The sequence below is a fragment of the Perognathus longimembris genome, chromosome 2 (genome assembly GCF_023159225.1).
Source record: "Perognathus longimembris pacificus isolate PPM17 chromosome 2, ASM2315922v1, whole genome shotgun sequence".
Taxonomy (NCBI): domain Eukaryota; kingdom Metazoa; phylum Chordata; class Mammalia; order Rodentia; family Heteromyidae; genus Perognathus; species Perognathus longimembris.
The window spans coordinates 126,379,194-126,523,372 of NC_063162.1; the positions used below are offsets into that span (position 1 = coordinate 126,379,194).

General features: G+C 35.4%; 1 protein-coding gene across 4 annotated transcripts; it reads right to left on the minus strand.

Annotated features, from left to right (window-relative positions):
- Positions 1-783: 783 nt before the first annotated feature.
- Tfec (transcription factor EC) lies at positions 784-54,044 on the minus strand. Of its 4 annotated transcripts, none has more exons than XM_048340098.1 (8): positions 53,945-54,044; positions 28,452-28,703; positions 22,800-22,886; positions 12,187-12,301; positions 8,946-9,005; positions 6,383-6,458; positions 2,979-3,126; positions 784-2,101 (listed from the first exon to the last, which is right to left on the minus strand). In XM_048340098.1, the coding sequence occupies exons 2-8, from the start codon at positions 28,629-28,631 to the stop codon at positions 1,721-1,723; spliced, it is 1,047 nt and encodes a 348-aa protein (XP_048196055.1). In that variant the 5' UTR covers positions 28,632-28,703; positions 53,945-54,044; the 3' UTR covers positions 784-1,720. The 4 variants fall into 4 exon arrangements, with proteins under 4 accessions (XP_048196055.1, XP_048196056.1, XP_048196058.1 ...); XM_048340099.1 differs by having other exon boundaries at positions 8,946-9,002; positions 53,945-54,043; XM_048340101.1 differs by lacking the exons at positions 22,800-22,886; positions 28,452-28,703; positions 53,945-54,044 and adding an exon at positions 18,373-18,498 and having other exon boundaries at positions 8,946-9,002.
- Positions 54,045-144,179: the final 90,135 nt, after the last annotated feature.

Below are 144,179 nucleotides of genomic sequence, written 5' to 3' on the forward strand. Positions count from 1 at the left end.
ACACTGAATTTTGCAGTTTTCTTAAACATTGTCAATCATTTTCATTTTCTCTAAACTTCTCTATTTTACAGTTTAGGCTTATATTTTAATTCTGTTCACTTTCCTAAGTTTATTGTTGTTTCTTATGTTATCTTATTATTCCAGCTCCTCATCACCACCACCATATCTTTCTTATTTTCACAGAACAAGGAGTCACTGAGATTCTGAATATAATCCTTCATAAAATACCATCTGACTAGGTAATCACCATACCTCATAGAAGTGGAATTTGATACACAGCAATATCTTTGGTAACCCAATTCCCAAACCTAAAACAAGCTCAAGAAATAAAAATTAGGGTGAAGTCTTGTCGATAATTGTTTATGAAATGATAATAAAGTCACCAAAGATTACAGGATACTGTAAGTTCTTGGGGAAAAAGAACTTTACACTTGACTCCGACTTGAATATAACATAGATCCTGTGTTTACTAATTATTTGTATTGTCTACACAACTTGTATTTGTTTGGAGAAAACTTCATCCAATGCTAATCTACATCAAACTTTGGACATAATGATAAAGTTTGAATAGCTGAAAAAGTTTCTAGTAAGAGGCCATTTTATATTTATTTGCTGCTCTCTCTCTCTCTCTCTCTCTCTCTCTCTCTCTCTCTCTCTCTCTCTCTCATCCCCCTACCCCCATCCAGTCCTAGGGTTTGAACTCGGAGCCTGAGTACTGTTCTTTTTTTTTTTTCCTCTCAAATCTAGAACTCTACCACTTGAGCCACAGTGCCACTTCCAGCTTTTTCTCTTTATGTGGTGCTGAAATATCAAACCCAGGGCTTCATGTATGTGAGGCAAGCATTCTACCACTAGGCCATATTCCCAGCTCTGTCTAGCAGCTCTTGAAGGACTAAGGAGAATTTGTGATGTGATTTTTGTTGCTAATTAGAATATCAGTAGAAAGAAAAAAAAATAAGATGCCCTATCCAAATTGTGTACACATGTGTAGATGTTTATGTGAAATGATGAAATTCTTAATTAGGTGCTGAAGAAAATTATTCAATGTTTTTCTCTTCCTCTGAATAGAAAGCACAGACATAAATGTGTCAGAACACTTTTAGAATTAGTGATATTGAGCTGACCAAAAGCATTAGGATCAAATTTTATTAACCAATTTTTTAAAAATAAATTCTCTTTATTTTAATAAATTCTCAGGTTGATTATAGATTCATTTTCAATTACATGACAAACAAATCTGTAAATATTTCCTCATCAGGCTTGAACTCTGGACAACATAAAGAGACAACATAAAGAGGCAATATTCACTGGATTTGTTGATTCTTAAGAGCAGGTGTAAGAGGTGAATAGTAGCATATGAAAGAGAAGGACCAAGATAAGGGTTTCATCTTTCAGTCAATTCACTCCTCACAGTCTGCTAGTACCTTATCAACATTTCAGTTTTTAAGCTATTAATACAGACTTGTTGCTTACAAGGAAAACAAAACTTAAGTAGATTTGAACTATGTAGAAAAAGGGCAAAACATCATTGTCGTCCTCTATAATTCTTCAGAATCAGGATTGGCCTTTCTGTAAGTCTCCCTTCGGCTCCTAGTCAGTTATTTGTTAACTATTTATTTCTTTCAGAAAAAAAAAAAATGGAGCAAAAGCAACGTATGAAACACAGACCATAGCACCAACATGGAATTGTTTCCTACTTGATGGATTGAACTTGCATTTCTTATAACTCATCTCCATCCTCTGAGCTAAAGCTACTTCTCCTGCTACTTGTTTTGGAAACTGAGGGGGAAGTGGCAGATAGCAGAGGATCTGTTCCGAATGGGGATATTGTGTCCTCCAGTAGCAGGTTATCCAATCTTTGTTCCTCTTTCAAAGCAGCACTAAATGATAAATCTGTGAAGTGTGACAAAGGATCAGAGAAGGCCACAGCGTGATCACAGAGTTCAGGACTTGTTCTCTGAAATGGAGTAAGTTGTTGGCAATAGTCTACTGAATTTTGTTCAGGGTGACTCTGCTGTTTGGTGATGTGAGCCTCTAAATCAATCATGCCAAGTGAAGTCAGGGCTGGCAGCCCATGGGCACGAGCCTGTATTTCTAGTTCCTGAAATTCCAAACAAGAATCATTATGCAACAGCATGGCAAGAGGACATAACTCTAGAGACTAAACCAGAAATTAGGACCAAAATAATGAAGAGTAATATAGATTAAAAGTATTCTTCACAAAGAAAGAAATTCAGTGCATTTCTGATATCTGCAAAGTAACCCCAAGAAAACTGCCTAGGTTTTGAACATTTCTCTTCTCAATGATCTTTGAAGTTATTCATGTATATGATGGCCCCATAGTGGCCCAGACTACATATAGCCATATGGAAATAGCGAAAGATCTCCCATTTACTCTTAATGATTAATTTCTCTTCATAATTCTGGGCTATTTCATGGAAATAGAGTACATGCTTTACCTGGCTATAAGCATGCATGCATTAAAAAGAAAAAGAGAAGGTTATAAAAGCCCATATTTTGATACTTCGCGTCACATGAACAATGAGAAGTGACTTAATATAAACTAGTGCAATGTGCCTTGAGGCAATAAAATTTATAGCAATGTTACCAAAGAAATTAAAGAGAAGGGAAGAATTTAATGTCCAATATTATCTATAGAAACAAATGTTCTACTTTGTATTTCGTTTAGGGCTGGAAAATACATGTATTTATGAAATAAATTTTATTTTTCTGCATTAGGTAAATATGTACATATATATGTACATAGATGTATACTCACATCAATTCTTAATTTCAAATTGAAATCTAATTAAACAATCCAACTAATAAACACCTAAAAGGCCATCAGAGATTATCAAATTACCTCTCACAAGGAAAGCTGTTCATGAGAAATAATGCAAATGAGACCAATGAATAAAATAGATGACACAGTATGTCATATGTTAGTACACAGTTCATGGTAACATTCTTATAAAAACCTGAATCCGGAGAAGAAGTCGCCTGTTCGCCTGCTCTAATTTCTTCTGTCTGTGTTCTAACTCTCGGGCCTTCTGTTGTTCTTTTTGTAGCCACTTGATGTACTCCACTGATGCTTTCAGAATGGTTCCTTTGTTCCAGCGCATATCACTATAGAGCGGAGAGATAACCTTTTCACAATTGTGCATGTCAGCAGAATTCATAAGAACTTACAAAATCTTTTACATTAATATGAAATAATGATTTACATGACTATTATTCACTCTTAGATATTATTGCTTCTGAATAGAAATTTTAATAGAATAGTTAAGAAGCCCTTATATAGTAAAATTAATCCCAGAATGAAAATAAGTGTCAAAGGAAAGTAATAAAGTGACTTTTTTGTGGGAGAACTAAATGCAATATCATGATTCTACCATTACAGTTTTTATATTTTTAGTGAAAATTGCTTTTATTATTAACTCCAAGATTAAAATCTATGTGCAGTATTTCTGCATTAATGAACTAGGAAATGTACATTACTGACGACTTAAGCCTAAAAATTTTAAGATCATTTCAAATGTACCAATCTTTTAATTTATTTCCTAATAAGGCTGCTTTTGTTTTTAAGAGAGAAAAAAATAAAGTCTCTACTGAATGATAATCCTGATTGATTCTGTAACATATTAGACTTTGACAATACTGCTTTATACAAAAGAGCAAACATTTTATACCATTTGAAGATTTTGTTTTTCCTGCACCAACAGCAGGGTAGCTAAAACTGCTAGATATGATTAACCTATTTTAAAATAAGTTTACGGTAAATAAATACAACTAAATATTACTATGCTTTTGGCTATAATATGTGAAATATTTCATAAATTTAATTTTTCACATTAGAAAAATTTGAAATATGGAAATGTAGAATAAGCTACTGATTATAATGCCTGAGAATACAAATCAGTGACAGTAATTCTTAATGAGCATTGATAATATGCATAGAGAGTGAGTCCAAATTAATTGCTAAAAATTACTGTTTCAGATTGATATCACAAGATGTTTTAAATATAGCATAAAGTAACTGTGTAGGGAAATGTAGTATTATTCTACAAATACATTTGTTCATATGGTCCACATGAAATATGTTGACTTTAATTTGTACTTATTAGCATCTGAAGTCGGAAAATATAGTTTATGAAGGAAATGAGATTAATGTGTCTCACTGGAAATTCAAGTTAGATGACCATGTCATTAGCAACTACAAATTAAAGGAAGACCCAGGTGGAAAGGTATATTTGGGTCTAGGTGATCTATCTTCTACTGACATGCACCAAACTATTGCCTGTGCTTCACAAGTTTGAAAATGCGTTATCAGGTTTCCTGGGCCATAATGGCTATTGAGACAACTGCTACTTGTAGGAATTTATTACATGATGGGGTAGTATAAAAAGACTATCTGCTTTTGTCATGGAAGCAATAAAGTGCCTGAAACAGAACTATTTGTAGCCTCCTGCACTAAAATTCTAAGTAGTAGCAAGAACCTTGTTTCATTTCATAAAGGAAAAAATTATGAAGGTTATTGGTGAAGTATAACTACCAAAATTCCAACTTCAGAGATCTGTTTATATAGATCTGAAATAAATTTACAAAACAGTGATAGCAAAAAACACAATGTCTTCTTTCACTTTGTATGTAGAATGTGCTATTTTCAAAAGCACTCTCATTCTAGTTGAAAGCATTGGAATAAGTAAGATTTCTTATAACATTTTTTAGTTTTTTCTAATAGTTTGGTTTTTGACATATGGCCAAAGCAGGAAACACCAATGTATAAATTGTGGTAGTGGGGGAATCAGACAAAACTATGGGAAGTCTATGGTCTTTTAGGCATTCCCATCCACTTGAAAGCACTACAATGTTTTAATTAAGAAATGCAACCATCACAATGAATGTCAGATTTGTGATTTTCTCAAAACTAAAGTGTTTCTCTATATTCTTTCCTTTCTATTTCCACTATTTTGGCCTGCAAAGAAATGTACATTTCCAATTTTTTAACAGGAAAACAGTAACTTTATTGAATTTGGTATATATGTATTCACTTCAATTTCCTATGGCAAAATTTGTTTTAATCAGGAGCTGCATTAAGGTTCAATTGAGGTCCATCTATTTACCAAGACCTATGTGGTGTTTGGAAGATAAACCCTGTATTTTAATGCTTTTTTTCTGAAAATTTCTAGCTTTTGCTTCTTTGCAAATAAATTAGTTACATTTAAATTGATGAATTCTTAGCCCCTAAAATTGCAATGAACTTTTAATGAGGTATTTATATTCTTATGTACAATGCATAATACTCTAATAATTTCTTTGTCAAAAAAGCCTAGACTGCTTGAGTAGTTCTTTCACCTGTTACCAGTTAAGGTATACAATTTCCCAATCTTCAAAATACATGGTTTTATGGGAAGTATTTATATCACAACATTATTGCAGAAATGTGTAGTTGCTTATTTGCTTTAAAGAACATTCTTAATTATTTTAATGGTTATAGTCACATACTCAATTTGTCTAAAATTTGTTATGTTCCAACTAAAATCTAGCTAATATTTAGAGGTTATTTATTTCCCAATTGTTATTAAAGATTCATACCTTTCCAATGTTTTTATACAAATATTCAACATTCTATATTGACACTTTGATTAGTTATTTCTTGATTGATAGCTCTAAGATATTATTGGACTCTGTTTGCTAAAAAAAAAAATCTGATTGGCATCAGTCAATTAGTTTCTTTTTATGCCACTATTGCTACTTTTACTTCTTTTTCTTTTAATTTTTTACTCATGCTGGTGCTCTGTCACTGAAGTCACACATCTACTTCTGGTGATTGCTGGTTAATTAGATCTAGAGTTTCTTAAATGTGTCTGCCTGGACTGTCTTCCAACTTTGATTCTAGACTCTCAGCTGCCTGTGTAGCTGGGTTTATAGGGCTGAGCTACTGTCTCCCAGCACTGACAGAATTTTCAATTTCAATTATGACTTGAAGGTCTCCAGAATTAAAAAATGTGACAATTCTATTTTTATTTTATTTTAAATTGGACCACATTTTAACATCATTAACCAAGTATCCCAGCCAACATCACAAATAGCTTTGACATCATCAGTAAAATTGCTGGTATTGTTACTATACAAGAAGAAGCACTGTGAACTTAGGAGCAACTGTATTTCCTATGCTCAGAGGACAGTTCTTTGAACAACCTTGTTGCTTGAGCATCCTGGAATATTTTAACACTAGCCCAGCAATGGCCTTACCTTAGCTGTGGAGATGTTTAGTTTCCTCATCATTGAATCTGTCCTCACACCCACTCTCTGTCCCTCACACCCACTTTTTGGGGGTACTGATATCACAACATTATTACACAAAAGATTTTGAACTCACGGATCATTAGACTTTGGAATAAGAGTGCCAAGCTCCTTGATTCGGTAATTGATATTATACCTTCTTCTTCGTTCAACTATTAAAGAAGAAATATTATTGATTATTCTCATTAAAGCACAATTCACTTTTGTTCAGCTGTAAACCTTCTTATGAAATCATTTGAAAAATAGTGAGAAAAATTAGTTAGAAATTATGCAGTCAAAAGTGAGTACTTTTTTAACAATATCAAAATTCAAATATATCTAACTCAGTAACTACAAATTATAACATTAGAATTGCAAATATATGATTTTAAATTTTTAATCTTTTTTTTCTAAAAGAAGTGTTTTTCATTTTATACATTACTGTAGTTGGGCGCTTGGTGGCTCATGTCTATAATCCTAGGTACACAGGAGGCTGAGATATGAGAATTGCAGTTCCAAGCCAGCCCAGGCAAGAAAGTCCATGAAACTCTTATCCAATCAACCACCAAAAACCTGCAAGTGGTGCTGTGGCTAAAATGGTAGAGCACTAACTTTGAGCTGAAGAGCTCAGGGATAGCACCCAGGCTCAGAGTTCAAGCCCTTTGACTGACCAAAAAATTTTACTATAATATTTGCTTATATACATAAATGTATATTGTTTCAACATATGTGTCTATACATATATATATATGGTTATTCGGTTTGTTATTTCACACAAATGTTGGTCCATCGAGTTTGCAATCCTCTGAGACCATGCAATATGCTTACTTATTGACATATTCTGAGTCATTAGCATATTACAGTGTGAATGCTATTATTACCTTGATGATACCATTTTTCACTTTAGTATCCCTATAGAACTTGACATATGCAGTAGTACTAAACATATGTATGTTGATTCAAGTATATCAATTTATTTCCTAACATACATATGTTGGTGATTTTTACACAGCTCATATTTTAAGAACTACTGTATAGATTTTAACATAATTTTTTTCATTGGCATTTACATGCAATCATAATTTATGGCAACTATGTATATAAATGTCAGATATATGGTCAGACATGTATGTGTGTCCAGTATTTATTCTAAGAGCAGTCATCAATTTAATGTGCCTAAAATTTTCAATCAAGAACTATAGAAGTAAATATCAGTGATTCAGACCTGTACTTTTCGTAACTGAGAGGCTGAAATCCTGTGGATTTCAGTTTGAGGCCATCCCAACCACCAAATGGAGTAGAGGTGGGGAGAGAAGTGGGTGGGCAGCAAGCTGAGGCATTGACATGATACCCCCAGGCCAAACAATGATGACCTGAGAAGGTTAAATTCACCCCGATTCTTCCAGTCATTAGGAAGAATGAGATACATTTTATTTCGCTCTTACTAAATTGATTCATACTTCTTACATTTTTAGATGTGGGGGAAGAGAAAACTTGCTTGCCACAATCTCATAATTTTTATAGCTTTATGGGTTGTTCTAGAACCAGATTAGAAAACACATTGATAAGGCACACAGCAGACATCTCCTATACACTGTGTACTATATACATTAAATTACCTGTTGATAAGCTGAAGATATAAATAGAGAAAGATCAAGGGCAGTACTCATGAGCAGGTGTACTAAGAGAAAACTCTATAGTTTCTCAGTCTACATCACTTTCACCAGCCATCAACCCTATTGATTCATTTATGTCTCATTCTGGACCAAAGTTATCTGGTCTGTCCTTAAGGATTATGGGAATTCCATCATTTTCCTCAGAACTCTTAAAACCACAGGTCAGCTCTTAAGTCCTACAGTCAGCTTCCAGGACTCTGCTACAGAAAGTTCATTAGACAGGAGTTTAGGTAAACAGATTCACATGCAGAATAAATTACATATAAGGAAATTACTAATTCACATCAGAGCTTCATATTAGTATTTTTTTTTGTTTTACATTTTTCTCAGTTTTTGATCTAGCTCCTAGAACAAAAATATTCTCACTCAATTAGCCAAAAGCCCACTTGAGATACTTAAGCACTTATGACAAGACTAAGCACTCTAAAGCTCACATTTAATGCTAATCAACTTCTGTTGCCTGCATTTCTCTGTCTCATGTGACCCCTTATCAGAGTCAAATTAACCTGAAGGAAGCATGGGAAATCCAGCATTACAACATAAGCAATGCCTTTGAGATGACAAGTCATTAGGAAGAAAAGAACAAACACAGAAAAATAAGATGCTGAACTTATATTTCTGACACTTAAATGTTGTGCATTTTCTGTAGTTATTTTATTTCTTTAAGTCTTTGGATCAAAGAGTCACAACACAGGGCAAAAGTAAGCAAATGCACTCATCTGAGGCACATACTTGAGAGTGATATAGATCAAGGGGAGGATTCAACATGTCTCATTTGTGAACATACACTGCTTTCTAGATTTTCTTAAAGATTTCACATATTTTGCATTTCTCAAAGTAGCTCAGGATTGAGATCATGTACAAATTAATTTTGAACCTCTGATTTCAAGTACTTATAGGCCATCAATAAAAGACCATACAATTTAATAACCATGCCTTTCTTCTTACATTAATTTTGCTTCACAAAAAGGAAATTATACTCACTGAGGTTATGATTGTCTTTTTTTTGTCTCTCTTTTGTTAAAGCTCTTGGGTCAGTTTCTGCTGAGAAGGAACAAAGTTGAGACACTGTTTAGTTAACACTTTTAAACCTTTTAAGTCCATAACTCAGAAATATTACATGAAAATGTATATTCCTTGCTCCAAAATGGTACGCTAATATTTTATACAAATATTGAGAAATATGAAAGAATTCTCAAGTAAAGTCATGGTAAAGCCATCAAGATCTGGAGTAGTAAAGCTTTATCTGGATTTTTTTTTCTGGCTTTCTATTTAATAGTTATGTGATCAAATACCAAAATTCTCTGTTCTCAGGCTCTTCATCTGTAATATGAATATTATACTACCTGATTATCACCATGATAACTGTAATAGAAGTACAGTGTACAAATGTGTAAAACTGTCTGACATTTCTATTACTACCTTCTAAATCTAGTGATGTGGAAATTATTCCAACCTAAATCCTTCATACATAAAATTTCTATACCCAAAGAGTTGGGACTATATTCCTCAGATATTCACAGCAAACAACTGTATGCAATCTTTCAAATAAATAGCACTACCTTCTGTATGTTATGTGGTTGTGGCTTTGTGCATTAACCTTTAAGATGGCTTACAATGATTCTCACTTCCTAATATTCACACTTTTGTAGTTCCTCCTTCCCTACAGTGAGCTGACCTGTGAAACCAGCAGAATGTTGTGGGAAATCTTTAGTGTGGCTTCAAGGCTACACCACAGATAATATTTTCAGCTTCCACTTGGACCACCAATTGTGATATCATGAGGGCACCCAAGCAACAGTGAGCTAGATGACTTGTCAATAAGCAGCCTTAACTTGAAAAATATATAAATAGGCCACATTGGGAGTACATCTACCAGTTCTATTCAACTATACAATGGAGTACTCCTACCTGATATCTGGATTACAGCCCTATAAAAGACTGAGTCAGAATCAGTTTGCCAAGCTACTCCTGGATCCATGTTCCTCATAGACTATATCAGGTTGTAAATATTTTTTAAGTTGATAAGTTTTAGGGGAAATGCATGACTATATAAAATTAGGTGTTACGTTCTCAGAATTATTATTTTTTTAAAAAGTAATAAGCTAGGCACTGGTGGCTCACACCTATAATCTTAGCAACTCAGGAGGCTGAGATCTGAGGATTGTAGTTCAAAGACAGCCTGGGCAGGAAACTGGAAATGGTGCAGTGACTCAAAGTGGTAAAACACTAGCATGGAGCTAAAGAGTCAGAGACAGCACCCAGGCCTGAATTCAAGCCCCAAGACAAACAAACAAACAAATAAAAGGTAATAAAACAAGCTGGGTGCTGGTGGCTCATGCCTGTCATCATAGCTACTCAAGAGTTTCAGATCTGAGAATTGTAGTTGGAAGCCAATCTGAGCAGACAAATCCAAGAAATTTTTATCTCTAATCAAGCATCAAGAAAATAGAAGTGGAACTGTGGCTCAAGTAGTAGAATGGTAATAGAGTGCTAGCTTAAGCACAAAACTGGGACCGTGTTCAGGCCCCAAGACCAGCTTGCTCATGTGCTCTCTCGTACTCTCTCTCTTTCTCTCTCTCTCTCTTTCTCTCTCTCTCTCTCTCTCTCTCTCTCTCTCTCTCTCATATTTTCTAAATGTAGCAAATGCCTAGACTTTTTTTAGTTGGTTAAACGCTTGTTACAAAAATTTCAAGTGAACTTTATATTACTCTCATAGAAGATCTAACACTGGACTTACCATTAAGGAAATCTTTCATTTGTCTATTTCTTCCATTAACCAATATCATATTTGAGAAAATAACTCTTCCTTTGCTTCCTTCACTTACATACTTGGAAGAATTTTGCTATAATTTCTTTCAGGTGAAATAATTTTGAAATGAACTATGAAAATGGAGGTTTTGTTTTCTCAATTGAGAAAACTAAATACAAGTCATCATGATATTCATTATTAAAAAAAAATAGTTAAAAAAAACTGAGCATCAGTGACTCACCCATGAAATCCTAGCTACTCCAAAAACTGAGATCTGAGGATTGTAGCTTGAAGCCAGCCACAACAAGAAAGTCCATAACACTTATTTGCAATTAATTACCAAAAAGTGCTGGGAGTGGACCTGTGTTCGGCCTAAAGTACAAAAGCTTATAGACAGTGCCCAAATCATGGATGGGTTCAAGCTCTAGGACACACAAACACACACACACACACACACACACACACACACACACACACACACACACCAAAACCAAAATTTAACTAAGTCTTCAGTGGTACATACAAACAATTATTGTATTGCCCTAATTTAATATGTTTTGCAACCATGTTAATAGAATCATCTATTCAGTTGCAAATGAACCAAGATCACAATCATTACATATACACATATACACACAAATAGACATATAGTAGGTATAAGATTACACATATGTATGTATGTGTTTCCATAGATCCTTGTATCTGTAGGTATCTGATTTTAAGAAGACTACCACTAAGGAAAACCTACAAATGTTCAAGATGCATACCGTTCAGCATTACATTGAAGATATATGGTTTATTTTCCGATAATCTTACCCTACTTCAGCTGAAGACAATACCCCCTTTCAACTTTATCATTTAAGCACATTTTTGTGCCCTTTTTTTACTTGGCAGCATTACTGTAACTTTCACTTTGCTAATTTGGACACCATTGCATTTGAGGCAATATATCTCTACAAAATTAAGAGTAAAAAACCAGCAAAACATGTAGTGACTTAAATACAACAAACATAATACAAGACTGACTGAGAGCTTCTCCAAACCAACTAAACAATGTAGTGTGAGCAGCACGGGTACTTTTAACAACTTTAAAATTGATGAATTTGATTTTTTTTAATTTTTAAATTTTTTTCTGTGCTTGCTCAAAACTGTGTGGAATAAATTTGTGAATATGGTAGGCTCCTTTCTCTCTCTCTCTCTCTCTCTCTCTCTCTCTCTCTCTCCCTACTTAACAGTCAATGATAGATTGATTAATAGATGATATATATGATTTTATATTTTATATATACATAAAATGTAATGTATATACATATGTATACACATAAATATACACACATTAAAATCACTCTTTAAATTTCTCCCTTTTAACTATTTTGATCACATAAAAATTCTATTTAACATGATAATAGATGTCATTTGTATCCAGCATAGTGAACAAAACTTTAAATTGTAAAACTATAAAACCAACATTACCTGTAATTTCTTTTTTCATTGGTAGATTACTTGGGCAGGAAGCACTTGTAAGGCCCATATTAACTGGTAAAATTCCCTGCTCACCACTATATACATCCAAAATACCTCCAGATAACTGTAAACAAAAAAAGAAAAATAATATCAATTAGCATTACGTGTACTTAGATATATTTAGTTGTGATCTTTAAATTTCCCATTTTAAAGTTGTCACTTTGTTACTAATGATGATATTATACCACATTTTAAACAAGTGTATGCATTGACTATTTTGAAATGTGTATGGATAAGATACTGTAAAAAAGCTATTTATGTAGATTTCAGCCAGCTTATGGCATAGTTATAAATGAAATTAAAAATATCATTTTGTGTAAAAAGAAATACATATCTAGGCAAGCTGTAAAGTTCCTTGAATACTACAAATGAGGTTTAAGGATTGAATATTGGGAACTTCTTAATGACATCAATGATACAAGCAACTCATGGTCAAGGGCTATTTCATATTTTTCACTGACAGAACCTCTCCATTCTGGAAGGCATATTTTCTCTTATTTTGCACTTAATGTTCTACATTATTAAAAATATCCCAGCCACAAATATTCTAAACCTACTTTTTGTATCTAGTGAATAGAGCATATCCAATTAAAGCACAGTGCAGTTGTTAAAATATTTCATGGGAACAATTGTGCAGAAAGTTAAGGTACTTTATTACTCACAACTTAAGTTGCACTGACTCCTATTCAAAATGAACTTGTTGATTTGCTTGTTCAATAAAACTAAATTGGAATAATATTCATATTTCAAGTTAATAGCTATTTTTCCAAGAATATCTGCATTTATAACATAGGATATGAATGCTTCCATTAGAGCTACCTTTATTCCATTTCTGGGAAGTTAGCCAAAACATAAATAAAAAGTATCTTTTTCCTTTCCTAAATGACTAGGAACAATGCACATAGTCAAAAATAGTTGTAACAAGATTATTACAGGGCATCTAAAACTATATTTTTACATTTTTGCAGACCTCCAATTCAACCTGAGGGAAATTTTTGATATTATAAAGTCAAACTAGTTTATGGAGTAATAAACTGCGATGATATATGTGGTAAATATACTGTATTTCTAAGGAAAATACACTTTGAAAATCCAATTAAAACCATCTAGTATATTAATCATGTCCATATCAATAAGACTCTCTAGCCAGCATATGGTATTCTGATGTGCATTGAAATAGATTCTTTATCATTAACTGTAGTAGAAATCTTCTTTTTATGTTTTTTATAAAGTCATTATTTTGTTTATTTCTTCCTTTTATTTTTTAGTTCTGATACTTGAATTTAGAAACTCTCACATGATCAAGTACTCTACCACCAATTACCCCCAGTTCAATAGATTCATTTTTTGTTTTTGCTTTAGGTTTCCAATTTAATTTTATTGTCAAGGTGAAATACAGAGGGGTCACATAAGGGAGTGAATACATTTCTTGTCAAACTTGTTACCCACTCCCTCATTTTTCTCTCACTTTCCCTCTCCTCCAATCTGCCCTGTCCCCCGGATTCATTTTTTATCTTTTTTCCATTATAGATCCTAGGATGGAGACATTTAGGTCAAGTACTTACTCCATTCAACTTCCAGATCTACAAAATAAGGATAAAGTTAGTTGACTGAGTTTGAGAGATGCTATATGTATCAAGCAAATACAACTGGGAGGAAATCCAAAGATCTATATTTTCCTTAAAATGAAAATCATTTTATCATGTTTTTAAAAACAGAAATTTCCAAGATCATATTTGAAAAGCCTGTTGGTTATGAGCTTAAGCATCACCCACCTCATCTGAACATTTTCATTGTGACTTTGAGAAACATAATGGATATGTTGAACTGATCTTGCATCCGTGGCTCATGCCTATAATCCTGACTGCTCAGGGAGCTGAGAATTGAGAATCTCAGTTTAAAACCAGTCTAAGCAGGAAAGGCCATGAGGTTCTTATCTCCAATTAACCACCCAAAAGCTGGAATTAGAGCTGTGGCTGATGTGGTAGAGCGCTAGCTTTGAGCACAAGAGCTCAGAGACAGTGCCCAGCAGGAAGGCAGGAGAGGGTGAGAAAGGAAAAGAAAGAAGGGAGGGTGGGAGGAGAAAGGCAGGGGGAGGAGGAGGGAGGGGGAAAGGGAGGGGAAGGGAGGGAGAAAGGGAGGGAGGGAGAAAGGGAGGGAGAGGGAGGGAGAGAAGGAAGGAGGAAGGAAGCAAGGAAAGAAAGAAGGAGGGAGGGAGGGAGGGAGGCAGGGAGGGAGGGAGGGAGGGAGGGAGGGAGGGAGGGAGGGAGGGAGGAAGGAAGGAAGGAAGGAAGGAAGGAAGGAAGGAAGGAAGGAAGGAAGGAAGGAAGGAAGGAAGGAAGGAAGGAAGGAAGGAAGGAAGGAAGGAAGGAAAAGAGAGAAAGAAAGAGGGAGTGACAGGAAAGGAGAAAAGAAGAGAGGGAAGGAGGAGGAGGGAAGGAGGGAAGAAAGAAGGGTAGGAGGGAGGGGAAAAGGACTCATGATTAAAGATCACAAAAAAGGATCACACTGAAAAGCATACAGAAAGTTACACTGAATTTTTAAGTAAATTTTAAAATAATGAAAATGTACAAAAAGTAATGTCCATAATAACTTTAAATGCCTTAAATGAAATGAGAAAATGTAGATCCAGTTTAGCAGAATTAAGTAAAGCAAAAGTGTTAGTACATTAGAGGGAAAAAATAATATGAAGAATACAAAAGAGTAGAATGAACAATAGAATAAGATTATAACGAAACAAGAACCATTGTTGTGAGAATGATCTACAAAGCAAAGATTGTCTACTTTGGGGAAAAAAACAACATGATTTACATGATTCTGGTGAGACTGATTAAAATGAAAGAAAACTAAATAAACTATTATTTTAAATAGAAAAAGATATAGTAAAGGTTGAGATTCAAAAGGCATGTTTTCCCCTATGATCTGGAGAAATAACTGATTGCTCCCACCATTTTTCTTCAATATATATTGGATGCTATGGCCAGACTAATCAGATAAGAAAAAAACTGTTACATAAATTGGAAAAGAATATGTGAATTCACCTCTATTCACAAATGTCATGGCCTTTGACTTTAAAGTTATGATGTCCTAAGAATTTCCCCCAAACACCTGTATTTGAAGTAATAAATGAGTTGTCAAGTTGCATCCAACAAGTATCAGTTTCATCTCATTTCTGTTTAAAATGTATCAAAAAATAATGAAATACATAGGAATAAACTTGGGAAGGAAAAACCTAGACACTGACAACTAAAACATACTGCTGAGAGAAGTTAAAGAAGACATAAATAAATGAAGAAATAGCTCACGTTCATGGATGGAAATGCCCAACACTTTTTAATGATAATATTACTAAAAACAATCTACAGAGTAAATGTTAGTACTATCAAATACCAGCTACATTTTTAAGAAATCTAAAAACACATACTAAAGTTCATATGGAATACCATGGGACCTTGAAAAACTAAAGCAAGTTTGTAAAAAAAACAAGGTGTCTGTGCTCAAAGATTATTACAAAAGCACATAATGTTATTCAAGCATAAAAAGAGGATGAAGGCTTTTAATGAGGACAGAAATAAAACTTCTAATATCTGGTCAAATGTTTTTAACATAGTGTCAAGACCATGCAAAGGTGAGAGGACATTCTTTCCAACAAATGGTGCAGGGTACACTGAATAGCCATAGGAAAAGAATGAAGCTGGGTCCTTATCTCACAACACATTTAAAAATTAACTCAAAATGGGTTAAAGAACAAAATATAAGATAAAACATTTTAAGAAAAGAGATAAAACCATAAAAAGTCTTAGAAAAGACAGCAAAAACTTCATGACAATTGATGTGGCTCTGATTTTTTAATATAATATCAAAATCTCAGCAATCGAGCTAAAAAGATAGACTTAAGTAAAATTAAGAACTTTGTACACAAAATATCACCAACAAGTGGGAGAAAAGACAAACACATAATAAGAAACTACCTGTAAATCATATAGAGGCTAAGAAATTGAAATCATGTCAGATGTGTCTCTCCTCTCTGTCTCTCCGTATCTACACACACACACACACACACACAAACACACTAACACACATACATATCCACATAGTCACATATTCTCCTACAACTAGCAGAAGAACCCAACTTTCAAATTGAGCAAAATCCATAAATAGACATTTTTCCTCAAGAACATACAAATGAGAAGTTGGCCACCATCATTAATCACTGGGGACATGAAAATCCAAACAACTCTGATGGCACCTCACACTCATTATGCCGGTGACTAGTAAAAGAAAACAAGGAGGGAAAAGTCAGAACCCCAACACATTGTTGAAGGAAATGTACAAACCATTATGAAAAACAATATTTTCTCAAAAATAAAAATGTGAATTCATAGATGAGGAATCTTGTAAAAGATAATGAAACACAAACATTATCATAACATTCATGCTATGTCATACTTGAGTTTCCTATGACAAATATTAACTAAATCAACTTGCATAAGAAGTATTGTAATTACAACTAAATGACAAGCATAATAATCACAGTTCTGAGTATAAAACAATTATGTATCTGAGAAATTAAATAACTATCTCAAGACAATATAGCTTTGTAAGTAAATAAAAAGCATAGATTAAAATCCAAGATTGTCTGATAAATACAAAAAAGTGGATTCTTTGCTCCCTATCTTGCCTTTAGTAAACTTAATCTCAAATGTTTGGAACAATAGGAAATTTTGAACTACATTTTCTTATTTTCATTATTTTCTACTGAGATTCTGTATACTTTATCTTTTGAATAAATATCAAAAATAAAATTGCCTTCTCATGGCTCAGCGTAGTGCCCTAGCTTCTCGAATACTCTCATGGAAATCTGATTTATATTAAAATTTAATAAGACTAGTAAACTCTGTTAGAAATCATCTCTTTTAATTACAAACTATTGCTTTTATACTCTTGTATTAACCTAGAAAGACTACCATAGCATATACTTACCATGTTCTGAAATTGGATTGTGTACAGAAACCCCAAGGCTTTTCTGGAAATACATGTGTATATACAAATATGTGACCAACTAGATAATTTCTTAACAAATACAAAACATAATGTCTCATATGAAGTTATATATATATATGCATAAATAAAGTATTTTCAAATGATTTGTGGATGTTTATATATAAAAAATGGAAAAATAAACCCTAATCCAACTGTAGGAGTGTATGTATGATATGTCACATAGTGTGAGTTTCAAGGGAAACTGACAGCAAATTTAAAGTTGTTCAGATCCTCTGTTTTGCTTTTTAGAGAAGACATTCACTGTGAGCCTAAAATGGTTAAAAAAAAAATGAGCAGGAGACTAATAGACAGAATAACTGTAGACATAAAAGGAAAATAAACTTCTGGTCTAAAGAAGGACACCACAGGGAGCAACGCATTCTACAATGTATGCATACATGAAAAACATGCACTTGAAAGAATATCTTTCTTCCTTTGGGTGTTTATTCATTTAGAATCAGTAAACCAGATTTTCTCAGTTCTAGGACACACACCACTGATTTACCTTTCACTTTATTTTATTTGTTAAAACATCACTATGGGGCCTGAATGACAAACAATGACCAGAGAAATCCCACTGTGTTATTTTGTTATTATTATTTAGCTCTAATATAAGTGAATAAAAATAATGAGTGGGGCTGGAATAGGAGAAATAACCTTGTGCTTAACAAAGTTGGTTTTTAACACATATACAAAAAGATAACATATAAAAGAGGAGAATAGCCAGTACTTTCACATCATATATTCCATATGTGTATTAGCCACTTAGTACTATTAGTAAAAACAACTCTCAGCTTAATATAAACACTAAAACAATTATTAAAACCCTTATTTTTTATGTAAACCCACAATAAAACATTCATTTTAGCAATCCTTTCTTCGCTATAATAATTTTTACTGTGGCCCAGACCACTTAGTAAAAGTATACATAAATAAATAAGCTTGCCAATACAGTAAATTATATTTTACACATTTCAAAATTCAATTTCCACATACCTTATTATATTGCCTATCAATTATAAAGTTTAAATTCAGTATTTAAGGCGGTTTCATCTCCAAACATGGAAAGAATTCCAAAATGCACTTGCTCACCAGTTTTAACTTTGAAGGGTCTACAACCTTCACAATAGCAATGGTTTTCTCTTTCTCCTTCATCATTTTCTTTGCCTTTAACTTGCAAACAATAACCGGAGAGGTGTGCCCTAAGGTGAACTTTGGCTCTTCCTTGGACTTTAAGACTAATCTGGTCTAGATTGTGATTGACAAAAGCTTGCTCACTGATGTTATTCAGTCTTTTCAAGTTCCAGCTAAGCACCAGAGGTTGTTAATATTTACTCAATCCGCGTCTCTGGAATGGTCTTGAACTATAACAGTTTACTTAGATTGCCAAATGCCACCAGCATTTACAGATACCTGATTGAAAAATACCTATATGTGTTGAGAAAAATGAATTATTGTACATGACCCCATCTCTGAAAGAAAGGGTTAGACTAAGACCAATGGGTGGGATTTATAGAGAGACAGATCTAAACTCAGAGGCTCAACAGTCATTCGTCTGCAGTCTGAGAGGATCAGATCTGTCTCCTCTCCCTTCATATTCCCAAATTCTACACTTCCATGAAATATCTACCTTCTTACATACTGGCATGACAGACAAGGTAGAACCATTAATTTTGCTCTCATATAGGATTGCATTCAAGCCCTCAGTCTAGCACTTGCTTCATAAATCAATCTCAACAAGTAACTGAAATTTTTTTCTAAGCCTCTTTCCTCATCTGTAAAAAAGTTTCCTGGGAAGTTTAGAAGCAATGTTTCTGGAAAAGTGCTTTGCAAAATCTTATTATATAAGTATTGAATACAGGGTAGGCACTATTGTTGTTGTCCTTATCACTGCTACCTTTTATCTATTAAATTAATTCCTGTGTAGAAATTTTCCTGGGAACAATGATTGCCTGCATCAAGAGCACATTTTACAATAATTTGCTTAATGTGCTTAATCGGTTGTATGAGACAATGTGTGAGGTGCTAAGAGTAAAATAATGAACAAGTCACTGCTTTAGAATAGGAAATGGTGACCAAAAAAAATGTGATTCTGAAAATCTCTGATTCTGATGAAGGCAAGCAGTTGATGTGGGTGGGGGAGTAAACCTGGGACAGGTGGAAAACATTGAATTTGGTGACAGAGATTTTATTATTGTTGTAGTTTCTAATAAATCAAAAGCAGATTTTCAAAAAGAACTAAATCTTCTTTTCAGGCTTGTGAATTCTGACTTGTGTATTACAAGCAGTAAAATATATTAGTGTAACACACCCAGGAGATAGGTCTGAGCCTGAAGATGGATTGATATCACCCATAAAATATTTGTAGACATATGAGAAAATCTAGCTGAAGATTGAACATTGGAACACATAGCATTTAGACATCTGTTAGAGGAGGAAAAAGAGAGTAAGATGAATGGAAAAATAAAAGATTATATGATACCTACACAGCATCTCAGATAATGCGTCAAGAATGGAGTAATCACCTACATTAAATGCCAGAGAGACGCCAAGACAAATGACAAAGGAGAATGTTCTACTGGCACTTGAATTATTTGATTTTTAAGACTGGGTGTTAGTAGCTCATGCCTATTATTCTTTCTAGCTACCCAGAAGGCTGAGAATTACAGGATCATGGTTTGAGGCCAGCCCAGGCAGGAATGTGTACAAGACTCTGTATCAAATACAGTCAGTAAAACAGGGCTGAGGACATGACTTAAATGGTAGAGAATAAAAAATCCAAATCAGTCATAAAGTAATAAACTAATCATTAGAGTAATTAACTTAATCAGAAACTTTTTTCTTTCTTATAGATGAAAATGAAAAACTAGGTTATCCAGACACAAATGTGTATACATGTCTTGGAATAAATGAAGACAGCACAGAAGGAAAAAGAGGAAATTTATAAAAGATTTACCTACATCATATTACTTAAGGTTTTTTATAGCATAAGCCAATACCTGTTTAGTTTGGTTGTACCACCAGTGAAGAAAAGTTCACTACCTACCACACTTATTGAAAGCATTCCTCTAAATTAAACAAGTGTTTATTTTTGGCTCCATGAACTAGAAAAATCCTTGTTTCCTATCTCTATTCTGCCAACTCTTCTTACATAAGCTTTTTTCCTCACTTCCTGACTTGTATTGCTCCCTTCACTTGCTGCCATCTTGACTACATTTCATGATGAGATTTCAAAACATAATCGCTTCCTAAACATATCCTCCAATTTTCAATTTAGCATGATTTCTCCATACCATAAGCACCAAAGCAACTCTGACTGACATTTAAAATATATACATTAACCTTCTAAGATATAAATTTAAACCATCTCAAAGATCAATATTTTAACTGCTCTTATCATGTAGAAATAGAACAAGCCATGTTAGATGATTTGCCAGGTTTAGACTTGACCTAAATACCCAGATCCACACCACATCTCTCCCTACTTCCAAAGTTTTCCAGCTGTCATGTCCTGACTTGATACAGCCCACTCAAATGACCAGTAATACAAATTTGTTAGTAGTATATATTTTGTAAAGAGGATCTTCTATAAAAAAAACAACAAATTTCCCCACAGTCATTACCATCTTTTTGTACTGAGTAGGCTTTTCTACAAAGCCTTTAACAAGTAAGGTAGCATAGAGTGGTTATAAATGCTTATAATTCCAGTTAGTCAGGAGCTGGAAATCCGGAGGATTAGGGTTTCAGGCCAACACAAGCCAAAAGAAAAAGAAAAATATTAAGGAGACTCCACCACAACAAATAAGCAGAGCATGTTGGTAAGCTTGTAATGTCCCACTATATGGACAGCAGAACATACAAGATTACAATTTGAGGATGACTTTGGGCAAATGCAAGACCCTACTTCACAAAGCAAAAGGTCGGGGCATAGCTCAAGTGGTAGAATGCTTGCCAGCAAGCCAAAGGCCCCAAATTTAATCCACAGTACTGGCACACAGACACACATGCACACACTCACACACACACACACACACACACAGATAAAATTTGACAAATATTGGTAATGTTTCAATTAGACAAAGACTGTTTCAATATATAATTTCAATGAAGTAAGTACCACATGCAAGGAAGACAAGATGGTAGGAAATTAATATCATTCACTCAAACACAGGAGTTAAAGACTAGTGAAGAAAATATTATCTTCATGCTGTGATATTAGACAAGAAGAAATTAGCACTGATAAAATATTAATGTAGAGAATTGCTTTTTATGTAACTATGCTATTTGAAATTAGAAGAAGAAAAGGAAGAGTTGCCACCTCATTCTTACATAAGTCATACAAAGCACGAGGTGGGTAGGGGGGAGAAGAGAGGAGAGGGGAAGGGTCATTGTGACATTTTGACACGTACATATAATGTGTCTTCATCAAACTTACTCCCTCTATCACTCAGTCATAGAATAATTTCAAGTTTCATTATTTGATTTTCTCGCATGCAAGTCAACTACTTAGATCATATTCATACCCCTTTGGCCTTCCCCCTTCCTAGTACCACATCCCCCAACAGAGCTGAAGGCACTAAATTTAAGATACTCATCTTAACATAGTCCAACCCACTATTAACTAATGAACCATCTGCCTCAAATATTTAAAATACAGTCTTTCCTTAAACACAAATTTACAGAATCACTAAATTAAAAGCTTTCATCAGTTTATGTTCCCTATAAGGTCTTCACCCACAAACAAAAAGCCAACACTAACCATGCAAAATATGTGGAAAGAATTTGTGCACCTTTTAAGAATATTTTCTCTGGTCAACACATGAGCAATGAGAAAGAAACAGCCATCAAACAGAAAATACAATACTACCCCTTTATTGAATAGTATTCTATGAATTTGTGTTCATTTCAACCCAGAAGGCTTTTTATATCCTTTAAATTAGGATGAGGCCAATTGGAATTTTTTTCTATTCATTCTTAAACTCTGGTTAGTGGCTCAAAGATAAATGTATATGTTTTAGTGTTAACATTTCTGTGCTCTGCAAAGATAAAGCCTCTGAATTTGGGGCTTCTTAGTCATGGTGAATTAATCAAAGCTGAGTCACAATCTCATGAAGATGTCTGAACGCATACAATGTTATAAATAGGAATGTGAAAAAGATTGAATTGCTCCTAGAAAATACTATTGAAAATTAGAAATATAATTGGTTGTTTGCTTATCAATATTAGACAGAGTCACAGAGAAATGACAGACAGGCAAGCAGACAGACAGGCAGGCAGACATATACATGCATATATACAAACATAAATATATAAACAACATTATATTCTAATCTACTTACTAATACCATTTGACTTTTTTCAACAAAAAATATTTCCCAATATTAACCTGTTAGCTCGTCTGCTTCAAAAGTGCAGTATAAATTGCCATTTACTAATCAAATGAAATTTATTGATTTTAATTAGCAGATTCTAATATGCATTTTAAGCTTACTGACTTTCCTGAGTGTGGTAACACTTACTGTTCTTTGCATTACCAGAGGAGTGTGTGTTCCTTTCTCTTTAAAAGTTGATTCCATGCTGATTATGTCCTCAATGACATCCTCCACCTACAAAATATAAAATATTTAGAATATTGTAAATACTGATTAAAGTGGATCTTCAGACTGAGATCACAAAGGGGAATGCTAGAAAACTCTAAAAGTTGTTTTGGCTATTTAATTCCAATATTTTTGGCTATGTATATCAAAGCCTAGAATATTTTATCACTAAAAGTGAGATCATCTTGAAACTGTTCTTTTGCTGTTTGCTGCATTTATTTCCAGGAGATAGCTGGGCTACACCCTTGGAAGCAGGACCTGCAAAAATACACTGCTTTCCAGGAACTATTTCATGCCAGAGCCAACTTATCTAGGATGTAGAGCGGTAACTCCTTAAAAATAAATAAAAAAGAATACTTCAATTGACTCTTACAGGTAGATATCTCCATGTCATTGGTTAGGTTGTAGTAGACAAAAATTTAAAACTGAAGGATACTATAAAAGTTTATGTATTTTCTTTTATTTATGTATTTCTTGCTGGTACCAGGGCTTGAACTCAGGGTCTCATACTTTCTGGGCAAGCATTTATCACTTAAAACACATACCCCAGGCCCTGAAGAATATCTTAAGATGTCATGAATATTATCTTCTAAGCAAGACCATTGGCCAACTTGAATCAAATGTTGATTTCCACTAAAACATTGTCCATACATGATTTGTACATAAATCAGAATGCTACTGGTATATTAATTGAACAACTATAAATTTATAAATATTTATTATGGTATTGTGTCACCCAAGAGGATAAAGTTCCTGCCCTCATGGAGCTCAAATTTTTCTGGGGAAATAGACCACAGACAGTATAACCCAGGAACAAAGAGGTTCGTTGCATTTATTATTCATTGACTTACATATTCACCAAATATATACACACAGATTATATTATTGCACAGAAGTTAGTCTTAGGATCTAGACATACAAATAGGAATAAGGTACAGTATTTTCATCAAGAAATTAACAAGCTAGAGAACAAGAAAATGTGTTTACTTCAACATTTGAAATGTAACATGTATCGTGAAAATATCATTATAAGTGCATCTATTGTCAACATGATACAAATACTGACACAAATCTCAGAAATTATCACTTCATCCAGACAGTCACAAGGGAAAGAGTACAAATTTTGTAACAGTGTTTCAGGGTAAGCTGAAATTGTTCAGACAACTGGTAGAGACTGAAAAAAGCTAAGGTAAAGAAGTGATGTAAGAGCCGGCGCCCGGGGAATCATACCTATAATCCTAGATATTCAGGAAAGTGAGATCTGAGGATCACCAGTTCAAAACTAGCCCAGGGCAGGAAACTCCTTGACATTCCTATCTCCAATTAACAACTCAGAAAACCTGGAAATGGTGTTGTGGCTCAAGTGATAGAGCTCTAGCCTTAAGACAAAGCTCAGGGACAGTTCCCAGGCCGAGTTCAAGACCCAGGACCGACAATAAATAAATAAAAAGTGATGTGAGAAGATCAGAGTTATAGGGAACCATTACTGAACTCAGAGTGGCCCAGGGAGGCTAAACCACAAGTCTGGGACAGAGACAGTGGTTAATGAAAAAGGGTCTTGTCACTGCTTAATACCAAATTTAAAACTATTTTCAAAAGATACATATTATGAAATGCTTTCTCGCTTTTTATCTGTGTATCTCTCGCAGAGATCTTTAATATCAAGCCATTCTACATTCCATCATCCAATTTTGAAGCTAAGGAGACTGGCATAGACTTATCCTGTACTACCAAATGATTTGTGAGGAACCTCTTTGAATGACTGAAATGTCCCCTACTATCCCAGAAGGATAAGACTTAAGAGAAAGAAACACTAAAAATGGTGGCTCCATTATGCCCTTATGTTTGGACATTTTAAAATATAAACATTAAGATATTTTTTCAGTTGCGTACGGGGCAGCAAATATCTACACTTCCAGACAGGCTGAACCAAGAGAATTTGTGAACTTGAGCTCAACCTGTCCTAAAAGGTGAGAAGTTAACTCAAAAACAAATACTTTTTGAGAGAATAAGAAAGTATGGGGGCTGGGGATATAGCCTAGTGGCAAGAGTGCCTGCCTCGGATACACGAGGCCCTAGGTTCGATTCCCCAGCACCACATATACAGAAAACGGCCAGAAGCGGCGCTGTGGCTCAAGTGGCAGAGTGCTAGCCTTGAGCGGGAAGAAGCCAGGGACGGTGCTCAGGCCCTGAGTCCAAGGCCCAGGACTGGCCAAAAAAAAAAAAAAAAAAAAAAAGAAAGTATGGGGCTGGGAATATGGCCTAGTGGCAAGAGTGCTTGCCTCGTATACATGAAGCCCTGGGTTCAATTCCCCAACACCACATATATAGAAAACGGCTAGAAGTGGTACTGTGACTCAAGTGGCAGAGTGCTAGCCTTGAGCAAAAAGAAGCCAGGGACAGTGCTCAGGCCCTGAGTTCATGGCCCAGGACTGGTCAAAAAAAAAAAAAAAAAAGTATGTGTGAGAGGTAAAAGGTTGAAAACATGCTCCTAAATAGGTGGTGTAGTATGCATGCTGTCTGTATCTGAAAGACTATCTGCAATTGAAGCTATATAGTAATTAAAATTATTAAAGATAAACCATGGTCAAATTGACACCTATGATATCTGGAAGACAATTCTGCATACATAAATGACAATGACTAAGAAAAACAGAGGGTTTTTGTCTATGGCCCTTGTGCCCCTTGCCAGTAGGAAACAACATGCTTTGAAACTTTCAACTCCTCACTACCATGCAACTAAGTTTTCAATTATTACTATCAGACAGACTAGTAGAAATTGACAAATCCTTTCTATATGTAGACTTATTAAAAGCAAGAGCAAGATATATATCTGACAAATTAAAAACCATTCTGAGAGAAATGCAGAAGATATGTATGTGCTTAATTGTCTTGTATAGTCATACACTTTGAGATTTGGAAACTTGTCCCTTTAAAATCCATCTTCCATGCAAGAAAATGAACTTTGAAAGTAGTGGCAGTACGGCAAAGGACATAGCTCGCAAGATAAACAGAAAGCCCACAGACTGGGAGAAGATCTTTACCAGCCATTCAACAGACAAAGGCCTCATATCTAAAACATATGCAGAACTAAAAAAATTACCTTCCTCCAAAACAAAACCGCAAAGAACCAATAGCCCCCTCATCAAGTGGGATAAAGGCTTAAGAAGAGACTTCTCTCATGAGGAAATGAGAATGGCCAAGAGACATATGAAAAAGTGCTCTACATCACTGATCATAAAAGAAAGGCAAATCAAAACAACATTGAGATTCCATCTCACCCCAGTAAGAATGTCATATATCAAGAAAACTAACAATAACAATTGTTGGAGGAGATGTGGCCAAAAGGAACCCTACTTCATTGTTGGTGGGAATGTAAACTGGTTCAGCCACTCTGGCAAGCAGTATGGAGATTCCTCAGAAGGCTAAATATAGAACTCCCCTATGACCCAGCAGCCCCACTTTTGGGTATTTATCCAAAAGACCACAAACAAAATCACAGTAATGCCACCAGCACAACAATGTTCATTGCAGCGCAATTTGTCATAGCTAGAATCTGGAACCAACCCCAGATGCCCCTCAGTAGACAAATGGATCAGGAAAATGTGGTACATATACACAATGGAATTTTATGCCTCTATCAGAAAGAATGACATAGCCCCATTTGTAAGGAAATGGAAGGACTTGGAAAAAATTATACTAAGTGAAGTGAGCCAAACCCAAAGAAATATGGACTCTATGGTCTCCCTTATAGGGAATAATTAGTACAGGTTTAGGTAAGTCATAGCAGAGGATCACAAGAGCCCAATAGCTATACCCTTATGAATACATAAGATGATGCTAAGTGAAATGAACTCCATGTTATGGAAACGATTGTTATATCACAGTTGTAACTACTTTCAACGTCCCATATGTATCTGTAGCTTCTATTATTGATGATGTTCTTGAATCACCTTCCTGTGGTTGTACCTACACTAACTCTGTAATCTTATCTGAGTATACTGGAAACTGTGTATACTGGTATTAGAACTAGGAAATTGAAAGAGAATACCAAAATTTGAGAGACACAGGGTAAAAAAAGAGAAACAACTACAAAAGCAATACTTGCAAAACTGTTTGGTGTAAGTGAACTGAACACCTCAGGTGGGGAAAGGGGAAGGGGGAGGAGGGAGGGGTGTATGAGGGACAAGGTAACAAACAGTACAAGAAATGTAATCAATGCCTAACGTATAAAACTGTAACCTCTCTGTACATCAGTTTGATAATTTGAAAAAAAATAAAGTAGTGGCAGTAACATAAGTCATATTGGGTATAGCTCCAATATTTGCAGTTGAGATGATTTTTATTCTACATATCTTTTATGCTCTTTACTAAGTGAATAGAGAAGCTGGGTCTGTATGCCAGTTTTTGAAAGCTCCTTACATATCCACTATTGAAAAGTTTAAGTAAATATACAAGTAGAAATCTACATTCTGTTTAGATCTGAGAGTCCTACTATATGATTGTTTTATTTTTATTGAACACCTTCTCTTTTCTAGATAATTATAAAATTTGTTTCTAAAGAATTTTCTTCTATCGTTTGGATTCAAATAATGGGATTTTGAGCACTACTCAAATGGAAAACAGTAGAGAAAGTATAGTTTGCTAAACTGGGATATCACTGCTTTTTCCAAATTCTTGTTGTTTCATGAATCCATTTTTGATGGTTCATTGACATACAAGTCACAATAAAAATAAACTACATAGATATCAACATTCTAATTTATTTGTATCCTCTATTAATTGCTCGTTGTTTAGTAGACAATGGGTAAGAATTTGTGGAAGATAGAAATCAATACATTTAAAGAGCCAACAATGTAGCTCAGTGGTAGAGTATTTCCCTAACAAAGACAAGACCCAGAATTTCAGCACCACCACTGCCAAAATAAATTAATGTAATAAAAGCGAACACAGAAAAAATTCTGACAAAATTCATGAAATATTAAGTACAATAAGATTTATTCTAATGAATATTTTAGAACACAAAAATATTGCTATTTAAATAATTTCTGCCTATTTTGTGGTTAAGATACTAAAATTATGGATAAGTTTTCTAAATACTGAAGTTACTCAAAAAACCTTTACAATTAGAATTTAAACTTGTAAACAGATGTCATTGTTAGTGCAGTACTGTTTGGTAGTACTGTGGCTTAACTTTGCTTGCTTGGCTGGCAGTCTATCCCATGAGTTACACTTCCAGCCCAATTTTATGCTCGTTAGTTTCAGATAAGGCTTTTCCAGCTTTTCTGTTACGACTGGCCTTGAACCATGAAGTCTTCCACTCTTGGCTTCCTAAGGAATTATGATGATAGTCATGAGCCACTAGCACACAGCTTTTAGTGCTTATCTTGATTGTCACTGGTACTTAATTGAAGAGTATTGAAAAATGAATTATCATTTATTATTCATAACAATTAAGATGTTACTTTTGTTAATAGGTATTTGAGATGTTCACTGTAAAACAGTCAACTTCAGTTTTTTTAAGTTACTTTTTTGTTTTTAAGCTACAGCTTTAGAACCAGCCATTAGACATACATGCCATTCCACGCTGCCATTATCTTTCCCCAGAGTTAGTAACTCGGTGTGATGAGTTCCTATGAGGCCAGTATCTCTGTCTGGACTTGTGTGTCCATACTGTGTCAAAAGCACACAGCTTGGTGATGGAGGGTGGGAATGCCTGAGACTCTGGCTGATGATCTGGTGGTCAAGGGTCATAAAGGGTGGTCCTAGCCGCTGCTGGGCCTTCTGCAGTTGAGGTTTCGTGGAACTCTCCAGGTATGCTGGAACCTACAGAATCAGAACCAACAAATACATTGTGAAGAATCATTGAATTTATCAGTCTCTTTCCAGTCTCCTTCAATAACCACATAGTAACAGCTACCATTTTTTCACATTAGCGTCTATATTTCTATCTTTATGCACACTTAAAATGAAAGAAAAAGGCCATTAAAACATCTTCAATTTTATCCAGCTCTTTTGTTTTGCTTTGTTTTTTGAACTCAGGCACTGAGTTCAAGCCAGGGCCCGTCCCTGGCTTATTTTTGCTCAAAGCTAGCACTCTTAACACTTGAGCTACAGCACCACTTCTGGCTTTTTTCTGTATATATGGTGCTGGGGAATCCAACCCAGGGATTCATGAATACAAGACGAGCACTTTTACCACTCAGCCATATTCCAAGCCCTATCCAGCTCTTAAGAGCAAATAGCACTACCAATTAGAAAATAATATATAAGCAAAAACATTTTTGTGTGGGTCTTAGAAAATGAAAGTTTAAAATAAGGAAAATGTAGTAGAAAACAATAATTTGAGTGGTATTTATGTAATACATATTTCTTAGATTATGTTATATCACATGTAAATATTCTGTGAAACATAATTTAAAATCAAGAATATTCAAAATTACAAGAGTGAATACATGAGGGTTACATACTAGATATTAACTGTGATGTTCTAGGAGTGGGACAAATCTAGCCAATTTTTTCCAACTTTTCAGTATTTTCCCAATTCTGTACTAGCTCCAGTTTTATTATGTAAAAATATTGTACATTACAAAAATATAAAAAATATTAAACTATAAAAATATTCGACATTATAACTAAATTGGTGGTGGCTTGGTTTTGGGGGTTTGGTGTTTTTATTTTATTTTATTGTAAAGGTGAGGGCTTACAGTTACATAAGTTAGGTAATGAGGACATTTCCTTTTGAACAGTGTCACTCACTCCTCATTCTCTCCCAGTTTTTCCTCTCCTGACCCCCACCCCCCCAAGTTGTATAGTTCATTTCCAATGTAGTATCCAGTGACTATCACTAATGAATTGGTTCACCCTTTGTCCCACCATTGCTGTGCTCCCCTTCCACTCTCCAAATCAGATAAATGTGTGTGTGTCTGTGTGTGTGTGTGTCTGTGTGTGTGTATGACATGGTGGGTTTTTATTGTGAATTGACAGATGGAAATTCCTTTGGCATTGCCAAGTAAACAGCTGTCCCACATTCTGAATACCTTCAACAAAACATGCCATTAAAATTCTGAGCATCTTCAGTCTAGCTATCATAGTTAATGTTAACCCATCATTTGTGAAAGGGCAATTTTGAGCATCTCGCTTTCCCTTTAAAAGCTTATGAATGCAGTATTGCCTGCCAGTTGACTATATTTACTAAGCTATGATGTAGCTTCTAGTACATTTACTCAAGTGGCCCATATATAAACCTACTTAATATTTCCCCCATGTTAAACAACAGCAAAGATTGCTGTACAGTGCTTATTTGTCTTTTTATTTCAGTTACACAAATTACTCCTTAAATCCCTTAACATGCATTAGCTCAGATAAATAGCCTTTACAAAGTCTTTTGCATTTAAATTAGCTGGTTTGGGGTACAATATTGTAGTAGTTACTTTAGTTTAATTCTGTTACACTGACATTTTCAGCATTATTTTAATTGTACTACCATAAAATAATTTTTCAGTCATATAAAAAAGATTAAGATTGGTAATAAAGATTACACATATTACTAATTATATTACTAGGAGCTTTAAAGTTGTAAAATAACGTTTCATTAAATTGCTGCTGATAATTTTTTAAGGGTAGCTATTTAGATTATCGTACAGTTTTAAGTTAATCCCTCTAAATCTGTGTACATTTACAAAACATACATTATAAATCACATTTTCAGTTTCACAAGGGTAGTAATCATGCAGTATGGAACTATGAACTAAAGAACAATGCATACTGACAAACAAAATATCTCATGTCTGAAAGAAAGCATGCTGAATAAGAATTTATATTTTCACTCTTCATCCATTAACTTCTGAGAGCATCTACTACTTTTCTCTAGTGTTACATTAAGAGTTCAAGAGAAGTTATACATGTGAGCCCTGGATTCTAGGAGTTTCTAATCTATTAGGTAGTATTACGGGCAATCATCACGCTAGCAATACAGGCAACAACAGAAGCATGTGTCATTTTATTTAATCTTTAAGCACAGGACATCATCTATGGTCATAAAAAAAATTAAAGAGCCCATTTAAAAGCCAAAGCACAATCTGAAGACACAGAGACATAATCACAATCAAGATCCAGTATGGCAGGCACATTTAGACTTATCAGACTGGATTAAAACAACTGTAGTTATTATGCCAGGGGTGCCGATAGAATAGATCACATAAAAGAACAGAAGGGCAAATGGAAACAGAGCAATGTAAATTCCATTGAAGAATAAAAAAGATGTGCTAGAGATCAAAATCACTGCAACAGAAATGAGGAACTACTTTCATATTTATTAATAGACAGGACACACTGAATTAAGACTGAGTCTGAGAACTCCTTATTAGGAAAGTAAAAACAAAAAAATACAAGGAAAAATAAAAGACTATTAAACCAGAATACTTATGTATGTGGAATAGCTACAAAAAGTTTAACATTTATGTAATGAAAATACCAGAGGATTACAAAGCAAGAAATAAATGAAAATAATGACAATTTCTCAAAACAATTGTCAGACATCAAAGCATGGACCCAGAAACCTCAGAAACCATCAAAGAGTATGAAAAGAATGGGAGAACAAGTAAAAGAAGGGGAAAAAAAGGAAATGAATAAGCAAATTTTCATGCCTAGTGATATCATATTCAAATTACAAAAAGTCAAAGAAAAATTTCATTTCACTTGTAAAAGAGCCAAGATAAGAATTATGTCTGACTTTTTTCAGAAAACATGCACATAATAAGGAAATGGAGTGAAATACTTAAAAATATGAGGAGACAGGAAAGAGTATCTGGAATATTGTACTCTGTGAAATTTTTTGCCAAAAGTGAACAACAATTAGGATATTTTTTATTAATTAAGTAATTTATTTATTTGTTGGTTGGTTGGTCGTGGGTCTTGAACACCGGACCTGGGTGCTATCCCTGAGCTCTTCAGCTCAAGGCTATTACTCTACCACTTGAGCCATAGCACCACTTTTGCTTTTCTGGTGCTTAATTGGAGACAAAAATCTCACGGTTTCATACGTAAAGCAGTGGGTACATTTCTTGACAATTTGTTACCTCCTCCCTCATTTCCCCCTTCCCTCCTTCCCTTTTCCCTCTCCCCCAATGAGTTGTTCAGTTGGTTTACACCAAATGGTTTTGTAAGTATTTTTTTTGGAGTCATTTGTCTTTTTATCCTTTATCTCTCGATTTTGATATTCTGTTTCCCTTCCCTAGTTCTAACACCAGTATATACAGTAACCCCTCTGTACATCACTTTGACAAATAAGTAATAATTAAAAAAAAGTTTTAGGGATGGATGAGAGGTGATGGTTGTAAAACTGAGATTACATTTAAAACATTAAAGATAGCAAATTTTATGTAATGAATGTATATATAGTTTTTCACAATAAAAATTCAAATTCCAGTGATGAATCAAAACAAAAAAAAATCTCACAGACTTTCCTGCTAGGGCTGGATTTGAACGGCAATCCTCAGATCTCAGCCTCCTGAGTAGCTAGGTAGCTAGGATTAGAGGCTTGCCTGGCTAGGATATTTTTAAGTGCTTCAAATATTTTGTTCCATTCAACTCACCCATGCAAATAAATGTTCAAAGAAGTTGTTTAGCATAATAGTAAATAATACAAATAAAAACCTCAGACCTACATAAAGAAAAGCATTAGAGAATTCATAAGAGAAGGCATAATTACTTTTTAAAGTTTTCTTAGTTTTAATTGATACAACACAACATTTGTTACAAAATCATAGCAATATGATATTTATTAATTTTGTTTAGACAGGCATACATAAGTGTATGTTTATATACATGTGTGTGCATGCACGCACGTGTGTGTATATGTAGGCTTATGTATACCTATGAATAAGTAAATGTAAGCAATTTGATACAAGGACAAGAAGTAGAATCTGGGATTACTTTGTTATTATAAGGCATTCCCATTACCTATAAGTTGATAAAATGTTATTTAACGGTAGGTTTACAGTAGTTGTCAAAAAATGAGCCCAGTTACCTACTTTACATCTTTCACAAAAAAAAAAACTCAAAATGCATCAAAGACCTATATGATAAATATAAAACCTTCTAGAAGATAACATAGGAGAATAGCTAGATGACCTTACTCATGTTGCCAACTCCCTAGACATTAAAAAAAATGTAATAAGCTGCATTTCTTTAAAATTAAAATTTCCTGCTTGGTACTAATAAAAAGTCCTATCAGGCAAAAATATTTGAAAAAGATATACAGAATAATGAAATATTCAACATATTGAAAGAAAAGCCAAGTTCAACAATAAAAAGAAAATAACATCACTGAAAAATTAGCCAAAGATATCAGATCAGATATCAGATCAGGAAAGATACCCAGTTGACAAATAAGCAAACACAAAGATGCTCCATGGCACATGTTATTATGGAAATGAACATTAAAGCAAGAGGTTACTATCGTTAGAATACTAAAATTCAAAACATTAACAAGGTCAAATGCTGGCAAGTCTATAAAACAATGGAGATTTTTATTCTTAGTTGGTAGGAATAAGAAACCATACTGCCGGGCTGGGAATATGGCCTAGTGGCAAGAGTGCTTGCCTTGTATACATGAAGACGGGTTCAATTCCCCAGCACCACATATATAGAAATCAGCCAGAAGTGGCACTGTGGCTCAAGTGTCAGAGTGCTAGCCTTGAGTAAAACGAAGCCAGGGACAGCTCAGGCCCTGAGGTAAGCTCCAGGGATGGCAAAAAAGAAAAAGAAAAAGAAAAAAGAAACCATACTGCTTTTTGGAAGCTAAGCTCATTTTCCAAAATCCTTACTAGCTCCTTTCCATTCATTGTATGAAGGAGTTACACTACCTTTAATAAAAAACTGGAACCCTCGGGTTACATTGTACAAGATATGAGCTTTTTTAAACTTGTGACAAGGGGCAGAAGAGACACCATGCTTCCTGAAAGCAAAACTCATTTATGTTTTCATAACATTTAAAGCTGATCATTCCTGGCAGTCCTGTCTCTACCCAGTATCTCCTTGTGCTTGTCACCTTGCAGTTGAATTCTGTGCCCATATTCTGGATGTTCAATTCCAGGACCACTGCAGGAAGATTTCTTAAACACATTTACCAATGTCCTTGGAAAAAAAAAATTCAGCTTAGACCCATTAGGAGAACCAGAGGCAAGATGCTTACTGAGCAAATAAATGTACCTAAAAATAACTAGAATCACAGACAAAAGCCCAACAAGTTACAGGGAAATGTTATCAGGAAGAATTTTTTAAAAGCCATTTCCAATTTAAAGGAAACATTAGAGAATATCCCCCAGACTACAAAGTACATGCATCTGCAATTTTATTTTCTTTTCCCTTTTTCTATTTCTGTTTGGAGAGTAATCAAAGTAGAAATTCTTGAGAACTTGTGCATGGGAATGTCACATATGATTTTGATTATGACAGTTGAAGCAACACTAAAGACGATTCTCAGAGCATATAGGTTTTAAATTCCAGAGTCTAGGTCACTCTCAGAGGGTGATATACAGTTCACAAAAGATTTAGTTAGAAAGTAATTAAAATCAAATAAATACTACCTAGTGACATATAGTATTTGCATTTGGACCTAAAATCCCTTGGTAGGCAGAAGAGCTATAGATTAGTGCAGAGTAGACAATCAGTGCAGGCTGGAAGGGTTCTCTGAGACCTTACATGGAAGGATATGCACCTTTTTATACAGTAGTATTCAAATTGTTCTCCAAGATGAGTACTTTCCTCCTTTAATGTACTCTCCAATATTCTATAAAATGCAGATCTTAAATGAGCTTTATAGCATACTAGGTGAATAGCAAAGAGAATAAATGTTATAAGCAAGCAAAAGAAAATGAGTAGTTATACCAAAAGAAGAAAAACACTAACCTTGAAGAACTCCACTAACCACATGATTTTGTGTTCCATGACTGTCTACTTGTATCATACCAAATATTTCTATACATCATATGTGTTTTTATATAGTTCACATGTAAGTGGACATATTTGTTATAGCTTTTTAAAAAGTGTTATCTTTTTTAGAGACAAAACCTGGTATAATGGTAACAGCTCTCAGCTAATTCTTTCAACATTCATTCAGCAAACATTTAATGAGAGCTTGCTTTTCATTAAAGTCAGTCCCAAAGGGAAAGTGATTCCTCTCTAGAAAGCAAGGTTGTGACCCCCGTGTCACTATCCATATAAGAGACCACTTGTCTAAACGGAGGGCAAAGAAGCTGGGAGGAGATGAATCAACTGCTTGGTACTGGTCTTTAGACACTTAATGCTAAAAATCATAGCAAACATTACAAAGTAATTGTCTCGATCATCAGTTGGAAAGTCTTTAGACCTCAGTAGGAAAATGAATACAACATCTTCAGCCACATATTTAGCTAATATAGCAAATACATTCCTTGATGATAGTAAATAAATCACACACACACACGTGTGTGTATGTGTGTATATGTGTGTGCCTTCATACATATTAGACAGCATAATAGCCAATCCTACTCACTATGATGTGACAGCTCTTATTTAATTTGTCAATTTTATACTAAACTTGAAATTAATAAATGAAGTAAAAAAAATTGGACTTCACAAGTGAGTAATAGGTAACTATTAATTATGTTCCTGATACCAGAGGTGTATAAAAGGAAATCTATTTTGGGGGTTTATGAATCTACTACCTCCTAGGTAACAACTCATAAAAGCCTCATGACATTTGTTAATATTCTGCAGTAAAGATTAATAACTCATTTCTTCAAATTTTACTTTCCTCACAGAAGTCTGTGGATATGATATACCCATAAATCTCATCTTGACTAAACCTAAAATTATACAGTCGAGCTTGTCTGATTGAGATATAACTGCTGAACTAAAGTAGGACTCAGTTCATCAAAAGTTTTACTTAGATTTCTGAATAACTGTCAGTGTATTTCAGTTGAGTATTATATAATCCAAAGCTATTTAAGGGATAATGATATAAAATGTGATTGTAACATATTTCTTCAGTCTCAATCATTTGAATTTGGATAATTCCAGTAGTATGTCTTTAAGGAGAGGTCCACACTTAAAATACTTTAGAAAGACATGGATATTATTAAGCAGAGCTTTCCTAATTCAGTTCCACTCTAGTGATAAAAAATTTTTGCATCTGATGAGGAATTGCATTAAGTTTATAAAATCTAATGCTTCTCTTACAACTCTTTTAGCTCCATTCATGTATGCCTATCCATTTGTTTACATTAGTTTCTTGATACCACTGTGCATCATGGAAAAGAAAGCAAACAAATGTGTTTTATTTAATCTGACCTCGTTTTTAATATATGTGTATTTGAATTTGTTCATCCATTAACAAAAATAATCACATCATATATTCATTTATCTGTACACTATAGTCAACTGGCCACATCAATAACTGAAAAACATCCTGAATACTTAAGCCATGCATCTTTGAAATATATGTGGCATATATTTGAAAGACTTGTAGTTCTATATATATTTTTGAGTGTGGGGAAAGGAATCTGGGGTTCCCTACATATTTCCTAGGCAGATGCCTTACCGCTCAGCAAATATCCCCAGTCAAGTTACATAAATAACTTGTATCACTACTATACATCAGGTTTTATGCTACTATAATAGGTTCTGGGGATATAATGATAACAAAACAGACATAACACATTCTTCAAAGAATTCACAGTCTATTAAGGGAGATCAATATTTAAACATATAATTATAATACAATGTGACAAGTCTTATGAAAGTAAAATGTTTCATAAAATCAAGCAGAATGACCTAGATAAAATATGAACAAGACACTCTAATAAAAGTAAGTTTCTGCCATCAATTTCACTGATTCATTCTTTTTAACAAATTCATGCTTGACTATGTATGCTAGGAATATAATGGGTCACAATGGTTACCAAGTCAAATATGGGGCTGCTCTTCATGTAGCTTATGGCAGGTAGAAAAGACAAGTTTTGATCCAAGAATCATACAAATGATTATATATTTTCAAGTCTCTCTGGTGATAAGACAGGGACATAAACATAACTGAACATGTAGGAAAAGGAAAATTTCAGAAGGAGGAGTTCCCTGAGGAAGATAGGAGAGCTACATCTGCTGAATTAATATAAAGTAACTAAAGGAAGAATAGGAGAAAGCTTGTCAATGAGATGGGGTATCATGTATAGGAATCAGAGTTTGGGAGGAAACAGAGTAAGGAAAAATACTCTAAAAGGACAGAGTAGAGCAGAGGAGAGAGATTGTAGCATGATTTGAGACTACAGAGGCCAAGAGAAACAATATCAGCAATATTTTCTATATTTAAATGCTTCTTATTTGCTTTATCACTGGGGAGGATTAGTAGAAGTTCAGTCAAATGAATTTTTTAGAGGTAAATGAATTTTCATTAAGAAAGTTACTCAAAATAGGGCCATGTGATTAGAGGATAGTGGTCATATAGACTCCAGAGTTGGGTTGAAGATACGTTAAGAAACATATTAGGGAATGACAGTAGAGTCTTTGGCTGAAGTAACTTGATAGTAATTAGATGATGATCATCATTGGGATGATAAGGTTTTAACAAGACAGAGAATCGCAAATTTGGGGTTAAATATATTGTATTTTTGATACTTTGAAAGTGTCCAGGAGGGGTTGTAAAAGAGGTAAATATAGAAGTCTGAAACTTAACTGTAAGTTCTGAGCTTTGTTATATAAAGGATATAGTTTCCTTTCCAAAAAGATGGTGACTGATAGAGTGAACGTAGAAGGATTATAAGAAGAACACAATCAGAAGATGAGAGAACTTAGAACTGGATGTGCTAGATGCCCATCTTCTGATTAAATAATTGAAAACATTCTTTTTATATTAGCTTCACTGATTTATTATTCTTTACACATTTTACAAAGTGATTATTTGAATTTTTCATGCATTACACTGTAAGGTAAGGCCCCCTTAAGAAATAAATACATTTCTCTATTTCCAAAATTCTGCATTCAGTGCTTTGGTGTAGTTAAAAACTGATTATTTTAATTCACCTATGTTACCGCTCTCATGTTATCAGTTTCTAAACTCATTATCTACTATTCCAAGCCCTCAAAAGTTGTGAAGAACAGGAGACATTTTAAGAGCAGCATGATCCCTCTGACGGACAAAGTCAGGTATGAATTAAAGTGAGGTGACTAATACCATTGATTTGTAACCCACTTACAATAAATACACATAGACTTTGCTGTAGCTGCATTCATGTTTTGGACTCTAGAGTGCTGTCTTGGAACCCCAGTGGATATCAAAAGATACAGATTATATGAATTTGAAACACAGAGTTCTGAAAAACATCTAACCCTAGGCTTTTGGATAGTGCTTTGTCATTACTTTTTGACTGAAACAAATGTGGGATGGGAACCACGCTTCATACGTATCTGATTTAACATGATACCATAAAAACCTCACAATACAATAAAATGTAAATGAATCTACACAATTATTTTTAATACTTTAGTACAAATGAAGATTTGCAGCCCAAACCTGGGCTCAGCATTTAATGCTGAGACCAATCTCAGCATTAAAGATGCTGAAGCAGAATTGACCAAGCCGATGAGTCCCAGGCCAGCCTGTGCAACATTGTAAGGCCCCACCTCTTAAAACAGAGTAAATGAATAAACACTTATGATAGACTTCAATACATTGTTAGTTAATGATTATATTAGAATACATATAGGGCATCACAAAACAAACTTCAAATCTCTGGGATATATAATGAAATGAAAAATTGTCCTTCCTAACTAGACAAATTGAATGAAGGAAAAACATGTTCTTCTTTTTAAAAAATATATCATCCATACATAACAATATTTTATTTTAATGTTAATAGCAACAGCTGTATTTACAATTTATATTAAATAATTTGGAAATGCACAACTCAGTTATGTAAGCTAGGCTTAGTAAAGTGTCACAAATTTTCAGTTCAAATGGTTTCTCTGATTGCATTAGATCTTAAACATCAATATTTTTTAAGACTTATAAAGCTAGAAGACATGATGCTTCTTAAATCAACAAAAGAGAAACAAGACTGACTTCAGTAAAATGTCAGATTTCAAATATCTTAAGAAGTTACCAGTGAAATTTTTTAAGTCTGCATGTTCCAAAATAAACCTAAAGACACAAAAATGAGAAGTGTGATAAATATTCAAACCTTATTACATTTTCAATTTCTGATATCTTTCTGATACAAATGCACTATAGTTATCATTTTTCTTATATCCTAATGTTTGGATTTGGGATAATACCAGTATGGTAACAGCCTTGTCAGCTCTTATAAGGATATGTAACAAAGGAAATTACATATATTTATGAGAATAAAAAGAAATTACAAAGATTTATCCTTGAAAAAATTCTAAACAATTTGAGTGGTTTTATACCTCCTTTGACTTGAAAACTTTTATTATCTTTTATCTACTTACTTTATGGGTTGATATATGATCATCAATTAATGAAGTCATTTCTATCATAATAACATGTCATCATTAGAACTGCAGTATTCTAGTGTAACCATTTTCTACAGAGGATGATTGGGGCATTTTAGGTAGTTAAATATTAAAATAATCTAATTGAAAATGAGACTTTGAGATTATTCATTTTGATTGACAAACTGCAGGAAATGGCTTCGTTTCAGAAGCACACTTCTATCATTCAATTTTTGTAGACCTCACTAGTATTTCTGAGCAAAAGTAAAACTGATCTTCTCTTTGTTTTACTTAACTACTAAACATAATTGATTTTGCCTTTCCATATTTTAAGTGTACCTGTCATTACAATATCTACATTAATCAAATTTCTTGGGGCTTTCAAATAAGGAAGACCTTTGTGACATAGTTGTCATAGTTTTATCTTCCCCTTGTAACTGAAGAACAATTCTTTAGAATCAAAGAAATGTACTTCTGCTTTAAATTTTTATGGTTATAAAAATTCTTGAAACATTAATTCAGGACGTCATGGGATAGATGAAAGCTCCAGAATGCAAAATAATAGTAGCCATATTCAGAAGCTGAATCAAAGTATTCAAATGACTTAAGTAAGCATTCCTCTCACCCTTTCTTCAAAGATAAGAAACTGGCACACATGCAGGTTATTAGGCTTGCTCATAAACATACAAGCAAAATATGGACTTAATTTCTCATCTTCTGCTTGTGAGAAGGAATTCTCCCAGCTGAAAGCTTTGTTACTTATTCTCTAAGATAACATAATTGAACATTAGCATCCATTATTAGAAAAAAAGTGTGACTTATAAGATACGTACAAATATGGGTTAATCTATGCTTCTTCTCTCTTTTAGAAAAGTTGTTGAGGTTGCTTTCTCCATGTTAGTGGAACTTATTTCATTCATGATTAGGCTTTTGTTTATTTCTTGTTTCACATTATCTGTTGTAGTCACCACATATTACAAGATCTGTTTTCTTATCATGCAGAGGCAATTATACTGTAATTAAAATCTGCCTCTAAAACATAATAACTTTTTCTGTTCTTTAAGTTGGTTTTATCTACTTTAATCTCTAATATTATATCATAAAAGCATGCTGTTTGGGACCTAGCATTCCCTCCAAGAAAAACCTTAGCTTTTTTTTTCTTTCTTGTTTTATGCTTTGCTATTATAACTCCATTTTACCAAACACTAAAGGCAAGTGGGAGGGAGGGAAATGAGGAAGCATAAAAACAATTTTAGTTTCAGTCTGGCTTATTCTAAGCAAATAATATGATTATTAATCTTCAGTTTCCTTAAACTTCGTTCTCTTGGGAATAAATATAAGAAATGAATAAATGTATATGAGAAATTGAAAAAAAAACCTTACAATGGATAGATATAGTCTCTGTAAGATCTTTCTTTTGTTTCCATTACTTTTGAAAAAATTTTGAAAGTTATCATAGTTATGAAATACATAAGAATTCTTTTACTATAATTTCAGAGATAAAGAATTAAGATCTCTTTTCTATATTTATTTGAGGACACAAACAACTTTTTTTAAATGGGAGAAATAATGTTTTTCACTGAAAACTAAAAGGAAAACAGAAAAACTATATTTGAAAACATATCATTTTTAACCCTTCAAAAATATTTTCCAGGTGTTTGTAGTGACTCTGTAAGATAGATAAGTTGATGTCTTTGTCATCAAAGATGTCTTAGAACCTTGTATAGCTTTATATTACACAGAGGTGTTTGTTGGTATGTTTAATTAAGGATCTTAAGATGAAACTATTATTCTGGATTATCTGGGTAGAACCAATGTAATCTCAAGAGTCTCGGTAAGAGGGAAACAGGACAGACAGAGTGAGACAGAAGATTTGCTAATGAAAGCAGATGTCAGTGCGATATAGAACCTTGAGCTGGAAAAGGCAGGAAGCAGATAACTCCCTTGGAGTTTCCAGATAAGGACTAAGCCTGGGCTTTAATTCCAGCTCAGAGTAAGTCATTTTAATATATTAGAACTATAGAACAACTATAAAGTGAGAAATGGCTTTAAAACATGGTTTTGGTAAATTTGTATGACAGCAATAGAAAAGAAACTAATACCAGTTTTAAATCTGTTTGGGTTTCTTCTTCTTGTAGCATTATGAATTTTGCTGATGATTTCTAAGAAACAGCCTGCCTAGAAATGCCGGTAATAAGGGATTTCGCAATCATAGCTGAAGTTACTTGAGGAAAATGCTAGCAAAGATCACTTCCTCAAATGCTTTAACTTAATCTTTCAATGTTAGTAAAATGCTACAAAAGAACTTGCAAAGGCAAGTGTTTTCTTTCTCCTATTCAGTTTGATCTCAAGGAATTGTGGGTGAAAAAAATAAAAATGTAAAATTAGACAGAAGACAGCTCATAAGTAGGTAAATTTATTACTCTATGTTTTGTTCTTAGAGCCCTAATAAGGCCTTTAGTGAGATATTAATATGATCAATTAACATTCAGAAATATCCCTCAGGCAATGACATGGAGACTGAGTTATTAGAAGATTATATTAGAGACAAGAAGAATAAGTAGGGATTTGAATCATATTCTGGGAGAAATACAAAGAGCCCTAGCTAAAGCAATAGTATTTAGATTTGAAAAAAATAGGCAAATGTTACCTCTAATGGAAAGGAATGAATAGAAAAAAATATTAGGACCTGCCATTGATTTACACAGTAAAGAGGAAGGAAGTTTCATAGACATTGCTATGGTATGAAATAGGAAGTAGTGAAGAGGGTGGATTTCCAAAAACAAGGAAACCATGTAGAAGCAAAAGTTTTGAAAGAAAAATTATGGATTTATTGTGTCAATGAAACTACGCAGATGAAACATCCCAGAGGGAGACCTAGTACCAGCTAAAGTTGAAAGTAGAGTCATGAACTTGGTGGCCAGTTTAGTCAGGCCACTGATCTTAGAGAAAGTTATACAGAATTATGAATTAAAACTAGAAGAAGGGTATGTTGAGTGAAGAACTCAGGACAACCAGCATCTAAGGAAGGGAGAAACTGAAAGAAACTCAAAAAAGGACCAAGAAAATGAGGACAGTGCAGCATCACAAAACCAATGTAGGACAGTTTCAAGGGGGGAAAGTGCTTAACAAAGTCAACTGCTACAGAGATGAAAGAAGAGAAAGAGCAGAAGATACTGCCAGAGATTGGGAAATAAATGGGTCACTGGAGATTCTCTGGAGAATACTTTTCAAGAAAGTATAGAGAATGGAAGTCAGCCAGCAGGAACTGGAGGGAATTTGTGGATTGTGAGTGAGAATACCTCAGGGCACAGATAAAGCACTTTCTTCTGTCCCTTTCTCCCCACAGGTCCAAAGGAGAATCTCATCTGTTCTTATGATTTGAAAGGCCAGTTACATGTTAGTGACTCCTGCATGGCATTTCTGTACTAAAACTCTGTGTGAAGGAGAAACTAGAATGCAATGATTTGAGAAACAAATTGCAAATGCCAGATTCAGCACCAAATACCTTTTTTTCTATTTACTTTCTATGCCAGTAAGACCATATTTAAACATATAACTTTGATTTATATGCTAACAAAATGTAAATTACAAGGTGTATTTTCTCCAGTACACACACACACACACACACACACACACACACACACAAGCACACTAAAGATAGATAGATAGATAGATAGATAGATAGATAGATAGATAGATAGATAGATAGATGAAATGAATGATCAGATACAATAGAGGAGCTATCCAACAAGTCACGTGATTTTGTGAGAACTAAATCTTCAGGATGAGGACTAAAAGCTGACTATGAAAGGTAGAAACAACTGAACCAAAAGGGAAGAAAAAGTAGAGGAGCAAATAGAGAAGAACACCAGAGTGACTTTATAGAAAGGGACATAGCCAAAAACTTGCAAGTTGTATACAACCTAGGATATTCTCTGAAAGGTCCAAAGGATAAGTAACATGATGTTCCTCAGTCTTCCTTTGTGGACTTTGGTGTTAGTTTCATGTCTCCTTTTAACTGTTCATTCATTTAAGGAAGCCACTCAACACTGCAATAAGTGCTCATTATTGTTAGCATTGATCAGTTGCTTTGGTCAGGGGAAAAAAATTCTATCATAAAAGGTTTATTAGTAAAGCTAGCTAATCTGTGGTGCTTCCTTTTCTTAATGGGAAATCATCACCAAATGTTTCGATGTCAATTAGTGTTAATCTTTTTTTTTCTTTTTTTTTTTTTTTGCAGGGGGCTGGGGGTGCATAGGTGGGACAGTTTGGGAACTTGAACGCAGGGCTTGGGCACTGTCCCTGGGCTTTTGTCCTCCCCCCCCCCACTACTACCACCACAAGTGCTCTACCACTTTGAGCCACAATGACACTTCCAGTTTTCTGGTGGTTATTTGAAAATATGAGTCTCAGGACTTTCCTTACCCAGGTTGGCTTTGAACCAAGATCCTTAGAACTCAGCCTCCTAAATAGCAATGATTACAAGCACAAGCCACCAATGACGGGCCTAGTATTCATCTTTTCCTTACTGCTTAAAGAGGATTACAAAAACAAAATAGTGGCCATTTTCTTAATTTTAAACCTGACAAATTTCCAGAGTGAACAGAAAATCTGTGATATATTCCACAAATATTTTGGTTTCCGAACGTTTCCAACATTTAATAATTTTCCCTCTCAATGGCACACATTGAGTGAGTGTTCTTTAGTACTGAAATGAAGTTTGTTTGAAACAAAAATTATACATACATAGCCAGATGGTTCTTGGAAAAGCAGACAATAGCAGTAAATTCAAAGACACAAATAAAATAAACACTTCAACTATAGTATTTTGCTACTTACAGAGCACTTTCTTATCCATTGACCTTTGTAATCCTTTTTATGATCCTTTACTTGATCTCATTATTTTGTTCTCTTATTTATTTCATTTTTTTATTAACTACTTCAAGCTTTGAGAGCTTAAGTTAGCACATGGAGTTAAAAATCAAACCACACTAACTTTACCATTATCCTGATGTTCTGTTCAAAGTTAAAAATTAAATTAACTACTTAATGATAATAGCATCAATTATTAGGTATGCAAAGTTTGCTTTGAATCAGGTACCTTGCTTGGAAGCTCCATCTACCTGTCTCACATCAAGCCAGTGAGCTGTGTGGCCCTATTCTCTATGTTCTACACACTTTAGACATTAGAATGAGAAAATAGTGTAAGGAGCTCTGGAACAAAGCATAAATGGAAATTCAAACTGGTTTTTCCCCTAAATCTTTGCTCTTGGTCATTAGCAATCATTAAAACAAAGTTTTATCTTTCAAGATAGCATTTTTAATGAGACTACCTACTGCTCAGGCATGGGAATGAGTCACTGCCTATGAGGTAAATTAGTACATTTTCATAATCTTAAATGGAAAAAAAATTAAAACACTAAGATGATCATTCAAATATTATGATTAAGGCTACCATAATATAAAGAATGTATGCAACTTAAGTAAATACTCTAATGGCTTTCTTACTGCATTCTTCAAAATATGAGATTTGATATAATTATTTCACTCAGGTTAAAAGCTCTGTTGTTGAGAACATGTTCTTCTAAAACAACTAGAAAGCATAAACTTGAAAAGCAAAGCTAAAATAAACTTTATTCCCCTCTACTAATCACAACTTTGAAACATAAATTGAGACATAAAATGACTCTAACAGAGAAAATATGACTGCTAAGCTATTTTAAGTAATATATCATTTTAGATTTGTTGACATACTACTGCTTATTTCTATCTAATCTTCCCTTTGCATTTATTTTTAAAGAAATGTGTGATAAAATATAAACCTTGAATACTTACAAAATATTTTACAGGGTAAATTAGAATTTTGAGAAAATTATGACTAAATCTTTTAAACAATGACAGAATATGAATCCTCCCTGTAAAATAAAGACTGTTAGCTTAACATAAATCATTCTTTCTGTCATTCTTAAATCATTCTTTTTAACTTTCCTGTGTGATATTATTTTGGTCTTGCCCAAATTTTGGAGCTTATTTCAAAACAACATTTCTGAAGGAACAGTATAATTGTTAGATTAAAAAATTATTTCACAAACACGTCAGATAATTTTAGACAAATTCTTGTACATATTACAAAAGGTTTTGTTTGGTATTGTTTCTGTTTTCTCACATACTTTGTTCCCTTTTTAGAAAGACTAATATTAATGACAAGGTCAGTTCTGCTTACCAAAAGTTATTAACAACTGAATTGGTAACCCATTATTTGAGGTCATTTGTTGTTGTGTGTCTATTATCAAACCTTCAAAAAAGTATGAGAATATGAGGCCTTAATAGAATGCTTTCCAAGTTAGGGTAAAGTTTCCAATGTTATTGAAATCTATACATGCATAGGGAAAATAAGATTACGTTGTAGCCTATAAATATATCACCAACTCTAACAAGCAGCAAGACATCTCACTCTAGAAAAGTCAAATACTGCAATGTGTCACTTTCAAACTTCTCTCCCAAGTCCTAAGGAAATAAGTACAAATTTCAAATAAAGTTATTTAAAGTAGGTTCTGGTTTACAGACACCCACGTTCTCCCAAGTTAAATTTTTTTTTACACTGTCTCCAATCAATCTGACCACTTCAACCTGACAGGCAAGGCAGTCAAATAAGCAGTTAGTGGGCCAAAAATCTGTCAGAATGGTTAGCTTCAGTGGTGATTACTTTTTGACTGACTTGAGCAGTCAAATTAATCAAAACAGTCAATCCAGTTTTCCATGTATACACCCTTAGCACTTGCTATTTGAACAGGAGTGTCCTGTTTATATACTTGAAGGGAGTGTTATTAAGTTACATTGTTTAAGAGAAACAAGTCCAAAAGTTATGAGTAACTAGTTTGACAACTAAGGCTCCTCTCAAAGTTAATCCTTAGCATCAGCCCTGGAAGAAACGGGGCTGTGGTCCTTCCTGTCTAAGGATGATGGGAAGGAAACAAGGAATTGGGGACAGTCTACCTAGTTCAAAACTGCTTAGGAACACAGCTCGTCTGACGAAGCTTGAGCAAGAAAATAGGCTGTTCACTCATTCTGAAATGAGATAAAAACAATGAAAGAATCCAATGGAGATTTGGTGACATTGCTGCCACTATTAATAGTGGTTTGTTATTTTTAGTATAAGTTGCCATTTTGGCGGAAGGAAGATAGGCTTCAAAAATCTCCTTTCCACAGTTGAGGGTACAGGTCATGGTAACTTAGTTTTTTAAGTTGCACAAATGTCAATGTTGATTTGCAGTTAAGATGGTGAATTTTGGGCTGGGGATATAGCCTAGTGGCAAGAGTGCCTGCCTCGGATACACAAGGCCCTAGGTTCGATTCCCCAGCACCACATATACAGAAAACGGCCAGAAGCGGCGCTGTGGCTCAAGTGGCAGAGTGCTAGCCTTGAGCGGGAAGAAGCCAGGGACAGTGCTCAGGCCCTGAGTCCAAGGCCCAGGACTGGCCAAAAAAAAAAAAAAAAAGATGGTGAATTTTGAAAATCAATCCGCTAGATTTCAACCTTACCTCCACACTGCCACTGTGCCTTTTGGCCAGATATTTCTCTACCAAATGCAAGCACCACTAATTGTACAATGATGCAAGAATATTGCAGAGTTCTCAAGGTTGTTCTAATTACCTAATGTGGGTAATGACCTAATGAGGGAGTAGAAAGGGAGGCTTACAGGGACCAGGTGAAGACAGCCTGGCTCAAATGCAACATAACTGTGAGAAAAATGATGTAATAAAGTGTTTTGTGAAATATCAAATTTTAATAAACATGAAAATCTAAGGAGAAAGATCAGGTTTACAGACAGAGAAATTGAATTACAATCAAATTACATAAACTGCCTGGGATCAAATAACTGATGGTTCTACAGTGGGTTTTGAAACCTATCCATCTTGCTTTACATTTGTTCTAATACATGTTTCTAAGAACTTGTAATGGAAAATAGTTAACAGTAACTTGCATTTCTGCTTATCCTAGCTAAGAAGTGGTTGACATTGCTAAATTAGAACTTCTTATTCATCTCTTGGGTCTCTGAAGGAAGACATTATGAAGAAATCATAGGAGTCAGTGTTTCCCCACCAGTCTATCATATCCTGAATAGTTTAAAATGGTCACGTAGGGTTCCAAAACAATTATACAGTAATTGTATGAAAGATAAAAAAAATCACATATTTTAAAGAGCTTGGAGTGATACAGGATTACTAAAATGGCTTAATTTAGCAAACATACTATATAGAGTGTCTTGTGTGAAGACAGTTCAAGCATCAAGCAGGAGCCAAAAGAACTAAGACCCTTTTGTGAAAAATCTAATTATTTCATTGTTTTTAGGGTGATTTTTTTTCATGCAGAATCTGATACTCATCTTAGATAATAACACATAAAAAAAAAACCTAAAGACTCTGAAGGACCAAACATGAGTAGTTCCACTGGGAAGAGCGGATGCTTCCAGCTAACACTCAACATTGGAGGGTGTAATCTAACATACAGGATTAACATCTCAAGAGACTTGCCCTGGGTCAGTTCATCTCTCTGTGATGCCTTATCCTCTAGATGGAAATAAAAACAGTGAACTCTTTTAAATGTGCCCTATGGTCTGATTAAAGATTGAAAAGGGCTCTAAAAATCTACAGCACTCCCAGGGAAAAATGCTAAATATCATTATCATTATTACACCAAATGCCATAATTTGGTCTCCTCAGATTCCCTTTTTATGTAGATTCCATCAAACTCTGACTTTTGACTTTTCGCCTCTCTGACCAAATCTCCAATGACAAAGCAAAGGGAAATGTTGAGGCAATTAGTGGGAAATGGAAGCAATTAATTCCTTTTTTTAGTGAGGACCTGGCCTCTGTGAACCAGTTTAACCAAAAATAATCAATGACCTTTCTCAGCCCAAACTGAAGCAAATCTACTTGATATTTGTCACTGGTTATCCATCTACGGCTCTGACATTAATGAGTCTCTTCACTTTGCCCCTTTCTTTTATGAAATAGAGCTATCTCTGGTCCCTTGTTACCTCTGAATCTGCTCCTTTTGCAAATAGAGTACAGTCAAAGGCTTTCCTGTGTAACCCTAGGAAACGTTATTTTAGCAGAATCAGGATCTCGAATATCTCTCTACCCTTCCCCCTTCAACTGCTTCTCCTTTTTCTCTTTTAAAGATGGGACTTTGCTCAAAAATAAATGAAAGAGAACAACAAAGATAAAGTTTAATTTTAAGTATACCAGAAAAGATTATATAATTTTATTTCAGTACCTTATAGGCCTAGATCCCAATCCCTGCTCCAACACTTCACTGTGGGACATTTTGGGAAAGTTACATGTTTTTTTAAATCTTCACTTTTCTAAACAACAGTGAAGTCAGCACTTGCCTCCAGGGTACTGACAGATGCAAATGAGGTGATAAACCAAGTAAGCTTAAACTTTGTTTGTACCCAATGTTTTCAAGAGAGGGGAGGGGAGGGTAAGGGAGATAAGGGAAGGGGAGAAAAGAAAACTTCACAAAACATGAATTGGATATCCACTAAAGCTACTCAGACAATAATACTTAGCTTATCTACTTATTTTATAAATTATGCCTGTCCCTTAGTACATTGTATAATAGCATTGCTTCCTATTTTTGTTTTTATTGTGATTTGTTTCATCTTTACATGTATACACCTGAAGTAACTATAAAAGCTTTCTCATACTTCTCATTGGGAGAACAAATCCCAAGTGATTTGCAACTGGTGTGTCAAGTGAAAACCAATGCAATTCAACTGAAAGTTCATTTGGAAAAAAAATGTGGAAAAGTGAAATGTCTTATGAAGAAAATGTAAATTAAGCATTACTTTCCCAAATAATGCAAAGTATTGTTTCATTCTGTATTGCATTTTGTTCTCAAAGCTAAGGTAGAGTTCTCTAAAACTGGTTTGATAAGAGATAACATTGACTGGTGGGAAGGGCAGGGAGGTAGGATGTCAGATATGAGACAATAGCTCATTAGTTTTTTGCTCAGAAATGAGGAATCAAGGCCTCAAAGCAAGGACAGAAGTCCTTCTTTTCTGATGCTAAGTGAAATGAACTACATGTAGTGGAAACAAGTATTATATCATTGTTGTAATTATTTTCAACATGCCATGAAAAAGGTAGCTTTTTTTGTTGTTGTTTCTCTTGTATTCCCTTCCTGAGATTGTACCCCCCACATCACTGTACCTCATCTGAGTACCGCGTATACTGTATATACGTGTATTAGAACTAAGGAAGGGAAAGGGAATACCAAAATCGAGAGACAAAGGATAAAAAGACAAACCATTTCAAAAGCAATACTTAAAAAACTATTTGGTGTAAACCAAATGTACAACACCTGGCGGGGGGGAGGGGGAGGAGGTATGTGGGAGAAGATAAGTTGAACAAGAAATGTACTCACTACCTTACTTATGAAGCTGTAACCCCTCTGTATATCACTTTGACAATAAAGGGCTGGGGAGGGGGGGAGGCAAGGGGGAGTCCTTGTTTTCTGTAACTTAGATTTTTCAACTGAAGAACTCCTACATGAATGCAAGAGCTACTCTTCAGGCTTGGGAATGAAATATATGTGCCTCCAGATTCCTTTTATTTTCAGACACTGCTCCAGACCTGCACTCTCTACTCCAGGTGTGGATTCCAATTAAAGTGCATATACACACACCAACACCTATTCAAAGTTGTATGGAAAATTAAAAGTAAGCTCCAGTTTCATGCCATTGAGAGGTTCAGTTTCAATGGATATTTCTACAGTGGAAAAGGTCATTGTAAATACCCTTTGATCTCTCATGAACTAAATTCTATCACACCTTCTTTTCAAGGTCTTATACAGACATGACAACTAATCTTTGCTGTCTCAATGCAAGTACATTTTAAATCTAGACAGGAAAGGCAATGACTCCCATAGTTCACAATCCATTCTGTCTTCCAAATGGCTAAACCCAGAGAGATTCCCCGCTATACTCCTTTTGTTGCTACTCCTTTTGTTAAAATCATGTAAGTCTTAAAGCATAACTCTTCAGGATCTGTCCCCATCTTTTACCTCATGCTATTCCCCTACCATGGCTCCAAATTATAATAGAAACTTCCAGGATATACCTTGTTTTGCGTACTTCTGTCTTTCAGTCCAATGCCTTTCTGCCATGTTTCATCCACCAGGAGAACAGGTCATTGTTTTCAAGATATATTGGCAGTCATGAACTCCTCTTTTTCTTTTTTTTTTGTCGGCCCTGAAACTTGAACTCTGGGCCTGAGTGCGGCCCCTGAGCACTGCGAGTCAAGGCAAGTGCTCTACCCCTAGAGCCACAGGGCCACTTCCGGCTTTCTGCTGGTTAATTGGAGTTAAGAGTCTCCCTGACTTTCCTGCTTGCCGCGCTAGCTTTGAACCACAATCCTCAGATCTCAGTCTCCTGAGTAGCTAGGATTACAGACGTTCCACGGGTATCCAGCTTCAGGATCTCTTTAAACCTTCCACACACAGAGAATCCATCTGTACTTTTCATATAGTACTTGTCTCTAGAATTAAATATTGAAATGCTGCTCATTGGCAAATACCATAACATAAGCCTCTTAGCATCCTCAGAAATGACCACACAAGCACCAAAATACTCCTCTCTCTCTCTCTCTCTCTCTCTCTCTCTCTCTCTCTCTCTCTCTATATATATATATATATATATATAGATATATATATCTATATATATCTAGATATATAGATATATATATCTATATATATATATATAGAGATATATATATATATATATATATCTTCAATTTAACCAAATTTGCCAGGGTATTAACTAAGGAACTGGGAACATGGCCTAGGGGCGAGAGTGCTTGTCTCCTATACATGAATCCCTGGGTTTGATTCCTCAGCACCACATATATGCTCAAGTGGGAGAGTGCTACTCTTGAGCAAAAAGAAGCCAGGGACGGTGCTCAGGCCCTGAGTTCAAGCCCCAGGACTGGCAAAAAAATAAAAAAGGCATATTCTTTTGACTTCAAAAGATCTCCGCATTGGTTAACTCAAGAGAAAGACGCAGCTACTCAGTTTAATGGTATACCTTTCCAGACTTTATATTACCACATTTTTTACAAGAAATATTTAAGAGGCTAATAAAAAATGGTTGTTTTCAACAAAAAGTAAACTTTTATCCAGGTATGGTGGCTCACATCTACAATCCTAGCTATTTGGGGGCTGGCAATAAAGATTACAGTTTGGCAAAAAGTTCCCAAGACCTCATCTCAACCACTGACTGTAGCAGTATGGCATCTGTCATCAATCCCGGCTATGTTAGGATGTGTTAATAGGAAGATCGTTACCTAGGCTGGCCTCAGCATAAATCGGAGTCCTATTAAAAAAGCAAGCTGGGCACTGGTGGTTCACACCTGACATCCTAGCTACTCAGGAGGTTAAAATCTGAGAATCACAGTTCAAAGCCAGTCCCAGAGAAGAGTCTCAGATAAGAGTATCTCCAGTTAACCACCAGAAAACCAGAAGTGAAGGAGTGGCTCAAGGTGGTAAAGCAGTAGCCTGAAAAGCTCAGTGACAGCGCCCAGGCCCAGAATTCAAGGCCAACCACCACTACCAACAGAAGTTAACCACAGCAAAAAGGCGGGAGGTGTGGCTCAAGTGGAAGGGTGCCTGCCTAGCAAGCAGAGGGCTCTGCATTCAAACTCCTGTACTACTAAAAATAAATGTTTTAAAAATTGAGAACACAGAATATTCTCATATGGCAGAATGTTCTTATTAGAAAAATATTTAATGGCAGATTCCCTTCCACAGGTACACAATAATTGTTATATTTTCTCAGTGTTATTCATGATTCTATTCGAAACCCTCCAGTAAAAGCATTTTGTTACTTTCAGTTTCTACCTTCTTTTATTTCCCATTTCTGATTCACCAAACTACTGTCTTAAAAATTATTTTCTTCTTCTACTCTGTGAGTTATAGCAAAACTTAATAGAAAGCTTACTACCACTAGAAAATATGATATATGTAAAAAAAAACTCATACTTATCTTCACTATCTAGAAAATAAACAAATTTTTCATTCATTAAAGTTGACTTTTAAGAAACACGTTTGACATTTGACATCAACTCCAAGTTTTTCTTCAGTGAATTGAATTGATACACTATTTTACTGCTTGGAAAGAAACTAAAAATAAAAAGATACTCATCAAAAACAATAAAAGAGACACTATATCACTTGTGTTTCAATTGTTGGGTTTTTGTTTTTGTTTTTTGGCCAGCCATGGGGCTGGAACTCAGGACCTAGACACTGTCCCTGAGCCTGTTTTTTTGTTCAAGACTAGTACGCTACCACTAGAGCCACAGCACAACTTCTGTCTTTTTTGTGTGTGTAGGTGGTGCTGAGGAATTGAACCCAGGGCTTCATGCATGCTAGGCATGTACTCTACCACTAAGCCACATCCCCTGCCCTGTTTATGTTTTTTAACCCTTACTTTGCAAAATATAAAACTGGCCTATTTAAGGTAGACAGCAACAAAAAATGTAAAACATTCAATATTGATTCAAAAGCTATTTGAAAGTATATAATGGCACTTAGATTCACCTAAAACACTCTGAAACAGAATTGTCTGAGTAAGGTTGATAATGAACTCCTGCTACAATTTGCTTTGTTGACAAAGTCTCTGAACAAAAGAAATCATCAATGCTACTTTAAAGTATAAACCTAAACTGAAGTTTCTAGTAAATAAGTTACTAACAAGCTACTCATCAGGAATTAAATATTATCTCAAGTTCATTATTGTTCTTCTAATGTCTACTCTCAAGAAAGAATTCTAAGATAAGATTGGAAGTATGGAATAATAACTCATATAGGCAACTATATGTTTATAAATATATCTGACACATGTATGTACATTTGCAGGTATGTACAAATTCAAATAATCATTAAGTTCCTATTTTAACCTTTAATTATTACAATTAAATTATTGGAACTAAACTTATTAAAAGTAAAAATTGCTACTTAAACTGTTACTATATTAGGATACTGAAATCACCTAGAAATACTGATTATGACATCTTCCATTAAAATGAAGAATGTCTTAGCTCTGGAAAAGAAGATGGTCTAATATACGCTTGGTGTTATTTCTACTCTGAACAGAATTTATATTTTCTTACCTTTAAAAGCTAATAAAATAGACATTCTTAGAATGTAAATATACATTAACATTTACTCATAAAATAACATGAGAGGCAATAAAATGTTGAATCATGTTTCAATTTAGTAAATATCTGAGAATATTAAACCTGAAAAAGACATTCCTTGGGTTATCATGAACTAAAACAGTGATTTCTACATCTTGAATAGAATAAGACATTAATAGAGTTTCAGCTTTATTTCATCCAAATTATAGCAAATCACAGCTTGACTACTTTAACATCCTGATACCTAGTTATCCCACAAGACAAAATCATAATTACAAGCAAGCAATGCATATCACAGTAAAACATATTGATTAAACTCGCCTTCCTAGTTTGTTTAAAGTACAGAAAATTAACCTGCCAGATTAGTTACCTACCAGCAATGATTGGATTCTTTCAGTGTAATCACCTCCACAGACAGCACGGAATTACAGTTCCCCTTCCCATAACATAAGCTCCATACCCGAAGAGACAACCAAAGTAAATGATCTGATCATGAGTAGTGAATGGTTTGGGCTGTTTGGAATCCACTTAGTTTAGGAAAAAGAGAAGTAAACTCATGAGGGCATTTCCTGAACCCTAGTTGGAATTTCTGTTAAGGAAGAAGAAATGACACAGCAGTTTCAAGTTAAGGCTACTTCCTTTCTTTATCTGAAATGTGCTACTACTTTGAGAGACAGAACACCAAAACTACTTACTCCTCCGCAGTGCTGTGGCCACAGTAAAAAAACTCCTTAGGAGCCCATTTATTGCCCCATAATTAACTTTTTTTTTCCAAATAAACACAAGCACTCTACAGTGGTTATCAAAATGGACTAAGATCCCACATTTATTGCAACATACTGTACTTCACAAGTAACAGTTCTTCAACAAACTAACTTGCACCACATTTCAGTTCTCAAGAACTACATATTTGTTTAGAATACCAATAGATTTCGAGGTTTTGCTCAAAGGCTATTTGAATTGCCCACATTTTCCAAAATGAAGGTTTTCCTGAATCTTTTTTGCCATCAAAACGAGTCTAGCCTAAATTTGGTCCTTACAAGAATTTTTTATCTTCCTATGGATCTTGAAGATAACACAACTGAGCTTTGGAGATTTCTTAAGTAGTGTTGTATATGTGCTAGTTTGAATTGTGTTCTTAATAGATATGAGCATTAATTACCCACTGTCTATAAATGAAGCTAGTAAAGTTTCAGTTCAGGCATTAGTTATCTTTAAGAAATTAAAACCAACAGATACAACTTTATTCTCATCTTTACTCCCTTTCTAATAGTCACACTATTTGCTTACTTTTAGTTTTTATTATTAAAAATATACAAACATATTCAAATAAAATTGCTAATGTTCCATGTAAAGGCTGCATTCACATTTTTCTTGCTGTTGGTTTTTTAAATTACACAATTAAATGGATACTGCTTGTTAAAAGTGGCTATTATAAGAAAATGGCTAAGCTCTTCACATCTTGCTTTAAGAACTTCAGAACTATTTTTAAAAGCTGATATCAACAGAAAATGTTTGCATCATTTCATAATTTCTGATTAGATACATTTTAATCTTCTGAAGTGTTTAGAAATAGTAAATAGTATTAAATCAGTCCATATAGATTAACATTAAATAACATTAGAAACCTTGTTAGAGCTGGTGCTGGTGGCTCACACCTGTCATCCTAGCTACACAAAAGGCTGATATCTGAGGACCATAGGTCAAAGCCATCCCAGGCATGAAAGTATGTGAGACTTATCTCCAATTTTCCATCAGAAAATGGGAAGTGTTACAGTGGCTCAAGTGGTAGAGCCCTTGCCTTGAGGTGAAGAGTTCAGGGACAGCACCCAGGCCAAGAGCTCAAGCCCCACAACTGACAAGAAAAAGAAACATTAAGGATTTTAATTTGTGTTAGAAATTGCGTTGAATGAGTCTGGAATAATTTTATTGCATACATTTTTAAGACTCAGAGGGTAACTAAAGCTGTATTACTGTGTGGACATATATCTGTATTTCTAAAGTTAGGAGCATGCATATGGTCACATACATCTAAATGACTTGGCATCTACAATTTGAGTGCTTACCTGTAGATGCTACATGTTAATAGTGATTCTTTGCTTCTCTGTGCCAAAAATAAGGGAGTTCTTACACAAATTCTCCTAGCTAAGATCCCATTTTTTTGTAATCATCTGGGTAATGTTTATGGACCCTTTGAAGAAATATTTCAGTTATTCATGAGACAAAAAAAAAATGGCAAAGATTCTTCTTTCTTTTTTCTAATGTCAGGTCTCGAAGTTGAACTCAGGGCCTGGGTACTGTCCCTGAGCTTTGTGCTCAAAGCTAGCACTCTACTACTGGAGCGACAGTTCCACTTTCAGTGTTTTCTTGCCCCTGCAAAGCAGGTAAAATTATTCAAAATAGTCAAATGGCTTTCTCAACTTTTATGTCCCACAATAACTCCTCTTTGAAGTACAAAGTCTCTAGAAACCTTTAAACTATTAATAGTACTTAATTTTTCTCACACAAAGGACTTTAAAATTTCTCTAGAATGTAGAAATACTTTGACATATTCTAAAGTCTTAAACAGAAGGTGAGTTCATCTAAAGATTTTGAAGTAGGTAAATTACTTTTAACATGCAATCTCCATGTTCTTTTCCCTTTTCCAATCAGGTACATGTTCCTTTATCATCTTCTCAGTTTTTGCCATTATCAGAGACTATTTTTAGAAAACATTGTAATTAATTCATTACATACTTCACTCGCCAAGGTATAAATGATTGATAAGACTTAAAATATTCTCCCTCCCAAAGGCATTTATATTTGGGAAGTAATAGAACACTTAAGTGAAGAAAGAAAACTATATTTAAAATTGGGAGAGAATGATTATACATAAAATTCCAGAAATCAAAAATATGTCATGAATTTCCCATCTGATCTGAACATATTATATTCAGACATGACAACGTATTATCTATATAATAAATAAAAGCAAACTTCTTTCTTTGTAATGTTAGGCTGTTCCAACTGAGACAGCATCTCACATGATTGACACTATAGCTCCCTAGAGGTTAGAAAAATGACAAATCTTGTAGAGTCTGCTGCAATTGTACAGCTGTGCTCTGTCAGAAAAGGTAGGATGGTATATGCTGTCATAACAAACCGTGTCAAAAACTTAAAAGCATTGCTTCATACTTTACATGTCCAGTATGGGTTAGTGGGTAAACTCGTATACTTACCTGAGGACCCAGGGTGAGAGAGGATCCATCTCTAAATCAGCTTTCTGCACTTATGGATTGGGAAACCAATGTGGAGAAATTAATATTCATCACTTCTACTCATTGTTTATTGGCCAATGCAGTCAATAATTACGCCTACTTCAAAGGACACTAACATATAATGCTAGCATATGCTAAGACAAAGAAGCTGAACTCTTTGTTATTAGGACCAATGGCTATGCTAACAGTCTTTAAAATATCAACTTTCTTCAGGGAAGCATTGTCATACAAGAAATAAGTTTGGTCATCAAATAACTAACAACTTTTATTGTTTACTTATTTACTGTAAATAAAAATCAAAAAGTCAGAAAATGAGATCTGGAAAAGAGTTATAGGATGAATGGAGGAAACAGGTAGAAAAGGTTAAAATGATAAAAATGTAATTATATGAATTTCCAGTAAAACTAATATTTAAAGTATTTATACATGTTTATATGTATGTATGTATGTGTGTGTTTATTATCACTGATGTTTGTTCTTAAAAACCTCAAAACTTCTTTCAGAAACTATCAGGAAACAGGATAATGTCTGCTTTCAGAAGATTAAAACTATGAGGCGCTACAAATTCAATTTTTACTACAAGAAAAGCAATGTTTCCTCAAAGAAACTATGGTAATTACAACATTGCTATTGTAAAGGAAAAATCTGGAAAGGATAATATGTGGCTGATAGAAGAAATATTTTTCTCATTTTGCATTTCCAAATTTCTTGAGAGGTTAAAATGTCCTTATAATTTTCCTTTTTACTTTAAAATTTTGCATAAAAGTATTATAAGAAGAAGAACTAGGAAAGATTCTCTTTTTTCCTCAAGTAAAAGGAATATGATTTGCATGTGTATTTTTACAATCTAGATTATGACTGGGACAAAGAGTAGAACTGAACAAAGTAAAAAATATTTTCTTGGGGGCTGGGAATGTGGCTTAGTGATAGAGTGCTTGCCTTGCATGCATGAAGCCCATATATATATATATATATGTATATATATATTCATATATATATATACATATATATATATATTGCCAGCCCTGGGGATTTGACTCAGGGCTTGAGCACCATCCCTGCCTTCTTTTTACTCAAGGCTAGCACTCTGCCAACTTGAGTCACAGCGCCACTTCTGACCTTTTCTATATATGTGGTGCTGAGGAATCGAACGTAGGGCTTCATGTATAAGGAACGAAACAAAGAAAATAAAATGCTCACAGCACATCAATTGAGCTTAGCAATAAATTCCAAGAACAATTGCAGTGACAGCAATAGGTTCTTTTTCTTTTATTGCTAGTATCTTAGGAAGAATACAATTGTTCTTATTTCTAATTTAAAAAGTGAAGATAGAGACATGATACTTTTTGGTACTAGGGATCGAACCCAGGACGTTGCACTTACGAGGCAAGCACTTTGCCACTGAGCTACCTCCCAGTCTGATACTTTCTATTTTTTATTCACATAAAGTATAATTGTTGAACTTGAAAGATCCCAAAATGAACTAGCATTTAAAATAACCTCTATCAAGTATTTTTAAAATACATAAAATAAAAATTATGAAAACTTGGTATTTTAATATTATTTTATATTTCATTTATGTATATATTTATATTTTTAGATTTTAATATTATTTACATATTCTATGCCCCATTTTTATTTAATCTCTCCCCGGGATAGTAATCTACCGTAATGTTTCAATTATATAGCTCTCTGATAGTCATCTTTGAGAGTCTGGGTCAGACAGAGAATGTGGCCAGGGCAAATATGAAGTCATACATTCAAAACACCTTGCCTCTAACTTCTCTAATACTGAAAAGTTTCCTGGACTTTTCACATTAATTTTCCCAACCCCCGCCCCTTTTTAATCTTCCCATATACAACTATTTAGAACTCATTGGATGTATCTTAGCCCTGAATTTCCTCAATCTGTACATAGCCTCTACATTTGCAAGTATTGCCAATCTTGTGTCAGAATGGAAAGAATTAACATTGAAGTATTCACTTTGATTTTTGACAGTGCTCAAGTGCAAAATAAATTAGACATACTTCTACGGCTTGGGAAATTTAAAATGGAGACAGGAAGTTTTCCGCCAAGAGAATGATCATTTTAATTTCCCGAGATCCTTAGTTTATATATCTCTAGTATTTAGGTCCTTCACTAATATTGAGACAAAAATTTGCTAAGAGAATTCTTAAAATGTGAATAAATGAGTGTATCTGTGCTAGCATTAACAAACATACTAATTACACTGCATATGAACTCTGTGAATGTCCTTATCTTTCGAAAAGCATGTGAGCACACTACATGTCTGAGTTGATCATGTTTTCTTTCATTTTGGTGATGACAGTGAGAAAAATGAAGAATTAAAAAAGAAACAATAAATGAATAAAAATACTGTTTTCCTCACAAAAATGTGTGAGAAAGCCAAGCATCTCAGTACATAAGCAAAATCTTTAATCAACTATTCAATTCTAATTTCAAATAATTGGGGGCACATATACTCAGTGCCAGCTTTCACTTGCATGTGTTAGTAATTTGAAAATCTAAACAAAAATCAGTTAATAAACTTCAGAAATTATTCTGTGAATAATAACTTGAGAAAATAGGAACATTCAACACCATGAAGAAAATTCTTCTTAAATAAGAACCGATTAATAGAAGTGACTGGCAATTTATCTGAACATTTATGACAAGGAATGCTCTGTGCTCAGAAATGATTCTTTTCTCCACTGTATATAGACCTTGATAATCATGTAGAAAACTGTACTTCATTGTCTGGTTTCAACAAAAAGAAGTCAGAGCTTTGTAAAGCCCAAAGATGTCATGGTTTAAATTCATGTTTTAAATGACAGATCTGAAACAAAGAGAACAAACACAAACACAAGTGCATACAAGAAATGCAAACAATTCAAATGGTTGGTGCCTAACGTTAATGCCTCCAGACAATGCTATTGTAAAACAAACCAGTTCCTAAAACAAACACAATGTGCAGACCTACAGCTGCTCACCTTCGACTGCAACCAGACACAAAGCAACAGATCTGATTTTACAGAAACACAACAGGTGTGACAGGGGAGGAACAATAGTGGAAGTGATGCCTAGTAACCTTAATTTTAACGCAAAAGGCTGGTGAAAAATATCAGACACAGTTATGAAGTCTAATAATCAATGGGCAGGGTATGGGTAGCAAAGTGAAAATGACATTTAGCACAATATAATACCACAGAAACCACTGAGAACTGGTAGACCAGCATTCTTTACCAGAATAGATCTATGGAAATACATCCTAATATATTTATACATATATATATGCATTTTAAGGATTATATTTTAAATGAAGGGGAAACAAAATGGATTATGTGGGTTCATAGAGTCATAATACAGAGGGCTTTGACCAGACATCAATACACAGAGAACCAATGTAAGACAGGCAGCAATTCATCACAAGAATAAGTGTAGAGCCCTTTGACTAGTATTATTGAACCCTGAATAGCAAGTGCTTCATAAAAAGCAGAATTTTACAGATAAAATGGACAAATTTGAGTTGTGACTGATTTGCTAATAGTTGACCCCTACCAAAAATATTAAACTTAATTTAAAAACAATAAATAATTCACAATAGCTGTTTAATAAACATGATCACTGCAAAAGTATCTGGAAACTAGAACCAAACAAATTTAAAAAGCACTCACCCAACAAAGTATTGGACTCATTCACAAGATCAGGGCAATAAAATACTTTTTTATTTTGCAAATGCCCCTTGCTAATTCAATGGATACACTAATGAATAAAACTCAAAATTATGAAGTAGGATGCCATTTTTGCTAATGGTTCCTATTTTCTAGATATATAAAATAAGATTTCTGTACATTGAGCAGGAGATGGGTCCAAAGTTAGAAAGAATTGATCACACATATATGTATTTTTGTTGCTAAATCTCTTTACTCATTAATTCAAACTGCCTTGACTTCTCATGTTTATGCAAAACAGATTTTGGGGGGGAGAAAAAAGAGAGGTACTGTAACATCAGAGGAAATCATCAAAGAACTAGTGGCAACATCTTAAGGCTTTTATCAAAGTAGTGAGGGAATGCATTAAAGCAACAATATCTGAAGCTTACATGTGACAGGACTGCTAAGTTTAATAGTGTATCTTATGAACATATGTGGATATAATGATTTTTTTCTGTAAAAAAGATTCCATTCTAAAGGACTTCTTTTCTGAGCAAGAGAACACTATTCTCTCAAGACAATTCAGAAAAAAACACCAATATTTCATTAATAATAGATGCCCCACAGTCTCACAGTGTACCAAAGTTTCTGGAAAAAAAAATCAAATCTACTGTAAGTGAAAGTTATAATAAATTGGGATAAGCTTGTAAATTGTAAAGTTCTTATAATTAACACACATGAAAATTCATGCAACACAATAGTGTACTAAGACATGAGTCATTAAACCAGAGCATATTGCATAGAGATTTAAGTAAGAATACGAGATCTCATTTTGCAAACCTCACTAAACAAAATATATCACAATTCCAAATAATCATTTACATTTAGCAAATCATGTTAAATATAAGCAAGATACTATTCTCAAAGAATAGCTACTAAAATATACTTTCAACTGCAAATAGCAGGAAGCAAAATGAAAGGAACTTACATAACAATATAAATCTAAGTATTTACCAGTGTGTTATTTGCATCCTAGAAGTTGGCATCCTACAGTGGAGTTACTGCATCTTACCATTATATACAAAACTCAATGTACAGTATACAATTAGTGTTTAATAACTACTTATTGAATAAATTAGCAGCAGGCATGTAATATTTGTTATATTTCCAACATGTCAAGTGCAGCTAAAATCATCCTTTTATTTCACAAAAGCATAATCAAAAATGGGCTAAAATTATGCTGTGCTTTCTATTTTTGAAGTTATAAAAATTATTCTCACATGAAATGACCATAACAAGTGTAAGAAAGGTGATCTACAATGTAAGAATTTAAATTTACATGTTAGTTTTGGAGAAGTCCACTTTATTCTAATAAAGACAAAATGGTGAACAGTTACAAGTGCTTACTATATATCAGTTAATGCACTAAATATTGCTAAGATTAATTAACTTAAGAATCCTATAAGTAAATATGGGTATTATAATACAGGAATTATAATCTTCATATTTTGGCTGAGAAAACTTGAGGTTTCTCAAGTTTGCTTAAGTAAATCACCTGTCACACTGAAGGCAAAAATTCAATTTCAGGAAGGCTGACATAATTTGAATATTTAGTGCTACCTTTTGCCACTTGCAGTGATAAAAATTCTCTAGGTAACTTTCAAATGAAACCTTATATGAGACTGACGAGAATAGCTCTTCTACAGAACTGGAACAAATACTGTGCTTATGTGTTAATACACTTCTGATAATATTGGAATCCATTTTGCATTTTTGTGGGGTTTTTTTTACATTAGCATAGTCTGTGACCATTTCATAGAAAGGTAAAAAGGTAATATCAAAAGAGTAAAAAGAATAAAACAGGGCTGGGGATATGGCCTACTGGCAAGAGTGCTTGCCTTGTATACATGAGGCCCTGGGTTCGATTCCCCAGCACCACATATACAGAAAACGGCCAGAAGTGGCGCGGTGGCTCAAGTGGCAGAGTGCTAGCCTTGAGCAAAAAGAAGCCAGGGACAGTGCTCAGGCCCTGAGTTCAAGGCCCAGGACTGGCCAAAAAAAAAAAAAAAAAGAATAAAACAAGCTACTAACATTTATTATATTTACACCCAACACTGTGGTCAGCAATTTTCATGGTTTATTGACTTGATTCTCCCCCAAATTTTTGCTAAGTACTTCTTTTTGCTGTCAATTATCTTTTCCAGGTTATAAAACTAAAAGTGAAGAAATTAACTTTTTTTATGGGATCTCATGCAAATGTGTGCAATTGAAAGTTTCAACCAAGCACTTTGTCCTGAGGAACTGCACAGATAAAGCTACCAAGACCTGCCGTGGAAATTCGGCTGGAGAAAACAGGGGTGTGATTTTCCAGCTTGTTAACCTTGAGGTACCATGGCATCTTTGTTACTGGTGAAGTATGTCCACTAAAACCGAGTCATAATGCAGAACAGGGAAATGATCAAGGTCCATGGAGGTTCAGAGTAAAAGGATGGAAACTCCCTCTGACTAAGGCTGGAAAATGCAGCTGTGAATCTGTGGAAGTTCTTTTCTGGCTGCTTTTATTTCTCAGTGAAGTAGAATGTAACAGTAGGGAGTGTGATTGAGGTCAGAGGTAGAAAGGTGTTTGAGCAAGAGGATGTGAAAGGTAGTGAATCTTGGCATAAGGTTGGATTCTTGTGTAGCATGAAGGGCCAGCTTGGGGTTCATAATTATTAACTAAAACTGAAACTCCTCTTTTCCTGTGTATTGCCTACACAGATCAGTTGGATTTAAGCATATCTGGGGAGTGATATGAAAATAAGAAGACATTCAGACATTTATGATGGTAAAAATCTTGATGACAATAATCCTAATGATGATATTGACAATAACAAAAGTTACACTTATAGTTCATCATATGTACTGTAAAAGATATTTTAAGCACTTTTCATAATTTATTTGTTCATCATAATATTCTTATATGATATGCTAACTATTATAATTATCATGATGACATAAACTGAAACTGAATTACTGGGTATTCTATATAAGATTACAATCATTCAATGAGGAAGACCAGGAATGTTATTTAAATCTCAATAGTCTAGCCTTATATAACAACAATTCTATACTACTGTGATGAATTGTGGTAGCCACTGAGTAATAAAAGATTTAAAAATATGAGAATGAAGGTGATGAAATGATAGATGCATCAAGGAAGTGTGGATCTACTGGAATAAAAACAATGTGAGTTAAGTTTTTTAAGGAGATAATTAGAAAAACTGGAAATGTAAGACAGAATACTTGAAATCAAAAAGGATGAAGGAGGTATATCTGAAATGTTAATGTCTCGATTAAAATCATGGAAGAAGCATAGCTTTTCATTTTTTGGTATAGTAATAGAATCCAAGATTACTAAAGAATACATGAAGAAAAACAACAAAACTAGACACTAAAAACATTATCTGTAGAGGTACTGAAATTACCAATACAGAGAATAGTTGGGCGAAAATAATTTTAAACTAATGCCAAAATGGCCACTGAACAAAGGCTGGCACTCATCTAGTAACTGATTATGGTAGGCTTGTCAGATCTAATGACTGGATGTCAAGATACATTTGAATTTCAGATTTTTTAATGAATATTTTTTTAGCTTGAGAATTTTTCAAATAGTACATACATATACCAAAACTTATTTATTGTTCATCTGAATTTCAAATGTAACTTAACATCTTGTATTTTATCTACAACCATGCTAATGGAGCCAACATCTCAACTGAAATTTTTCCAACTTGCAGACTGAATTCTTAAACTAAATTTGAAAGGTCTTTACCACTAGCATTAATTTAAGCAAGTAAAGTGATGTACAAGTCATAAGAAGTCAAAATTTTATATCAAGCTTGATAAATTAGAATAAATGTATTCTGTGACCTTACAATAATATAATCACGTGAAAATATAAATGCATATGGCATTTTATGAAAGCAAAAGTATTTAAACAGCACACGTGGCCATCTAAAATTTTTTTGTCACTAGTTACAAGTATAATAAAATATCAATGGTAGGCTCCCTGATCATCTCTCTGCTGTTAATTCAGTTTAGAGAATAAGTGCAATTACGATGACAGGAAAATAGCCTGTGCATTATCACAAATCATCTTTCATCTTTGATATAAATGGGAAAAGATTCCTCTCAGTAATTCCATAGTTACACTTAAAACAAATTTAGCATTATGTTTGAAGTTATGCTTTTAAAAGCAATAGGCCCTACAATTTGGAATCAATGCCATCAAAATGCCTGTCATTTAAATATGGCTTTTTTTTTCTTTTTCTAATGCTATTTGATGCTATTTCATCTTTAATTTAGTATGTATTCAATTATGTAGACAAAATCATGAAAGATAGAAGATATACATATTAAGAAGAGACATTTGGAAAATTCTAGATTAATTAAACATATAAACATTTTTAATATTAGTTATATGGTTATTTCATAATCTATTAACACTCCTTTAATGTTTTATGTGAACCATAAAAATATACAGACAATACCTACACTGCATGCTTCAAAAACACTTGTAATAATGTGGGAAAAGACAAAAAAAAGTCTAGTATTACTATCATTATGGTTGTTATTTTTATATAAAAAGAAACAAGCACAGAAAGTGTAAGTCTCAAGCAAACCAGTGCAAGAATTGAAAACCCAAATATTTTTGTTATTGCTTCTATGACCTTTTCAGTATAATAAAAGAGATCTTCAGCCACTCCTATTTTGGTGCTTACTTTTATACTGTGTTCTTTCTGCCTTTATTGAAAAGACAGCTCTTAAAGATCACTTTATGATCATTGCTAACATGTTGTTACAATCTTATTAAAGTTATAAAACAAAACCAGCTACACATACAAAATTTGATTGTTGTAGCTGAAAGAGAACAAGAGCCAAGTTTACCCTAGTAACAGAAACAACAGAAAAAAAGAGGCAAAATATTTGAAATACCGGCTTTCTCTTTGTTGACTAATGGCAGTCTACTGGTCAACAAAGGAAGTGATTCAAGAGAAAGAAAATACTCAGGAAACAAAGGTGAGCTCAAAGGTCACCCTGGCTTAGAGTCCTCTGTTTTCAGGCTGTGGTGCAAAGACAGGAAAACCTCAAGAGAGACTGGAAGTCTCCCTGAGATTAGGAAAACAAGTCAGATTATGTTTGGATATCAAGTAGACTAGTATTATCAAGATAGTATGCCCAGAAAGTAAGAGCTATGGAGAGAGAGAGAGAAAAAGCACCCCTCCCCCAGGTGTAGGTATCTCTTTGAAATTAATCAATTACAGACAAACACACACATATAAGAATGAGTACTGAAGAAAATGAACTACCTCGAATATCACTAAGTTTCCACCTCTCACACAGTACCAAAACATTACTATTTCCCACTAGAAATACTAGAAATCTTGTGTACTGTGGCCTTGGGGCAGCGGACACAGGAAAAAAAAAAAAAACTGCCTTGCTTATGAGAACAATTAGTACTATATGTGGTGCTACTATTATCTAAAAGAATCTTAAACACACGAGCTTAAAATACCAAACTTGTCCTTAGTAACAAAAGTAATTTATAATACTCATAAATATCCCAACATCTAATAAGGTAAATTTACAATGTCTGACAGCCAAAGAAAAAGGAAAATATACTCACAATAAGGAGAAATACCAAATTAGCAGAGATTTTATAAATAGGCCATTGACAATTATAGCAATATTGCATATATTTGAAATAAATAATATAACCTTCAAAAATACAAGATTCAAATTGAATATCTCAAAATAAAAAGAAGTGATGTAAAATATCTTGGATGAGAAAAACAACAGATCAGATACTTTGACTTAAAGAAAATGAAGAACACAAAATTCTTAGGAAACTGATTCACAAAAGAAAAGAAATAATCCAAAGAAAACACAGAGTAAAACAAGAATAACAACAACAAAAGTTAATAGATCAATTAACCATGGAAGCACTCTAGTAGTCTAAAACCTAAAGCCTATGTAATTACAGTACCTGTGTCAGTAAAGGAGAACAGAAAATAAAATTGGAAGAAATAATGGCTGGAAATTTTTCAGATATGAAAAAGAATAAATCCATAGATTAAAAAATCTTTAACTTCAGTTTCAATATCATGACATATCACTAAATTGTTCAAAGCCAGAGATAAAGAGTACATATTAAAAATGTTAGCATTTCCATAGCCTCAGGTCCTCAGCTCCTCCCACTCGCCCCCTGATCCACCCATACCTAATGAGCCACTCCTAGTCACTACCTAACTACTTCCCCTGTACCCCCAGAGAGAGAAGCTGTGACCTGGATAAGGTGCAGACGCCATGTAGTTCCCTCTCCCATGGGAACTATAGCCCCACTAATAAACCTCCTTATGAACCTTCTTTTCCTGCCTGTGATTATCTCCGCATGGTCCTCTGGGATGGCCAAGACATCTGCTTTCATTGGTGCCGAAACCCAGGATAGGCTCCCCGGTGGATTTGCTCCCCTATTTCTGGGGGGTCCAAGCTGCCCCCGGGACCTATTCTGCTGTCTTAAGCCCACCCAGGGGACCACCAAGGTAACTTCTGACCAAGCACTCTACTTCCATCCACCACGACAATCTACAAATTTGCCCTCACACCCAGGGTAAGTGATAATCTAACCAAGGGCTCGGATCCGATTTTCCAATTTACTGTAGGGCCATAGGGCTATGGCTTCAGGGCCACACTAAAAATCTTGGTGCCAAGTTCGGAGACCCACTCCAAATGACCGTAGCATAGGGCCACAGAGCCACAGCTTCAGGGCTACACTCCACGCTCGGTCCGAGACACAGTGATTGGGGTGATGATCCACCGGGGATGCTTGGTATTTAACTGCTCAGCTCTTCTAATCACTTACCATGGGAAGGGGGCACAATCATCCACCACAACAGATTTGGAACTCCAGCCAGGGTGAGTGACCATTATCCGGGAGCTTGGATATTCCATAAGGCCAAGGGCCACCGTAAATCTTGGCTCCAAGTTCCCAGCCCCACTCCCAGGGAAGGCCACTGGGCCGTCGACCTTAAGCCACTGGGCTAGGTCAAGGGAATCAGTAATTGTGGATGTTTGGAGTCAACTGATCTCTAGTTCAGCTCCACTGGTCACTCATCAAGTGGGGAACAGTCTAAAACTGCTCAAGTTTGAGCCCAGTCTTACAAATTTGGAACTCCAAGTGGCCCCTTCATGGGACCTCTGATATTTACATAACCTCTATGAGTGCTCGGGCAGATGGAGTTCTCTCTCTCTCTCTCTCTCTCTCTCTCTCTCTCTCTCTTCTCTCTCTCTCTTTCTGCCTCTCTCTAAATTCTGCCTGCCTGCCTGTGATGGGCTGGTACTAGCTTCCAAAGGTACCAATATTTGTTTAACATCTGCTTTGATTGATGTTTGTTAAGCTTGGAGATTCTGTTAAGTTCTGCTTTTTGTTGGCAAAATCCTAAATTTTCTCTAGCATTGACCATGTGGTGGACAATAGAATTGATTTTAGCAAGTGCCATCTTGGTTCCATCAAGGTTCCAAAAACTCTTGGAGGTAGAGTCCCACCCATCCCCCAGGTGATGGGCGTGCCAAATTCCTGGAGGCTGGGCAGGGATGTGGAGACTCAAGCTCCCAGCAACCCTGCCCCCCACCCTAAACTCTGTAACTGTGGCCTTGCAATTCAAATATGCCTTGCAATTTAAATGCTGGAAGGTGAAGGTGTCTTACTGTAAGCCTGCTAAGGCTCTGACCAGCTCCACCGCCATTACGCCATGCCACATGTCTGTGTTCTGTTCATGTCCTGTCTCCCATCTTCTGGACCTTCTCTGGTCATAGCATCCCACTTCAGCTCCCCATTGGAGCTGAACTGGTTTCTCAAAATGTGGCTTCTCCATTTCCTCGCCGGATAATCTGTGAAAATTTTTGTTTGCTGGAAAAGTTTTTGTTTTCTAACTGACCACATGGTTCTAAAATATGGGCAAAATAATACCAGTTTGCCACTGGAATTCCAGAAAACTTACATGGCCAATTTAAAAAAAAAATTCTAAGCGCACCCCAAAGCTTGTGCACAACTGTCTGTATGTCTGTTTGTCTGTCGGTAAAAACTGGCATCATGGCTTCAAAATTACTTGCTTTTTTACTACTATTTTAACTTTTAAGTCTTGTGTTAAACTGATCTTTGCAGCCTGTGGTGGAGTCACAGTGAACAGCCTGGAGGAAATCCTGACTCTGATCACCAGACTCCAAGCCAAAAGAAAAAACCCAGGTTTTAAACCCAAACTGATCATGTTTGGGTGCAAGCAAATGTGTCTAAGAAGAACTCCAAAAAGTTCTAATATGCAGCATGTGGTATAAGTACAATGATGTAAAACCAGTGTGTTATTCTTTATGTCCATCTATGCTAAAAGTCAAGTGTACATCTGATCCTGATTTTGCTTCTCCATTTTTCTCTCCTGTGCTCTCATAAACTCTTTAAGATCAAAGAACCAGAGTCATTTTTGGAATGAGTGTGCAAATGTGGCTGCTAACCTAGATTTTCGTGACCCAGGATTAATATTTTGCTTTATAGGACAAGTGTGCTAGCTGCATGGACTGTGGTGGTCCATGGCTACAGGAAGCTGCCTCCACAGTCTGCTCCCAAACTGCCTGGTTTCACTACCAGTGAGTCCTTATTCTCCCTCTCTTACATGGAAAACTGCTCAGGGAATGTAGCAGTCCTGTGAAGATTTTGACAGGCCAAGTGCTCCTGCCCTGGCTCTGCCCCCACCCCCCCCCCACCCCCAGATTAGAGTTGGGTTTATAGCAGGCCTATCGTGACAGAGTTGCAACCGAGACTTACTCCAAGGTTAAAAGCATCAGAGTTGTGTTTGGTGGCCACAGGGTTACATTGGGGTAGCATTGGTGTCTTCCCCCTCCATGTCTCACAAACTGTCGTGGCTGCTGCAAAGAGCAGACTTGGTTGGCCTTTGGTCTGTGTGGATTTTGTGACTAGGAAAATGGTTAAAGGCCTAAGCATTCTAAAATCTGTTTAAAGTTGTCACCCTGCTTAAACCAGCAGGGCACCAGCCTACAAAAGCCAGAGTACTCAGAGTAAGCAACCAGGGAATACTGGGAGATTTCAAATGTCTTTAACCAGTCTGTGTAGAATTTTGCAGGCAACCCAGCAGGAGGTGTGACACTCTATCCAGGGGACTCTGAGAGATGCCACTACAGCCTTGCCCAGATCCAACCCATCTCTCCTGCCTGCCTCCATCACACATGACTAATGAAGCCTGCTGATTCGGGATGGAAGACACAGCCACTTTGGATCCACTGAAGCTGAGACTTCTACATTGTCCTGACCCTCTGCCCTCTTGATTGTAATTCATTTGTGTTCTCTTCCACCTGCTAGTAAATGATGATTTGATTGGATGGCACATGGATCTCATTCAGTCTGCTGTTCTCTAAGTATTACAGCAGAACTCTAGCAAGTACTTGTTGGTCAATTCTCAACAAGTTACAGATAAGCTCTACTCCTATTGTTCTCCTGTTGCTCTAATTGGAAATAAAAAGGGCTTTTATGGCTAAGACTCCTTGGATTGCAATTCAAAGCCAGCCTGGGCAGGAAAAAAAAAAAAAAATATATATATATATATATACATATCCCTCTAAAACTCCATCTCCCAACTAACAAGCAAAGAGCCAGACTCGAAGCTTGGCTCAAGAGAACCAGCCAAATGCTGAAAGCGACACTGTGGCTCACTAACCTTGAGCAGAAGTGCTCAGGAACAGTGGCCAGGCCTTGAGTTCAAACCCCATGAATGCCAACTGGGACAAGCTATTCAAGCAATGAGCACTTAGACCTTCAGGATGAGGTCAATCCTGACAAGGAGGAACCATGGAGAGGAGTAAGAGGAGATGAAGTCTTATCTTAAATGGAGACAATTTAAACTTGCCCTTTCAAAATTAATCAGAGCCGGGAGATCAAGAGGAATAGTTGTTTACACACCTAATGCCCATACCTGTCCATTTTCCATCTGGACTGAAACTTGCACTCCTGCCTTTGTTATTTTATATATATATATAAATTAGCCTCTGACTGGTTACTCCCAACCAGTCCACTATCCCTAAACACTTCCTTCCTGCCCCCAGTCCAGTTATTCCTCCTTCCTTGTAATGGGCCACAATTGGGTTTATGTTACAAATGGAACTTTTCTGGCTTGTGCCCAGGGTGTGTTCTCCCATGTCGTTCACATTAACTGGTCCTGTGAACTTGTCAGCCTTTTGCCTGACCCTTTTTAAGTCTCTTTTAGCAGGATAACATGCTTCACTCAGGACACCACCTGGGAACTCACAGTTCAAGGCCATCATCCTCTTACTACACTGCTCTGCCCAGCACAGATCTGGACCCTGAAGACCCCAGACCCAGTGACTGCTTGATGTGCTCAAGCTGCACAAGGTAGCCAGAGGAAACCATGACACCCATTGGCCCTGATAACCATTCTTGTGGAAATGATGAGGACTTTTACCAACCAAACTGGATGGTACCAGGCCAAATGACAAATCAGGGACCCCTGACTACTTCGCCCCTTTACAGCAGGAAGTAGCTCCAGAAGAAACAACCTCCATCCATACTCCCAGCCTGGTACCCCTCCTGTGTTATTAATAAACAACAAATGGAGGAATGTTAGCATTTCCCTAGCCTCAGGTCCTCAGCTCCTCCCACTAGCCCCCAGATCCACCCATACCTAATGAGCCACTCCTACTCACTACCTAACTACTTCCCCTTTACCCCCAGAGAGAGAAGCTGCCACCTGGATAAGGTGCAGGTGCCATGTAGCTCCCTCTCCCATGGGAACTATAGCCTCACTAATAAACCTCCTTATGAACCTTCTTCTCCTGCCTGTGATTATCTCTGCATGGACCTCTGGGATGGCGGAGACATGTGCTTTCAAAAAAACAGCCAAAGGTCCTCTTGGTTTACAAGGGCCTGTAAATAGGTAAATCTATATGTGTTCTCTTGGTCATGTTGGGGTTTTTAGTGTGTTTGTGTATTCTGTTTACATTAAAAGATGCAAAAAAAAAAAAAAAAAAACAACCAAAGAGGGAAAAAACAGCCAAAGAAAAAACACACATTATACACATAGCAATAAAGATAAAAGTGCCAGCAAATTTTCATCACTGAAGGCAATAAAACAAGATTATGATATATTGAAAAATAAAAACATGGCTCTAGATTTCTATATTCAATAACAATACCTTTTAAGAATAAAGGTGAAACATTCTTTCAAAAACCAAAAATATCTAATAGAATTTATAACTTGTACACCCATACTATAAAATACATTTAAAAAATACTTCAGGGGGTACAAACCCAAAATTACATAAAGAACTGTAAAGGAGAGAATGACTTTTAGATAATATCTAGAATGTTTCCTTATTATTTAAATCTCTCTATAAGATCATTGACAATTTATGCAAAAGCAAGAACAATGCAGTATGAAAAATGTGTATATTTAATAAAATGGTACAACATTGAGAGAATTGAACTTCTACAACTATACTATTATTGCAGTAGTCACTGTGGGGTTCGCTACAATGAAAGGGGGGGTTCCTACCCCCAAGGGAGGGGATTCCTGGTTCCCCCAAGAGTCCACCACACAGTCTCAAGCTACAAGATGATAAAAAAAAAAGATGGATTAATTGGGGAAGTAAAAAGTGAACAAAAAGTGAACTGACTGGCTTTGGTCGCAGCCCAGACTCAGGAGCCTGAACTGCCTACTATGTGTGCAGCCAAGACTCTGGAGCTGGAACCACACGCACGTGTGGCCTTCCAGCTTGGTTATAAGGCAAACATCACAGTCAAACTTGACACACACACATGGCCAATGAGGATACAGCACTTACAGAGCATGCTAGGCTGCACGCAGGTGGCCAATAGAGTTACAGTCTGTCTCATAGTATCTGAACCAACCTATCATTCTAGTTAGAATTGGCACATGGATTTTATGTCAGGTGGATATGCCTACTCATGGGAGGGCACAGGTTCCCTTGAACCTTCCAGGCCTCAGGTGGTCAATTTACATAACTTATCATAATAAAGGGGAGCTTCCCTGGATAGGTTCGGGGAGATCTTAGTGAAGATGGAGTTGGCTTCTGCTCTAATCTGAGCTGGAGTCAATCTGACACCCCTCCACAGTCAATGATGGTCCTGGCCAGATCTGACCTCCCTATTATGGTCACAAAGATATGTAATATCACTTGAGTATGCACTGTGATGAGTGAAAGATGCATACTCTAAGGTAAACATTAGCAAACTAAACAAAGACAGGGTATTTAAGCCAACAAGATATAAAACAGAACCATAAACTGGGTTTGATTGATTCAAAAGGAAGCAAAAAAAAAAAAAAAGAAAGGAAAAGAGGGTAAAATATAAAACAAACAGGAAATAAATTTTATTGTGCTATCACACTGCTCTAGAGAAACAAAACCACTAAAATAAATTATAAAAGGGATTTATAGTTTATATATAACTTATGGCTAAACAGTGTTATGGGGTCCAGGGGGAGGTACCCCAAGTAGGACTTGAAAGGAAAATTATCCCAGAAGAGCCACAGACCATAGGCAAAGTCAGGTAAAGCAAAAGAGTTTATTGCCAGCAGGGCCGGCAAGGTGAAGTTCCCACAGGGGAAAGGAAAATAATCACCTGAACTCTCTTTCAGGGGGGTCTGTATACCCTCGTGCAACTAAGGTGGGAGGTGCTCCGCCTGCCCCTCAGGTATCATCAGCCAGGGGCGGAGTCGCATTGCCAAGGGCAGACCTTATGTATGAGCCGGGGGACATTCTATAAGCTTACAGGACTCAAACCCAGGTCCCTCCAGAATCCACCACTCAGAGACAGTCTCAAGCAAAGATGGATTTATAGGGGAAGTAAAAAGTGAACTGACCTGTCAGGGACGCAGCACAGACTTGGGATCTGAAACTGCAACCTCTAACAGTCCTCTAGATGGGGTTTATAAAGGTAAAAGTGTAGCACCGATTTAGAAGGTTGATGCAGGGGTTAAAGCAAGCAACAAACGAGTTAAGCAAGCCATTTACAGAAGCAAAATTTTGTGGCTGGGTTGGCCTAATATTTAACTGCATTTTAACAATTACTAGCATATTTCCCTAAACAAGATGGAGTCAGCTCTACTTCCTACAACAGATAGTATAACCCTAATTGTCTATACTGCGGAGAAAATGATAGAAGTGACATTGACCAAGATGCATTGTACTCACAAGTAAATATGTTCAATTAAAACTCCAATGTGGGGCTGGGGATATGGCCTAGTGGCAAGAGTGCTTGCCTCGTATACATGAGGCCCTGGGTTCAATTCCCCAGCATCACATATACAGAAAACGGCCAGAAGTGGCGCTGTGGCTCAAGTGGCAGAGTGCTAGCCTTGAGCAAAAAGAAGCCAGGGACAGTGCTCAGGCCCTGAGTCCAAGCCCCAGGACTGGCCAAAAAAAAAAAAAAAAAAACTCCAATGTACAATTACTTACAGATAATAAAAACTAAGAAAGAAAGAAGCAAAGAGGATTAAACTTGAAACAAACAAAAGAAATGAAACAAAAGAAAGCTAGCTACAAGCTAAAATGAATTCACCAATAAACTCTAACAAAATTTTAACAATAAACTAAATATTGCCTCTTTACAAACCCTCCAGAAAGAACAAAAGAAGGAAATCCCTTCCCAGTCACCCTTTTAGACGAGTATTACCCTGAACCAAAGCCACATGGTAAAAACATGAAAACTGAAAAAGAATATTTCTTATAAATGCAAGTGTTAGAATGTTAAACAAATGTTATACAAAATACTTGGTCTACATCAAATAGAATACAAATTGTATGATAAATGAAGTAGAGTCCATTCTGTAAACACCAGGTCAGTGTACCATTTAACCAACAGTGAATGTAATCTGCCATATTAAAATGTTGAAGAAGGAAAATGACACTAGCCTGAAAGATATCCAAAAACATTTGACAAAAAATAACATTTATTCTTAATTTTCTTAAAGCATCAGAAGATTTAGAATTTAGTCTTAAGTAACTTCCTCAACCTGATTAAAGGCAACTGTGAAATGTATTTAGTAGAGAAAGATTAAATATATTGCTACTAAGATTAAAAAAGCAAGACAAATTGTTCACTACCACCACTTCTATTTGACATCATACTGAAAGCCTGAGCATTTGAATATGAGAGAAAATGGCATTTAAAAAAAAACAGATTGGAAAAGTAATAAAAAAATAAGTTTATTCCTAGATTACATGATTGTATATATATATATATATATATATATATATATATATATATATATTATATATATAAATTTTTAAAAAAAAATAATGAAACATGATGATTCATGCCTACCATCTCAGCTACTCAGGAAGTGGAAATCAAGAATCACAGTTCAAGCCCAGCCTAGGGAAACAATGAAGAATTTTATCTCAACAGAAAAACTTATATTTTATGCCTATAATCCCAACTAAGAGGCATAAGTACTGGTTAAGTGGTCCCTAGAGCCAGTAATAGACAAAAAAATTTTTTTAAAAAAAACATCAGACAGCCTATTAAAGAAAATAATCTAAAGCAAGAAAGGTACAGGGGCCGAGTTCAAGTAGTACTTGCTTAGCAAGTATAAGGCCCTGAGTTTAATATCATACACAGAAAAAGAAAAATCCATTTGAATCTACAAAATGGTCCTATAGTGCTTTGTGGGGGACTTCTGGGAAGACAGCAGAGGAGCTGCAGTGCACTAGCTCAGCTCCCTCCAGCACCTCAGTTTTCTCACCCCATAGAAACTTTTACCACTAGAAATACAACCAGCGTAAGTTGTAACAGTACAGGGATTCTGGCCAGGAAGGAAAAATCAACTTTGCACGTCTGAAAACACAGATTCAAGCTCTGGGCGGTATCCCACCGCCACGCCAGTGTCGGCGGCGCTGGCACAGCTCCCGTCACAGCAACCCACACTCCACGCAGGTAAAGCACACAGCGGAGACCAGGCGGCAGCTGAGCACGGACGACCTGAAATCGCACAGAAAGCGTGAGTACCCCATGAAAGATATTCTCACTCGTGCCCACAGAGCAACTTCTGCAAGGCAGCCTTTCCCCCACTGCCAGAGCAAAGCACCATCTTTGCCACTGGCATAGGGTCAGACCAGATTGGAACTAAAGCGGGCCTGGGAAAAGCGAGGTCAAATTAGCCATCTTTGAAAAGGGCAACAGGGACCGAACAGTGAGAGCCAGCTCCACCCAGGAGAATGCCCCCAGAGGTGCCCCGCCCTGCCCGCCGGAACTTCTAAATTTAACGCGAAAACAGCCAGCAGCTCCCAGCAGCACGGAAACACCAGACGGAGGAACCTGAGACAGTTAAACAGTCCCGTCACAGAGGAAGCCCAATTCCTAGCCCTAAACGGAGCTGCTTTCCATAGCTACCTCCGCCAAGGAGGCCGGCCCGCCCAGGAGGCAGAAGCCTTGCACAGGCAAGCACCTCTCAGCTGGGTAAAACAGGCCAGAGGTGCCCCGCCTTGCTCAGTCCACAGCCTATTCAAAGGCCGAGGCCCTGCAGCAGACAGAGGAGCAAGCTGAATTCTGCCAAACCCAGAAAATCAGGAATATAGACTGCAGACCATCACAAGGAAACCAGAGACTGGGGAAAGACCACCCAAACAAGGAAGACTCCATTTTTTTTTCTTTATCTTTTCAACATTTCTTAAACTTAAAAAAAAAATTTTTTCAATTCGGAAATGTCGTCGGTTTTTTTTTTTTTTTTCCATGTTTTCTATTTTTACCTGTTTGTTTTATCAAGTTTTTTTTTCATTTCTGTTTGTTTGGGTTGTTCCTTTTCTGATTTTTTTTTCCTTTTTATTTTATTTCTTTTTTAAATAATTTTTCTCTGTTGTGTGCATCTGTCTCCCACTATTTTTACTTTATTTCTCTCTTTGCGTTCTCTTTCTTTAAAACTTACGTTCCTATGAAGAACACTTCCACTCTGTTCTGCTAACTCTCCATTATCTATCATTGCAACCTTATTCTCTCTACTGATTCTACTCTTCTCGACACTTCCATGTCACTGAAACTATGAAACTAAACCAAAATCACCACCACCCCTCCCCAATACATTTTACTCTATTCTCTTTACTACCTCCAACTTAGCCTCCTGACTTACTGCCTAGACCTCCAGTCTCCAATGACTCCTGGTTATTGGATAGAGGGTATCCCAGCTTAATCTGAGTGAACCAAAGGGGTTCATAGAGAAAGCCAGTTCTAAAAGAACTTAATATAAAAACAAGAATTGCATATAGGGTTGTAACAGTAAATAAGTAACTACTGAATACAGGGCCCAGGATCAGTTGTTATATTGAAATTGTATTCTTTAGGATCACCAAATCTAATTTTATAGACAGGTATACAGGGTATCTGTACATAATTGTGAACTTGTAAGATTTACACAACAGTGCTTGGTAAGGGCTGCTTTGGGTCTTAAACGGTGCTCACGGGTGCTGGTAGACTGGCATCCCCAATTCAAATGGGCAGAAGAAATACAAGAAAGATGGCAAACAATGAAGTCTTATCCCCCACTCAAAACAAGCAGGAAGCAGAGCAGTCAATCAAAGACATAGAAGAGAACCCTCAAAATGCTCTACAAAGTCTACTGATAAACATGATAAATGAAAAGTTTGAATCTCTTCAGTCAATTATTCTAGAGCGTGAGGAGGCAAAGCAAAAATTAATGGAGAATTTCATGGCATCCACAAATAGAAAGATAAATGAACTTCAAGAGTCAAATGAAAAGATAGCTAACCAGCTTAAAGATTTGAGAGACAACACTCAAAACCAAAGTAATGAAGTTAATGAAGTAAAGAAGTCCATACAAGACCTAAGAAATGACATGGAAATTATCAGGAAAGACCAGTCAGAATCAAAAGAGATTCGAAATCAAGTAACTAGCCTACAGACCCGACTAACTGAAGCAGAGGATCGAATTTCAGGAGCTGAAGATTCCTTAGATTCTATGGAGAAAGATCAAAAATCAATACAAATCCAGTCCAATCAACAAAACAGATCGCTACAGGAGATTCAAGACATGATCAGGAACTCCAATTTAAGTTTAATAGGTATTGAGGAAAACTTGGAGAAAGAGGTTAATGGGATAGGCAACCTATTTAACAGAATATTAGCTGAGAACTTCCCAAATATCCAGAAGGAAAGGCCTATACAGATACAAGAAGCATTTAGAACCCCAAATCGACCAGACCAGAATAGGACATCCCACTGACACATTGTGATCAAAACAGGTTCAGTAGAGTGCAAGGAAAAAATACTCAAAGCTGTTAGAGCAAAGAAAACAATCACATGTAAAGGAAAAGCAATCAGAATTACCCCAGACTTCTCAGCAGAGACCATGAAAGCAAGGAGAGCCTGGAATGAAGTATACCAAACTCTAAATAAAAATAACTACCAACCAAGAATTCTGTACCCAGCCAAACTCTCCTTCATAGCCAAAGGTCAAATAAAAGTCTTCCACAGTAAGGAAAAACTGAAACAATATATCTCCACCAAACCAGCTTTACAGAAAGTCTTCAAAGATATACTATACAGGGATAATAATCAAGATCCCAACACAGACAGAGAAATGAACCCTAATTAGTAAACACTAGATCAAGAAATGGGAAGACACAGCTTTAAACAAGACAGTGATAATGAAAGGAACAAACGATCACCTCTCAATCCTAACTGTCAAGATTAATGGACTTAATTCTCCAATCAAACGACATAGGCTCATAACTTGGATCAAAAATCAAGATCCATCTTTCTGCTGCCTCCAAGAGACAACATCTATCCAGCAAAAGTAAACATCTTCTAAAAGTGAAAGGCTGGAAACAAATCTATCAAGCAAATGGCCCCCATAAGCAGGCTGGAGTTGCAATCCTAGTATCAGACAAAATTGACTTCAAATTAAAAAACATGACATGATCCTATACCTAAAGAATCCCATAGACTCTACCCCCAAGCTACTAGAGCTGATCCAAAACTTTGGCAAAGTTGCAGGATATAAAATAAACCTTCAAAAATCAATGGCCTTTCTGTATGCTAATGACCCAAAGACCCAGGCTGATATCAGGAAAGCAACTCCCTTTGCAATAGCCCCCCAAAACATAAAATACCTAGGAATAACCTTAACCAAAGAAGTGAAAGACCTCTTTGAGGAGAACTTTAAAACCTTGAAAAACGAAATTAAGTCAGAACTAAGGAAATGGAAAAACCTCCCATGCTCCTGGATTGGGAGGATTAATATAATCAAAATGGCAATATTCCCAAAGGCTATCTACAAATTCAATGCAATACCCATTAATATCCCAACACCATTTTTTGATGAAATAGAGGAAGCAATCCAGAAATTCATATGGAATAAGAAAAGACCTAGAATAGCAAAAACAATCCTAAGCAGTAAGAACAGTGCTGGAGGAATTACAATACCCAACTTCAAGTTGTATTACAAAGCTATAGTAATAAAAACAGCTTGGTATTGGCACCGGAACAGGCCTGAAGACCAATGGAACAGAATTGAAGACCCGGGAATGAACCCACAGAACTACACCTACTTAATCTTTGATAAAGGGGCTAAAACAATAGTTTGGAAGAAAGATAGCCTCTTTAACAAATTGTGCTGGAAAAACTGGCTCAACACATGCAACAAACTAAAACTAGATCCTTATATATCACCCTGCACCAAAATCAATTCCAAATGGATTAAAGACCTAGAAATCAAAACAGATACCCTGAAAACACTAAAGGAAGGAGTAGGAGAAACACTTGGGCTACTTGGCGCAGGACGGAACTTCCTGAACAAAGACCCAGAAAGGCTACAAATCAAAGAAAGGTTGGACAAATGGGACTGCATCAAACTGCAGAGCTTCTGCATGGCAAAGGACATAGCTTGCAAGATAAACAGAAAGCCCACAGACTGGGAGAAGATCTTTACCGGCCATTCAATGGACAAAGGCCTCATATCTAAAATATATGCAGAACTAAAAAAAATTACCTTCTTCCAAAACAAAACCGCAAACAACCAATAGCCCGCTCATCAAGTGGGCTAAAGACTTACAAAGAGACTTCTCTGATGAGGAAATGAGAATGGCCAAGAGACATATGAAAAAGTGCTCTACATCACTGGCCATAAAAGAAATGCAAATAAAAACAACATTGAGATTCCATCTCACCCCAGTAAGAATGTCATATATCAAGAAAACTAACAATAACAGTTGTTGGAGGGGATGTGGCCAAAAGGGAACCCTACTTCATTGTTGGTGGGAATGTAAACTGGTTCAGCCACTCTGGCAAGCAGTATGGAGATTCCTCAGAAGGCTAACCCCCACTTTTGAAGGCAACCCCACTTTTGGGAATCTATCTGAAAAACCACAAACAAAATCACAGTAAAGCCACCAGCACAACAATGTTCATTGCAGCGCAATTTGTCATAGCTAGAATCTGGAACCAACCCAGATGCCCCTCCGTAGACGAATGGATCAGGAAAATGTGGTACATATACACAATGGAATTTTATGCCTCTATCAGAAAGAATGACATAGCCCCATTTGTAAGGAAATGGAAGGACTTGGAAAAAATTATACTAAGTGAAGTGAGCCAGACCCAAAGAAACATGGACTCTATGGTCTCCCTTATTGGGAATAATTAGCACAGGTTTAGGCAAGTCACAGCAGAGGATCACAAGAGCCCAATAGCTATACCATTATGATCACATAAGATGATGCTAAGTGAAATGAACTCCATTTTATGGAAATGATTGTTATATCACAGTTGTAACTACTTTCAACATCCCATGTGTATCTGTAGCTTCTACTATTGATGATGTTCTTGTAACACCTTCTTGTGACTGTATCTATACTATCTCTGTAATCTTATCTGAGTATATTGGAAACCGTGTATACTGGTATTAGAACTAGCAAATTGAAAGGGAATACCAAAATTGAGAGACACAGGGTAAAAAAAGAGAAACAACTACAAAAGCAATACTTGCAAAACTGTTTGGTGTAAGTGAACTGAACACCTCAGGTGGGGAAAGAGTAAGGGGGAGGTGGAGGGGGGTATGAGGGACAAAGTAACAAACAGTACAAGAAATGTATCCAATGCCTAACCTATGAAACTGTAACCTCTCTGTACATCAGTTTTATAATAAAAACTTTAAAAAAATGGTCCTAGAACCATCAGAGGAATTTCATGAGGTTGTAGGATGCTAAATCAATATATAAAATTGACTCTGAATTTTATATATTATTTATATTTATATTATATTATATTTATATTATATTATATTTATATTATATTATATTATATATATTATATATAAAATTCAGTGTCAATTTTATAATCCATGAATTTTTAAAATGAAAATTTAAAATAACACTATTTAAAAAGCATCAAAATACATTTCAGAATAAATCTAGACCAAATACAGTGGCTCACAGCTATAACACTAGCTATTTAAGAAACTGAGATAAGCAGATTTGTGGTTCAAAGGCAGTTTGGGGGAAAAATTTAGGAAAATCTATATCAACCAATAACTCAAGTATGGTAGTAGGGGCCTGTCCCTGTCATCCAAAAGATGTGATATACCGCAAGTAAGAAGGTCACAGTCTGTAGTCAGCCTCAGGCAAAAAGGTGAGGTCTTACTTAAAAAAAAAATTTAACTAAAAGCAAAAAAAAAGAAAAAAGCAAAAAAAGGACTGATGTATGTGGTTTAAGTGATTTAAGCTTGAAGCCCAGAATTCAAATCTCAACAAGAATGAGGGGTACTTTTTCACCATTTGGCGTAATAGTTCCACTCAATAAAAAAAAATGGTAAGCCTAAAGGCATAAGTTCAATAGCACTATTTGTAAGACTTGACTAATGTCAAACAAATGATGAGATGTAAGCAAAATTGTTCCTAAATCCAGGAGAATGAGGGAGGCAAATTGGGGAATGTAGGGGCTACTGATGTTTGTAAAAGTCTTTAGTAAAAAACAAAACAACAAATAAAAACAAAAAGTTCTATCCACTACAGATATTTAAATATAGTACATACATGTACTATGGTATGGATGATAAATTGACCCTTTTTTCTAATAAATTGACTCAAAGAATGAATATTTCACCATTTTAAGCTGCCATAGTCTTTGACATTGATTGTATGGGGATGGAAATTAGGAAGGTGTCTAGGTACATGTGTAACTTATACAGGATTTAATATGAAAAATACATAAGAAAAATGCATTTCTTCATTTCCCTTCCTAGCAAAGTCAGACTTCCCCCTTGCAGTAGAATTGGGGTATAATGTATTACACTAGTTATTTTAGAGTTAGCTTATCCAACAAAAGAATGCATCGATCTGGTAAAGCCTATGTCAACCAAGAAACTAGCACTGTCCATTCAAGACCTGCCCAAGAAAGAATATGCTCTGCTTACAGCCTCATAGCCCCAGTGCCATTCTTTCTCTATTGAGGACACAAATTCACCCAACTGTCATTAAAGTCACTTAGCCATCCCTTTTCTTAACTCTTATTCCAGGCCATCACTAGGTGACCTATAAAGATCAAATGCATTCATCAGAGAACACAAATGTGCAGTGCCCTTGTGAGTTGCATTTCTCACTAGAAATTAATATAATTTACATGTTTCTTTTGATCTAGGTTAATGTAAGTTCACCCTTAAGAGATTTATCAACATTTAATATGCTAGAAAAATAGATTTTTTATGATGGTTTGTGATAATTGCTTAGTAGAGATGAAACAGGAGATCATGTTTTCAAAAATGTCAGGGATATGTGCATGAGATAAACCTGAAGAGCAATATATCTTCTAATTTTTAAATGTCAAAGCACATTTGGGAATAAAAATGTTCTTTTTCTGTATTGTAATGAATCTGGGAAACATGGAAAATACTTTAGAGCTTTGAACTTCACTGGGGATGAATAAACTAGTTCAGAAGAAGCAATTTAACCATATTGTAATTGTTTTCTGTGATTTTTTTTAAATGTGCTTACAATTATTTTTTTCTGGACCTGAATATACAGCATGGGATTATGGCCACTTTAGTAAGCCTAATGGGACCCTAGTGGTCTTGAGAAGATAATGCAATTTATAAAAGGCTTAGCTTATTCCCTAAGCAAAGTTTATGCAGTGAGAATATATGGTCTATTAAGTCAAAGTATAGTTTATGTAATGGCTATACCTTGTCTTGGGCAAATGAAGATTTCAAATGAAAGTATGGGAGCCCATTCATTTTCTCTTGTTTAAAAAACAGTATTTAAAGAAATAACTGAAATGATATAAGCTTCTCTGATAAGTTTTTGAAAAGGAATGATGTACATTTTAATGAATATTTAAATTCATATCTGTCTACTAACATAGATTTTACATATTATAGGTCACATGAGGAGAGTCGGATTGATCCTTGGAATGGCCTTTATAGACCAGAAGCATGAGACCACAGAACATGGGGCAGACCCAGGAAAGCCCTCTTTATCTTTCTTAGCCTGTGTTTCTCAGGATTTTCTGATGTGCTCATTTCAGGTGGTTGGGCAAAACCTATTTCTCCAGGATATTTCCATGTATAAGGCAGAAATTTAACAGTGATTTCAAGTGTTAATTTGAGAGGACCTGCAGTGCTTCTGCTTTCAGCAAAACAGAGGGGCAACTCCAGTGATATGTCAATTCTTGGCTCTCCGTTATGAAACTACAGGTGAAGTAAGAACCAAAGTTAAGAAGAGAAAGGCAAGAAAAACTGTAATTACTTATTCAAGTATTGTATATATCCATAAACACAACCACTTCAGCCTAACTGGTTTCTACTGTGTGTTGTTTATACCAGGTAGATTGGCCACTTTTCTGTCATGTAGAAAATTGCCCTGTCTCAATTTGTGTCGACAATTTGCCTTCACCTTTTCTAGGCATGTACTTATTAGTTGAGCAACTACCTATTGAAACATACTATTTACTGTTTAGAACTATTAATTCCAAACCCATTCCTACTTAACCTACCCTAGTCAAAGTGGACTTTGTCCTTAACTAAAGTTTTTCTCCCATTTCTGCTTCCTTGGTCTAATAATGTGTTAGATCATTAACATACAGCATTCAGCTTGAAAATTGTTCATAGGGTTATTAAATTATCTAATTAAGCAGGAAATCTGAAATGCTGTTTATCACCTATACCTCAAGTTTCCTGAAAATCTTAAGCTAAACTTTTCTCTCAAATTTTCCTCTTAAAAGCCATACTCTAATTCTCCAATAAACCCAAGATGCTTTATAAAAATAAATCCATACACATATCCACCATTGGAGACTATCATATTTTTGGAAAGATAGTATGTCAAATAATTTTAATTGCTAGAATTTCACAAGGTGTTGCAACATGAAATAAAGGCTCAAAAAAGATTGAAGTAATTTCTCACCTGTATCTTTGAGATCAGTGAAGAGAGAGAAAAGCCCCTGCTCCCCTTCCATGGTGTGACAGGATAATTACTTCTTTCCCCTATAAACCTGGCCCCAATCTCACTACAGCCAGACAAGTTAAGTAGTACAATGATGTAACCGAGCCTGGAAAAAAACTTGATTAAGTATTATATTAAGTTCAATCTAAAAACAATCATTTAGATATTTTGAAAAATGTACATTGGTAGGAGAACAAATTGTGGCATAAAGTATAAAAGTAAATGAGAATATAAAGATGTGAGAAATGTAAGAAATCCTGAAGTTCCAGATGATAAAATAGTCTACTATTTCAAGTTATATCTGCAATATCTTCTAGCTATAATTTTTAAATAATTAGGTAATTTTTGGAGTAAATAAAAAAGGAAAAAATATACTTGTACATAAGAAGATTATCTGTGAAAGGCAATGTAAGGATGATTTCAACAATAAAAAAAGAATGCTTTACCTTCACAAGTCTTGATAATAAATAATAAATCTGAAATTGAGAAACTGGAAGCATTCTCCAAAGCCAGAAGGGAAGTTTAGGAAACCTATGAGCTATATCTAGTTTTTTAGCAGTAGATTATTTAGAAAAGATCTGTTTCCTCTTACTATCATAAAAATGTATTTTCAAGAATATTCCAAGAATGTAACATATTTCACATAAACACACTGAAATATCAGAAATAAATATAAACCACAAATGCAATGAAATTGTACAAAGAAAACAATATAACTTTAAGGAAATAGAAAAATACATAAAATTACTTATTTAAGATTTATTAAATTTGGGGGCTGGGGATATGGCCTAGTGGCAAGAGTGCTTGCCTCCTATACATGAGGCCCTGGGTTCAATTCCCCAACACCACATATACAGAAAATGGCCAGAGGGGGCGCTGTGGCTCAAGTAGCAGAGTGCTAGCCTTGAGCAAAAAGAAGCCAGGGACAGTGCTCAGGCCCTGAGTCCAAGCCCCAGGACTGGCCAAAAAAAAAAAGATTTATTAAATTTGGATTTGTAAATTTTACTTTTTATTTATACTCTGATCTTCACCTAACATGCTAAGTTGTCCTATATAAAGAGAATGATTATTTCAATAAGTGAATCAAGTAAGAAACCCAAAGTACTCTAAATAAGATCACAGGGCTAATAGTGCTTCTTTGGGGAAAAAAGATATAAAATATAGGTACTGCCTTGGCAAAATTGATCAAAAGAAAAAGAAAACATAATGAAATAAAAGTAGATAAAACAAAAAAGAGAGACAAAAAAGATAGTAATACAGCATTATCAATTCCTATATCATTATGATTTATGAAACTATTTTTTTCCAGTCCTGGGGCTTGAACTCAGGGCCTAAGCACTGATCCTGGCTTCTTTCTGCTCAAGGGTAGCAATCTACCACTTGAGCCACAGCTCTACTTCTAGCCTTTTCTATATATGTGGTGCTGAGGAATCGAACCCAGGGCTTCATGTATGGGAGGTAAACACTCTACTAGGCCATATTCCCAGCCCTAGGAAACAATTTTTTAGTTCAGATAAAATTTTCCTAAGAATCAGATCAATAAGAAATGTATCTTGAGGGTAGGGTGGCTCAAGTCTATATTCAAAGCTAGTCTGAGGAAAGTGTATGAAACTCTTGTCTCCAATTAAACACCTAAATATCCAAAGTAGAGGTATGCTAATTTTGAGGAAAAAACCTCAAAGACAGTGTCCAGTCCAGGAGTTTAAGCTCCAGGAGTGGCACACAAAAGAAAGAGAGAAGAGAGAGGGTGGGGAGGGAGAGGGAGAAGAAAGGAGGGAAAGAGGGAAGGAAAGAAAGAAAGAAAAAATGGAGAACTTGAATAATTCTATGCAATTATTTCATACATACACCTTCTTTGTGTTGATAATAAAAATGTTCTGCAGGAAAATTCAAAGATAACATCCTATAGTATGTCTCCAGCACCTTATCTCTAAGTTGATAGAATACTATTGATCAATAACTAAGTAGTCTGCTGTTTCAACTTACCTATAATTTTAGATTGACCTGATTTATTCATGTAAGTTCTAGTGGATACTGCCTCATTCTCCATAGTGCTTATAATTAATGGCTCAACCTAGCCCAGTAAGGTGTTATCAATAGTTTTTAAATCTTCCTGATTCTCTCCAAGGTCCCTATATTGGCTGATGGGTTCATGGTTTCTTTTCTGACAAATAATAAAAGCTCTAAGTGATCTTTTGCAAACCACAATTCATTAATCTTACTACTAATTAATTTTAAAATACTTTCAGACATTTATCTCAATTATTGACCTAGTATAACTTTAATATATCAAAGTATATGACCATTTTTAGTATCTAATGATGATGCACTCTGGTTCTCTGCTTTTTAAAAATAAAAGAAATGTTCTGATAGTCAGAAAGTTAAGATTTTTTTTCTACTATATTTAGGCATGCTAAAATAGATATCTAAATAAAAACATCATTACACAAAAGAACTTTCAAATATTACTTGTAAAGTTTAGAGAGTTTCTGAATTTAAGCTTCCCCAACAGCTATGTCATAATGGTATTCTGTATATCCAATGAAATTAGCACAGGAAGAGATGGCTCTTTCATCACAGCAGGAAGACTCAGGTTTAAAAATCCTGAATATGGATCAGGGTATTAGACATCTAAAGGGCAGCTCAGGTATATAGAATCCAGCAATATTTATCTTGAACTGACATTTTCATATTCTATATAATCAACAGTATTTTAAAGAAATGATTTATTATTTTAAGAATAACTAGTGATTTGAAAAATATCCCTATTTCCTTTTTCTAAAAAGTGTACTCAACTAAATCCAAAGAGATTTCTTGAGTCATTTATAATCATTTCTGTATTTGTATAAAGGAAACAGGAAAAGAAATTCTGCCTTTGGCACATAATGCACCAATTCTATTTTCAATAATTCTCTGATGAATGCTAATAACATCTTGCTCTGATCTAAACATCTGCCTTCATTAAAATGTCTCATGATAATAATGTGCTTGGATTTTTCTCAAGTTTAAATATCAATGCAGACGCCCATTTGCAACTATGTTGTGTATACCATAATTATAAGTAAAATAGGCAATGGTATTAAACTAGGAAATGTGTATTTCTCATAACAGAAATACATGAGACCAAAAGAAATAAATGAATTCATTGTTCATGTATTTCTAAAAGGAAAAGAACAATTCTGTCTTTCCTTATATTACATTAAATGTATAGCTGCAGCTACACATAATGTAAACTAATTTTTATATTTTATGGATAAAAAATGTGTTTAAATTTACCCAAAATAGAACAGAACTTTGTATGCTCAGGCCAACATGTTCTGTATCTTCACAGTCCAGGGGCTTAAACTCTGGGCCTGGGGCACTGTCCCTGGCTTCTTTTGGCTCAAGGCTAGCACTCTGCCAACTTGAGCCACAGCGCCACTTCTGGCCATTTCTATATATGTGGTGGTGAGGAATCGAACATAGGGCTTCATGTATAATGAGGCAAGTACTCTTGCCACTAGGCCATATTCCCAGCCGCTAGGATGTACTTTCTAGAACATAAATAAGTTCATAGGTGGCAAGTGTTCTAAGAATCATGCGCTACAGAAATAGTTTGTTTCCAGCAAGGATTTAGGTCCTCCTGACTAGAACTAAATAAGCGGTGCTTGCATGGGTGTGGAATGAGAACTGATGGGATAGACAAGGCTGGCAGAGGGTGGAACTTCTACTCTAATTAGCTTCTCCCATCTTCTGAATCCATCCTTCTTACTTGCTTGGTTAGCTGGAGAGCAACGATACAAGTCCGTCATATACATTAGTTAGGTTTTATTACATGTAATATCTTTAGAGTTTTTATAATTCTGATAAAATTAATTTTTTAGTAATAAAGAAATGTCACATTACAAAAGAAAAAAACACCACCTACCATCACTTTAACAAAACAACAATTAGCATCTGTATTTCTTTGCCTTTAATCTATGCAATATTTTTGGATCTATTTATATAATCATAATCATAGCATCATAGCATAGCTTTTAAGTTAGGCATTATATAAAGGAACCTTGCCTGTCTAGGCTGAGTAATTTAAAATCTGTCTCTGAAATATTCTGAACTTACTTCCACACTATGGCTGTGGCAATAATGCACTGATTTGAGTTCCAAGATAAGCAACATCCTTAATAAAAACGCACATCTGCTTGTTTCATGTTTGTTCTGGGCTTTTTAGACCACAGTCTCCTGTGTGACTTTAGCATGATGTGCACTGGGAGGCACAAACAAATTGTGTATTGTTCATGCCTGGGGAAGGAAAAGGAGAGGAGAAGTCAGGTGTGTTATATGCCTTATCCCAGTGAATCTTCATCACACTCCATCAAGCAAATAAAAAAAAATTTCCCAAAACAATACGGTGCTGCTCAGTAGGAAAAAACAGATTACACATTAATAGTTCAGCTCATTTAAAAGAAACTGTACATATTCTCAAAAGTAAAGTTTTGATATTTAAATGTTTAAGTAATCACATGAATACAATGATGTATCCATGAACTGCTACATTTGAATTTGTTTAAGTTTCAGCTCATCAAAGTCACATGGACATGTCAATTGATGCAGAAAATGCATTTGAAAAAAATCCAACACAATTTCATGATTTGAAAACTAATAATCAACAAACCACGAATAGAAGGGATCAACCTAATTAGGATTAGCTATGAAAGCTTAGCCAAGGCTGTAAGGTGAAAGACTAGAAGCTCAACTTTACTAGCAGAAATAACATAAGACTGCTCCTCTTACTACTTCTTTTCAACTAACTAGGCAAGAGTAACAGATAAAAGGCATTTGAATTGTATTTTCACATGAAAATTTAATAGGTCCCAGAATAACTAACAAATCTTGATCAAGAATGATAAATGAGGGGCTGGGAATATGGCCTAGTGGCAAGAGTGCTTGCCTCGTATACATGAAGCCCTAGGTTCGATTCCTCAGCACCACATACATATATAGAAAATGGCCAGAAATGGTGCTGTGGCTCAAATGGCAGAGTGCTAGCCTTGAGCATAAAAGGAAGCCATGGACAGTACTCAGGCCCTGAGTTCAATGCCCAGGACTGGCACAAATAAATAAATAAATAAATAAATAACAAAGAATGATAAATGAGTAATTTAGAATACGTAATTTCCAGTTCTCAAACTTACCAAAAATCTATAGTAATCAATACTATGGGACGGGCTAATGATAAATACAGATCAATAGAATGGAAGTTTACTTGAATGGTCAGTTGGTATTTCAACAAGGGTGCAATACACAATCCAGTGGGGGAAAATAATAACATAGACAAATGGTGCTGGGTGAACTGAATATTCCCATGCAAAAGATAGGGGGAGATGATTCAAAGTGAATTACAGACCTAAACATATGTGTGAAAGAAAATCAGCAATGTCATAAAAAGGAAACTACATGGATATTCATATGTAGATGTGAAGCACTTAGGCAAGAAAAAGAAATGATCAAATATGTACACTGGACTTCCACAATACAAAATGTACTTGAAATAAGAAAGGAAAAAGAGGAGAACATGTTCACATATCACCTACATGATGAGTCTTCTTGGCAAAAATACAGGAATGATTCTCTAAATTTGAATAATAAAAAGATTAAATAGGGTTTTAAATAGGGTTTTAATGGCCAAAGGAACTCAATAGAAATTTCTCCAAAGAAGCCACACTAATGGTCAATTAGCATATAAAAAGATGTCAATTATCATTATTCATGGGAAAAATGAATGAAATACACACTGGGGCTGTAAGCAAAAGACAATAGTTTTTTGATGACCATGTGGAGATATTAGAAATTTCATAAATTTGCAATAAAAGTATTAAATTATACAGCTCTTTCAAAAACAATTTGTAATGTCTTAAAATTTTAAGCAGGTTTACCATATGACTCATTAATTATACAGTTAGATATGCTTATGTAAATAAATTGAAATGTATCCACACGAAAACTTCCATATGTAGCACGCGTAATTCAGTCACCAAAAATGGAAGCACTTCACCAAGTGATTGATAAGCAAATAAAATGCAATGTGCCCAGCCATGAAATATTACTCACCAATAAAAAATGTGGAAAATAAAATCATGATACATGTTCCAACATGTATGGACATTGACAACATTGTACTAATTCAAAACAGCTAGTCACAAAAGACTACATGCTACACATTTTCATTTCTATGAAATGGCCACCAAAAACACACGAAACCTCAACATCCCTCCTCATAAAAAGGGGAGAAAAGCACAGTGTGGCCCATATTTGAGAAAATAAACCTAATGAAGAGGGGCTACACACTGGACAGGGTTCACTGGACAGGCAATGGAAATATTCTAAAGTTAGATGGAATATTCACATCATTCTGTGAGTACACTGAAAGAAATTGTATCTCTTTGAGGCTTTAAAAAAAAACCTGATTTCATTCTTTCCACAAAGAAACTGTATGCCAAAATGTCCCAAATACAAAAGTATAAATTCAACTGTTTTTCCCTCAACTCTACCTCCTTCTTCACCTGTAGAATTTATAACAACAATCATTTTCAATATTTTCCCATATTTTCACTTGGATTATTTGTGTAACATGTGCAAATATGTAAACACTATGCCTGATCAGACTAACTCCCACCATTCCTCCCCTGCATCCCTTCTCCGACTTCCTAACCCAGTTAGAATAAACTTCATTGTTCTATTTTCACACGTGTACTTAAGTATTTTTACTATATTCACCCTCCTTTACCTTCTCCCATTCAGCTTCCCCTTTCTGTCTAGTTCTCATACCCTAAACAAGGACCTCCTATTTGGCATTGCTTTCATTTATATTATTTCACCATGTGATAATTGCCTAAATGAACACAGTAGTATTTCACTTGTGTATAATCAGGTTGAACCCTTGCTTACACTTACTTTGCCAATCAACAAATGTTCAGTAAGTGTTGTTTTGCCATCTTCATTCACATATGTAATTATAATTGCAGTGTTATTAGCCTTGTAATATTCTCTTTCCTACTTGAATCCTCTCAAAATGCCCTGATAATTATAACCTATATATTTGACATAAATGATATTCCCGTGTGTTTATTTTTTAGGTTTAGTGTCCATGTATGAGTGAAGGCACAGTTCCGTTGTCCTTCTGAATCTGGTTTATTGCTTAATATGATGTTCTCCAGTTCCATCCATTTCCATGCAGATGACAAAATTTTATTCTTCTTTATGTCTGACCAGTACTCCATTGTGTATGTTTGCCCAGTCCTTCCCATTGCACACGGCCACAGCTCAGTTAAGTAGGTTCCAGTTCATCGTGTAAATACAACAGCTTCCCAACAGGCCCCCAGACTACCACCAGTCTCTACCATTTCCAGACCAGCCAGCCATCACCTACATACCTCTCTTCTTAAAGCACACACTTCCTTACATAGCTCTTGGAATGAAATCTACTCTTTAGCAGAGATATGAAGAAGAGACTCTTGAATCTGACCCCATACAATGTTAGCCTAATGCTCAGTCAGCTTTTCAGATTCTCTACTCAAGATCAGCTTTCAACCAACTTAATTTGCCTCCTTGCTTTCTGAATTAACGTATATGTATTTTATACTTTGGTAACTTGGTTTTACACCTTAGTGTCTTGGTTACATTCTTTCTTTGTGTGGTTAATATTTATCTCTCAAGGCTTAAGGTCATAATCCACTTATTCTGTGAAGTCATCAGGAGTCCCCTCATAGATTTTTAGTAGCTCCTTCTGCTCAGGAAAAATAAACTTATTTATATCTTTAATATGGTGTTGAATGCTGTCACATTGCTATTTTTTGTTACGTATGTGTCCCTAAGTAAACTGTGAGCTTAGTGGTGACATGTTTATTGTTCTTTAACTGCCAACACAACTAATAATTCAATACTTGATACATCAGGAATAATTACTTTGTATTTATAGAAGCATAGAATGCATACAGAAGTGACAATTGTATGTACACACATTAGCTTCAGGGTGAGTATTTTAACAGAGAGGCAAATTCTCAACACTTTATGCTCTTGAGCTTACTACTTCCAAATTTTTAGCATAGCTTATTAGAGCTAAGACAGTCTGCTACAGTTACTAGACACATTGCAGTCAAAAGTGTCTGAGGCCCCAAAAAACATGACTCTATGGTTTCCCTCATTGATAATAATTATTATACATCTAGCATAGTCCTATCAGAAGGTCACAATAGCTATGTACATATGAACACATAAGTTGATGCTAAGTGAAATGAACTCCAAGTTTTGGAAATAAGTAGTTTATCATTGTTGTTGTTAGGTTTAACATCCCATTAGAAATTATGCCATTTTCTTTCATCATTTTTCCTCAGGGTTTTACCCCTGATGTCACTGTAAATGATTTTGGTACCCTGGGTATTATATATACATTTACTGGAACTAGGGAAGGAAAGGGGAACATCAAAATAGAGAGACAAGAGGTAAAAGGTGAGGCAATGCAATAGCAATACTTACAAAACTATATGCTGTAAATCAACTGTACAACTTGGGGGGAGGGACTTAAGAAGGGGAGAAGGTAAGAGAAAAATGAGGGAAGAGGTAACAAATTTGATAAGAAACATACTGCCTTACATATGAAACTGTAACCCCTCTGTACATCACACTGACAATAAATCCATTTTTTAAGTGCCTGGAGTTCCACAATATAATCCCTTCAAACAACTGACACTTTAACAAAATAAATATCAGGAAGCTAAAATATATCTCAAAGAGGAGTAGGGACTAAAATGAGTGTGGAAATAAGTGGAATGATAAATGGCCAACTGATACAACCATAATACTCAATATATGTATGTCAAAATGAAAGTAGGAATCGATGAGATGGGTAGAAATGGAAAGATGAGAAGTGGAGAATGGTGACTATGATCAAGGATAAAATGTCTATACAAGTGGTTAAATTAAATTGAAACTCCATGTACAAGTATTTGAAAATAATAACAAAAATGTCTAAAGACTCTTAAAACACAAAGATTATAGGCCTAAAATATTTGCCTTATTTAGAGGAAATATTTTGCCAGTACTAGACAAGTCACTTATTAGCCAAAATAAAAAGATACTTATTACTCATGAAAATGAACAAGTATCTTCATTTGAAATTGAATGCAGATTATGTTCTTAGACAAATGTCTATGTTAAGCTCTGTCTTCCAGGAAGTATAAAGCAATACTTGAACAGTTATGGACTTAATACAATTATCAATGATTTTTCCAACAATATGTTCATATGAATTAGTGATTATGCCACACAATTTTTGTTGGCAAGTATTAAATATTTTACAGACACAATCTATCCAATCAGGACAGATTCCAATATTATATAAATGCTCAAATACAGTACCCACAAAAGTTCTATTCAGTTGTCTCATCTCAATCATTTCAATGGATTTTTATAGATTTCTGTGTAATAAAAATTATAAAACTAGCTTGCCAATTCAGTCAACCTCTTGATTGATATTTTATTCAAGTTTGTCTTTAAAGGTCTGGACACAGCTTATGAAAGAGCAACAGTAAATGGCTTACTTACCAGTAGACTGTAGGCTTTTGATTAAAAACAGCAAATGACTAAAGATGTATAAGGCTTTAGAAAACAAAAAAGTCTAGTTCACAGTATGTATTTGATTTAGTTAGATGAAATACTAGCTACTCTGAAAATATTTAAAATTCTACACGATTAATATCTATATTAATTCATTTTAAATTGGTATTTTAATTGTATAACAATATGTAGATTTCTGAAATTGAAATCGATATTTAATAACAAAAATCAGTGACTCTGCTGATTTCTTTTGGAGACAAGAATAAGCAGTAAAAAAAATATGCTTCAAGTAGACCAGCACAAAAATTAATATCATCTCACCTAAGGGGATCACAAAAATACATTAAAAATCATACATCTTGAAGTAAACCACATATGTTTTGTATAACAATAGGTTACTACTAAAACATATCAATGTATATGGATAAAAGAAATTTGGCTTACTAAGTTAGAGGAATTCAGAGTACTTGTCTCAGAAATGTTACAGAATACCCACTGAATACAACTGACAAAGCCTATAATGCAAAAACATAAAAAAGCAATATATAGTGACATGTTTGACAAATTGCTTGGTGTATTTACTGTATCATGTTTATAACTCAACTCCATTGAAAGTTATACAGATTAGAAATTCTGTGTCCATGGTCATCATTAAAATAGAAATACACATACCTGCCCACACCAACCATATTGGAGCATCGTAGAGTTGGAGAACACAAGACTTTCAAGATTATGGATATGAGTGTAAAAGCTGTTGATTCATTCAGAGGGAATTTGCTATTTTCCTTCTTCAAATAGTGGTTAGCAACAGAAACTTCTTAGTCAGTCATCAACATAGCCACAATCCAAGCTTTGTCGCAATATTGTGCTCCCTTACAGCTGAAACCTGTTGATAATGAACCTGAACCCATTATTTTGAGTCAATGAATTGAACGAAATAGGGCAAGGAATGAAAGCCACAGGGCCAATTACCAGCATTCTTTGATGTATTACTTGCTAGAATCCACCATATCACTTTGTGTCTTTGTCCTGATCCCCTCTGTCACTCATTAATTATTCTGGAAAGGTTAAAGTTCAGAGAGCTAATTGCACAAACTGTCTTTCTTGGTGGAGATTCTCTCTACTCTGTCACTTTTCCCAATTGTGCCCAACCAGCTTGTGTGATGCCAATTAAGCCAATTCTTGGCATTTTTTTCTTGGCCTTCCAGCATCTTTTCAAGTTTTGCCTAAAATATTTTCACCAAGTTGGCTAGAGAATAATAAACCCAAACAACTCCAACATTTTGTTAGAAAAGTATTCCACGGTATAGTTTTTCCTAAAAAATGAATGGTACAATTAAATGTAATCTGAACTAATTGTGACACCAACATTTTATTTATAACAAAAATACTTTAATTTCTCAATTGTTAGCAGTACTAAATTAGTCATTCTGTCCTTCTACAAGGAGTCACAGACCAATCTAGGAAAAATTATTTTCCCCACATTCATCACCCAAGATATAAACCGAGGAAATTAACCAGGAAATTCAATTTCACATGACATATTGGTCAAGTTTTTATTACATACTAAAATCTTAGTGGATTATCAAGATACTAAAATGAATCAATTTGTGAGTCTACAGAATCTTCTAAATATTTCAATATTCAATCATTAAGAAAGCTCTAAAATAAAATTTTAAAAATAAGGATACTTTATAATGCTCTCTGGTATGTATCATTTCATGCTTTGTATTTCCTTCTTTTTTTCAAAATTTTCAAAAAAAATCCATTTACTTTATTTAAATTTCACTAAATATCTGGCACTTATTTAAGTAAGTATCTCAAATCTAGGCATTTGTTTCAGGGATGTACAGTAATTAATTAATAAATTTGTTAGCTATGTTATTAGCCAGGAATTCTTGAAGCTGAAGCTACTGTATATCAAACATTTGCTGACCATGTTAGAAAACTACTTTAGTGGATTAATCAGAAGGTCAATAAATAAACAAATACTAATATTAATACTTATACACAAGGGATAATGAAAAAATAATTTCAAAATAAAGAATGAAAAAGAAGCTATCCATGCAAACAACAGGACAGGTGGATAAATGATGGAATGATGTCCTTGTGAGAAGAGAGTATGTATTCTAGGTTTTTTTGGGTTGCTGAATTCTGCCCAGCTTGTAACATAGCAAAAAGGAAATGAATGACTTGTGACTAGATTGTAAGATAGGCAGGATCCTGCAAGATAATCTTGTATATTAGTTTGTCTGATATGGGAAGAGAAAGGCAAAGTACAGAAACAGTGGGACAAAGGGTGAACCAATACAGCAATCAAACCCACTAGACACTATGTTGGAAATGACTAACTACAACTTTGGGGAAAGGAGAATTGAGAGGAGGTAAAACTGGGAGAGAACTCGAGAAGGGGTGACACTGTTTAAAAGGAAATGTACTCATTTGTAACTGTAACCCCTCTGTAATCACATTTACATTAAAATTTTTTAAATAAAACAAAACATCATCTCTCCTCCACCTTGCAAGGTATCTTTTCATTGGCTTTCAGCAAGAAGATAGTTAAGACATGACCACTACTGACATCCTTTGTAAAAGCTAAACATATTGTGTATTGGAATGCATGGATTCACAAACACCCATATTCACACCAAAATGATCACCATCACCATCCACCACATTCCTAACATCCAAATGAGTGATATCTCTGCCTTGTATTTCATCTTTCAGCATATATACTATATCCATTTTGTTGGTTGATTTGGGTTATTAAATGAAACTTTATGACAAAAAGGATCTACCTTATATTTAAGGAAGAATACATATATTAAGATTGATTTCTTTGTAATGAAGAATATATCAAATAATTTTAAAACCAGAAGTGAAGCAGGAGATCTGTATTCCATTATTTTCTCTACGGTAGAAAGAATTTCTTGCACATCCCATAAAGCTTTACTTAGAAATGTAGTTTATAGAACTATTTGACCAAATGGATTGTGTTTGTTAATGTCCATTAAAAAGTGATTGAGTCTCATATTCCTCAAAGCAACTGTATCAAAAACTGGACTAATAATTTCATGATTAAATGGAGAATATTCTTAAATGTCCAAAGTACTAAATTATTGAATAAGGTTATTTTAAAGTTTTTTTTATAGATTTCATTAAATGTCGAAAGAATAAAGTAAATCCAAAATGAAACTAAAATGAAATTATTAGTTATGCTGAGAACAGACCAATCATTCATTCAAAGTCATATAGAGTTCACCTTTAAGCAAAAACGATGTATATGTATTTGGTTATTTCATTCACAGAATTATCAATGATGGGACTTTTAGATTGACCTTTTGATAAAGCTAATCCACGATGATAAAATAACCAACCATGATTCCAAAGTTATTAAATATATCCTTTTAACCTCTCTTTCATAAGATGCTCTAGCATTAACATTGGGATGGCAAAAATAGTTCCATGAATTAATTGACTCTTACATAACCACTGCAAAATAAATCTTTCAGAGCCTGTGGCTTGTCTACTTTTCATTTTTAGAATGCCAATTATCTCTTTTAAATATAACTTCTTCTGTACATGATTTATTAAGATATTAAGCTACTTCTTCCTAATGAAAATCATAAGTAAATGATAGAGAAGTATTTTTATTATAAAGGCTTTCTTTTCTTAACTAGAGCTTCCATATTTGAAGCAAAGAGGGATGCTCTAAACTGACATGTAGCTCCTCAGAATCCAGATATTCATCTCTATTTCTGGTTGGGCACATAATGAACACTTTCCTAAAGACCAGGAAACTTGAGAAAACTTGACTTCAAATGACCATTTGAAGTGTTCTTGTCCTCACTTTTTCAGATCTTGAAGGCTTCCTTACAAGCACTCTTCCCACTGTTCTCCAAGTTGTAATGCTAAATAAAGGTGCTAAAAAGATACGATGTTTTCCCAATGCATTGTTAGTAAATGCAAAGGAGTCAATATAAGTTCTAGATGAGAGCTGGACATTGCCTCCAGATGTTCTACAAAAATGGTAAAGATGGCTTGACATAACCTGAATGGAATGCTTTGCCATGTCATGATTGTATGCTCTCTTCCACTATTCTTCTAGCTTGAAATAGAACAGATTTAATGCAATCCTATGATTTCTGCTCCTATACTTGCTTTCATATATCTCACACAATTATCTTTCTCAAATATTCCTTCTTGGACCTATAAGTGAGATCTATTTCCTGAATCTAGAAAATATATTTTTTTTAAATAGTGAAGTAAATACTTACAACAGCAAAATAAACCATTATTGTTTTCATTAGCGACAAGCATTAACTTTATTTCCTAGTCTGTTGTTATTTGCTGCATTCTTGATGATTTTATGGAAAAACCAATTGGTACATTGTGGGGCACACCTGGAAGTCAACTAGCCGGACCTGCCTGTTTCTCAGTCTTGGGGCCATGTGTGGCTAAGATGGCGGCGCCTAACAACAACGCGCAGCTGCTACAAGTGTCTTTAGTTATAACCCGGAGGTGGTTCTGTGGGCTGTGATGCCCCCAGCTCTTCCGCCTTGATGGACAGCTCATGCCTCCCCTTCCTGCTGATCCTGTGGCTCCTGTGCCTTATATTAGTGGCACGTACTTCCCCAATAAATGAGATCTTGCTTCAACTTGACTCCCAGGCCATCTGATTGTCCTCTGGTGAGGAAGGGCTGGGTGCAGGCGGCCTGCCGACCCTTCTCCTTTTCTGGCTCATCCAGTCAGAGTGTGCTTTCCCCGTCTCCCATGCGGGTCCGGGGGAGCATGAGGGGCTAAAGACCCCGACAATGGCACCCAATGTGGGGTATGAGGAAGCATAGGTTTAAGCTTTAGGCGACCCGAGGTAAGAGTATCCCTGAAAAGATGGGGCAATCTCACACTAAAAGTAAAATTCGTCGAGCCAAGCCAAGAGAGTTACGAGGTAAGGATATCCCCGAAAAGATGGGGCAATCTCACACTAAGCTTTAGACGACAGGAAAATGAACAAAAAAGACTGTTTAAGGAAGAAGAGAAGAGCAGGAGAAGGAGAGAGGAGGGGTGTGAAGTGGAGTGGAGTGGAACTAGGCGGACTGGAGGAGCCGAGTGGAAAGTTGAACCCGGCTGCCTGGAGGAGTGGTGCAGAGCCCACTGGATCCAGCTGGAGGAATGAGATGCGGTAGGAGGACCAGGAGGAGGCTGCCAAGAGGAGAAGCAGCAGCCAGAAGGGCAAGAGGAAAGGGGGTCGGCCGGGCCCAGGAGCAAGCGCAAGGGAGTTCGCGTGCCTCAAGGGCCTCCGCCCCTGGAACAAGAGCGGCCTGGTGTGGGACATGGGCTCCCATGTGCTGGCAGCAAGCGAGTGGCGGCGCCACTGGGGACTGGCGCGCCCATGAGGGTATGTGTGGCGCAGAATGGTGCTGCAGGCACTGGCCCAGGACAAGGCACAGCTGCTCGTCAACTGGCTGTGGGGCCCCAGCAGGAGCACGTGGCACAGAAATGGCAGCCCTGAGAACGCTGAGGACGCGACCTGCTGCTGGGCGCTGAGGAGCTCCATTGAGGACAGCTGCCCCGCGCAGTAACAGGACTCCCTCTTGAGTGTCAATCTGTCCCCCCACCCCAGCAAAACAAAAAGGGGGAGATATGGGGCACACCTAGAAGTCAACTAGCTGGACCTGTTTCTCAGTCTTGGGGCCACGTGTGGCTAAGATGGCTCCACCTAACAACAATGCACAGCTGCTACAAGTGTCTTTGGTTATAACCTGGAGGCGGTTCTGTGGGCTGTGATGCCCCCAGCTCTTCTGCACTCGATGGACAGCTCATGTCTCCCCTTCCTGCCAATCTTAGACCTGATTGGCTCCTGTGCCTTATATTAGTGGCACGTACTTCACCAATAAACGAGATCTTGCACTGACTTGACTCCCGGGCCGTCTGATTGTCCTCCAGTGAGGGAGGGCTGGATGCAGGCCATCTGTTGACCCTTTCCTTTCTTGGCTTGTCCGGTTGGGGCATGCCTTCCCCGTCTCTCCCGCGGGTCGAGGGGAGTGCAGGGGCCTAAAAACCCCAACAGTACATGATCCACAATCAGTTATAGACTAGCAAAAAGAAGATACCTCAACCAGTGTGTAAAGCCTAAAAGTAACACTAAAAGTCACAGCATTGATTGGATCAACATTACATCCCAAAGAAACTGTGCTTGTAGATGTAGTTATTCAGGGTATACCATAAAACGGTATTATATAATTAGAGCATCTCATGTGCTAAACAAAATGGCTTTGGTGTAAAGAAACTATTTCATGTGAAAATTAGGAAATGAAGACCATCACCTAATATATATAGTAGTAAATGTGCAGGATATTGAGAACTACTATTTAGTAACACTGTCTGGAAGAACCTGGGCTGCATGTGTCTAAACTGCACACACATAGAATAAAATACAGTAATGGGTAAAACCCTGGGGAAGAAAGACAAAAGGAAAAGGCATAATTTCATATGGTATGTTGAAAATAACAACAATGAGAAACCACTTGTTTCCATAACTTGGAGTTCATTTAGCTTAGCATCGTCTTGTGTGTTCATTTGTACATAGCTATTGAGATATTGTGATCTTCCACTAGGAGTAGCCTAGATGTGTACTAAATCATTCCTGATGAGGGAAACCATAGAGTTATGTGTAGTAAAACTAGGGGAGGGAAGGAGAACATCAAAATGGAGAGACAAAGGAAAAAACATAAACCAATGCAATAGCAATACTTACAAAACTATATTCTGTAAACCATATGCTGTAAACCAACTGTACAACTCATGGGGAAAGAGGGAAATGGGAAGGCCCGGGGGAAAGTGAGAGAAGAGGTAACAAATTGAAATGTACTCGCTGCATTACATATGAAACTGTAACCCATCTGAATATCACTTTGACAATAGATAATTTTTTAAAAATACAGTGATGGTGTTGCTTTACAGTTTTTCAATGGCACATCCCCTCAGAAACTATATATTTACTCACAGATTTAACTGAATATTATCAATCCCTTTTGACAGATTCTGTACTAAGAAACTAAAGAGCTAAATAATATTTTCCAACTTTTCTTCATATCATCTTTGCCAAACTAGCCAGGTTCCAGGGATAAGTGAAGTGGAAGGTATCTTTGAGAATGAAAAGAATGGGGTAAAGGGCGTGGGGGAATAACCTAGAATCAACAAAGAAAAGGCAAATGTTCTAACTTCAACTTAAATGCCTCTAATAATAGAGATCTCATACATAGTGTACGTTAGCTCAGTCTACTAGGTAGGAAGCTTATTTTCCTCTAAAATAGGAAAAAAAAAACCCACAATCTAACTCTCACATGCTCATTTTCTCAAATAATCCAACCATGCTTCAAAAATGCTGTCATAATTTCCATAAAATCTTAACTCCAAGACAAATGCATGATTTATTCTATCACCATTCTTCATATTGTTTTGCTGTCCAAGTCTTTCTGATCTCTCACTTCAGATCTGTGGTACTTGCTTTTTCCAATGACCCAGGGTTTTTTCCTTACCCCTTGGTAGGCTAGTCTATTTCTTCTGCATCACATTTCACCTCAGAGAGAGATAGGTTTCTTTCAAAATCATTTTCTATCCTCCTCAAAGAATAGATTTGTCAACTGTGTTATCTCCACCCAACATGCTACTGTAGGGCTCTATTTAACTCAAATATATTTCCAGACATCAGAACAAACACAGTAGCTAAATATTCATGGAATTAGAGGCAGGATGGTATGCCTCTGTTTTCCTTGGTTTCTTTACATATAAAATGGGAATGAAAATAATATGTACCCCAAGGCAAGGCCTCTGTCAGTGCCTGTCCAGTGGAGGCCGTCTTGAACCCAGCCCTATCTGGGAGAATGGCAGTGCCCAGTAGTTGCTCTTGACTGAGACGCTGCTCTGAGACTCTGATAACACCTGCCTGTCTCCCTCCCTCAACCACCAACACAATTGGCTGGCAATGGATTTTTGTAGAAAAAAAAAGAACAAGAAAATAAATGGAGACTTAAAAAAGAAAGTTGTCATATGTGTGTTTCTTGAAAAAGCAATAAATTGTAAAATTTCAATAAACATTAAATGAACTCATCTTAAATTTTGTTTATTCAAATTTGTACTTATAAATGAAAAAGTTAACTATTTGAGGCAATTGCTTCAAATACTGAAAAAATCATTAAATATCATCAACTAGGAAATGTAAACATGAGCACAAACACACATATAAATGTGTGCATATATACATATACATACATATACTATGATAGACATGAGAAGACAGAGAAAATGAGATGTATAGAGAAGAGAATTTACTAAGTTACAAAGATTGTAAACAAAATCAACTTTGGGTCCAAGTCTTAATACTCGCACTTAACATTGGTGAAAACAAAAACTGCACACTCTTTTAGCAAATCTCTTTAGTTTTAGGTATCATACAACTATAAATTCACTAGAGTATATTGCCCCCTCATGCCCATATCTCATCATTACTTCAGAAGGCACTTGTTTAAATCTATAGCAACTGGAAGCAATTTGTGTCCTTGAAACCTGTACTTACTCGACAGTATTTATTAGAGAAGCATGGAACACACTTGATGAACTGTGACCATCATAACTTGACTTGAAAATGTGATCCAAAAAAGGCAGTTAAGAACTCACATTGGAAATATAGGTAGGAACTAGATTATTTAAGGCCTTGAATTCAAGGATGAAGAGCATGAATGCAATTTATATGAAAGGGAGTGAAAGTTTTTAAAAGAAAGATTTAACTGGAGTTCTACTTCAGGAATGTAATGGGTCACATTATGAAAACTGATGGAAAGAGACAGACTCTTGAACAAGAGACCAGCTTAGTTTTTTGTGGTGACCTTGGAAGAAGTTAGTCAAGAGTACTTACTGAATAGCCATTAAGAATAAATCACAGTCACGAGCATTTTTGAGGTTACAATGTTTAGATGCATTAGTCAATAGACTAAAAAAGTATCCGTGAGAGAACTAAGAATACAAATATATAAGAAAAACTCTTGTATATGGCAGCTTATAACCACTCTTAAAATAGAAATGCAAGTGATGACTTAAGAGAGGAGATATTACTCTCACTGAGGGTGCAGAGACCAGGAACATATCCCTTAAGAAAGACCATCAAAGCTAGGTGTACATCACTATTACCTAAGGGCAAAAGGACACACATTAAGAGAAATAAATGATATGATGCTGATTTTAAAACAAAGAGTTTATGTTCTTCCCTCTCTCCTGCTAGCCAGTACCCCTAGACTACTCTTCTGTTTACACATCTATGCTAACACTTGGATCACATAAATCCAGCCATCCAAGAATATTAATTTTCACATGAAATTTTAGGATATTATTTTTCTTTAACCTCCTTCTCCTCCTATTAAGTCATCACTAATAGGAGATCCATACCACAGCCAATTCATAAACATTTATAATGAGGTTGACATTTTAAAAAATCATCATGCTTTAGTTACTAATGCTTTCTGTAAGAGAGTAAGAATAGACTCAAAACCTGATGGGAACCAAGATATTTGTCTACAACATAGAGCCCAAATTGACTTTGTTGTACTTTCAATATAGAAGCATCTCCAACACGAATGTTTTCATCTTTTTCTATTTTATTAGCATATATTGGTCATATAAGGGAATTTTATTATCAAGAGTTCCATACATGCAGACAATATCCCTCTAATTAAAAGTGCATCTTCTAGAACTTGCTCATCCCCTCCGCCTTCTTAAAATCATGTCAAGGGGTTTCATTGTATTATTTTCATTCACTCATATGAAATACTTAAACTATGTTAACACTTTTTATTTGTTCTCCCACTACACCAACTGATCGCCAGAGCTAGGTACACATTCTTGGCATTCATATCATTTAGTCCATATTAATTGTACAGAGGAGCAGCATCATGATAATTTCACATATTCATATATTATGCTTTACTCAGATTAATCATCACAGTACTCTTGACTTCAACATTTTCTACCTCTCTACTATCCAACATCATCTTCATATATATAGAGAGAGACAAGGTATTCAGTACTACTCACCATCCATCTTTCTTTTAAAGAATAAAAATAAAAGCTCATATTCATTAACCTATTTTGCAAAAATCATCTGATTTTGAAATTTTTCATCGTTCTAAACTCCTCTCTTATAAAACCATGTGTCTGCTTTGTTGTATAGATAAGAAAATCCATGTCATTCAAAATAACAATTTAATAATTCTGTAAAAAAGAAATAACATAAATAGAACACATACATTATTCATCCCCTTTAGCCATTAAGTTAAACTGGCCTAACTGACTCTCTAAAACAAAATAGCTTCCAGGCTAAAACCTTGATGCCAACTTTAGCCTGGAGCAAAGTTTTTGGTAAAGATATTTGCACTGGAAGGTGGTGGTTGAATGGCAGGAGTGTCAGACCTTTGTCTCCAGTAGATCTCCCATACAGACAGTTTAAGATTTCAAACATACAAACTTTTTTTAACCTATTAATTGTCCTTCCTAAGATCAGATCACATCCCAGAGTCCCCAGGGAATTGCCCAGTGAATTCAGGAAGCACTGTTTTCACACTACCCCAAAGTTCAAGTGCAAAGAACATATAGTAAAATTTAGAAGGTATGTTTGGCTCTTAAGTTTTGATTTCTATATTAGTTACAACTTGAACTTCATTTAACCAACAAAGCCTGAAGTACTTTAATAGGAATAAACACTGCTCTGGAGCATTGGAACTGCCAATATAAATAGGTAAAAATCTTGCCAAATATGTCTATCATCTTTCCTATTAATTCTAAGAAAAAAAGTTACCTAAGGGGAAAAAAGTATAAGCAGGTATTTTAGCACTTTTCAAATAAAGTAGTTCCCCTTATTGTAAAGTTATGGCATACAAAGTTTAAAAATAAGAATTAGTATGTATGTGTGTATAAATATATGTGTATATATGAATTTAAATTTTTATTCAACACTCCCTGTAGAAGTATTCTAACATACTTAAAATTAAAGCTGTTAGTGAAGAAGACGCTCAACATATTAATGAATTTAACTGATTTATGAGACTTGTATAATCTACACCAAAATGAACAAGGCAAAATTCAGCAAAGATAATTACTTCTTCCTTTGTCCACGTTTGTTCAAATGAAAACATGGATTATCTCAACAGTGCTAAAAATGGATCATGGTCAAATTATATCTAATCCTACATCCAAAAGGCATAGGCAGAAATGGAGATGGTCACTGTTGGAAAACTATCCACTTTTCATTTAGTAAAATTAACTAAGGACCCCTGTCCTTAAATGTAAATGTCCTTATGACTATTTAAATGATCCCTGAGGAAGACCGGATTACTCATTTTTAACAAAAGCAAAAACATTTGCATCTCTCTTACGTTTGATTTATTCAAATCAACATTTACTGAGTACCTATCGAGTTAATATATTAGCAAGGCAGTTATTACTTTGAAGTTTCAAAGAAAGCAGTAGAGTTGGATCCTGTCCTTAAGGGAAAATTTCCTAGTAATAATCAAGATATGATATCCATGAAACCATGGTAAAATGACATGTGAACTCTGCAATGTGGTCTACAGAACATGCGTGCTTCAAAAAATGGACTGCAAAAGAAAATGTATAGATACAATCCATGGAAAAGCCTTTCATTCTTATTTTTAAGTTAATGCAAACTTTCCAAGGACATATACATAAGAAAGAGGAATCTCCAAGAAGAAAAACAGCAAAATAAGCAATAGACACAAAGAAGATAAAGGACACAGAATTTCAGACTTTGAATTCTGAAAAGGAACTATTCCTGCTCTACGACTTAATATGATTTTCACAGTAGTTTTACAGTGGGTTTGTTTTTGTTTTGTCTTCCTTTCTTTGTTTAATCGTACTACTTCTTCAGTGTGCTTTTAGCAACTACATAGTCTCTTTGTCTCTTCATATTCCATACTTTTTCCGTACATCTGTTATGCTCAAAATAATTTCACATTTCTATAGAAAAATCATTAACTTCTTTCCAACTAAATGACATCATCACTTTCCAGAGCTCTGAGAAAAAAAATATACATGTTAGGAAAATGTATTCATAGATGTATATGCCTTGAGGGGAATATAAGCTCTAAAAGTAATAGCAATAGCATACAAAATAACAAAAATTAAGGTGTTCATTTGCTTTTCTTGTCTAAAAAGCTATTTCAGAGAACTTTTATACATAAAAGTTTCTTGATGTTTTGTTTCATTTTCACAATCTGAAAAAAAATAGGCAGAATTTATTTTAAACATGATTTAAGTGAGTTTTCAAAAAATCCTCAAGAAAAATCTAGAAGCATACAAGACAAGCAGAGAGGTTGGTCACCCACTAAATAACATATCAGGTAGTTTTCAGGACATTTAAAAACTGGAAACTGGCATAAATAATCTTGATTCCTGAGTGTGAGAGCATAAACACTACCAAGAATTTGCCCACAGCATCTGCTAACCTAGGCAGTTTTATAAGTGTCAGAACTGGTTTGTAGTCAGATAGATAAGACCAACTGCTGTTCATATGATTGCTTTTTTCTCATTAGGTCTAGGTCCAGACTAAGACACTTGTATTTATTTCAAGTCTTAAAAATAAGAATGCATTTTCTTTGGGATATAGTAGATTTACTTAGTACCCAAATTGTAGACAGGTTTGCTCTGTTATTTTTTTGTTCAGTGGTCAATTTAGTTTTCATTATTATAATAGTACCATGATTGTGGAGTGAAATCACCACACCTAACCTTTAAGCTACAAATTGATGTTAAATTGCTAGCTCCCATCAGATGGTAATTAAACTTAGGATCACTGATTTTATGTAGCACATTGTGTTTTAAATATATATGCCAGGGATACCCAGCAGATGAATTGCTACTTATAGATACTAATAATGAGGATGTTGGTTATTTTTTCAACTTTAATTAACAGGTGCAATACCCACCTGCAAAGCTATCATTAAAATAGTATCCAAGATTTACAGAATTTATAATACAGCGTTGGTTACTTAATATCCCTTTTAGAGTTTAACCTTTTCAAACTGCAGTCTAATATTTGGCCATAAAACCACTGATTTTTCAAAATTTTGTTGCCTTGAAGCCTATTGTTTTCATAAAGCTTTTTTTTTCTTTTCTTTTTCTGAAAGGGCAAAAGACTTTCACCAATCCAACTATAACATTTGCAAAAAAGAAAATGTAACTGTAGGTTATTAGGGTTCGATATGTGCCCTTACAGAAAGATGACATTATCCTCCATGAGGGCAAACATGAACACACACACATACACACACACACACACACACACACACACACTAAATTCCTAAACTTTATATGCAATAGCTAGTAATATCACATATATATAACTCATGTAAATACTTTCAAATATTAGCCAGGATGTACATTTCATTACCAAAGTAGACATTTGTTCCTTAAAATCCCCCACTAATATTTTGTAATCTACCTTCTGTTCTTAAATTGTTTTCAAAAGCCAAGTTATGACCACCTCTGTCCAACGGCTTCTAAACATTCTGTATTTCCGTTCCTTTTTTTCCCCATGGTATTTGGATGATTTTTTTCTTGCCTGGATAATTCTTATTTTGACTTCCAACATATTACAGCATGCCCTTGGTTTCCATGGGTATGTGTTTCTAAGGAGAACACCATTCCAAAAAAGACTGTTTAGGATACATAGAATTAAGGACTGCATCACAGATGCCTAATTCGTTTTTTTCCCCGAGAATACCACACCACTTGGGCCAAGGATATGCCACTTTCCAACAAATCTAAAATTTTTATTTTAATATTTAAACATATAAATGTTTACCTTGCTTGCTGGCCACCATTTCTTCAGTGGAGATAAATTTTCACAAAAATGAATTACAAGGAAATAGTAAGTAACATAATAATTTAAACACAAGTAGCAATAATGTGGAACTGAGAGCTCCACATCAACTGAGCTGTGTAATACATGAGTGGACATTTAAGGGATTTCTTTGTTACACTTTGACTTGTCTTGGGTCAAGACCACATATAATAAATCTACAAATAAGATGAGCCATCTGTGTCCTACTTCTTTTCTCATCTACCACTCAGTCTTTCTTCTTTCTCTCTGTAGGGTTTTGCACCCCTTGGTGAGAATGTATTCCAACATTCTATCCTCCATCTAGTTTGATTTTTTGTTTTGTTTTTTGGCATTATCTGTTGTATCTGCAATAATTATCAAACAAAGTTTAATCAAGCAGCTATTTATACTTATTTTCTAATTTTTAACTCAAGCTCATCATGGCTCAGAGATAGCATATGCTTTCCTCTACTACCCAATTCTTTCTTCTGTAAATGTTTATTGGACCTGCTATTTTTCCAGACACTTTTTATAGCAAAAGTTTGGGACTAGGGCCCTTCTGGTAGAATACTTGCTTAACAAATGTGAGATCCTGAGTTTAAACCCCAATGCCACCTCAAACCTACCAAAACAAACACAAAACAAAAAACCGGAAAGAAAAAAAGAAACCACAAGAAATTTGACCCATTTACATGAAAAATCTTCAAAGAAAATAGTAAAGTGAACCTAACAGTCTATTAAGAATTCTTAAATATAGCACAAAAAGCTCAATTTATTTTTTAAAAATAGCAAAGTAGAATTCATTGAAACAAAAAATACTACTTGTATAGGTTCTTTTAAATGGATTAAAAGCTAAGGAAAACATTTGCAAACCATTTAATCCTACAAAGATCTTACACGTAAAATATTTGAGGAGAGGAGGAGATAAAGTAAGAATTATGATTTCATTATTTTTATACAATTCTCTTCACTCACTGATTTGCAAAAGTTAACACAATCGTTCAGTAATGGCTATCCCATGTTAAATAATCAGGAAAGTAGACTTCTGTCAACTCACAATCCTGAAGAGCAACATGCAACAGACTTCAGGAAAGTGTCTATCTAACAAGTTGATGCATTGCGCTTCCTTCTGCCCCTCGTCATTGTCTTCTCTTCTCCCATGCTGACTGGAGGTTAGGCATATCGACTTGATCTATGGTACATCATACAAGGGTAAATTTAAAATGATGTCCAGCTTAGGGCCTGCTCCTTTTCTTCCTGATTTTAGATCCTTGTACTTATGAAAAAGACAAGTCACCTGTTAAACACAAAAAATAGACTTTTGAGAAAAACAAAACAATAAAGTGACTTGAGCCCACTATTGCAGGCCCAGATAATCATGAGGAGGTAAAATGTTTATTTTAGGTTACTGGTTTTCACTGTAGTTGAATGGTAAGGTAATAAAACTTTTAAAATGTTTAAATATTGATATAAATAGAATATAAGTAAATGAGTAGTTCCAATTGTAGAGTTGACTACTTTCACTTCAACCCTTAATTCTAAAAGCTTTTTACAATTATAACTTTCCATCACTTTTGCAATATGAAATCCTTAGGGTGTTCTAAGGATCACTGAAGAGATTAATAGCATCAATGTAGGAAATAAAGTCAATTCAGGAAAGCAAATTAAGTGTGACTTTATTCAGGACCTACAAAGCATATTGTGTTTTAAATTTTCCAATAGTGATTACAACTCCAAATTCTGCCTATATTCTTAATATCAAATTAGTAAATATATATCAATAAAAGTAATTGGCAATTGCACGCTTTCTTCACTATTATAACTTATTAATCAATCATTTAATTAATTAATCAATAAATTAGTAGGCGCTAAGCTAAGTGCCATCATAGATTTTGAATTATTTTTCTTATCAACTATTTGAGGTAGTTTAAGGAGAAGCCCTAACTTCCAGACTTGAGACTAAACATGCTTAAAAGAAGAGAATGTTGCATCTGTCATTGTAATTTTGCCAAGCTAGATAAGGATAGTTTGGTGTGCTTTATTATTTGATACTATGTAGACCGCGTAACCTAGTAAGCACATTAATATGAAAAGCATTTCAATTTTCACTATCTTAGTTACAATAAAATTTAAAGTATGTCAATCTTCATGCTTTAGGGCATAATTTTCTTACCAGCTGGGGTCAGGAAGATATTTTCCCTGTAGTGTAGTATTGCCAATTACTACAGGTGTAGCAAGAACAAGGGAGAGAGTCAGGGGGTTACAGAGCCCTCTAAAGCATCTGGCATCCTGTGCTTTCAGAGTGAGAATTCAGGATAAGATGAAACAGGCAATTGTCCCTGTATGTCAATTCTGATATTCCTATGAGCTGCTTGTGTGACACTGCTGCCACCAGGGAGGGATGTCCTGTGGAACACGTGTCACTTACAGTATTATGAGGGCTATCTATCTCAACAAATAATTGCTTGGCACTTCTGCCCTATGGCAAGGTCTGAAAATATGTTGTGGTGAGAACACACCATACAAGCAGATGGACCCAGAAAAAGAAAGAGCAAGAGCACACTGAGCCTGAAATGTGTGTGTGAAAACCAGATGGGGAACACTGAAGCAGCTGTCTTTCCTGATCTTCAGTGACTGAAGGCCCACATCAGAATTTCCCAGTTATTAGTTATTTAGAAGTTCTATGTTAAAATGTCTTGTAATGAAGATGAGTTACATTAGGCTTCATTAGTTACATTAGGCTTTACTGACAAAAAAAAAAACCCATACTTTTCTAAGTATAGTGTGATTTCTGTTTGAAAATGATTGTATTTTACTCATGTCCTGAAACTGATATGAAACTTTCAACACTTATGCACTCCACTTCTACACATTACAACTCTCCTCCCCCACCTCCCATCCACCCACCCCCCCAAAAAAAAGAAAAAGGGAAAAAACTAGGCTGGGATAAGAGGATGGACACAAAGACTGTCAATGAATGACAAAGGACAATTGAGATGGGACTAGCCTGAGAGAGACAGCAAGAGAGGAAAAAATGTCCTTTTAAAATATCAATAAGAGAATCAAAGAAGGCAAGATCTTTTTTCTGATAAAAGGGGAAAGTTAATAACAGTGAAGAAAGAGAGCGCAATTGCAATATGCTCCCACTGTTATGGAGGAAAAGAAGATAAAGGCAGAATCAGAAAGTAACAATTTTAAATAAGTTTAACATGCATATTGCTTTCAAACTTTATCCAATTTGTGGGTTAAAGTATTTTAACATATTTAAACTATTTACCCCCAATAATAAACCTGATTGTCTATTTATGTAATTAGTTGAAGAAAGAGAAAAAGTGTGTTGTCCATAAAAATCAGAAGAGGATTTTTCACTTTTAAAATAGTATTGGTGCCAGACAAGAGGAGGAAGGGAGACTAGTGAATATATTATAAGTCATCACAAGGCATCAATTCATACCTCAGATTTAGAAAATGCTTGATGACATTATTGATGTATGTCTATGGCCAAAATGGGAAACACATAATAGTGGTTTTGATAGTTTTCTAGACAAAAATGATTTTTCTATTCAGTAATGTCTAAAAAACGGATTCAGTTGGACATTTTTCCATATTTTGGAGAAAATCCAAATGAAAACTCTAAATTGGGCTTGCTAATAAATCTGTATGGCCTTTTGATGTTAAGAGAGATTAGAGGAGTTCTTTGGTTGCTATTTTATTAATCATACCACATTTTTTTCTCTGTACTCACAACTTTAATAAACCACCCCTAATTACTGATACAGAAAAGCAAGACACAGGGTCCTTTAAAAAAAATGTAATCCCAACTTTTTTCTATCTGACATCCAGCTCTCACGAAGCTGAGAAATAAGTAATTTATAGAAAGAAATTGCCTAAGGATTAGTCATGCTATTTGTTTACTCTTTTCAGAAAGGAAAGTAAAATATGGATTCTTCACCTAGTTCTCCTTGAGGAGTTGGACTTAATAGGAATGAAAAACTGCTGGAACACTTCTGGTGATATATTTGCTCATTGAACAGTCATGCTCACTTAATGATTGATCCTGAGGTACACCTGGTAGGGACAGATCCAGTGGGAACAGACTGGAAACAAGAACACAAAAGTGGAGCATTGCAGTCGTGCACATGAGAAATGTGACCTTGACTGTGCAAATGGTAGCAGCAATAGAGACAAGTGGGTAAACCTAACAATAGATTACAAAAGAGATTCAAGAGAATTTTTCAATAAAAGAAATGAAGGAAAGAGAAGAAAAAGAAAAACAAATAAATCCAACTTAAGGCTGTGAGCAAGTGCATGGGTAAGTATTCAGGTTATGAAACAATACAGTAAGGAACAAGCAGGGCCTTTGCATTGTCTTATTTGGTAAACCATTAGGAGATACCAGGTTACTAACCAACTAGTTTAGGCCACATTAAGTTTACATCAGGCAGAAGTAGTATGTAGAGATGCAATAGCTAAGAGAAGAACTCCAGATTGGATACCAGTATTTGTAGGTTTTTAGCTTTGACATTTAAGCTACGGTCCTGAATAGATGTGCCTGGAGTACAAAAATGAGAAACAAACAATCCCAAGAATGATGGAAAGCAAAAACCATTTTGTTAACCAAATATTCTGCTACATTCTAGTCACCAGAGCTGCACCTATAAATAAGTCAAGCTTCCATTTTCAGTTCTTTTCCATTAGACATTTTCAAGTAAATATGAGAAATTTAAAGAGATGACTACTAGTTTTAAGAAGATTAATGAGAGCCTCAAAAACAGGTGCCAATCAAGGAAAAAATGGACATGGATAATACTTTTAATGGAACTTATAAAGTTAAAAGATCACTATTTCATATTTCAAGCCATGTAGAGGGAAATTCAGCTAAATTGTAGACTAATAATAACAAAGAAAAGAGAGAACTTGGTATTCTAACTCCAAAAGATTACATGAGTCTTTCTGTTTCATTACCTTCGATCAAAATAGATCTTGAAAGAGAAGTATTTATTAGTGAGAATTGGGGTGCCAGCCTTCCTTTTACTTAAGGACTATAAGAGAAATAATTTCTACCCATTTCCGTTGGCTTCCATGATCTATTTTCTTGAATTAGTAGCTCTTGGGCTATAAAGCATTGCCTTGGGTATCAATGTCAGGTATATACTATAAGTTGTTTAGTCATCACAATATGGATTAGATGGTTTATGTTTCTTTATGAAGGTGTTGATCTCAAGTTACACCAACATAACATAAGCACAGCCTTTGTTTCAGTTCATCCATCACTATCAAATAGGAGAAGCTACATTTGGTTAAGTCTAAACCATGTGTTTCCCATAAGATAAACAAAGGGAACTTCAAAGGAAAATATTTTGCTTTATTTCTGTCAAAAATCTTTTTGTAGAAAATACATGGTTTTCACTTTATTTTTCAGTTTTTGAGTTTCTGTGAAATAATTTCCATCCCCTTTGTCAAAGCTATAGGCAGAGAAACTTTTAAAGTATGTAAGGTTTGATATAGGCCAACTTGACATAATTTCCTTTTTTTGTCTGAACTTTATAATAAAAATAGATATTTTAGAGTTCTTTGAAATAGATAACTTCAAAAGGGTATCCAGAATAAATTTAAATGAGATTTATGATGGAGGAGATGACCAACTCCTACAGGTTATTTTAACAAATTTAACAAAATACTCAAAAGTGCAACTTGAAAACGGGATCTAAACATGGAAGACCTAGAAAGTAAACCTGTAGTTTTGTCACTGCCTGCTCTTGTTTTATGTTTCACTTCTGTATCAGAATTAATATATTTGATATGCACCCTTTGGTACTTTTCTTTTCCTATATCCAATTCCACTCCTGACAACCCTCTTGCCCTAGGGCTCAACAAAAAAGTAAAATGAATGCCAACACTGGAAAATGAAGATGTAGAACGCTTCTAGCAGAATAAGAAAGAATCTGTTTCCCACAAAAGAACAGATGAGGACAGAGGGAAAATATAAGTCAAACATGATCTCCACATGGAACAAAACCAGTACACAGAATGCATCAGAGAAGAGTTTGCAAAAGGCTAGAAATCCCAAAAGAAAGTAGAAGAAACATATACAAGCTGAGCTTTTGTCCTGTATCTCATTTAGAACTCTGAGCTTGTTGAGTGACTTATTCATATTACAAGTGGTGATTTGCAAGTATTCCTTTAAGCCCCCTTGGGAAAGGAGGAACTACTCTGAGCTCTGTGGTTGATTCCTGGTCCATTAACAGTGACCACAGATGCTGTCACTTCCAGCCAAACAGGCTTGAATCCCATTAGCCACAGACTTAGTTGATGTTGACAGCAAGGTGCTAAGGCAGAGATAAGAATTTACAGAAAGCCTATCCAGAAGACATAGGACAGAAGCACCAAAGTCTGAGTGTTTGCCAAAGAGACAGATTTCACCTTACAACAGCCATTTTGACAGAGAAGCTTTATGACATCTTTAACTGATTCCTCTCCCCAGTTAGCTATCTCCTCCTCTCATCTTATACCCACCTCCAACCCCCAGTACATTAGAAGTGCTAGTAGGGGTTTAAAACTGTTATGAAAAACAAAAGATTATATTTTTGGCCTTTCTACAAGTCACCAGCAAAATTAAATAGGCACTTCAAGAAGATAAAACTTCCCACATTGAGTATCTTTATTCACATTCAGCATGGGAAAGGTACATGCTATATGCTTAGGCTGACATATTAATGTATTTCTATTTCATACAACCAAAAACAGCCTAATGTCATTCTTCAAAATAAATTAGTCAATATTTGTTGAAACACATTATAATCTTTTTCAAAAAGTTCACAACATTTAAAACTTATTTATTGAGCCCCATCCCATCAGTATCTGTGTTTGTGTTCCATCTCCTGGCTATTCTCCAGTCACCATGGTGTCCCAGTTCAGCTTCCCATTGGAGCTGAATTGGTTTGTTGGTATTGTTTTTGTTTTTTTCTTTCCTCTCTGACCTTCATGGCACAGTTTTCTAACAGTGTTAAGTGTATTTGCTCACTGTTGGTTTTTGAGACAGGAGTCCACCATGCAGTTGCTGGCCTTTTAATAATGACTCCAAGGGGCTGGGAATATGGCCTAGTGGCAAGAATGCTTGCCTCCTACACATGAAGCTCTCGCTTCAATTCCCCAGCACCACATATATGGAAAACGACCAGAAGGGGCGCTATGGCTCAGGTGGCAGAGTGCTAGCCTTGAGCGGGAAGAAGCCAGGGACAGTGCTCAGGCCCTGATTCCAAGGCCCAGGACTGGCCAAAATAAATAAATAAATAAATAAATAAATAAATAAATAAATAAATAAATAAATAAATAAATAAAATAATGACTCCAAGATTCAACCTCTCAAAATGTGGCTTCTCTGTTTTCTCACCTTATAACATACATTGCTCCCATTCATTCTCTTTAGAAGTTGCAGATGGGTTAGCAAGTACTGTAGATGATTTTAAGAGAACAAAGGGATGGACATCTTCTGTGCTAGAGGTTCTCAACCTGGAGCTACTACTCAATGCACTTGGAAATATGAAGTGCCAATGATGCAGCATGGTGATTGTCTGGATCCTGGGCAATTGTATCAGACTCCTGGGAGTAGGTATCCACACAGATATAGTAACTCCTTGGGTAATTACAACTTAAAAACAAAACTTACTGACTTTCCAAAACTCACAGTATGAATTTCCAAGGCTTAGAATGTTAGAATAGTGTTCATCAAGATTTAAAAGGTAAAATAAATGAGCCAGCTGATGACTTCAAACAGAGCTTTAAAGTGGGAAGTTCATGCAGTAAGTTACTGTGGACAAAGATCTAGTCCCAAACTTTTTAAACACAGAAACTTGAGTTTTGCTTCATTACACAACTTTCATCAGGCTCCAAGATACTGGTACATGCTAAAGAGACAATTGACCAATATGTGTCTGTACGCCTGTCATGGCTAGGATCTGAAACTTATTTCAGTGCTAATTCTTATTCCTTGTAATTTTAGTGCCAATGGGTCATGCCTACACACAGCCTACACAGGAAGCTGAGATCTGAGGATTATGATTCAAAGCCATCCCAGGCAAAAAAAGAGATTGTGAGATTCTTATATCCAATTAGCCATCAAAAATCCAGAAGTAGAGCTGTGGTTCAAATGGTAGAGCATTAACCTTGAGCACAAAAATTCATGAATAGCACCCAAACCCTGAGGTGAAGCTTAAGACTAGCACACACAAACAAACACACAAACAAAAAAAAACTTTCCTAATGAGTAGATGAAGTATGAAAATGTAAGTATATATGATTGAGCTGTTTCCTGAGAATAAATGTACCAATGCTTTAAAGATCAATCAAATGGCTTCACAGTCCTAAAGCCTCCTTTTACCCCAACAAACCCATATACAATAGTGAGCATCGCATTTGTGATGTACAGTCTTTCATTGTGCTTACTCATTTCTCTTTCTACATATAAAACCTTGATAACGGGCTGGGGATATGGCCTAGTGGTAAGAGTGCTTGCCTCATATACATGAATCCCTGGGTTCAATTCCCCAGCACCACATATACAGAAAATGGCCAGAAGTGGCGCTGTGGCTCAAGTGGCAGAGTGCTAGCCTTGAGCAAAAAAAGAAGCCAGGGACAATGCTCAGGCCCTGAGTCCAAGCCCCAGGACTGGCAAAAAAATAAAAATTTAAAAAACCTTGATAGCAATGTCTCTCTTCATATTTGCCCATCAGAAATAGAGCTCAAGAACTTGGTTCTTGAAAAGCAGAAACTCAGTTGTGGTAGTATCAACTATAACATCAATACTTGGAGGCTGATATGACAGTTCAATTTTATATTACTGGTGTTTAAGTAAAATGATAATTAAATATAATTGGTATTATATTTATATTATGTATATTTTAATGTATCTTATATTCAAGTTTAAATCACAAATTTAAGGCCAAATTGGAGTATACTACAAGATTGAGGTCACTCTGACCAATATAGTAAAATGATGTCTCAAAAAACATTAAAGCAAAATTAAAAGGACCAATGTTGAAAATATAGTATTTAAATAAAACTGACTCTTAGAATTATATTGGGAGTCATAACACATGGGTTCCTAGTATTACTTCTTCCCTTTACTAGGTATTCTACCTACAATAAATCACAAATTCTAGGATTATATATTCAGTGTTTGCCTTCAAAGTTATCTGTCCTAACTTCTTTCTCATAATTCCATTTAAAATATGTTACTGCCTACACAGAGATAGACCCTCTTCAAAAATTTGCTCAGTCAAATGTCATAACCATATTCTAGCATAATCTTAGCTACTCAGGAAGATCTAAAGATTGCAGTAAGAAGTCAGCCCAGGCAGAAAAGTCCATGAGACTCTTATCTCCAATTAAGCACTGAAAAAGCCAGAAGCAGAGCTGTGGCTCCAGTGGTAGAGCACTAGCCTTGAGGAAAAAAAAAAAAACAACAACAACAAACTCAAGGACAGCACCCAAGATCTGAATTCAAGACCCAGGATGGGCACAAAAAAATATTTATCACTATCAATAATCTCCCTACCCATGGGGGACAGAACACTGATGGGGTTGGCAAGCAATATGAGGTGATTTGAAACTATGTCTGTAAATTATAGAGTTCCAAAATGTCAAGTAATATTTTTATCAACATGTTGTTGCAAAGTATGATAAAAAATATGGAAGAAAATCACACAGATTGGATGCTTTATTGCTTTCATATTTTCATGATGGTAAATGAGCCACTTGTGAATTGTAGTCACTAGAAATTGGGAGGAAGACTTGAACTTTCCAGGGTTTTTTGTTGTTGTTGCTGTTATTGTTCAATTAAAGTTTGTGGGTTTTCAGAGGTACATACATCCTGTATATATAAACCAATAAATGCCTTGGAAAAAAATGAGAAATAAAGAGAAGAAGTTTCTGGTCTTACTGAGAAAAGTCTATGCAATATACACTGTATGAAGATTGCATGTGAAATTCTATCTGCTGGGCCCAAGATACCTGACTGAAGTGAAAATTCTGCTTTTTATCTCCTAATTGTGCCTTCACTTAGAATTGGAGCCTTGATAAAGCTTGCAACATATCTTTTTCGTCTTTTCTTCTCACTACTAGTGGATTTGAAAAAAAACATGCAAAAATTTCTTTTTTTATCACCTTAGATTGCATATTATAAAGTAAACCTAATAAACAATAAAGGAGGCATCTAAAACAGAAAAACAAACTCATTCTTTAATGGTTATGGTACACCCATAAAGACACAATTCTTAATGCTCAAGTTAAAAAAAAATAGATGAGAAGAAACAGTTGGCATTCAGCTAACAATTGTGTTTGGAGATTTGTGCCTGACTTTGTTATTCTGAGCAAAGCCAGGTACCAGTCTCTTGGGATTATGTACAAAGGCAAGAAAAAAAGTGGACATGTACAAACCTCAAAGGTGACTGCTGGGTTAATAAAACAGTCTGTTTTCTGTTCACCCACTCTTGCTCTCAGTGTGCAAGTATATTAAAATATGTCAAAAGGAAAACCATGCGCTGTGCAAAAATAATTCAGCTACAAGTCCCAATTTCCAGCTGGTGGAGTGCCTTGGTGTATTTAAGTGCACTAACAAGTGACCCATACATCTCCCTGGATGAAAGTTGTATCCTCATTACAGAAGAGACAAACACAAAACAGAAGCAACTGTCACACAGAAAAAAACGGCCTGTATGTCCCCCGACTCTGTGTCTGACTTGAGCTATTCAGACTGGAGACAATGTTGTCCTCGAGGTAACCTCTTTCAAGGCAACGGAACTAAAACAAGGGAGCTGCTAGAAGAATCAAGAGTCTAGCAAACAGACATCCAACGTCTTCTTCAATGTATCTGGGAAAATACCTTTTTCATTCTAGTCACTATAAAATCATGTACCATGTAGGACATTGAAGAGGCTGGATTAAACAAACACACTCCAGGGAATTTAGAATTCATGCTGTAAATTCTATCTTTCAATAAACCCCTCTTAGATAAACTCTGGCTTAAGCATTCATAAGATGCCATATGAAGCTTATCTCTTCTGATATTTCTCTAGAGAGCAATATCATTGTCAGGATTCTGCAAAGGAAAAAAAAACCAAAAAAGTTATTGTTGAACTCTAATAACATCATTCTTATTTGATTCATATGCTGTTCATTATCATAAGGCTAACTTGTTTATTGTATGGCCAATGTGGCAGAGGCACTTTTAGGCACAGCAGGGTCTATAAGAGGAATATGTGTCTTCAAAAACTAGATAAAAGCAGGCACCAGTGACTCATGTCTATAATCCTAGCTACTCAGGGGACTGAAATCTGAGAACTACAGTTTGAAGCCAGACTGAGCAGACAAAACTGAGAATCTTATTTCCAATTAGCCGGTCAAAGACATCAGTGGGGGTGAGGCTCAAGGTGTAGAGAACCGGCCATGAGTGCAAAAAATTCATAAGAATGTGAAACCCTTAGTTTAAGTCCCAATACTGGCATGCGCGTGCATGCGTGTGCACACACACACACACATACACACACACATTCAAGATAAGCATCAGGTATAAGAACAGTGAAATATTTGAGAAAATATAAATTCCTTATTAAAATGTGGAACTACAAATATTTCAAGGTCAGGCAAGATGTTTCTCTTGTATATCTTGATAGATAGATACAAGATAGAAAGATGAGAGAGAGAGAGAGATAGTTGATGACAGAAAATTTGAGCCTCACTTGAGATTGCGAGTCTCTTACTAGAAAACAGAAAACAAGGAATTGGAAAGGAAAGACAGCTACAAAAGCTGTTTTATAGCTACAAAGATAGCAATATTTTTTTCCCCAGTTCTGGGCCTTGGACTCAGGGCCTGAGCACTGTCCCTGACTTCTTTTTGCTCAAGGCTAGCACTCTGCCACTTGAGCCACAGCGCCACTTCTGGCCATTTTCTGTATATGTGGTGCTGGGGAATTGAACCGAGGGCTTCACGTATAGGAGGCAAGTGCTCTTGCCACTAGGCCATATTCCCAGCTCAAGATAGTAGTATTTTCTATGGCAAACTACAGCACAGGAGCAATAGTTTCATGGATAGAAAAGAACCACTCTAATATGAATTGTGTTGTTTATTCATTTGTTTCCCATATTGGGATTGAACTCAGAGCCTGGGGGCTGTCCCTGAGCTGCTTCTGTTCAAGGCTAGCACTCCACCACTTGAGCCACAGCACCACTTCTGGCCTTTTCTAAGTAGATTGTTGGGGGATGAGAGTCACATGAATTTTCCTGCTTGATTGGCTTCATGAATTTTTGTTGTTGTTGGTTGTGGGGTTTGAACTATGGGACTGGACACAGTCCTTGAGCTCTTCAGCTCAAGGCTTGCGCTTTACAACTTGAACCACGGCACCATTTCCGGTTTTCTGGTGGTTAATTCATGTTCTAAATGTGTGCTTTTTTCATTCCAGTGGTTCTCCTTTCTTCCTTTCATTTCTTCCTTTCCTTCCTTCCTTCCTTCTTGTCTTTCTTTTTTTCTTTTGCTTTTTCTGTTCTTTGCCTTTTCTCTGTCCCTACATTCCTTCCTCCCTCTCTCTCCATCTCTCTCTCTCCCCCTCCCTCTGTCCCTCCCTTCCTTTCTTCCTTTCTCTTTCTTTCTTTCTTCCTTTCTTCCTTTCTCTTTCTTTCTTTCTTTCTTTCTTTCTTTCTTTCTTTCTTTCTTTCTCTTTCTTTCTTTCTTTCTCTCTTTCTTTCTCTCTTTCTTTCTTTCTTTCTTCCAGTCCTAACCTTGAACTCAAGGACTGGGTACTATTTCTAAGCTTCTTTACTCAAGGCTTATGCTCTACCACTTGAGCCGTAGCCCCACTTCTGTTTTTTTTTTTGGGGGGGGGGTGGGTGGCTTAATTGGATATAAGAGTCTGAAAATGATAAAGTTAACATGTTTAGAAATAAAATTTTCATCCTAATAATAATTTGGTATTCTAATATCGTTTAACAATCACCACCAGCATTTAAAATTTTCTAAAGTCCTAATAGTACTTTAGGCATAGCAGATATATAACAAATTGCTATTACTATTAATAATGTCATAGGTAAAATAATGGAAAGCTAAGAAATGACACTAGAACATTTGCTCTCAAAAATTTAAGGATATATTGCGTATATGTACCACATTTTCTTGATACATTCATCTACTGAAAGGCATCTAGGTTGGTTCCATATTTTAGCAATGGTAAATTGTGATAAACATAGTTGTGCTGGTATTCTATGCTTCTATCAGAAAGAATGACATGGCCCCATTTGTTAGGAAAAAAAATCATACTAAGTGAAGTGAGCCAGACCCAAAGAAACATAGGCTCTATGGTTTCCCTCATTGGGAATAATTAGTACTTGTCTAGGATATTCCTAGCAGATGAACACAATAGCCCAATAGCTATGTACATATGAACACATAAGATGATGCTAAGTGAAATTAACTCCAGGTTTTGGAAATAAGTGGTTTATCTTTGTTGTTGTTATTTTCAGTGTACCATATAAAATTATGCCCTTTCCTTTTTTCTTTCTTCCTTATGGTTTTACCCCTGTTGTCACTGTAACTGACTTTGGTACACTGGGTAATTTATGTATGTTTATCGGAACTAGGGAAGGGGAACACCAAAATAGAGAGACAAGGGGTAAGTGGTAAACCAATGCAACAGCAATACTTATGAGACAATATGCTGTAAACTGACTATACAACTCCAAGGAGAGGGAGGGAACAAGGGACTGGGGAAGGTGGGAAGAAAATGAGGGAGGAGGTAACAAGTTTCATAAGAAATGTACTCACTGCCTTATGTATGAAACTGTAACCCCCCCCCCGTACATTACTTTGAAATTTAATGAATTAATTAAAATTTAAGGCTCCAATGAAGGCCCCAGAGATAATAGGGAGGGATAGCTTTTGACACAGGATAAAGATGAAGACCTGAAAAAAGAGAAACCTCCCCCACATAATGTTTGCCATGACTATCAGTGAGATTCAAGAAAAGATGGGGCCGAACTAGTAATGTCAGCACAGTTTTTTGTTGGTCAAATCCCTTTGCCTAGAACAATCACATAATAACAAAGAATTTCCTGGTTACCAAATCTACTGGCAGATAAGCGCAATACCTATGGAACTTACCACAGAACTAAGTCTTATTCTTTACACCTGAGTTATTTCTAATGAAAAGTTTTAATATAACTATATTAAGATTCCTGTGGCTTCTATAAAAGATATCTTGGCTTAAATGTTTTTGTTTGTTTTTTTTTTCTGTCCTGGTTTTAGAGAAATCTGAAATCAGTTTCTTTTTCCTCAAGTTTCTATGTCAGTAGGAGTAGCTCTTTCTCCAGGATTTAGGAAATAATCTACTTCCTTATTTTCTTCAGAGTCTAATAAGTTTTCTGTTGCCTGGTTTGTGACCCCTTCCTTCACTTTTCATGTGCTTCCCTCCAATCCTAGTTTCCCTGGCCACATGTCCTCTGTTCTAAATTCTGCATCCCTTTAATAGAGACCATGTGATAAAAGAAGATCCATCTGCATTGCCCAGTATAATCTCCCAACCCCACAATCCCTAACTTAACCACATTTGCTTGTTCTATGAGTTGGATTTTGGATATATTTGGAGGAAAATTATTCATCATACTATACCCATTTTAAAAGCAACATTACAGGGAGGGGTTTATCGAATACTGAGAGCCTATAGTAACTTGCTTGCTTCATAAACAATTAAAATGCTTTATATTCCAGATGCTTTCCTAAGCATTCTTCATGTCTTTTAATCTTTACAGCAATTCTAAGAAACAGAAGTCATTATAATCCTCCACCTTTCTAATAAGAATAAAAGTGAAAGAGGAAAATTTGATTTACTTATGGCTTTGAAATTATTTAGAGCCAGTGTGAAACTAAGTCATGTCTATTATTTAAATGGCCTTGACATAGGGCTTGCAGAACAAAAAAAAAAACGTATTTTTCAGAGTTGGTGTGAAAATTTAAATAAAGTCCTATGGAAAGTATTTGTCAAAGTTCCTGTCTCAACATTTACTCAGTACATGGTATGGTAAACATATTAGAGACATAGGTAAACAAACGCAAAAGAAGAATAAAGATGGGCTGGGGATATAGCCTAGTGGCAAGAGTGCTTGCCTCATATACATGAGGCCCTGGGTTCAATTCCCCAGCACCACATATATAGAAAATGGCCAGAAGTGGCACTGTGGCTCAAGTGGCAGAGTACTAGCCTTGAGCAAAAAGAAGCCAGGGACAGTGCCCAGGCCCTAAGTCCAAGCCCCAGGACTGGCCAAAAAAAATGAAGAAGAAGAAGAAAGATGGTCAGGAAAGTAACAACACTATCACTTGGAAAATGATAGTTGAGCTTAGTGTGGGAGATGTGATAGCTATCATGAAATATGTGATGAACTTTCATGTAAAAAGGAAGTAGATTTATTTTAATATTCCCCCATAAAACCAAGCTAAAACCTAAGGGTGGAAATTACATGGTGATAAAAGCTGACTCGAGAAAAGAAAAAAAAAAGATCTAATAATTAGAGTCACCGACCAATGAAAGAGGCTTCTTCAGAGTTTTGAAAGCTTTCAGTAAGTTGAAATGTTCACATTCAAGCTACGTGGCTCTCAGTAGTACATAAAGTGTAGAAAAATTTCGACAGTGAGAGGAACATTTTAAATACATTTATTTAGAAAATGTCTGACTATCTTTTAGGTGTCACATCTGTAAGGCGCTCTATAGCTCTAGAACTAATAGAATTTGCTATTCTCTGAATGAGCAAATAAGAGCACATATCGTCAAAATACACAAGCTTTTTTTTTTTTTTAATTGGAAGTAACTACAGCTTCTCCAACCCTCCACACTCTCTGGTTTTCCTGGTATGATTAGAGATAACTTTCAGGCTTTTGGGCAATCATTTGTAATTACCCACAGAAAAACTTTTTCTAGTAAAGAAAGAAGACAATTTTGTAGCACAATGGTCAGTATTTTTCCTGTGGTTTATGTACAAATAATTAAAATGAAGTACATAGATACATAAATACAATCAAATACATGATCAAAATCAAATACAATTTTAACATCTTTCACTCATAAAAAGGAAGGAAGGAGGGATGTAGGGTCTTTTTTATTTCTAGTGGTTAATTAGAGATAAGACTCTCACAGACTTTTCTGCCAGGGCTAGGCTGGCTTTGAACCGGGATCCTCAGATCTCAGCCTCCTGTGCAGGTAGGATTATAGCATGGCCCCCCCAGCTCCTGGCTAGAACTAGGGTCTTAATACAAGTGGAGGTACAAGGCCCTAAGCTTAACCTCTAGTACTACATGAGAAAAAAAGAAAGTCTGTTCTTTGCCACTGTCTCTAACAAAGACATGTACAAACTGTTCATTCTTTTGGACCCACAATAAATTATTATTATAGAAACCTATTGAGTCTATTTTTTCCTGGGAATTTTTCAAAGGTTGTCTATCTGTGTTTTTCCTAATCATCATGACTAAAGGAGATTGCTTTTAGAGATTTGTCTGAATTACATGGACAGTCCAAAAATACCTCCAACCACAGGACAAATGTGTGTAGGCTCTCTGTTATCCATAGATGTGATGCTACTTCATCAGATAGCAAGTCAGTATAATTTATTGCCCAGCTGTTGGTATTTGTCATAATTAACCAGACAAATTGGATACCCTGTATTTGATTTTTGCTGCTTATGATACTTTCTGGGTGGAAGACAGAAAGCAAAGATGACTGCAGCCCAAATACAAGCTCATTAGAATGTGTGATGATAGGATCCCTGGCATTCCTTTCAACAACTCCATCAAGGTTCTGCTACCTAAAGCCTGTAAGAGTCAAGATTAGAACCAAGAATCTGAAGAGCTCTTTAGATTCTACTGATGGATAAACTGCCTCCAAAAACTTTAACCCCTACCCTAACAAAGACAAATATATTAGAAAAACAAAAACAAATGACAAGTCTGTGTTTTGACATCTTTTAGAGAAATAAGCAATGAGCCACAGAGAGGATTAGAATCCAACGCTAGAGAAAAACAACTATTAACAAAAATTAGCCATAAAAACTTGATCACTTCTGTGAGATGAGTTGTTAAATATCATGCAAAAGCCTGTAGAGGCAGGAACATTTTTTCTTTTCCCTTTCAAAATGCCCCCAGGGCACACGTATACATTATGGACACTACTCCTCTGAAAATCCTCAGTTAAGGGAAAAAGAAATCCAAAATCCTTGAATTATAAGAGCACTAAAAGCATCTAAAACGATAACTATTTTCCCCTTTAATGCAAAAGATCAACGGATTTTTATTTTTCACTTAGAGTTGACCTTTATTTAACCCATTGCATGCCAAAGTTTTGGCCTGAAGCAATTTTTTTTTCAGTGAATGTCTTGACTTTGGACAAAAATAGACATCCTCCTAACCACTTTTTGAATCATCATTTTGTAGCACTACTGATGGTCAGATACATTTTAACATTGAAAATTACTATGCTGTTTATTTCATCATTTTCAAAATAATCACAATAGTATCATGTTTGCAAATTCCAAGATAATCAAAATTATTCCTCACAATTTTCATTAAGCTCTTCAACATAATGTTTATATTCAATTATAAATAAAAACTATTATCCTGGTTGTGCCTGTATTATGAAAATGTCCTTTAATCAATTGGCTTCATGCTGACATCATTTTCCTAATAGTAATACTAATTCTAAGACATGATAGCAAACCTCTGATCACTTAAATAAGTCCTCCATCTATATACAATTGTTCTCCCATTGTTTTGAATGTAATAAACTTGGAAAGTCAAGAAATTTAGACATGAGGGCTGGGAATATGGCTTAGTGGTAGAGTGCTTGCCTTGCATGCATGAATCACTGGGTTTAATTCCTCAGCACCACATAAACAAAAAAGGCCAGGGCACTGTGGCACAAGTAGCCTTGAGCAAAAAGAAGCCAGGGACAGTGTTCAGGCTCTGAGTCCAAGCCCCAGGACTGGCAAAAAAAAAAAAAGAAGAAGAAGAAGAAAAAGAACTTAGATATGACTATTAGTGTCGAACAGTCTGCCCAACAAAAGCAAAGTCAATAGTTGTATATTATGATAGATAACAATACCAAGGATAAAAGTTAAAAGGTACAGTAGGAGGTAGGTAATTTAAAGATTTAGAATTTATGTCAGTAAATTCTAAAAGGTATATCTCTGAATGATGTTAGAGGAAGCTTTATTTTTTGGCTGGCTTAATTTGGATGCTAGTTACAAATAAATATAATAAATACCTATTAAGATAGATACAGCTTAGTTCAAGGATTATAAAAATAAAAGTCTATTCAGGGATAACTCTATTCAGATGAACATAATTTAATTTTAATACTTTTTTGTGTGTTACATTTATTTCTTAGGCAGTATTAATCTTTAGAACATCACAGGACAGGAACCAGCATCCACTGTGGTAAGCACTTTGCTAAATACTTCATCTGTTATTGTCTTCAAAAGCCTCAAGAATTGTAAGGCATTTGGCTTCTGTGTTACTCATTTAGCAGGTGAGCTGTTAAATATGAGTAAGTTTTACTTCAAAACATATTCTCCTATTCTGGTGCTGGTAGCTTGATGCCTGGCAACTCAGAAGGCTCAGAGTTGAGGATTACAGTTCAAAGCCAGTCCCGGGAAAGGAAATTTTGTGGGACTCTTATCTCCAATAAATCAACAAAAAGGCAGAAGTGGAACTATGTCTCAAGTGGTAGAACGCTAGCCTTGAGCAAAACGTGCCCAGCACTGAAGTCAATCCCCAGGACCAGCACCAAATATATATACATAACTCCAAATATATATATATAGCATATATATATAACTCCAATATTACATAGCAAAATAATATTAGCAACAATTGAGAAAGACATGGATCCAGACAATGTAATAGGTTAAGAAACATAAATAAGTTTAAAACTATAAAAAGATGATGTGGTTCTTGTGTCTGTTTTATTACATGACACAAAAACCACATGGAAGAAATATCATGGTAAACAAATATATAGGAGAAATGGCAAATTCATGATTGTCAAGAGCCAGAAGAATGGAGAAATGAAGAATAACTGCTTAATGGGTGTAGAATTATTTTGCAGGAGGTGAGGGGGAAATGCTCCAGAATTACAGTTATGAATCCATTCATTCAGCAGTGGATTTTATATGCAACAGTGTCCTGAGAGACCATATGGCTCAGTGTCATCGCTGGCACTTTTACTTTGGGTCCATGCATTCTGTAGCATTCATACAGGGACAAAACTGCCACATTTCTGAGAACTTATCCCTGCCATTAATTAGTACCTAACTATAGGTGATGGCAGCGATGGAACTTCATTGTTGAAATATAATGGGTTTGCAATGAAAATGCTATCTTTCCCTGTGGAAATACAAACTCAATGGAAATCATTAAGTCGTTAAATTTACAATACATTTTATATTGTGTGGATTTTATGTCAAAAGAAAAAGTAAATAAATAAAACCAAATTACAGGTTTTGAAAGGTAGCAGCACGGAAATATATTAACTTTCTACCAAGGAATTTGGTTGTACAGATTCACTATTTCAGAGGTCAAGGTTCCAAATGATTAATATTATGTGATGATTATCTTTGTCAGACAGAGATAAGGCAGGGAAATAAGGTAAAAAGAAATGAGTCTGGGATTTGCCTAAGCCAGGACTCAGGTTTCTTTGATCCTTGGCTAAAAGCCCTGATTGGCCCAAAAGGTCAAATGGAAGGGAAAAGGCAGTCAAGAATAAATCAGTAAAATAAAAAATTCATTAAAATGTAGCTATTGGGAGGAAAGGAAATAACCTCCTTTCTTCTACTAAAGAGAGAATTGACAGCCTAATTTTCAGAACAGGTAACAAATGTATAGCTGTAGCTAGGTGCCAAGAATTTTTTTCTCTACAGGGAAATGTTGGAAATAAATTAAGGAGGAGTCTTCAGACATACTGAAGCTGCTAAAGTTGTAATTGTTGAGACAGTTGCAAAGGTTTATTAAGATCCTCAAGAAACCTGACATCAAAAAAATGTTTGGGTAGATAAAGACCCCTGTTTGCACCATAAGCCTTTACTGTTAATTACATGTTGTGTGACTAAGTACTTCCAAAGTGACTTTTATGAACTGTACTATTAGTTAATGCAATAAGAACGTGTTAGAAAAATCGCAGGTTAACAAAAGTTCATTGGTAAGTTCAATGTTTGGAACTCAGAAAGCATTCCCCCACACCGAAGAATGCGTTAGCCTTGTCGGTGGGGAATCTTATGTAAGTGGAGAACAAAGGTCCAGGGAAACCACACACACCTGTTCCCAAAGTCCCAAACAGCTCATGACATCTCTACGTCCCAAACAATCTCTTCCCTCTATTGCATCACTGGTGTTCATTCATTCATTCATTCCCCCATCAGTTACTCACTCAACTAACATTGGCAGTACATCCAGCGCTCTGGATCCTTTGGCACCTGTGAGGTAGCACATTTTCACCAACTTACGAGAAATAAACTCCAACATGATAAGAAGAAGACGAGGATCTAGGGCAAATAAAAGCAATTAATGTTGGAGACCAGTCAAGCAAGGTGCGGGCCTGACTTGCTCCTCTCCCACTCACTTCACCGTAGCCACTTGACTCTAATGTGGGAAACTCCTAGCAGATGTTGCCTATCGAAGGCCAGTGAAACAGAGGCTGCTGCCCTGCTTCCTTTCCCCATGCAGCAGTGAACACGTCTGGAAAGTACCAAAGAGCCAAATGAGCCCTCTGGTACACTGAGGACTGAGATCTAAATATTAATTTTCTTTCCATATAACTTACTGGCCAGAACAGACCAAAAATAATAACAGAGAAGGGGAAGTTTTTATGAGCATTGCCATATCTAAGCATGTTTTATCTCCAAGATCACACAAGAAAAAAAAACATTAGAAAACAATGAACTTTTTTATTCTACAATTCCTGAATTCATTCTTTAAGAAAAAATTTAAAAAAAAAAATCACAGGCTTCCAACTAACAAAGATCACCACCTAGTGGCCCCAGCAGGAAGATTGCACTTGATCAGAGTTGATATTAAAAAAAAATAAACTTAAGAGAATTTACTAAAATGATGAAAGTAACATTAAAACTGTTCTCTTTTGTCCCCTAGACACAAATTCCCTATGCCTGTCATTTTGAGCTTCCTTTCTTTTAGCTGATCATTCCAAATTACCTTTAAACCATTCTATTCATAGTTAGTTTTATTTAATATTTGCAATTAGCTGTCGAATTTGTTACACTTTGAGTTTACCCATCATTTATACTTAACCAATAGCCTTTATGAGACTTAATTGAAGTAAAAATGTTTCAATATTGTTTCCATCTCACCATGCCCACTGAAAGCTTGAATGCTTAAGTGGATCCTGTTGTTACATCAGGCCTATCTGACTCTGCAATCCTTCAGTTCATCTTAGGATAAATACTGACTGTAGCTTAGACTACAGTTGTCACTGATACCCAGAATCACAAACACAAGCCCACCTTTTTTTTTTAAACACATCTCTATTTGATCTAATTCCTGTATACATATTCCATAAGTTTTCACAACTACTTCTTCCAAGATAACATCCTTTCTTCTCTAAACACTATATTTGTAATTTATTTTCTAACCTATTTATAAATGTTTGTCTGAAAAAGAATTTCCATGACTCAGTTGTATCTATGTATGCCACAGAGCTTAACATGGTAATATTATGCATTACATAAGAGCTCACAAAATAAATGAATAATACAGAAATAGATATAGAGGAATCCTTGTAACCAAAGTATATTTGATGATCTTTTGAAGGATGACATGAAAAGAGGAATAAAAGAATAGTAGAGGCTGGGAATATGGCCTAGTGGCAAGAGTGCTTGCCTCCTACACATGAAGCTCTCAGTTCGATTCCCCAGCACCACATATATGGAAAACGGCCAGGAGGGGCGCTGTGGCTCAGGTGGCAGAGTGCTAGCCTTGAGCGGGAAGAAGCCAGAGATGGTGCTCAGGCCCTGAGTCCAAGGCCCAGGACAGGCCAAAAAAAAAAAAAAAAAAAGAATAGTAGAGAAATATTTTTGGGTATGTATTCAATGAACTGAAGAAAGTGATTATTGACTCTATCCATCTTTATTCTGTAGAATATCAGTAATCAGTTAAATTGAAATGTACTCACCAAAAATACATAGATACACTGACACTTTTTTCAAAATATAGAATGTAATTATAAAAATCTTCAATAAGATATAGTTGCTTTAGATGCAAACAGAAAGAAAGCAAAATGGGGTGCTAGTACTGAACAAAGAGTAAATGGCTAACTTTCACTTTATTATGGCAGGACAGAGTTTTCCTTCCTGGGTGGCAGGAAGGAATCCAAGTCACACACAGCCTCACACTTGGAAAAGTAGCAGAACTGGAAGTAACTTCTATGCACTCAAACTCTGGTATAGAATCCAACCAACTTTGACTGTGAATGGAAATATTTTACCCTCAAAATGTGAATAATAAAACAAATAAAATATTAAATAATCTGCTCAAATAAGGAAGTGTGCAGAATAAGTAATGGGAACTTGAAAAAGATCTCAGTAAGTGACACCAGAAGTCTATTTCTAGTGCAACTGCAAGTAGTTTTATAACTAGGTCTCCAGTAAAATAATTAGACTATTTTTAAGGGATCATAAGTCATTGTATCTTGAGAGAACATAATGTTGCTCCAATGTAAATAGCCCCCTCCAATTTTTCAAACTGACATTTTCAAAGGCATCATAGAAGCACAACTATTTATATGCCTTTTATATAGCTATTTCCCCGCAAACGAGCAATTGCATATGCAAAACACTGTGCAAACTTTTGCAGAAGTAAACAAAGAATAGAATTCACAAAGTCTTATCCTTACATGCCTTACCAGGGTAGGAAGATCTTCCTGTACTCAACACATTGCAAATAAATCCATGGTGATTCTTAAGTAATGAGATGGCATATTAAACAAATTGTCTATATTTTTATGCCTCAATAAATACTGTCAACCTCCAATTGAAAAGATATTATGCTAGATATTTAGTAGTACAAAATGAATGACACGCATAGCTGACCATCAGGAGCAGTAAGTCTACTAGAAAATATGTAGCAGGTATATTCAACAGAGACAAAGGACTACTTGATGAAAGAGAATGAATGTAGTGATTTATCTTAAATTACAGTAAAACACAAGTGAGTTTTAAGTATTTGAGTTTGATAGCTATTAGAGAAAGCATTCCAGACACATAACTGGTTAAAAAAAAAAAAGAATAGATTATGAGAATACTAGATAGCTCCTTTTATTGAGATATGGAGAAACTTACATGAAACCATTGGAAATGATATCAGAAAGCTAGGATGGAACTAAGGTATTAACTATTGAGGGTATTAAATTTCAGGTCAGGGGCTGGGAATATGGCCTAGTGGCAAGAGAGCTTGCCTACTATACATGAAGCCCTGGGTTCGATTCCCCAGCACCACATATATAGAAAACAGCCAAAAGTGGCGCTGTGGCTCAAGTGGCAGAGTGCTAGCCTTGAGCAAAAGGAAACCAGGGACAGTGCTCAGGCCCTGAGTTCAAGGCCCAGGACTGGCAAAAAAATAAAAAATAAAAAATAAAATAAATAAATTTCAGGCCAAAGAATTTGGTTTTACCTTAGCAAACAAAAAGATGTTATTAAAATTGTTGAGCAGCTGAGTAATGTAATCGCAGTTGTGCTTTGGGACAATTAGTCAGGTAGCAATTCACAATAATCTGGAATGAGCAGGTATAGAGAATGCATTAAGAGGCTACATTGCTTCTTATTAAAAAAAAAAGTAAAATTAATGCAGCATATAGTAGTAGCCAGAACAAAATGAAAGAGACAATTCCAAGATATTTTAGAGAGAAACAATTGTCTAAGACTTGGTAGATTGCATTAACTATGAAGGGGGAACAATGGGAACTTAAAAATGATGCAATTTAGAGAAACAGAGATCAAAAGAGATATCTTAAGGGAGTTGATCACTTTATTATGTTGTAATTTCAGTTTAAAATGCCTTTCAGAAGAAAATGTCTCTTTGGAAATTAACAAGGTGTGATAGTTAAGATCAAAGCTGAAGTTTGGAAAGTTTCAAGATTGGAAACCATCTAGAGTGAGAATCAAAGAACTAGACATTCTAAACTCTCAGACAAGGCAAAGGACAGTCAGGAGTGCTGAAATAATAGCAAAGGTACAGAATTAAAGAAAAGGTGAGTTAGAGAGAGAAAAATACTGAACTACATTGCATCTGTGAATGAAGATAGCAAAATAAAATTCACTGAAAGCTATTAGGACATGTAGGTAATAAGGATAGGGAAAGTGAGAGTTCATATCCCACAACCAACAATAAAAATGGCAAAAAAAGAAAAGTCAGGCAGGCAGGCAGGAAGGATGGAAAGAAAGAAGGAAGGAAAGAAAGAAAAAAGATGGCGTGGAAAAATATGATGAAGAATAATCAAATTCCCTTTTTCTCATCCTTCATCTCATTTTCTTGTTCGTGAGAAGGATTTATACATTACAGAAATACAGTCAGCCACTAATAAAAACCCCACAATAAAAAAGGCACAGGAAGAAAAACTTAGGAGAAAATGAAACAATGTTTCATTTGCACTCACTGCCTACATATGTAACTGTAACCCTCTGTACATCACCTTGACAATAAAAATAAATTTTTTAAAAGAAATAAAGCTTGAATTGCTTCAAAATAAAGGTATGTGTTTGGTAAAGTAAAAGACAGGATGCACTAAAACAACCAACTTTACCTAACACAATTAAATGTGAGTCATCTCAAAACACAAGAACATAAAAAAATGATGAAAATAAAAACAGAAGAGGAAAATAGGAAATAGTTTTTATTACAGAAGTACAATATATAAGCAAACTACTTAGAGTTTAGGAAAAGGAGAGAGGAGTTGATCAAAGAATTAATAAGTGAATTTTGTGGAACTGAAGATTATTAATTGCCATATTGAAAAGACTATCAATCTAACTAAGACTATCAATCTAACTAACATTATCAATCTACCTACCTTGACAATGGACATATCAAGGAATTTGCTCAAAGGGAACACAGATCTAACTCCAGGGGCCATTAGTGTCAGGAATCCTGGAGACTGGAGCACAGTGGAAATATACTTTTCAACTCTGAGGAAAATGACTTTGGGCCTAAAATTATTTGTGAAAACTAAGTATTAGGTAGGAGAAGTGTAAATAATAGCAAATTCATGCAAATTTGTTCCCCCTACATACTGTCCTTACTCACTATTGAATGATGTTCCTCAGTCACTGATAAGAATAAAATAAAAAAGGAAGGAAGAAGGAGGCCAGTAAAGAATGTGGTTCCAACAACTGGAGAACACTGACTACCTGGAGAACCCTATGATCCAATCTCCGCATCCGCATGTCCAGGAGGGCAAGGATGACAGAGAACAACCAAAACAAGAACTTTGGTTCAAAAAAAATTAAATAAATAAGTTTCAATTAGATTTCTTCATGGAGGTTGATCCTTCACTTACTTTTCTGTGATTCCAAACTTTGTGGTTAATTTTGTTCTCATGGAGGCCCTAAAAAAAAGAGCAGATGTCTGAAACTTTAACTCTATCCACTGTGTGTGTGTGTGTGTGTGTGTGTGTGTGTGTGTGTGTGTGTGTGTGTGTGTCCATACTGGGCTTGAACTCAGGGTCTCTCATAATTGCTCAGCTTTTACATTCAAAGTTCCATCACCCACTTCGAGCCATGTCTTCAGGTCCAATACAATATATATTCATTTTAGTGGGTAAAACTATTTAAATGTCTTACTTTCATGTGTCTTCTATGTTCCATGTACTTCTCCCTGTTTCTTTTTCTTATTCTTTCCTATATTCGGATAGAGTAATACTATTATCTATGTTCCAACATTTGTTCTTCACCTGAATTCATGACTATGCATTCCACTTTTTGTGGGGGTTTGTGGGGGTTTTGTGGATATGATTATGTGAGATATCTGACAAGTCCCTATTCTCAAATGCTCTAAGACTGCAGGCTTATGGAGGTTCACCAGTCTTCCATTTTGTTATTGCTATTCCCTTCTCTATCAGTGGGATTTTTTTTGTTTCTCCCCAATCAATAATGAAATCAAAGCCAAATATCTAAAAGTGTCAAAGAATTATCTCAGTTTCTGTACTCACTGTAGATCAAAAACAATTAGTTTAGGGGCTGGGGATATGGCCTAGTGGCAAGAGTGCCTGCCTCGGATACACGAGGCCCTAGGTTCGATTCCCCAGCACCACATATACAGAAAACAGCCAGAAGCGGCGCTGTGGCTCAAGTGGCAGAGTGCTAGCCTTGAGCGGGAAGAAGCCAGGGACAGTGCTCAGGCCCTGAGTCCAAGGCCCAGGACTGGCAAAAAAAAAAAAAAAAAAAAAAAAAAACAATTAGTTTACTCATAGCTGCAGCTCAAATGGTCATGCTCTGAACAGTACTAGGCAACTTTCAGTTTAGTTTAGCTTTGAGTTATAAAATAGAAAATAATTTTTTATTTATTTATTTTTTTGGGCCAGTCCTGGGCCTTGGACTCAGGGCCTGAGCACTGTCCCTGGCTTCCTTTTTGCTCAAGGCTAGCACTCTGCCACTTGAGCCACAGCGCCACTTCTGGCCATTTTCTGTATATGTGGTGCTGGGGAATCGAACCCAGGGCCTCATGTATACGAGGCAAGCTCTCTTGCCACTAGGCCATATCCCCAGCCCTAAAATAGAAAATAATTTTATATAGAGCATAAGTAAACCTATATATTGTGTTACTATATGTTCATCATTGTTTTTGACAAACCACACTTTCCTTGTGGCACCACTTTACCTTGCTGATTCTTTTAGCTTTTATAGGTCTAAAAATAAGGTTATTTTGCCTTAACCCTGAAGTCATTGTTTAGCTATCTATAAGATGTTGGATTAATAGTGATTGTTCCCTTTACTGTCTCTGTTGTTCCTGTTATCTCCAGTCATTCTCATTTGTTTCCATTTAAATCAATGATCACTTCATCTCTGCTGCCTTTAAATATTTTTCCTTCCTAGACAATGGTCAGCTGAGTATGGAGTTAACATGGCTCACTTCCTGAGTATGCAAGTGTGGGTTCCAATGAATATGTTACAACCTCAGTATGCAAGTGTGGGTTCCAATGAATATGTTGCAACCTCAGTTGTACTAATGACTATTCTGATGATTACAGAGTATGTGTGATTGGGGCTTTAGAAAAGTTATCTATTTTAAATTATGTTTTTTACCAGCAGTCTATATACTAGCATTTGATATTTTTAGTATCTAGTTTGCTTTGGTTTTACATTCTTGAAAGCTTTGTAAACCCAAAGACAATATAAACAACTAGATTGGGGGGAATGACTTATCAAAAAAAAGGGTAAAATCAAGTGGCTAAGGAACCATGTAGAAGTGGTACAGGGGTGTGACTTGAAAAGATGATGTAAAAGAAAAAAGCATGATAGTGTCTAGGGGGAGATGTCACTGAGGAACCCAGGCAAGCACAGTTGACCTTTTCTTTCTCCTAAGTTGCCTTTCACTGACATGACATACTGCAATAAGTATTTAGAAAGTATCAAGGATGCGAAAATATATTCTTGAAGCTCACCAAGTGGTAAAAGAACAAGACCTAGAACACAATTGAGAGTTTTTATGATGTTTTATTTCTGACCTTTGTGTTTCTCAATATTCTTATACTTTAAAATCTCTGAGGAAAGTACTTATACTCCTTTCCCCATCCCCAGTTCTAGCCTTGTCCTTGTCATAATCATAAGTTCACTATTGACACATTTTCCCTCTGAATTCTGGCCTGTATCACCATATTCCTCCTACCACACATCTAAGAACATACACATACATATATTTGTTTGGCAAATGCTTTTTTGCTCACTCATGTATTTCTATGCACTAGAAGTCATTTCTTGTAAACCAAATATGAGGAGGTCTGTTGTTTTCTTTTTGGAGAGACAATATATGGGTACTTTATTTTTGGAATCTGGTTAGCTGGGTTTACATTTGAAAAGCCTTGGCAAAAAGTTAGCATGACCCTATCTCAACATGAAAGCTAGGTATGATGGTACATACTTGTCATCTTGGCTACACTGGAAGCTTAAGTAGGAGGATCATGGTTTCAAACGAGACCTGATAATATTTGGAAAAAAATCAGTTATTTGTAAAAATAACTAAGGCAAAAAAGGCTGAGTCTATGGTTTAAATGGTAGCACACTATGAGACCCTAATATCAAAACCTCAGTCCAGCCAAACAAAAAGAGGAAGGAGTTTGCTTAAGAGAAGCTTCTGCCCTAAAACGGACTTCCTCCAAATAATGGTTTGTAATATTGTATACTCTGGACATAATAACACATGTTCAACATAAAGTAGGTTGACAAAAGCAGTTGCCACATTGGCACAATAAACAATAAGATCCCAATAATTAATTATCATTGTCAATTTCTGCAGCTCTGAAACTTTCCCTTTGAAATATTACTCTTGTGTACGACCATCTTAGATCACAATGCTGCATTTTATTCTCCAAAATCTGTAGGGAATACTTGAGGAAGAGGTCAACAAGATTAAATTTCATAAATCAAAACTTAGTACTCTTCCATCTAAATCAACACACACATACACACACACACACACACACACACACACACACAACTTGCAAGTGATGTAGTACATTGGGGAGAAGCTAAGGGCATTATTTTTAAGAGTTGATGCTTAAAGTTAGCTCAGGAGTCCACCAAAGCTGTCTGTGGTCAAAGCCATGTATTACTTCAATCAAATCAAATAAGCTGAATTCTTTAGTGTTGTTTAAACAGCTCTGTTCAAGCAGGCTGTTTCTCATATTGTGTCTTACAGATTTGAACTAATGTTCCCTTGGTTGGACATCAGGTCAAGTGGTCAGCCATTTACATCTATACTGAATGAAAAAGATGAATGTAGAATGTAGAAAAGAAATAGTAACCCCATATTCAGGGGTTATCAGCTTAAAAAGAAAACCTGATCACTCTCAAAGGTCAAGATTTAGTGAAGTTAATTTTACAAACTTTCAATGTCAATCATTTATACATAAAGCTGGTGCTTGTTTTTTGGGTGAGTGTAGAGAACAGTGAAGAACATACTGACCCAAGCACTTTGGTTCCACTACACTGATACAAGAAGTGGCACCAACAATTTTATTTGTAATTGTTTTTGTGCAATCAGTACCAACGTTGAAATTGTGAAATGGTTAATATTTTAGAATTTTCATCAAATTGTAAATCCCCTGAAAGGGTTTCACAAACACTATGAAATATTCTTTGAAAATACTAGCATTGACAATTTACCATCGCTAAAATATGGAACCAACCCAAATGCCCCTCTGTAGATGAATGGATCAAGAAAATGTGGTATATATACACAATGGAATTCTATGCTTCTATTAGAAAGAATGACCTTGCCCCATTTGTGAGGAAATGGAAAGACTTAGAAAAAAATCATACTAAATGAAGTGAGCCAGACCCAAAGAAACATAAATTCTATGTTTTCACTCATTGGAAACAATTAGCACTTGTCTAGGATAGTCCTAGCAGAGGAGCACAGTAGCTCAACAGCAATATACATATGATCACATAAGATCTTGCTCAGTGAAATTAACTACATGATTTGGAAATAAGTGGTTTATCTTTGTTGTTGTTATTTTCAATGTACCATATGAAATTATGTCTTTTTCTTTTGTCATTTTTCCCCATAGTTTTACCCCTGATGTCACTGTAAATGACTTTGGTACACTGGATATTGTATGTATGTTTATCTGAACTAGGAAAGGGGAACACCAAAATGTAGAGACAGGGGGTAAAAAGAGAACCAATGCAACAGCAATACTTACAAAACAATATGCTCTAAACCAACTGTACAACTTGGGGGGGGGAGCAACAGGGGAGGAGGGAAGGGGGAGAAAAATGAAGAAGGTAACAAGTTTGTTACATTTGTTATCAAACGTACTCACTGCCTTACATATGAGACTATAACCACTCTGTACATTACTGTGACAATAAATAAATAAATAAAAATTTTAAATGGGGGAAAAATACTAGCATTGATTCAGCATGTAAGGGAACTTCAGAAGACTAGTGCCTAGAGGAAAAAAAGCGAATTGTTTAAAAATGGTAAAACATGTCAGGCACCAGTGGCTCGTGCCTAATCTTAGCAACCTGAGAGGCTGAGATCTGCAGATCATGGTTCAAAGCCAGCCAGGCAGGAAAGTTTGTAAGACTCTTATCTCCCAAAAAAAAAAAGTCAGAAATGGAACTGTGGTTCAAGTGGTAGAGCACTAGCCTTAAGCAAAAAGACCAAAGGACAGCACACAGGCCCTGAATTCAAGCCACAGGACCTGCATACAAAATAAAGGTAATAAATATATCACTAAATTTTATTGTATTTACAGCAAAAGCATTAATAAGGATTCATATAAAATTTTAACCAACAATATGTATACAGAATGTTTTAATCCACTTGAGTCTTTTAACTTATTTCTTATCTGTCCTCTTTCTAGCATTACTACTTTTGAAAATATCAGTTTCTTAGCTTTGCCCTGCTACTTTCTAAATTTTTCTTCATATTTGAAAGTGAAAACTGTTTTTCATCCACATTAGAGACAAATAAATCCATCATTAGAATATTTAAAATATACATAAATGTATATAACAAAAATTTCCATAAAATTTAAGTTGTTTTACTCTTTTAAGGTTTTTGACAACTTTTTTTGTATAGTGTAAAAAATATTTAATTTTGTTTAAATAACAATGACTTCTTCCTTAGATTCTGGTGACAAAAACTACAAATGTGTGTTACTTAACCAATATATATATATTTTTTTTTAATTTTATGTAAATTCCTTTGGCCATCAATTGTTTTCTGGAAAATACGATGTAATCATTTAAATTAGAGTTTTTTAGGCCACTATTATTAGTTCCCAAGAAGTGCCGCCCTTTATCTTGAAGTGTACTTTGAAATAATTAAAAGAAAATATTATATCTTGGGTCTTTTAAGTGTCATGTTCTTGTGTTAGTTTTCAGGATTTAACTTTTGCTACTATAAAAAGAGCCAAGACCATGCAGCTTCATAGACATCTGCAAGATTTTAAATGTTTATGAAGTCAAATACTGTTAAAGTCATAGAGCAGGAAAAGCACTAAGTCTTGAACAAGGTAAAACAAAACAAGAACTAAATCAACACAACCTGTGAAGTGTGGAATTATAGACTGACAGCACAACAACCCAAGCTAACGTAGGTCAACCAGCATAAAAACTTCAGCTAAAAATGACTATCTTGCTAGGTCTTTATAGGAAAATTATACATATGAAGGGTGACAATTTAAATGTGCTTGATTTGTGAACAAGAATATTTAGGAACAAAGTCTGCCTACATTAAAAGAAATAAAATTAACATGAAAGACCATGCAAAGCAAATCATCTGTGTTAAGTTCAGAAACTTTTTGATTAAGTGGTTGAAAAGCTGTAGGACTAAAGTGATGGCTTTTATCCTTTATCATACTTAGAGCAGGGAGCCTATGTTTAACTTTGTCTCATGCTAGAACTAAGAAAAATGAGGGAAGATTTAAAAAAAAAAAAAAGGAACTGTTGCCTCTAAGCGAATTCAGCATACACAAACTGAATCACTTCTGCCTTACACAGTAATCCAAAACGGCACATTCCCATGCATACAGTGATCTATTATGTGCCTCAACTCCCTCCTAATTTTTCCCTGTATGTAATCTTTGAAATTACTTTCATGCATTTGACAATTAAGTTCATACATCAAAAGGAAATGTACTTATTTGAGAGGGAAAAATCACTAATAAATTATATGATTAACAAAACTGTAAGTATTACTACTTGAAATTTGGTAGGTCTAATTCAGGGTTTTTATTTGCACTAAGTATATGGACATAAATATTTTCCTACCCACACAGATTTTTAGAAACCGGAAATAATATGTGATAGCTTTGTGGTGGAGAGGTAATAATAAAGTCACAGCTCTCTACTTAAATATTAAATAATACTGTAATATTTGGCTTTGAAACCAAAATGTCTTATTTACTAAGCATCAGGAAAACCTCTTCAACTGCTGCTCAGCTGTGTTGCACATTTGAATAATGCCAGTCTCTGTAGGACTTCTTATTGGACTGTGAATATTTGACCTAGAATGTCATTAACAACTGATACATTTTAAAATCACGTTTTGAAATGGAGCAAAACTAAGATTGTAGTGAATTTAATTTCAAAGTCATACTATCCCTTCTTTTATGCTGTATGTGGTAATCCTTGATTTTTTTCACACTGATGCTAAATGTTAATGAACAGAGCAGCCATGGACCATTTCACCTGGAGCAATGAAAACATTAAAATCTCTTTAGAAGCCTGAATAAAACTTTATTTTATAAATATAATCCATGTTCAAGCTCCTCCATTTCACTGTACTTTTTTGAAATAAGGGCACATGGAAAATTCTGGAAGCGTTTCCTTTGAGAGAGCTAACTAAAGCTACAAAATGAGCACGCTACAGCATTTCCAAGGAACGTGGTTCAAAAGTTGTACGATTACTACTAAGGTTGTTTTATTCTCTACCACATTTGGAACAGGAAGTCTGTGTTGTTCTTGAAGAATTCTGAAAAGCAATGTCACAGTCTGATGACCTCTTCTCCTCATTAAAACGTTCCCAAAGACAGCTCTCGGCATGATGTTTTGTAGCCTCACCAGCCATGAACTAATTTGTACCTCTTATTTTGATCATGCGCTGGTAAAAGCACCAAACAATATTTTTCTTTAAACACGGAGAGGTCTTTCAACAGCTCAGCATGCACTCCTACCCTCTTTTTAATCTTGGAGCACCTATTTATTTGCTCTTTTCACCACTAAATCTTCTTTGCTCCTTTCTGCCCCCCTGCAAAGCGGCTAGTTAAAAATCTTCAGTGTTTTTTTTTTCTTCATAGGCTTAAACCATTAAAAGGGTATTACCATGAAAACAGAGATGACGGCTTGTAGGAGGGAAATTTGCATTTCTAATTTTTAATCCAATTAAACTAAAATAATATTGAGTTAGTTGCCACCCTTCTGTAAGGTGTATAACCACTGAAACTAACATAAAAGAAAGAAAAAACATTGCTTAGGAAAATTAGTTTTTAGGGTTTTCTGCATAGACTGGTTCCTTACAGTGGATATTAGATCTTACTCAAAGAATATTCGTGTGTGTGAGTGTGTGTGTGTGTGTGTATTTTTGCTGGTTTGTTTACTTTCCATACCATCACGCTTTCTTTGACTCAGTAACATCTGCCTTGCCCTCTTTGTATTACCAGGTGAACAGATTATTGCATGCAGTATGTCATAATGTGATTTTATCCTATGGATTTAATTTTCTCAGAAATAAAGGAAGGTGATTAAAATAAAATTCTACTGATAAGTTACTAATATCATATGAGACTTTTGTAGACAATAATATTATGAACCTCATTAACAGAAACCAACTCAAGAAATTTAATAACTCAAAAGTATTATTTAAAAATGTGCTCTAACTGGAGTTCAGAAAACTCAAATATGAGTATGTATCAACAAATAAGTTATAGGTTTCATCAAGATAATGGACAGCTGTAAACAAAATACCTGCTAAGATCACAAGTCCAGCTAAGAAGAAATTTACAATTACATAATGGATTATGTTTTTCATCATGAAAGATTTAAGTTTTATAAAATATCTGTACTGAACACATTGGACTTTTCTTAAACAGACTGCATATGATATAAGCATTTCATAGTTAATAAACTATAGTATGGTTAATTCGAAATTTGAATATTAATAGAGGAAGTTACTGCAAGTGTTAACTTATTGACTTAGAATTTGGCAGATGTTAAAAAATATATCAATTAATTCTTGAGTATAGTTTCACATGTTTTTGTTGTTGCTTTTTTTTTCTGCTAGGACTTGAACCCAAGGCCTGGTGAATATAAAGCAATACTCTGCCACTAAGCTAAATCTCCAGCCACCTGAGGAGAGTTTTACACATTCAATTCATTCTAACAGTTTTTGAGTATTTTAAGACTGAATATTGTTTTAAAAGAAGTATTAAATGTGATACATAAGGATGCAATCAATATTTAATTGTTGTGACACTTAACTTTTTTTCCAAATACTTTGGTGGGGAATCCAGCAAGGAAGGGTGAAAGGGAGTCTATTGCTCATGATCAAAGAACTTGGTATGCATGTATGAGAATAGGATAATAAACACATTAAAATTATAACAAAGTGGAGAAGAAAAGATAAGTAAAAGAGTCAATCTGAGTAAAGCCTATTATAGTCATATATAGAGGTATAATGAAATCTCTTTTGACAATTAAGGGACACCAAATAGAAATTTTCCCAGGGGGAAAATTCAAGAAATCATCATATATATATATGTATATATATATACATATATATATATGTTGTTGTTATTATTTTAGAGGTGATGTACAGAGGGGTTTCAATTACATAAGTCAGGTAATGAGTACATTTCTTGGACCATCTTACCATTTCTCTTGCTCTTTCCCAGATTTTCCCTTCCATCCTCACCCACAAGTTGTAGGCTTCATTTTCCATGTAGTATCTAGTGAGTATCACTGCTGTGTTTGTTCACTCTTTGTCCCACCATTTCTGTGTCCCCCCCCCACCTTAGCCTCCCAAAGACAAGCTAACAAGACAAACTGCATCATCAACAACAATATCTTGCTTCCATTTCTTGCAGTTCAAAAAAATCAATTTTGGGCTGGGGATATAGCCTAGTGGCAAGAGTGCCTGCCTCTGATACACGAGGCCCTAGGTTCGATTCCCCAGCACCACATATACAGAAAACGGCCAGAAGCGGCGCTGTGGCTCAAGTGGCAGAGTGCTAGCCTTGAGCGGGAAGAAGCCAGGGACAGTGCTCAGGCCCTGAGTCCAAGGCCCAGGACTGGCCAAAAAAAAAAAAAAATCAATTTTATCACAACAAATTATGTGGACTTTTCTAAGTGGCCCCATTTAATTGATTGTTTTTGTTTCACACTTTTCCTGGTGAATCTCTGTATGTAGCAAATCAGAATGAGTAAAAAGTTACAATTTCATATAAGATTCCTCCAAACTAAATCACTTTGTGTAAAATGGTTTCTTCCATAAATGTACTTTTCACTAATTGAATCTTAAATTGTATGATAGTGTGTCTATCATGTCTTGAACATCATTTTTCATAGACACATACCTCACAGTGCCTGGCAGGTATTTTCTTCAAACAGTTGTATAAAAGGTTCAGTTTATGTACACCATGCATTGTGATTAGAGTCTGCTCTTCCATCATTCTTTCCATAAATTTTCTTAATGGTTGTTCCTCACAGATTAAGAACACACCAAGTTGTTCCATTTCTTAAGTCATGTTTTGTTTTTTTAATCTTCAGAGCTATTTTCTAAATTGTGCCTTTACATCATAGCCCAGTTTAGTTTGAGACTTTTAAGAACTTCTACCTTATTGGATTCTCAGTCCTCAGAGAAAATAAACACAGTACTACCTTTCTGGGATTCCCTCCCTTACAAAAGTGATGCTCGTCAGCTTTGTATAAGATCCAGAGGACATGGAGATACTAATGGAGGCCCTGATTCTGACCCTCAGGTAAGCTTGCGCCAAGTTATTTCCCATCCTTGAGTATTAACTTTCTCGATTATAAACTAGGTTCAGTGATAATATTCTAGGTCATGATTAATGTGGTAAGAAATGATATACATGAAAAACATGCTAAAGGTAGACACTAAGTGGTATACTGCTAGAAGTTTCAAATATGGACAAACCTGGGTTTGCTCTTCAGATCACAGTCCTATTGCCTTGCCAAAAATTGAAAACACATGAACTGGGGAAATTTTAATTGAAAATAAAATTAGATAGTAGTTGTGAAAAACCAAAAACCTTGAGCAGTTTAAAATACTGATGAAAGTAAAAAGTAATAAACCAGGAATAGTGGTATAAGTTTGTAATTCCAGATACTTCAAGAGGCATAGTAGAAGGAGGATTACAGTCAGAGGCTGGCCTCCAACAAGAAGCACAAAACCCTATTTGAAATATAACTAAAGTAAAAAATGTTTGGCATGAAGATAATAACCTGCTTGATGTCTAACCTAAAACTATCTGAGGTAGTGCTTGATTTTTGAAGAGGGAAATGTAACTTAACAAGTAGATAGATTACAAGGTAAAGAAACCACAAAAACTGTTATGCATTCGTGGGAGTCTCAGAAGTCGGGCTTTATTGGTATGCTGTCTTCTCTAAGATTGTGAGGGCAACTTACTGACCTGAGAAAATACGTTTTAAACCATTGTGAGATGCAGCTAATTGACTAATCAGAGGAAGAAAGACCAGATGACTTCTAAGATGGATTCAGATCAGAGTGGATGGAGGGCAAAGGGCCGAGGTGGATGGCACTGAGAGGCAGATTTATTTACTCTTTGTTTTCTACTTTAGGTAATTTTAATTAAAGAAATTTAAAAAAATGTTTGGGGGTATGTCTTGAGGAGTGGAACACCTGCCTATCAACTAAAAGGCTCTGAGCTCAAACCCGAGTGTTAAAAC

Coding starts and splice junctions, on each gene's coding strand:
- Tfec (XM_048340098.1), bottom strand. CDS start 28,631: ATGACCCTTGACCACCAGATCATCAGCCAGAGTCTCAGGCATTCCCAC. Junction 6,459..8,945: donor AAAAGACAATCATAACCTCA/GTGAGTATAATT, acceptor CTTCTTTAATAG/TTGAACGAAGAAGAAGGTAT. Junction 2,102..2,978: donor GACTTCTTCTCCGGATTCAG/GTTTTTATAAGA, acceptor TTGGAATTTCAG/GAACTAGAAATACAGGCTCG.